We start from the raw sequence: 109,229 nt of genomic DNA, 5'->3' as shown, positions 1-109,229 counted from the left end.
AACGCTCCAACGAAAATGTGCTAGAATTCTATAACAGCACCAAAGTTTTCATATCCTATTAGCTCACTCCTAAATAACTAGCGAACGAGTGATCGTAATTTGTCAAGAGTAGAGTCACTTTCTGGCATATATGGAAGAATGAGCAGTGGACCCAAGTGCAAAAGTAAAAGTTTGATAAATGGCTTTATACCAGATTGGAAAGTAAGGCCTGGAATTTATCTTTCCCGCTTGGCCGCGGTGAAGCCGTAAATTTCATGTAAAATGCAGTCAGTTGTGAAAAAGCGCTCAAACGCGCAAATCTTTCGTCGAGCTAACAGTTTTCAGTATAGTAATCTATTTTCAGCCGTGCAAATTTTACAAACAGCAATGTTTGCAACGGAGTACATCGAAAAATCATAAAGTGCACTTGTAAATTTAAAAAAGGGTCCCGAGGTACCCCGTTTTGCTCTTTGTTGCACCCGATCACCCAGATTATGTCGGCTGTGCACCTGCGAGATCTCATTAAAATCTGCCATACTTTCCAGAGGGGACATGAGTTAAAAAAACGTATCTTATAAAGGTATATAGCTTTTCACAAACGTTCCAGAACCTAAATCGCATAGAGGTCAATCCATGCTTAATTTAAAGGGTCAGAAGTCAGAATGTTTTTAAATTTAAGACTGCTTTTATCTCTGTGAATACTTTATTTTTCAGCAAACGCCTGTAGTAAAATGCTATTTCTGTTTTGGGTTAGGTATTTCTTGTATATGAAAATCGCATTAGAAGTGTTTTGAATTTCGTAGATCAGTTAACAAAATAACTAAGTTTTAGTTTTGTACTTTGCCTCATTAACTTGTATGCAGGGCTGGGGAGTCAAGTAAAAATAACCCGAGTTAGACTCTGGCCAAACAAATAAACCTGAGTCTGACTCCAGTCAAATGTGCAATTTTGTCGAGTCCCTGACTCTACGGCCTACATTCCACCAATTTACGTGACTAAAATAACATGGACATTCAGCAATCTACTTATAGGGGTGTCGTATAATTCATTCACTCACAATACATGGTTGGAAAATGCTCCACAAAATGCTTTTCACCTTAACAATTTCTAGTTGGTGGCCATAGCAGTCTTAAAATTAGGTACTGCGAATGCGCATGTTGGACTCAAACAAATGAGGAAATAGCATTTTCCACTAAATGGAAGTATGAAGCTCGGAATTCGTCACGTAATATCATAAATATGAATATTAATATTTTTTTCAAAAAAGTCTGATTGCTAGCTATGTTAGGTTGCTTCATGATTAATTTGTAAAAATTTTTGATCGATAATGACTTTCGAGCTGCGTTCTTCCCTTTGGTAATTTTCACACAGGCTTCTGCTTCAAAATAACTAAAGCAGGGATTGGGAAAATGCCAGTCTGCAAAGTATGGCAGATCTCGATGAGATCTCGCGGGTGCACTGCCAAAAAAATCCGGGTGACTGGGTGCAACGAACGTCCAAAAAGTACACCTCGGGTGCACTTTATGATTTTCCTAAGCTCTCTGTATTGCATACATGGCACTGTAAACGCATGCTTCACAAGCGTTTTACATATGTGGGGTGCGGTGCAGTTTCGATATTTTTCGGGGTGCACTTTTGAAAGGTTGAAAAAAACTTGCGGGTGCACTTGCCATACTTTCCACAGTTCGGTGCAAAAGTCTCTGCAAAGTCTCTATAGAAATTAATTTCTATGGACTTAAATGTATTCAATGGAAGAGCCATTTGCAGAAAATATAGGTACCACAGAGCCTCAAAATTATTTCAATACAAAAACGGTAAATAATGCAAGTTCTACAATAATAACAGAATTGGGCGCTGGTCTAGAATCCTACCACAACGCACATTATTTGGGTTAAGTTGCGGGGTTAGCGTTTGGGTTAGGGTGGGTCAAGTATTATTATTAAATAATGAATATAATAATACTTAACCCACCCACACCACACCCAAACGCTAACTCTCACCCTAACTCAAATATTGGTCGTTAATTTAATAATGTGGTAGGATTCTAGACCAACGCCCAAAACGGTAATAATTAACACAATAATAATAACCGTAATAACAAAATAACACACACAGACACAATGCACAATATTTATCATGTAGCGTGTCGTTTCATTATTGCATTCGCAACACGCGACATGCTTCTCTTGTGCCTCGTTCTGTTGGATGTAAGTAGGGATGTTCAAAGTAGAATCCCAAGGTATTCTAGAATACTAGGTTTCGAATCTAGAATAACGAATCCAAAATAGCGAATCCTAGTATGTTTATTAAATTATTTTAATTATTTAACCTCGATTTTGTTTGGGGAAGAGATTAATCTTAATCTACCCTACAGGGCCCACAATCACAGCAATAAATCGCCCAAACAATTTTCTAACATGTGTACATTATAATAAACAAAATCTCCCAAATGTTTAACATTCTTAACAACTGTCATTTGAAGCAGTTGTGTAAACTGTAATATGTCAACTGTCCAGGTTTGCCAAAACTTATATTTTTGCCAATCGTGCGACTGCACACAAAATGCACACTGCACACAAAAGTCTTAAGCAATTCGGTCCTGTTTTTTCAAGCAGTGTTGGGTCTTGGGGCTTATTTTTTTACTAACATAATCTGTTATGCAGTCAAATAATGTACTGCAAAGAATACAAAGTTACTATTGACTTAACGAATTCTTGACAATTACACTGCGCATAACTGCAAAAACTCGCTGAATATTGGCGTAAAGTTGACCTTAAGTAACCCTACAGCGCATTTTTGCACGTTTTACAACGTAATGTTACTTTTGCAACTTAACGCATTTAGAAAAATTGCGAACTCCACACCAGACATTACACGTTGATCGCTCGCCCAATAACGCTTGATTGACTCTTAATTATTAGACGAACGTTATCACGAGACGCGGTAATTGCGGTGGCCCGAAAAAATGCTGACACTGCACTACCAGGTTACATTTAAAGCAAGCACTATAAATTGGTCGCCGCAGCGACATGCCAACTTACCACACGCGTTTGTGCAATTAGGCGCAACAATCGGCGGTAGAACATTAAATTATATCGGTTCCAATTACCCGAAATAAACGGCAGAATTGGATTCGAATCTCATTTGGATTCGAATCCAAGGATTCGATATTCTACTTTGAACATCCCTAGATGTAAGGTCATTCGATTAAACTACGTGCTGCTGAAGGTCGTGTTTTATACCTAGTGGTTAAACATTTTTGCCACAACTAACTAAATACAGGGTATCTTTGCTGGAGGATGTTTTCAAATAAATTGTCTTTTTTTTGTTTAAAATACGTAATATGTACAAAGTGTGTACTCGACTGGCGTATCGAGGAACTTTTTTTATTACGCGATAAATAATATCACAGCGGGAAAAAACGAGTGATATCAGATAGATAGCACCTCATAAGAACAATCTTTTGACTAATAAGACCATTTTTGCGGTCGGAAAATGGCCATACAAAACTGTCAGATGGAAACCGAAAATTGTCAGGTAATTCCAATCGCTTCTTGTCAATTGTCATGGACCAGCGTTGTATCAATATCAATATCCACTGAAGAAAAGAATCCGAAGCTAGGTTGTTCAAAAGTCTGAGGAGTTTGTGGTTTTGGCCCTGGCCTGTCGATGCTTTTCTGTTCCTGGACTTTCCAAAGCAATTTTAAACGTTTTTGTCGAAAAATATGTGTTTATTATATAGTCACCTAATTATTCTCCCAGTAAATTCTACCAATTAAACGCACAAACTGGTTTATTTTAGTTTAGTAATATCAAAATTTAAGAATGGATAAAGACACTGCATGTTACGGAGAAACTAAATTTTTTTTAGCAAAAACGCAAAATAATTACGATTACTGCAAATATTTAAATGCGTTATTGTATGTTGATATTATTTAAAGTTAAATAAAAGATTTGGGAAGCCAGGTTTTGCGGCATTAATAGTTGGAAACGTGGTGAATTTAACTGGTTTTGCTTGGAAGTAGTCATGCGTGAAAGGACTGTCGTGAGTTTAGCATCAATAGGGACTTCCTGAGCAAATCGCTTAAGAAAAAACTCGAACCTCTGCGTAGGCTATATGGGGATGATTAGTGGGGACGGCTTTTGTAAGTTAGGTTTAACGTTTAGCCAAATCAGTGAATCGGAACTACTCTTAATATTTAAACCTATTTTAGCGGTTGAGCGAATCAAGGTATTTACGGAGAAAATATTTTTAAGAGCCCACGCAGATTTACGAAGATTACTGCAAAGCATTTTTAATGTTAAAATAAAAATAAAATATTTTTTTGAATGAGGTTTAGTCTGGGGACACACGACTTTTCTATACTTTTGTGAACCATTAATAGTTCGTCGCTAATATAAAAATTGTCGTAAGTCCAAATTCGTGGTTTTGAGAAAAACGCATTTTAATGTTTTTTGTTTAAAATTTTTTTGTTTGTTTTTGTTGACACCTTTTGTTTTTCTTGACAAAACAGGATAATTTTAATATTTATTACACACTGAAAGTAGTCGTACCAGTTAAATTTCTCATTTCCTGTTTCAGGCTTTTAATATTCCATATTAAAGTCGTTTTATTTTATAGAGTTACGACAGTTTTTCATAATTGAATTATTCTGTTCAGAAGAAGTTACGACACTTTACAACACTGAATATAACTACTTTTTTTTAAATCGTTGCGGTTCAAATTCCGAAATGCTCAACAGGAACAGAATACCATAATATTTCACACACCTTTGTTCTGTTTTCGACGGTTTCGCCCATCGTTACGCTACTAAACTCGTCTTAAGTCGTTAATGTGAGTATTTCATAAAACGGTAACTTTACAAAAAAAAGGAACACAAAATCTCAAAACTGTCGTAAATATACGCATATAACACTTCTAAGCAATTTTATAAGAAACATTTGCATCTACTACACTTTTAAGAAATCCATATCTCGAGAACTAAAGAAGCCAGAAATACGACACTATTCGCAAAAATACGCGCAACAGTTTCATTAGTACAAAAATCGAAATAACAATTTTGGTATTTTTGGACTTACTACAGTTTTTGTTATTAGCGATGAGTTGTATTTTTGTTCACGGAGACCACTGACAGTTCTATCTCATCCTCCGTGCTTGCTTATTCACGACAGTCTTGCAGATCGGAGGTGAACGAGTCAATACGTTTGTCACTTTTATAAACAGACTAGACGAAATACCCGGCGTTGCCCAGGCTAAATAGTGTATTTACTTGTAACAATATTAAGCAGCATTTTGCAATAAGCGCGATTTATTACGTGCATTTGTTTAATGCCCCAATTTTGTGTAGTTAAAAAGTATTAAGATATCAAGCTGTTGATTGTTGATCACTGCCGTTTATTATGGTGCGCAATCTCCGTGTAAGTGTAAATGAATGTGTAATTCAAATTGTAACCGAAAGTAATGTTCCGTATTGTGTTTAAAATGGGTCGGGTAAATACTTTCCAGAATTAAAGTAGCATACCGTACGGCCTTCGTGAAAGCAGCAACAATATTAGGCTGTACATATTGGCCAAGGCGCTGTGTAATACAAATTCGTATGCCCGGACCAAATCATTCTCAAGTATAGGTTAAACAAAATAGGAGATTCCATTAAGCTGGCCTCTTAATAACTATTACATATTATGTTGTCATCTGCGTCATTTGCTTGAGCCGCGTGCTATTGCCGATGATAAGGTAATTTATCATGTTACTAAAAAGTAATGTTACGGATAGCGTAATATCCTGGCTTAAGTGCTAAATATTGGGAAAAATGGAAAACATATTATTTTTAACTAAATGAAACATTTTAATTTCTCTAGTCGTTAATTGTTATACAGCGTATATGTTGTTGTTTTTTTCGCTAATTGTTCCTGAAATGGGTTGACTAAATGCTTCCCCACAAATGGAGTCACACCCGTTAGCCTGAGTGGAAGCGGCAATTACTCGGATTACGTGTTACAAATTATCGCATTTATTTACAATTTGCACATATTGTGTGCCAGGGGCGGATCTAGAGGGGGGCAAATTTGGCAATGCCACCCTCCAAAAAAATAAAAATAAAAAAATGAACATTTTTTTTACTTAAAAGCAGCTTCCTTTGGCCTATTTTCGCCAAAATAAGACATATTGTTAAGCTTTGTAGTGGTGTAAGTGCTTATGGCGCCATAGTACATATTTCAAAAAAATGGTAAAATTCGTTTCGCGCACTCTGATTTTGAAGCGACGGCTTAATTGGCCGTATACGCTGACCTCGACTATATAATAAACGAACTTAAATCCAATGTCAATTAAAAGCTTTTTTGTTGTTAATGCAAATCTGTATCAGAACTAGGTTAACACCAAAACATTGGATAATAAATGCTTTTAATTAAATTGATGAACGAAAAAGAATAGATGAACGAAACGTATGCAAATAACAGGAAATAAACATATTTAGGTGTATACAATGAGAAGCAATGTTCAAAAATAGAAGTAGCCTTTCACAAGAAAAGATTCTTTCTTCTTGACTTCTTATCCGCCAATGCATTAATAATTTCTTCCGGCTTCGGGACTCTATCGCGGTGTGTTTGTAGCAACGACAACGATTCCATCCTTTCCTCTGACATTGTGGTACGAATTAATTGCTGTTAAAGTGGTATTTAACTTTGAAAATACCCTTTCAGGCTCAGCAGTGGAAACAGGTAAAGCACAAAGAACGTTAAGGAGTTGATAAACATTTGGACAAATGGTTTGCGGGCAGTTTCTTAAAGCATTGATTTTATTTATTTCTCGAAAAATGTTTGCTTTCTGTCCACTTCCGTTTCCATACTATATACTCTCCCTCGACAATAATTACTGGATCTAGGAAACTTGCGTATTTAGTTGCCGCAGGTAAAACATCAGCCCTAGTGGACCCTGATACAAAACACGGAATTAACCGTAAAAGAGTGCTCATCTTTTTTGGTGTGAGCCAAAGCTTGCTCGCACATCCTGCAGTATTTTATCCAAAAACAAAAAGTATACGTTTACGCGATAATAATCTGCAGCACTCTGACTTGATTCGCCAGCATTTGGTCGGAACGTTGATCACGTATATTAATTTCATCCTCACCTACGCCAAGTTTTTCTGCAAGAACTTCCGCTTCTTTAAAAATTTATTTAAATGCGTGGTCATCGTCATTGCGTTACATTTCAATGGTTGACTGTGTTGTTCCAATAGTTGACATCGCATTGACACGATCGTTCCCGACATGCTGCAAAGAACGAGAGACTGGCTGTAGGATAGCAGACACGCTTTCGGCTGTAATAAAAGAAATTATAAATCGTGGGTCCTGCAAAAAATAACAATTTTCTAGCACATTTTCTTGTTTCAGTTGACTATCAGGTGAGCATTTCAGAGAGACAAGAAACGATATGTGGAAGCAGCTCTCTTGCAACAAGTATAGATTTGTTCCTTTCTACAAACCGAGTTTTACAAAGCCCGACTAGTTGCTTGCGTTGCATTCTATTAGGGGATTATTTTTCAATTATTCGTTTTAGGTGACTAATGTTTCTCTTAGCAGAAAAATAATTGAAGGTCTTTTATATCAGCCTCTCCTATTACCTTTCCATTGAGTTTTTTCGTTGTGATTAACACATATCATCGTTGATTGCGATATCACGCATCAAATCTAAAATGGCAACTGGGTCTTCTTTATTAATTTTTGTAGCAGCACTTGTTTCAACATAGCGGATGACAATACCAAGCTGTTCTTTTTTGGCACCATCCTGTGTTTCGTCCGCCATTAATGTCCAGAATTTCGCTTGTTTTACATCACTCACGATTTTGGTTGGACTATTTCTCCTGCACACGTACTTAAATCATTTTGTGTTGTTTTGTTACTAAGGTAGAGTTACTTGTGCAATTATTTACGTGATTTTGCAATTCGTTATCTCCTCCTCTCAGTCTGAAGCACAATAATGCTCTAAAGTTTAAAGTTTTCATCCTTTTGTTATGGTTCTGTTCCATTATAATCTATAGGGCCAACGTCCTGATGACCACGCATTGCGATATTTTGCCTGGCACATGTAAGTATCGTAACAATAAAAGGTGTTAATGCTGCTCTGTTTTTAGAAATTTATTCCTGTCTCCTGCCTTTTTTTATCCTGTTTTTTGTTTATCAATAGATGATCGAGTGTCTTCCTCGCAACCAGGATTAGCTCTGTTAAGGAATTCAGTGCATTTTATTGCATAAAATTTGTAAAAATCGCTCTGTTGGCGACGGGAAAGATGGCCCCTTTTTCCTGTCAAATTTGAAAAATCCACTGGTGGCTGGTTCACTAACTTACCCATCAACTGGCCCCGCCTCCTCTATAAGGCATGTGAGGTTGCTCTCCCTTTTCGGGAAAAAGCAAGATGTGTAGACAACAGACATGGTAGCGTCTTTCAGCAATATTCTTCATACCGAGTCACACTAGGAAACTGCTAAACCCTTTACTTTTTCGTGCTTTCAAAAGGTCTTGTTTTCGCGCTACGCGGAATGATTTGTTTAACAACCTGAATAATGTTATTTTGCACGAGTTCATTTGTTCGGACAGCCGATGTTATTTTTACCTGAATTATGATGTCCCGCCATGAAATACTTTTGTGACGTCATATCTCAAAAATTACATGGCCTTCCCCAAACGTCAAAATCTTTACAGAACGAAACCCCGTGACATATATCGATAGGGAACGCGGTTATTATTTCTAATCTCGCAATTTTAACAAAGCAACAGCAATTACCAAACCAAACTGTATTTTGTTTTTAAGTACCTAACCAAACAGAGATTCATTGGCAGTGTTTAAACTGTATACGGCAATATAAAGCCCGTAGTTCAGCTGCTGCTATATAAACTGATCAGCATTTAACAAACAAAACTGTCTTTAGTTTTGCAGGTGTTAACTGTTAACCGAACAGCGATCAACCTTACCTTGAAGTTTAATGCAATCCGACAACAAATTATCTTTTTTACAAAAATCAAACACGATTAACAAACTGTTTTGAAAATTTAACAGGGAATCGCACAGCGCGGTTAATATTTGTTATCTTGTAACTTTAGGAAAACAACAGCAATTTGGTCTACCAAAAAACTGTATAAGATAGTATTTAACCAAAAGAGCGTTTGCTTTGCAGCTAAAAAGCCCCGATTTGCAGAATAAAAACGGCCGTTGTACAAATAATATCTTTTAGGTCTTTGCACAAAGAAAAGCTTTTTTGTATAACAAATAACCACGTTCGATGTTTGAAATCCAGTCATAAAAGTAAAACTGCTAATTGATTACAGCCTTATATAAATTACAGATTAAAAAAGAGTTTCCAGTTATATAAAACGTAACATCGAAATGTAATTTTTTTTTTTTTGTATAGCGACACAATAAAGCGAGTGCGAAAGAAAAAAAAGAGGCGAGATAAAACACATGTCAGAAAGCGACGAATCTTTAATTTTATAATTCCGAATGGCGATAAGATGTTCCGATTTCCTAACAGATTTAACCATATTTAGGAACATATTGAAATTCGGCACGGATTCGGCGTACTTACAGCGGTAAATTACGAAACGCGCACACAACAACAAACAATTCAAAAGGGTTTCAGATTGATCTGCCACAATACCAAACAACATATGAACAGGGTTAGGGCGTAAATCAATCAGAAGTTTCGCCGAGATCCAGGCAGTTACTTCTTCCCAGAAAGTTACTACTTTGGTACAAAAATAAAACACGTGCGCTACAGTTTTTTAATGCATCGCAGCAGAAAACACATTTATCTGAGTCTTTAATTCCAAATTAGCACAGGGCGTCATTGGTGACGATGGCCCTAAGGTTTAATTTTATCTGAAAACTTCTAAGTTTGTTTTCCACGGTACAGTCGTAGATAATTTGGTAAAGTTTGTCCCAAGGGATTCGGTTTGGTAAAACTTGCAAGATCTGTTCCCACTTGATTTGCTGTTTGACGGGGGTGACAAGCCAGCATCTTTAATATGTGAATAAATTTATTTAACTGTATCAAGTTTTAAGAGAAATTTGGTACAAGTCTGCAACGTGTTGTCAATCATAGATATGTTACTAGGTTCATTTAAGTCCCATTGTCCAGGGATAGCCGAAATCATCGAAACGTAAGATAACCAGCGATGTTGTTGGTTAGCCTCTGTGTCAGCAGCTAACGGAAGTTGATGTTGCTGGGAAACTTGATGTTGCTGGGAACGATCGTTATGGACGATACTGGACGATAAGGCACGACGTTGAAAAGCGATTAAAATCTGCGCCCAACATTATTTTCGCTCTGATCGGCGTGAGTGTAAAGGATCAAATTCAATTCTTCGTCTTGTGTAATTAAATTACTATTTTTACACAGTTTTTAATACACTGCAACAAAGTATGTACCAAAAGAAACAAATTCAATCCTTCATCTTTTTGCGAACTCTAACTAATTTTGCGCGGTAGCAGACCTCAAGAAGTTCTTAAACATAAAAGTCTTAAGTTGGAAACATTACAATTTACTTTTATCAAGGCAATATACTTAATTTGAATTTGACTTTTGCGTCAACGCTGGTAATTGCGCTTAAAAAAAGTTTTGCGCGGTTACGGTATAAGTTTTACCATAGGTCGCGTTCCCGTCCGTGGATAAGCGAGCGCAGTGTGATGCCGTCGTTTTGTTAGGCGACGATTCAGTCCCTAACTCCGGCGCAGAGGTCTTTTTGTTAGGCTACGATGACGTTGCTCTGCCAACGACAGACTGGTCGAACAAATGGCATCCGACAATCCGTCAATCGTCCGGTGACAACATTCTCATTTGTATATATATATATATATATGTTTACTGTGGAACCGGTCGAATTGAAATCTTTATTTGGAAATCGTGCAGCAATCCGAACTGAACTGAACGCGAACTTCACTAAATCCAATATTGACATAACGATAACGGCAAGGTTATTTCAGACCGTTTCGTCGCTCCATATATAGGATATTCGAATCAATGTTTACAAAATATTAGAAATCATATCTTCTGATTTAAGTGCGATGTCCTCAAGCCGGGTAATAATATATAAGAGATTAGGCTATATCAAGTAATATATGCGAGTCTCTATCAGGCCTATGTGTCCAACCAGTTACGTTTTTTTTTAAATTAAGACTATTTAAACCAAATGAACGCAATTTTGTTGTGTATTTTGTCATTAGACTTAACTTTAGTTGCAGATTATTATTTTTTTAGAGCAGCAGTTTTTAACGATTAGTTGCTTTTTGACTTCACCGCATGACATTGTGAATTTGTGACATCCTCTCGTAAAATTTTCATGCAACCTAAGGGCCTGGCGGCGACCAACTCCACATGAAGGACTGAAATATATTTTGACCAATATAATTGGGTAGGCCTACACTATGCACGAATCTGTAATGTAACTTGATAATAAATTGCAAAGCCAAAAAAATAGGTCGAGTAAATCGACATCATCTTGATTAAGACGTTTCGATAGGAGCTTGTATCATCTTCAGTTAATGTGTATTTTATTTTGATTTTGTATAATTCGTCTGCAGCTTATCTTACTGAAGTTGGCCATTCTTATATACCAAACAACTTTAAAGTGCTAAAGATGCTAATATACGTTATATTGCTAAATCAACGTTTTGCGAAAACCGCAAATATAAAACAAATTATAATTTCACAGTTTAACATTTTAAGCTCCTCTTTATACTGAGCGAAGTTTGTATTGATATAAAAACACTGTCTGTATAATGCATTCTGTAAGCTCCATAGGCTATGTCGCTATGAGACACATAAGAGGGGCGCGAGTTCCGTGTAAAAATACGGTGGAGGCCGGAAAAATTACACAGGCGGGGCCGAAGTTTGGTGACCCCTCGCGTAAAGCAACAATCCCGAAGCTATCATGCTGCTTGCCGGATGTGTTCCGTAGGGTAACGTTTTTTCCGGATGTATAGGTATTAATTGTTTATTACCTAAAAAATATTTTTCCAACGAAAGTTTAACTTTATCAACTTTTTTTAACTTTTTGCAGGCTTACTGCAACTTCTTAAAATAAATTTCTAGTTTATTATTAATATTTGAGTCCAATAAGGGGCCAAAAAATATAATACCTTTATCAATTGTGAGTTGTAACCATTGAATATATTTATATTTGCAGTTTTAGTGTAACACACGATAAGTAGGCTAAATGATGAGCCTAATACACGTTTTGCTTATGATTTTATTTGGAGGAAGCCAAGCATGGGCAAACTGCAATATGACGAATCCGTGCAAGTTAAAAGGTAAAAGTTCGTCTACAGTTAGATTGTTATAATTCTTAAATTGCGTAATTTCTTGATGCAGTTATTTTAAGTTAAATCAAAGTAAAATAACGTGCTCTAAATAACGTGTCGTGGGCCTACATTATCTATAAACATAGTCATAGAATTTCTTTCACTAACAGTAGAGATGTCAACCGCGCAACGTTTGCGGCCGCTTGCGCGGTTTAGCCTAAGTACAGCACAGCGCAGACTTGGACAACTAGATAATTCTAGTTTTCTAATTCATTAAATTAAAAAAAAAATGCGGCTAATTCTAATCTAATTTATGAATTGCCTGTGTGCTCTAATTCTAGTTCTAATCTAATTCGTTTTTTTCCAAAAACGCTACCTTGTCCAACAGCATATTTAGTAACTCAGTTAAAACACAGAATTTCAACTAAAACTCTTTGGTTGGAACGACTTGTATGTAATTTTTACAGTCTAAAAAGCACACACATATTTACCATTCACATTTTTATAAGAATACTTTGCGATTAAATAAAATTGGTTGTAAATAATTAAATGTGATTCTAGTTGAAATTTGTTTTTTTAGGAATTCGGTAATTCTAATCTAATTTGAAAAAACTAAAATGCTCTAATTTTAATTCTAATCTAATTTTAAAAAGCTAAAATAAATCTAGTTGTCCAAGTCTGGCACAGCGGCGCGTAAATAAATCTAAACATTTTGCAGCGCATTGCCACATACCACGTGCGGCATCAAAGTTTTCTTTTTTGTTGAATAAAGTAAAATAGCTAGCAGTTTACACATGGATGTTTCATTCTTAAAAATATGCTGTTGTCTGTACTTTCATGTATGAACTAGCTTTCTTTGAATTGTTTTTTAGGTGTTGGAATATATTGCTTATAGTGCTCCTGTTTTACGAAAATTGCTGTTTTTAAGCAAAAAGTATAAACTCAAAATCACCATACAATACAGATATTATCCAACTATTCTAACAGTAGCCTACTATAAACAACTTAGTAAACTACGGTGCGGGCAGCGAACAAAAATTTTATATTCTCACAATCTCTATACTGTTGTCTGCCTTTGCTCGCCAGTGTCTTGAATATGTTTAAAGCAGTGATTCTCAAACTGTGTGCCTCGAGAGATTGTCAAGTGTGCCGCGAAACTTTTTGTAATTTTTTAAAATAAATTATTTGTATTACCACTAGGCATACAGGCATTTTAGACTTAAATACGCACCATCCATTACAAATTAATCATATTGAGACATTTACATATAGTTTATGGTGTGTTAAGGGCGATTGTAAAATGACTCCATTGTTGTTCTGTTAAAAGTGTGCCGCGAAATATTTAAGTTAGTTTTAGTGTGCCGCGAGCGAAAAAAGTTTGGGAACCACTGGTTTATAGGGTTACAATTTAGCTGACAATGGGGGTTGCCTTGGCAAGACCCTGTGGAACTTTTAGAAAGTCTGTGAGAAATCAAGATTTCATAGAAATAATTACCACTTTGAACCATTCATCTGTGACGTTTATATAAAACGTGGTGTATTAATACACAGTGACAGATTTTCACCGGTTAACACAAAGGTTAAAGTAGACTAGTATTAAAAAAACAGCAGTTTTTAGGCGACAGATCTACGTACTTTTAGGGGGTGACGCTTTGCCGCAACCAAGCACCCTTTCATCGGAGAACGGCAAACTTTCCGTCACTTTAAGCGCCGAAATAGCAAATTTAACAGCGGATTGGCTTCAATTTCCACGACGCTCCTACAATGGAAGTTATTACAATAATTAAATAAGTCTATTCATTTGCTTTAAAACAATGCTCCTTAACCAGACCGGATGTTTTATTAATGATTGTCAAAGATAGGGTTGGAACTTTCAGAGCTCCCTAATAACTCGAACCCGTTAAAAGCCTAGAGGCCAGTTCTTTTTTTTTCAACACTGTGTTTGCTCACGTTCATGTTTCGATGAAATGCGTAACAGTATGCCACGTGAAAGGTCTCTAAAATTATCACAAAAATTACAAATTTGAGTTTAACTGACAACGTCTACCTTCTTAACGCTTGGGCCCAACAGTGAGTCAAACGGACTATTTTAGCCATCATGTATTATACCGTGTATTGAGAAAACGTGGTACAATTCTTTACATATATTTCTTGGCGATTTCTTGATAAAATGACTTGAAAAAATGACAATAATGATTTCTTGAAAAAATGTCAATATTTTTCTTAAAAAAATGACAAAAAAGTTTTTGTTTTACTAAAATACCGCTGTCCACTTTAGTTCTCTTGTATCAAGGACTAAAAGAACAGTCTTTGTTTTTCAAGGGTTCAACAAAACCGTAGCTCTGTAGGTCACATAAGGGATATTTATAAGCATTACTGGCTTCAAGACCAAGTCGTTTATGAAAATATCACGAAACGAAAGAAAAAAATTAACGGAAAAACTAGTACTTACTAATTTAACCTAAACTTAAAAATCATTGCCCGATTTAACCAAAATTATAAATGCCCGAACGATTCTTCTCTGAAACTATATCAGTTTTTATTAACCACTGGTCAGAGTAATGCCTTAACGCATGTGAGCCAGTTTGTGGTTTAATTTCTCCTCAACTGCAGGTCCGTTCGCTCCACGATCCCCGAGATGAAGCTTCCCTCAGCAACGACAGTTTCATTTACTTCAACAACTCGCTTTTTACGATTGTCGTCCACGACAACTCCACCCCTGTCGCATCTCTAGACACTTCCGCGCGACTTCCGATTCGACTCAGCTACGTTACCGACTTCCGGCAGGTCTCTGACGACGAGGTCAATGGTCGGTTTATTGTCGAAATGGGACCGTTCTTTGACATGAATCGCGAAGTATTCTCGACAGACACTTATTACAGGTAATTTAAACACTTACGTAGTTTAAAAGCATAGTAAGTTCATTTGTATAAAAAGCTGTTTTTTTACGTTTGGTGCGAAAGAACGATGTGAAATGTTTAATTATAAAAAAAAATAATATATGTTTGGTGCGAAATAAAACTGCGTATTCAAAACTGTGTGATTTAAAAAAAAATTGTTAATCCAAATATTGGAAGCGTTGTACCTTCTTTTTAAAATATTTGTTTTCAGATACAAATTCCGAGTCGGTGAGCTACAGGAATGGTATCTTATTAACACAGGGCACATTATACCACACGTTTTCCATATGCACGTCAATCACTTTCAAGTATTGCAAGTTTTTTATTACTACATATACTTGGTCCAAACTGCCATTGTACATGCGTATAATATTGAATAGATAATTTGAGTATAGTCAATGAATTTAACATCCCATTTTACTCAGGTAATCAGCTACGAGCCTTTCGACGGACCGTATTCGGTGTTTAGTCCTAAAGACAGATCAGTTTGGAAGATGATTTCTAAGGATTACGAGACGTGCCACTTTCAACACAAATATTATAACGGTTAGTAAGTATAATCGCGGGTGTATGCCAACTTCCTTCAACAATTTGAAGTCTCGGTAACATTTATTTTGTTAACAAACACTATGCATCAAACACCTACTTAATCAGTTTAACATGGACTTTGCCTTTAAGGGAGTCAAATAAACAACAGTGCTATCTTTATCTTCGTCTCAATTTTACCACGCAGACCTTTGTTTGCGATGTTCCATGCAAACAATTGCAGTTGGTGTTGCTACAAATATTACTCTTTAACGGCCTTCACAGAAAGCGCCGATATTCCTCTTCCCGGAGACTTTACCATCGTTAACCATCACGAAGTATCACAAAACACTGGGCCAGGAACAATGGGGTATTATTCATTGGGGGAATTTAGAGATGTCATGTTGCTCCCACCTTGGTCAAAGATTAAGGTAAAAAAACTATTGTATAAAAATACCGTATTTTTGTTTGTTAAAACAATATGATGCTTACCACGTGTTGACACGCCTGGTCTGAGCGTGTTACGACATGAAATGATTTCGTAATTTATTGGCCTATATTTTATGCATTGTTTAGATACGATTTATGCCACATAAGTTCACTGGAAGAATTGTTGTGCATTGTCATTTGGTCGACCACTCTGATGACGGAATGATTATGGTAACGGAAATAGTCCATGCAGGTATCCTGTCTTTGTTGATAGCTTTTTTCATATTATTATTTTTTTAAATTGATTAATTACAAAACTTTGAAAAAAGTTGGATTGAAAATCCAGTATGAAACAAACAGACGGGACGTAATATAAAGTCCGCACATTTTCAAAGTTAAGGCTAGTAGATTTATATGAACTACACATTCCTGTTTATGTGTTAAAAATATACAGACGAACCGACTGCTGCCAACATCAGTTCTGGATCAGCTTTTCCAGGCACTTGCCTGAAATGTGACAAGTATTTGGAAGAGCCTAATCAAACGTGCAGTTCATGTGCAAGGTATGTTTGACTTTTATTGTTTCTTCTCAGGGTTGAGCAACTTTTATAGGGTAAAACAAAAATATTGTGGAGGGCGGTAGCAAAATGAACAACTGAAATATTCATGTTATAATTCTTTTGTTTGCCGAATTGTGCACTTGAAAAAACAGACCCCACTAAATAAAGATAATTTAATTGCCCTGTTGTGTGGAAATGCCGGATCAGGGGCACATAAAACTTTTTAATAAAACTGCTGCAAGTTGCGCCACAACGTTACGGTATAATTAAAGGAATAATATACAAGGTGCCTTATATAGGTGGATAGTATTTACAAAAGTAGGCAAAACATTCAAACTAAGATAACAAGATGCGTAAGTAATATTAAATCATCAACATAAGTTACCTGGTTATAATATAGGACATACAATACATAAACTGCCTTATATTTTATCTTAAGTTAAACCAACTCATAATCATTAAAACAAATATCAATTGACCTTTTTTACAACACATAATTTTCTGATTGTTTGGCCTTCCTGCAAAACTGAGAAATATAAAAAAATAATGATATTATAAGTAATTTTATTCCAGTGACAAATTTTTTTTTGTAATCGAAAAACAAAACAGTAAAAGGTTTGAATTGAGTTACACTAGTAATAACGGACTACCTTGTGACGGGTCCGTTTTGCCCCAACACTATTTAACGAATAAAACCATATAATTTCTTTAAAATCTTTCAACGTAAAAGGTCCAACTATTTCGGATTAGTAAACAGGCCCCTATGTACAAATTATTAGGCAAGAAAGTAACTTCACATTTTCTTGTTTTTTTATCTCAGGCTGCAGCCGACTGGACAATTTTTCGGGATTATTATTGTGCATGCTTTACTGTTGGCATTTATGAAACACAATTAAACTATCAGCACCTAACTTCAGAACCAAACTACCGCAATCACGTGGAATGTTACGTTTCAATAAACTTAATTTTTTGGTTTACTATACGCTTAACGTTTTCAATACCTTCTATGTTGTATACTGTTTTTGTTTTTGGAAAATTTTTGCATTGTCTAAACCAGGGAGTCGAACCGTATGAATTAAAAAAAATCTTTTAATCAATATTCAAATTTGTTCATAACATTTTAAACATGGCATAACTTGACTCTTTGAAATACAAGTTGTGACGTCATGCTGGAGTAAATCGCTTTTGTTAACAGGTTTGGGTTCGGTTAAGGTTCATGTTCTTCCAAATTATTCGGTTCAGTTACGGTTCGGCTGCTTAAAATCGTTCAAAAATGGTTCAGGTTCGGTTACGGTTCGAAAAAATTTGACCCAAAGCCGGTTTATAAAGTTCCGGTTCGGTTCCGGTTCGACTCCCTGGTCTAAACCAGTGCTTTTCAACATTTTTGCTAGAATGAAACCTTATAGAAACATTCCACTGGCTCAAGGAACCCGCGTGCAATAATTTGGTTGTCTTATGCATGCAATTAGCTAAACAATTTAGAAATTGCGGAACCCCTGGGCTGTACTAGCAGAACCCTGGTTGAAAACCACTGGTCTAACCAGTAACTATTAAAGTGTCTACAGTTGTTGTAATCAACTTATTTTAATGCTATTCCCTTTTGTAGAATAATACGAGTAAACTCATATATGTAGTAAAAAATGATACAAATATTTAAAGCCGTTATAGAATATTAATAATAGCCTACAACATTAAAAAAATTAGTAAAACATCATTTTAGTCCTGTTTTCAGTAGTTATGAAAAAGGCTAGACTAATAGAAATTTAACGAACAGATAATCACGCCAACATACCCTAATACAGTGGTTTCCCTATAGGTCGCCACGAAAGCTTTTGTGAAATTTAAATGGTTTGTGGAAATTAAAAGTGCGTCGCAACTTGGTTTTCGGTAAGCGAAAGGACTTAAAAAATGTCTTGCGTGGGCTAAGTTAGCATGTTCAAACTTTAAAATATACTATTTCAAAGATTAACTAAATTGTTGCTCTTTATTTCTATATAGGCGAGTGGCAAGTTTGGATATAAGTGCTGATCTCTAATGTGATACATTGTTTGCTTTTAATTTGATCTAATCAGCAAGTGTATTTCCGGAGATAAATGACTTTACATACCCTTGGAGACAGCAGCCACAGGACCAAAATTAAAACAACGTCAACGTTGGAATGAAGCACAGTTCGAAAAAAGACCAAACTAACACACCTAAAAAAATGGTAGTAACGCCTAAATCGGACCTAAACCCGTCGTAATCTGGCATAAATGGCCAAAAAAGGGCCTATACAACATTTTACCAACCCAAACATCAACTTCATTCCTAAATCCCCTAATAATTCCACCGTAATTTATTGCTACTTTGTGGTTCTTAGTGTGTGTGTTTCCACCCGTATCCTGATATATTTTACGAATTACGTGTTAATCAAAAGTTAATGGCAGAGCGTTTAATGTGTAATCAATTTGAAAAGATTTCGAGTCTACGCCATTTTACATTTAAATTTCATTTTAAAATTGTTCTATTGTACATAAAATAGGGAATTAAAACTTTAGGCTAGCCTACTGCTCATACCTAACTTTTAGCAACCTGCTAATATTGGAAACCGGAGAGATGTATAGTAACGCGAGCACACAAAGCAACAATGTTTAAAGCAAAATAATCTATACTATCGTAGTAATTCGGTCAACGTCCGAATAAACCCAGATATGCAGTAATATAAACGAGAGAATGATATCCAAATCGTCTCAATAAGACCTAAACCTGTCGGAATAAGTCCTAAATTCATCGGAATAAGGCCTAAACCTAAATGGTCAAAATAACGTCTAAAACTATAGGGAAAGGGTATGGGACGATCGGGGGCCATCGGTATGGTATCGGCCGTTTAGGGTTAGTGGAAAGGTAATGGGTGGGGTTAGAAATTTACTTAACGTTGAAAAAAATCGAGGAGTAGGCCTAAGTAATAAAGTTGGAAAAGGGGTTAGAAAAATGTTTTGAAGTCTTATTTTAGCCATTTAGATTCAAATGCTACACCATCTAAAGTCTTTAGCTTATTGGCCATCTCCAACTATACAATTTAGGTTTGGCAACGTTCGGTTCCTCTGTAAATTGTTAAATGTTTTGATCAAAACGTTAAAAAAATAGCACTGCCAGAATGCCCAACCGCATAACGTTTGGGTATTCTTTCATGACATGGTATCATATTACCAGCAAGTACTTTGTGGCTTGTTCGACCTCTTGTTTTGTAAGCAATCCACGCGGTACAATAACAAGTGTTCACATGTTTTGAAAGCAATCCAAATATTCGAGTTACAAATCACTCAAGTGATATTACACGTTTTAGATTGAAGTTAAGCTATGCAACGATGAGACCTACACGAGTTTATTATACACAGACTTTGCCTCGTATTTAATTTGTGCGTATAATATATGGCGCTTGAACTAAACTCTTAGCCACACCTTAAATCCACTGCAGTGTATTTGTTCAGTTCTTGTAAGTCGTAACAACTAGCAGCAAAGTCAAACGGGGAGTCTGATATCCATTGTATACTCTCCAGCCTATTCTGACATCATAAAGCGTATTTGTATTCTTTGTATCATTCATTGTTGCTTGGAGGGCGAGTTTGTAGTTATTAGCTAGCCTGGCTTACGTTATCCTAGCGGCCTTACTACTTTTTCGGCATAAAACGAATACTGCGCTATGTATGTAAGTGTTTAGCATTATGTATGAAGTGTGAAATGGAGTTGTTGCAACATACTGATGTTGAAGAAGCCAATTTACCTGAACGCTTTACCAAATCGACCTTGGAATATTGGAGACATTTACGAAATGCTGTAAGTAGCCTATCCTGTCAACACGAATACATCTGGCTTTTATTTGGGGTTTTGTAATGGAGCTCATTAAAACTAAAAATGTTATTAAAAAGTAGCAAAATATAATTAACAAGTCAATATGATTTACTATATATTTAGCAATTGAACTATTTATTCGTTTGTGTCGCACGCAAAGTACATCAAAAACAGACAAGACCAGGCCAGCAAAACGCCACAGCATATATATCAGTGGTTCTCAACCTTTGTTAAAAAATTACGCAACGGTCCCTAAGCAATTTTTTAATTGCTCACGGTCCTTAAAAATATACACAAATAAACTCAAAATAACACGTTGTTTTTAATTGTATCAATGGGACGGGTGCATTTGACTTCTCAGTTATGTTAACCTCTAATTAACGAATCACTTTATTTGAGTCTAGCAATCACGAACAGTTTTAAAACCGTGCCCACAGTGGAAGCGCAACAAGCTGTAAAAACGTAATTCTCACTACCACAACGCAACACTATGACGTTATAATGGACAATTTAACTTTAAGTGTGCGATAATATTAATGAACAACTAATGAGCTTGGTTTGGAAAAGTAAGTTGCCTGAAAATTTTATTGCACACAAATTTTTCTTCTTCAGGAGCGTCGTGTTGATTTTTTTTGTTAGGTGCTTTGCGGTCCCAGAAAATTGTCTCGCGGACCCCAGTTTGAGAACCACTGATATATATAATAGTATGACGTGTGGATGCGCGGGCTATTTTTAATTTAGTGTGACGATTGGGCAAAGCGATAAATTTTGAAATTGGTTTCTTTACGAATTGCGAATGTGATGATGTATAAGCTTGTTAGACAACATTTTGTACTTGTTAACAGCAGCAATTTAATTTCCGTCGTGTTTTATAAGAAAATTCACGAGTCTACTGGATACGAGTTTATTGTTGACACAAAGAACTTTCGACTTTCCGAACAACATCGCCTTGGCCTGAGCTATGACATAAAACGTTACAGGAGGTATATATTTACTATTTAATCTGTTTCTTTTAAGCGACAAGTCTGCCTTGTTACACAAATGTAATAACGTAATAATGGGGGGTGGGGCACGTGACCCCCCAAACTGTAGTTTTTCTCTATTTTAACTAAGTAAATGCTAAATTTCAAAATAAAGCAAATGTGGGTGTTTTTAAGTTTACTTTTCATGGCGTCACGTTTAGATGTAACTTTGTGACGTCACACTTTGACTTAACTTTGTAACGTAACATTTTGACTTTACGATGTCATCTCTGGAAAAACTATCACAGCAACCAGCTCAAAAGCGTGTGTCGAAGGTATGAAAAATAATAATGTCAGACTGTAACAGTTTCGTGTCCCATGTGTGTATATTAGCACACATACTGCACTAAAACCGAGCCAGTTAAAGAGACTCTTGGAAACAAATCAGAATCGTTAGATGGTTTTCAAAGTGAAAAGTTCTGAAAAACACATTCCTTGATAAAAATAAACGTCACGTTTGCGAAAATATTTCTTGAGGTGTAAAAGTGTCAATTTTCAATTTATTTCAATTCTTGAAAGACATATTTCACTGCTTTTTCCTGATTTACTGGATTTAAAAAATGCGATCGTTACCTCAAAATTACCAGTTTGGACTCTCAGTTCAGTTGGCGATTTGGCTTCAATGGACAGTTTATTTCAAAAACTGTACTTATACTTACTAAGGCCATAATGACTGTAGTTGTATAGAAAATAACTTTATTGTTACGATGATTTTCATTTTATAATGGACCGTGAATTATATTAAAAGGGGGGCTGCCATGTAATTAAGGTTGAGAAAAACAAAAAAGGTTGAGAACCACTTGTATAGCACAACAAGTGCGTTGCAATTAATTTCTAGTACGTTTTTATTATTTTTCAGGGGCAAAGATATTGTACCAGACATATTACCTAAAGTCAACCCCAACCTGCCCCTATATTTACAAGATGTGGAGAAATTCAACATCGAGTTGATGAACTGCGCAGATACACGCGTGAAAAACATTCTTCCAACAATGCAAGGCGAGTTAAATTCATCGCGATTTATAAATTGTGCTCAGCTAGAATAATAATACCAACAAAAACTAGAATGTACAGAAGGCATAAATCGCGAATATGTTTAGTTTTTTAGGCCTTGTATGTTAAGGTGGTAAGAATTGCTTTTTACAACGTTGGGGTTTGTAACGACCATATCGCTCCATTGGGATGAAAGCCAAGGGGGCAACGTCGCATACTCTAAGTTGGGGTGATTCAAGTAAACCAATGACATCATAACCTGAGGATCCTTTTGCGTGTGCTTAGCACTCGCTTGCTGTCAGGCTTTGTAATGACTCAGTCTATTTCTATACAACTGTCTTTTTCTCGTTTTCTGTCTTTTGAATTTAAACATAAGGGCGATAGTATAACGATTATATTTAATTTACTTTTTTCGCGCGTTGTCTTAAGCTACTATTTTTGTCCCGTTGGTTAAAATACAATTTCTGTCAATTATCCGGAATTTATTAGATTTGTCTTTATAAAGTGCCACCTAAATAAATCTTGAATTCAAATAGAGACCAACAAATGGGTCGCAACCTATCGGTTGAGAAACACTGCTTTAAGGCTTTAAGCCAGTTATTCTCAACCTTTAATGGCTTACGGCCCCCCTCAAAAAAGATAGATTTTCGGCACCCCGACTGGAATTTGGGTCGACTGGAGTTGACTATATTACTAAAATGTCACTATAAACGGGTCTGGAACAACACAATCACCTTAAATCATGTAGGAAAATGTCATTTGATATAATGGTCTTTAATCGTACGTAAATAGTTGTCTCAAGAAGCTTACCAATTGAGCAAAAATCAGATACCTAAAAAATATTAAATATCTATCGGTACCCTTGAGCTTTAGAAATGGCACACCAACCCCGATTAATTAAGAACCAGTGCAAGCTATTAACATTTATTTTACCTTTTCCGACAATATGTTCATGTCGGGCGAAAGAATGACAAGGCCATTTTTTAACATTATTGTACTGTGCAGTGATCACCCAAGAGCAGCAGGTGGCAGCAGAATCGCATAAAAAGTGCTGGGAACACGGACTTGTGCTCACGGAGCAGGCGTGTTTAATTGACCCCAAGTGGCGAAAGTCGGCCGAAGACGAGTGTGTTCAGGAATCTGTCCGCCAAAATCAGGCCAAATCATCTTTTGTAATGGCCGGCGTCCTTCATCACTGGCAAAAGTAACACCATTAAAGACTTTTAACAATGGTGGTAAAGCAGAACGCTTTTTTTATGGAGTTATTAAATGATTTACACCTGCGGACTGGCATTGAAAAGTTACACTTATTATTGAATACAAAAACATACTTTCTTTTGTTAATGTTACTGTTGCGACTTTGCAACATCAATTTTTAACAAGGGCCGTGGCAATTTTGTATAGGGTTGACGTATTTTTTATTTTCTTTCCTTTACAAACAGTGTGGTTACTAACAGGCAACAGTAATTAGCGCTTAAACTTTCCTTTGCACCATACTTAATAGCTTATGTTGCCATGAGGACAATAAGAACAAATGTTTCTGGTTGTTTTGTGGTTTATAGTGTTAAATACAGGTGTTAGTTTATGTGATGTTTCGTGACGAAAAAATAATTAATTTGGTAAAAAGCTATCCAACTGACGCCTTACAATTAAATTTTATCGACTTAAAGAAGATGCAAACTTTAGGATTTTGCGTATTTGCTTTTCCCTTTACAGTGTATTCAGTAGTAGTATCGTGAACGGCTTTTTATTTTTTTACAGCTTGTTATATCAGTTTTACCTGGCTTTCCTTTTTTACAGTCTAAGAATACTGGTAAAAATATATTTTTTCTCTGTTACACCTAACCACTAGAGAAGTGGTTCCTAACCTTTTGGGGCTTACGGCATACTTCATAAAATATAAATGGTTCGTGACAATCTTAAAAGCCACAATAAACTAACTTGAAACAGCAGGCCTATGCCGATGCAGTACAAGACGTAGAAAAACATTCTTCTTTGTTTCACTGCAATCGTTCAACAAAATGTAACAAGAAACTCCTGCACAGAGCGAAAATGGAAATTTAAATTCGGAATATCTCTGGGTACCCTTGAGGTTTCAAAACGGCACCCCGGTTGGGCACTACTACTGTTTAAGAGCATATAATCGACAAATCTGCGGATTTTTTAACCTGCAGTGCTAAATGTTTCAGGTCATGCACAAATATTTGTGTCTTTCATTTTACTATTACAGCTTGATAAACTTTAATTTTTAGTAAACTTGTGTCACAGTTTTAAATGCGTGTATAAAAGCAGTAACGAGACATGATTTGTATGTCACTGGCTAAGCGCACAGAAGAGTTTCATGCGAATAAAATGGGCCACAAACTACTTTGTAAAGTTTATGACAAAACGTAATAACCAATATTTTTAATTTAGACGATGGGATAAAATTTTGTGATGCGAAATATTGTTACGATCAGGTTAAACAAAATCTAGTTATTTATTATGAAATAATAACTAGGCCTATATCAAAAAACATAAGCCAACATCTTATTAATACAGATTAATACACAGCAAATTAAAAGTACAAAAATTCCCCAACTCTTGATTAAAATGTAGAATTAGATGTTTAAAAGTAAATAAGGATGGTGGTTGCATTTTACAACGTTAGGGTTTGTAACGACCATATCGCTCCATTGGGGTGAAAGCCAAGGGGGCAACGTCGCATAATCTAAGTTGGGGTGTTTCAAGTAAACCAATGACATCATAACCTGAGGATCCTTTTGCGTGTGCTTAGCACGATGGTGGTATCCAACCTAATTATTTAAATGATCAGTAAGGTTCACATTAGTCGTGTGCAAAGTTTCACTCCAATACAAATTATGATTGTTAGTCATTATTCGAAAGGGCCGTAGTTCATATAGCTATAGCAGCGGCCAAAGCATCGTTTTGAATTTTGACGACCATTCAAATAGTGCTATGAATGGATCCCTGTTGGACAATGGTTCTGCTGCAGCACCGGGTAACCAAGTTTGTCATGGCGTCGCGCAAGTCAGACATGTAATAGCTCATCACAAACGGTGAGATGACACAGTAAAAGAGCGCAACAGCGTAAGACGCCATTACATAGTCAGTGCTGATGGTGCCAGTGTATACGATGTCGATTAAGAGCACGACCACACTGGGAGTCGAACAGGTGACGAATAGAATTGAGATAAAGAACATAAGTTTGATGGTGACATTGTAGCGGCCAAAGGAGCGAAAGTGTGAAACCTTCGAAGTTCGTATTTCTGCGGTATCGGCCTGAGGTGGAAAGAAGTAATTAGTTGATGTATGAAGCCAATCCCTTGTATTAATATGGATAGGCAGTATTATTTATCTGAATATAACGAGTGCGGTGGCCCGCACTGAGTATAGGATTGCAACCCTTGCGCATCCTATAAGCCTAATACATATTTATTGTTGGGTGTTTCTTGAACTTTATTAAATCCAACTTTAATTTAACAACAAATCATTAGGAACTGAAAAAAATGTATTTAAAAAAATTTAAAATTAATCCACAATGAAACGCTGCAGAATATCATTTTTAAACTGCTACAAAAGTTTTCTTCATAACTAAAAAAAAGCTAATAAAAGTTAAAAATAATAAGAAATTTATGTCTTACAGTCTCATCATTTAACATACTAGATTACTATTGACTTACGAAAGCGTTCGAGTAATCCAATCCATTGTTAGATGGCGCCTCAGAATGCATTGAAATGTCTTCAGCTACCGGTATGTAAAAAAATTATTTTTTTTATTGTCACAAATAAAATGATTATTATGATATGAATATTTCTGTATGCAGGCGTCCTCATTCAAGATTAGTAATTTTACAAAATTAATGTTATATAGCAGGGGTGGCCAACCAGTCAGACAACAAGAGCCGCATTCCTTACTTGGTAAACCGCAAAGAGCCAAATCCACACATGGAAAGAATATCACTCTACTTATTGCTCACTTTCACAAAGCGCCCGCATGAAACGTGAAAAAGAGTGCCTTTATTCGGTTAAATAGACAAATATTTAATTTAAAAGGAGACTCGGCACATTCGTTAAAAATTGAAAAAAAAATGCACATTTATCGATATAATGTCATTTATCAAGATTATTTAAACAAATAACCTGAAAATCATTGCTTCACAGCTTTATGGCTGTTTTGCGAAGTGCAAAAATCATACTTTTTGCGTTTATCATGTTTTAAAAGTGTTACTAACAAAACATGGCCTTAAGGGAAACAGCCGGAGTCTTTACCGGCAAAAAAAATAACTTTGCCAAATAAACTCGACACATTCCAAGATATCATAAGTGCAACATGAACGCAAGAGGCGCAAAAAACTTGGTCAAGGGCCGCGTTTTGGCCACCCCCTTTATATAGGCTTGTTTCACAATAGTGATACATTGTAAAGCAGATGTTACTGCGCTTAAGGTTGACTTCACTTACATAAAGCATTTTGCTGTGTGACAACGGACAAGTTAGTCGGCACGGTGCGTTTTGCGATGCGATGGTACTTTCGCAGTGTTGCAACGAACATTCCCAATATCACAACAGCCAGGACAAACCACAGCACAACAGCTGTCAGAATGAACTGCTGCGATAAGGGTTGATGAAGACCAGAACACCGGCGATATTTGTCTACAAATTATAAATTACAGTTGTTTGTGTTGGGTCAAATGTTATAATATATATCCACAACTGGACCAGCAGAGTCCTATGAGTATTATAACAAAACAGACTAGTGCATGTTCTTCTGCTTTTTAAAGTAATATTTAATTCTTGAGCAAATTTGTATGTAGGCTTTTTTAATACTGGCGATGTAACCTCAGGTTCACAGCAGCAGGCCTTTGTTTTGTGCCCGTGATATAAATGCTCTGAAGAGCAGGTTTATGAAACATGTTAATCGCACAGAATATAAGTTTTTTATCTTTGGATCGACCGGTACCGGTAAAAAGTAAGCATATCCTATTGATATGTTTACCTTCGCTTTAAAATTGCTTCAGTTATGGCCTTATAACTTCCGTGGGTGTAAAATTGTATTGACGGGCACGCGGTCTAATCCGAATATACATATTTTGCCCGTCGCTATAAAATGTTCTAAACCTCTATTTTGATGGATAAAACCTTCGTTTTCATATCCTCGTTTACTGCTTTCTTTTTTTAACTGAGTCTTACATTTAAAAGCCTCTAAATTACGAAACTTTAGTTGTAAAGCCTAATTGGGCAACATTCGTTTGTAAATTTTCTATAAATAATTATTTTGCCTAAATAGATATTTTGCCTCTTATTCTTATGTTTTCTTCGTCGTATTTGAGCAACTAACTGGTAGCCTACATTAACTTCATTATATTTAAGCTAAAGTTAGAATTTAGATCTTACTTGTTTGACAAAGAAAAAACCCTTTGTCGTAGTAGCCCGAAAAGCATTGGCATTTGTCCACACAATTCCAACCAGCAACGCAGGCCAGCGACAGGACAAAGGGGCCAATCCAACAGCTGCTTATAAACAAAGCAGCTTTGTAGTGTTTATGTTTTGCATTTTCCTGTAAAATAAGAATACAATAAACCAGATAACGTAAAGTATAAATTTGACCAATCTAAAGCTTTAATCAAATAAACGAACTGTGTGGTGTTCACAAGGTTCCTTTTTTTATGTTTTTTATGTTATATATAACTTTGTGAGGTGCGACTTTGACGTAACCTTATGACGTCACGCCATGACGTAACTATGTGACGTCATCCCTGAAAAAAGTATCATGCCCCCCAAACAAAATTCCTAGAGCCGCGAAAAAACCGGGGTGCCATTTTTCATCCTCAAGGTACCAAGGGTAGCCTAATTGGCAACCCTCGATACATTGTTTTGTGTATGTTCAGAGTACAATAAATTAAAGGTGGAGTTGATTTAGTTGTCACAGTTCTGTTTATAGTCGCATTACAGTAAATAAAATCAATACGACATAGTGAAGTTTGTTATATGTTAGCTTGTTGCTGACACGAAATGAATTTAGTCGAATGCGTAACTTGTCAAGACAGTGAGAAATTAAAACAACTACATGCTAATTTCCTTCTACACTCGTGTTTGTTGTATAAAATTGCCACGATATAACATACAGGCTATTAAAACAAGAATAACTTGTTTATATATATCATAATACGCTTGTCGTGTTAGAAAGTTCCGGAAATACTGAATTCCTTATATGGACTATATTAGTAATGTATGTTAAATATACGGATATTAATTTTCTCCGCAGGGAATTTATATTTAGCGACGGGTCCATAGTAGGCTATGACACATTGCCATAAGATACGAGCGTTAAAATATGCTTTAAACTATTTAATCTTTAAAGTGACGCATTTAACGGCAAAATAACTGACATGGCCTCTACACGCTTTTAGTTAAAACTTCCCCAGGATCTCAGGATATTGTATATTCTCATGCTTTCCTTTGCTATCGTAAGGGTTGGTATACGTATGGTACAAAGCTCAAGTGCAATTAAACGAGGTTAAAAATATTTCAGGGGCTAATTAGACGTTTGGCTGAGACGTTATTCCCTCACATTTGTATTAACTGTTTCCAAACTCTAAATATTTATAACGAAAAGAAGCAGAAATAAAGAAAAACAATTTAACAGATTAAACCCCCTAACAAAACCTAACAAAATGGAAAGAGAAGTTATAAGTGTAGCTTAAGCGATAGCCAATTTATAATATTTAGGTAGTAAATCCCAAGTATGGTACTTCGCAAAACACATTTATAAGATACTCCAAAAACAGTAAAACACTGCTGGAAAACACAGGCAACCTTGAATTAAAAAGGTGTTGTGGGTCAGTACAACATACAACTGCTTTTACTTCTACAAGTTTACCAAAAACAATAAAAAACAAATTAAAAATAGCATTTTGTCCCATAAGTCAATATAACATTCAAACATGGCTCTTGTACACACATCTCACCTATAGTCACCTTATAAAATCTGCCTCCACCTCTAAAAGAATCGCGGTGTGTTTTGTCTATATTGGGTATCATCGAAGCACGATTTTCTATCAATCATTTAAACTTTTAACCCTTTTGGCCTCTGTGGTATGCTACTCTTCCTCAAGCAATTTATGTCACCCCATTTCAAGATATTTCGACTTTTTTGCTAATATTCAATAATAATATTATTAATAAACATTGTTTCAAAAGTTTCCGAGTGTTCTTTACGGACAACTTATTGCAACGAACTCCTAAATACGCCGGAATAATAATTCGTAAAATGTTGTCTTTTTTATATCGATCGCAATGGCCTGCACTTACAATAAAACCTAAAACAAAATTATAGTACTTATTGCTTCGACCTTCGCATGAAATTTCATCAATCGAAGGTCTCATGTCCACACCTAATAGATGTCTTGGAAAATAAATTCGAATTCACTCACGCTGCTGTCACTTTCCAGTCTTCGCCTCATGACTCCAGGTCCTACAAAGTACGTGCTCTCACGGATGCCATAGATAAGGGCCGACACGCTACTGCTCATAGTCAGGTAGAGGCAAATCACGAAGCTGCTTCTTAGAGCCCACCACCGGGTCATGTGCTGATGAAGGGCGTTGCTGTGGTCGATTCTGTGAAAAATAACACGACTCTGGAATTCTGCACACGAAGTAGAGCTCTCTAATTGTCACCCGTAGGCACAATGTCAGGGTCCTTTCGCACAACTATCCACTATTGCCAGCAGGTATACACAGGCAATGAAACCGTGGCAGTGACTTATTATTAATTAATTATTCAACAGATTTGGGAAAAGTATCATCAAGCAATGAGCAAAAAATGCTTCTACCGCGCTTTGATAAATACCTCTCTTTAAATTTAGATTTGTGCTCTTCCGCGATTGTAATTTTTAACAATAGCTTTTACTTTGCTCTAAATATATAATTTTGAAAACTATCAAACATAAATATTTAGGCGCAGAATTCATATAAAAACATGATCTTAAAGTCTTGGATTAAACGGTCTTTTGGATTACTAAAATGCCATATGCGTTTACATATACTGTTAACTTGACTACACAACCCACAAGAACGTAAGTCGCTCACACGTGAGTTAGCTGCGGTGTATACATGACTTCGAGAGCCAGGCCTCTGTTGATCATGCTAAGAGCGGAAAAAATCCCGAACATGACGTTGGCCATTAGCAAGCTGATCACGTATGCGTACACAAAGTTGTTTCGCAGTTTGGCGCGTCTCAGATACACCGCCAGCACAAAAACCAAATTGATCAATACCTGTCAAATAATTTCATTACGGTTATATGGTAAATTGGTGGAAAAATAATTATGGGGTATTACGAAAACATCTACTTTACCGAAGTGATGTCCGATATGTGTCGTTTTAATGTGATACCGATAGCAAATAAATTTAACAAATAGTATCGCAATCCAATCGGATACCCAATTACGCCAAGTCCATACAAGTAAGAAATTATTAAGACCAAAAGTTTAGCGTTCAGCAGTTGAGTAACATCCAGAATGTTTACTCACTATTTTGTTGATAATTTAATCTTTTCAGGTAGGATTCGCTGCGTCGAATCGCAAATAATCGCTAAAATTCCGAAATCATTTTGGTACCAGATGGGTACTTATATCACCCTAGTACTGATTTAATATTTTGGTCCTAATTTAATGTGTGTTGTTTCTTTTTCTGGCAAAAATGAAAACTCGCGTTCCAACTGTACAACAGTCAACAAAAAAGAAGGTAAAAAAAATATAGCAGAGCCAGTACTCTTACTCCCTAACAATCTGTTGTTATTACGTCGGTTCCTAATTATTGATTGGACTACTAAAAATTAATTATAGTGTACCAGGTTTTACCTGCATTAATGGTATGATCGACAATAGTGCAGAAAGCTGGTTGATTGTTGGTTTGCATGTGAGATTTGATTCTGGCTTCACTGAATTGTTAAACATTTTTAAACAGACAACTTTAAACAAGAAAACCTTATGTTTCTATTGGTAGATATATGTATGTATATATTAATATATATACATGAATAAACATTTACTGTTTCAGAATTCTTACGCATGTATACTTTCGTTCTGATTAACTGGTCTAACTCTTATCTGTTCTACTGTTTACAAAGTGTAATATACGATACTTGCAGCTAAAAAACAGCAGCTATTTTTTTGTCCACCTGTTTATTTTACGAGAAATCCAAACGCTAATGGGGTAAGGTTTATAACGAGAATATATATCCAACTTGGCAGATTGCTATCTAAAACACGGCCAAAAATTATAACCTGCATGTGTTCGTCCCTTTCACCCATTTACGCTTTCATTCATTAGATGTGTTAAACTTCGAAATAAGTAAAAGCTGACTTACGGCGATATAGCTGTAGAAATATATATCATACTTAAAGAACAAACAATCTCCTTTAAGGCACAATAAAAACAACGACAGATTTAAAACCTGCGAAAAGACGAATGTAAGTTAACGAAAAAGGTAAGTAAGCGAACTGACGCACTTCATGCGCTTCTTCATAGCTTATAGAGCAGAAAAAACAAGAGCACGCTAATAACGAAGACCAAGCGTTCATCGTCACATCCCGTTATTTAACCTGCAGGAAGCTATTGTAATTAATTTTATACTTTACTTTAGGAGTATTCGTCCAGGAGACGCTTAAAAATTCCATCGCCATACTTTGTTTGGAACTTCAACAAAAATAGTTCCTATGCGAGGCATCACGCGATGTACTGACTACTACAAAAAATGTCATGATAAACTAACTAACGTGTTTTTAAAGGTCACCCTTTTGCCTCGCTGGTAACTTCTGGTGTGCTCTCGAAAACTATTTATAGCACCAAGGGTTTATGTTGCCCTCGTATAATGTTACTAATACAAAGCGTCCCTCAATTAACAAGCAATTTATTGCTTACACTTAACAAATAGTAGCATAACGCGACCTGAATATCAATTGCACTTCTCCCAACATGGTCTCCTTAAGCCAGGAAGTCGTTCATACCACTGCAGAGAAAATAACCATGTATCCGCGTTTTCAAAATCGTGCGAGGATAAACTTCAAGACCAATCACCCTTCCGCCATAAAAAGATATTTGAGGACTCCATAAAACAAGTAAATATATTTGGTTTGTCTCAACGTTAAAAAAATTGTAAAAAAATGTTATTGACAAAAACAAACACCAGTTCCTTTAAACCAGCCAGGACGTGTGCCTAAAAGACGCTGTAAGATTGTTTCAATGCTGACTAGGGCCTGTAAAAGTCAATAAAGTCAAATTTTTTAAGAACCTCGTCTGTCCACGAATCAAAGAATAAAGTTGTTTTTAGCACCTAGAGGACTGTTTCTACAATAAATTAAAAAAATTTCGAAGTATGGCTTTTGACAAAGTTTTTGTGTTTCTTAAAAAAATCATCGTGGAAGCATTGTATAGCAGGAACTGCGACACAATTAAACCATATTAGCCCATAAAAGCAGGAAATATGTCACAATGCCCACTTGGTCAGCAGTAACTTTCATCGCAAATTGTCCATTGTTTATTCATTGTTACGTATTTAAATAACTCTTATAAAATACAATGGGTAAATAAGGGTGAACCGTTAAAAATGGATGATAGCTCTGCAGTAAGTCGACTATCGTACTGAACTGTTATTATTTGGTGTTTTTTTGCTAATTGTAATAGTAAAGTTGGTTTGTACTTGGTGTACAAGTAGGCTACAAAAATTTGATGACTGTGTTTTGTGCTTTTGTAGCTTTATATTTCTGGACTCGAGAGATTGTAGATTTGTAATGGTAAAACTAAGGTTGAGTTAATCTTAAAAATATCGAAACAACCTAAGTCATTTTGTTCTGTTATGTATAGACGAGATAGTCTTATCATATGGGACAAAGGGTGAATGACATCTGGAGATAGATGCTAGGGGTGAAAAAAACAAAAAAGTTTAAGAAGCTCTGGCCTATACTGACATTCTGTAATACAATATACCTAAGCAAGCTTTTTTGTAGTGATTTCTTTAAAGCGAAGGGGGTTACATTACTTCTTCCCTGTTTAATTTGCTATTTATTAGAATTTACCATGCGAAAAAAAATCGAGGAAAAGTGCCCTTCCTCAAGGACAAAATAACACAATTAAGCAACCTAAATCTATCGCGATAAACACGACGCACTTTTTATAATCCATAAAACGCCTTGACTTTACGACAAAATATTACGTTTGGGTCTAAAATCGACAAAAGTTTATGTTTGGGTAACTAGTATCAATTCAAGGACGAACTGTGGCCTCTACAAATAAGCAATTTCGTTGGGTCAAAATAAAGTCAAAATTTGATAAAAATAAAGTCAAAAATTGTTTTTTAGGTCAAAATAAAAAATGGCCTAATGATGACCGATTATTAAGGGTAGGCAGAAATGACTTTCAACAAATTAGCAACATACGTACAATACCGATTTTTTTAAGTATAGCTGCCTTTTTCAGGTTCTAAAGAATAAAATAATATATATCAAACCATTTTTTATTTCTTATATGTCTAAAAGCGTTATTTCAAAAATTTACTGACAAATCAGGTGGTTTAAATAAACGTTATTGAAATTTTATTTAATAAAAACATTTGCCAAGACAAGTCGCTAAAAATGGTTTGTACGTCAAGACATGGAAAAAAATTAAGACAAATAGAAACATAACTGTTGTGCACTTAAGTAGCTACTTGTAAGAAGCGAGTTAATTTGTATCCGACCCCACAGATGTCATACATGTTCAATAAATGCATGATGTGTGTTATAAAACTATACGTTGAAAGTAAAATACAAAGCAGTGACCCACACTTTGCATGCTTATAATGCAGTATCCAATTAAGCGGGGCACTGTATGCGCAGTGCGTATCCTATACGTATCATATGATGTAGCCTATCACACAGCGTTTAATGGGATGTTGAAAAGATGATTTGTGTTAGGTTATACAGATTGGCGCTTGTCTAAAACTTTATGGTTGATCTAGAGCAGGGGTTCTTAAACTGGGGTCCATGGACCCCTTGGGGGTCTTTGAACTAGTTTTAGGGCAGTAGTTCTCAAAGTATGGGTCGCGCAGGGTCAAAAAATGGGTCGCTCTATGGTGATTTAATCCCGCGCAAACGAACTTTTTTCATTTCATTTTTCAAGTATTTTCAATTCAAATCATAACGAGTTATTGCATGATAAGCTTTTCACGTGGCTTCAAATCTGTAACCTGGATTATTGCGTCATAAGTGGTTTTATGAACGTTTTGATGGCAGCCAAATACAGTAGATGTTAAGAAAGCTTTTAGTCACCACAACAAGCCACGCTGATATTAAAAAAGAAAAAAATCAGTTTAATCAATCACACTAAAATAAATCAATTATTTGTTTGTAATCAATCATTGTTTCATAGAACTGTGTAGGCTACTATATCTGGTTGTCGTGTCTTTTTTTATTTCATGCATATCAGAAAAAGCACATTTTTTGATGTTTGAGGCTTGGGTCGTGAGATGCTCATAAAACTCAGATTTGGGTCGCGCTCAAAAAAGTTTGAGAACCACTGTTTTAGGGGGTCCGTGAAAGCCCAATGGAAATATTGTGTATATTTAGTAGGTATACAATTTATCAAAGAAAAATAAATAAAAAGGTTTTGCACTGTCTTCACTTTCACATTTTTGAACCGAAATCAGCTGATTTATGAAGTCTATCCTATTGTGACGTAAATTTATGACGTCACTTTTGAATTTTTTGCCTAACGTGGTCCACGCGCGACAAAAGTTTTCTTAGGGGTACGCAGTAAAATAAGTTTAAGAACCCCTGATCTAGAGTTCAACAAGTCCCCAGAGCCTTATGACCAATTGCTGTAGTTATATTGGTAAATTATCTACATACAAACTATAAGTATACCTGCTTTTGTTAAATAAAACCTGTTTAGTTTTTTTTAAGGAAAATATGACATGCGATCTGCATCACGGTCGCTATTCAAAAAAATTACTAGACGTTATACAGGATGTTGCTTAGGATTTTTAGGGATGTCCGATAATATCGGATCGGATCCGACACCCAATTCCAAGTGATAGTATCGGTCAGTGTTGTTAAAAAGTCATATCAAAACGATTTAAGTGCTAGTCAAGTCTTTTCAAACAATAAGTCCCACTTTAAGTTATAGGTTGCCCAAGTCAAGTCCCAATCAATTATATTATTATAGCAAATCACTTCCTGGTTAAAATCACAAGTCAACTTAAGTGATTTTACCAAAACGAGTCAAGTCAAGTCATTAGGAAACAGACATAAGTGCACTTAAGTCAAGTCATTGAAGTAGTTCAACACTGGTATCGATACCCGTAGAATACTAGAGTGTTATCGGTGCCAAACAGATTTTAAATTAGTGTTGGAATTTTAGCCACAATTTGCAATCAAACGCAGCGACTTCTATTTTGAAAGGGGTTTTTTTAAAACGCCTTAGAAATATATCTAAACGTTTCAACCCTAAAAAAATCGGCCAAATAAGCTTAAAAATCGGCCAAATAAGTTCTTTTAAAAGTTTCAATTTCATCTATTTGGTTTGTTTGGGCGTAGTAATGACTTAGTTTGGCGTCGAATCGGGTCGCGATACTTTCTGCACAAAATATAGCGTATTCGTATCGTAATGTCCAGTATCTAACATCCCTATCCTCCCAAGAACCATTACATATTGTATTGTACCATCCCCGATTCCCCGTGTAAGTTTGCTAAAGCGGATTGTTAATTGGCTATGAGCAACAAAGAGAAAATATTGTGCTGTAGAATGCCGCTTGACGAAGCTGTTTACCTACAATGTGAAACACCGTGATTATTTCCAAGACAAAGTTTCGCGTACCGACAGAACAATTTAAGTTGTGGCATAGCCTTAGTTTACCAAAAAACTAAATTACAATTATGCTGTACGTTCTATCGTGTTTGTGGTGGCGGAGATCTAAGCTGAGTTTGGGCAAGCACGCTTCAACTGGTTCTGTACAGCGACAAGGAAAGCCTACTGGAGCGCACTAGACACACGAAGTAAGGCTTACTTCCTCTAATTGTCTGTTCAAAGTTATTCATCTTACTTGATGCGGGCGCTCGAAACCGATTTTTTTTTTATAAATGTCAGATATGACTTGAAAAAAAACCCGGAAATATGTTAGTACATTCACTTCAACATTCATACACATTTGAGTTTTTGTGACCTTCTGTATACGTTTCGACCCACGACAACGGCATACATGTTATACTGCGACGTGAGCTTTAAAAGTACAACCGAAATCAGTCGGTCAATCATAAAATACACTTGTCCAGTTCACATTACTTTTACTTCAAGAAAAGTGAAGGGAGGACATTTCTGCGAAGCAGGATTAAAAGTACCGGGTATAAAACAAAGAGAAAAAAATAACAGTAAATAATTCAGAAGGAAACGCGATTTATTTTTCATATTTGCAGTCTTGGTTGTTTTCTCGTAACCGCCCCTGCGTCTAATACAATATCACATCAACATCACTAACCTGCAAAAAAAACTGTATTTTTGCCTATTTAAGTAAGTAAATACAAAAAAAATATATTTAGTTAAGCTATTTATGTTGCTAGAAGATCCTAGCCCATTTTTGATAAAATTGCTTTAGTCCAAAGCGCCGTACGTCCTATCGCAACATCGAAAGAAAACGTTTTAGCTTTAACGATATAAAGGCGTTTTAAGGCGTTTTGCGATACAAGGGATAATCGTTATAGCTTTTATATTGAAAGTTACCCCTGTCCAATCTAAAACTTTAATCAAATAAACGAACTGTGTTGTGCTCATAAGATTATACTTTAACGTCACATTTTTTTGTCACCTCTGTGTACCTCGAAGATTTGTAGAGACATTTCTCAAATAAATGTTCCATTTTGCAAAAACGTGTGTCACTACTTTCATGTTTTGGGGTATGCTCAGGATGAAGAATTTGAGAACCACTGCTCTAGATGTTTGATATTAACATGCAACAACTAAATTTAGCCTTTGTAAAGAATACTCCTAAACGTATCTTAAAACATATTAAAACATCTACTTTTTTCAATTTGTCTCATATATATGAGTCTTCAAATCTACAATGTTGACGGTTACCTAATCTAAAGAGCGGTTTGCCAGCCGCTTTAAGCGATAACGTTTGGAACAAAAATATATGAAAGGTGGCAAACGTATAGGTTGTGTGAAAATTAACGACCACCTCGCCCTTTGTAATAGAAAAGTTGTCTACTGGGAATTATTTCTCAGACACAACAGGACGTTAAAGTCTAGTTTATTGGCGTGTCTAGAAACTAAGGTTGGGCTGCAACGTTTCCTCTGCAATGTGTTATTGTTTAGGCTACATGCGTCGTTGTTCGATTTTAGTTGACGTTTAGTTGACTTTACAGGAAAACAAACAGAACTACTTCATTTAAGGATTAGTAAAACGACATAAATTGTGTCACTTTGTCCAGTAGAGAGTCGTTAACTACCATATGTAAGTAACCACCAAACCATTAACGAAAGAAGCAGCGCCATGGATGATCTCAGGTTTCACGGCGTAGTTTCAAATCACGTTTTATTTACGTGGGCGAATTGAACAGCATCATGTCATCACTTCGCACAAATATAAACCGATGCATGTGGGCCGTTTGAATGTTTTCTCTATTTTAATGCACAGCAACGTTTACATTTCAGCTTCAGATGTAGCACATAAATAAATAGTTGTTTTTTTCCATGGTAGGTTCGGATAAGCGCATAATTCAAAGGAACATAACTGTTTGACATATTGATTTTTGTTCAGATGGGAATTCTAAACTAAAGATTGTAATTATTTTAATTGGATATAAGTATTAACATGGCTAATAACGTAAGTCGAACCTGCAACGCAACGCCTGTTACTGAGATCGGAATCGTAGCTATCGTACCTGCAATTGAGGTAAGAGCATAATATAAAAATTTGACGCAATCTGTTGAGAATCAACCGTACAAGAAGTTTAACCATAACTGTAATTTACAACCGATTAGTGTAAAATTAGGTCTGTTTCCGGGATAAACCCTGTTTTTTGCTAAATGCAAGATAATTGCTGATGATTGCGATTTGCAGTAATGACTTAAAATGACTTTACGTGACATAAGTTTGTTGGACAAATGACTTGAATTTTGGGATAAAAAACACCAAAATTCCTGCTTGTAAACCCATTCCCTCGAAAAAAGTTTTTTAATACCTTTAATTTGGTTTTGGACTTGACGAGCTATAACAGTTACTGGGACTTGACCTATGTTATTTTTGAACAAAAACTTCACTTGGACTTGAGTTATTTTGTAAAAGACTATGTTTGCAACACCGATAATTGCCAAAGATGCGTGTCTGTTTTTGAAAATATCAACCGTTTGGTTATTTGTGTCGCTGTTTCTTTACATTTGTTAGTCGGATTTTTCACGTCAGCATACAAATTGCGGATTCCCGCGTGTTTTGTGAAGGTGCTAGTGAACGCTTTTGTGATCGTAGCGGCGATTCGAGGAAGGCGTAAGCTTCGCAACAACTCGGTCTACATTTACGTTGTGAGCCTGCTGTCAGCAAATGTGATGTTCGGCATCTTTTCCTTCTACGCTTTTCTCAGTAAGGCCTCTCCTTTCGAGCACGGGGGCTGGTTAGTCACAGACGGAGCTCCAATTCTCAGGTTAAACAAAGTTTACATAAATAAGCCGAGTTAAGGAGGTATTTTCCTAATGAACGTGCAACACACCTACAAATGTTCTGTAGGGTACATAAGGTCAAAAAGAAGGTCGAAGCGCCTACGTTAAACGCAACGATGTTTAGTCAGCCTTATCTGCTTTAATAATTGTAGGCCTACTATATAGGCTATACCTAATCCTAATTTGAATTAAATCGCATTGTGCAATTTACAAATTTTTACCGGAAAAAAATACAGTTGCAAAAAAAGAACCTAAGTGGCCTACAGTAATAATTGATTAACCTAATAAAGTTTAAACCCACTTATACAAGCAAACGACAGCATGCGAGCAAACAACAACAAACAAACAAATAAATAACGAAGCTAAATACTGTTGTTTTTGTTCGTGGGTTTGATCTAAACGTTTTCTGAATCAGCTCGATTGTTTCCTGTTTTACTTACGCTCGTTTAGGTATTTAGGGGTAAATCATTTTTGTATTACCATTTTATAGCAACCACAATGCGGTTGGCTAAGACAAAAAAACGTTTGTAAACCAGATATTAAGTTTAAGTACCTTGATTATTAAAATGATCGGTTGGTTATATTGGGATTAAACCACAAAATGTACCGTAGGCCAGAGATACTTTTAGAAACTGCCCCCCCCCCCCTCCTTTCTTCTAAACAAAATGTCAGGACCCACCAGATGTCGGAGGCATGAATATTTTTAGCGATGAGGTTACAAAGTAACGCTATACCGTAAATTTATCTAAAAAAAACTCCTGTTGTTCTTGACCGAACTCATGCATCAACATACAGGTAAAATCCATAGTCTAGCAACAAAAATAAAATTTCGTTTATGTGGTTTGAAATGGCATAACTTTTAATTTAAAAAGATGCGTGATACAAAAGACACATAAAAAGATTCGCATATTGCTCAGAATAACAGCATTCATAGTTCAATTTATCAGAAATTTCACTATTTAAAGTTTATGAGTTACATACCGTAGTATACATATAGCGCCTCGGTGCTGAAGAGTTTGCTTAAAACGGATAAAAAATAGTGAAACACATTTGCCCAAAATAATCGCTATAATATGGTAAAAGCAAAAAAACGTAGTTTGGAGACTGGAGTTGAAACCATGGCCTCTCTTAGATTCGACAAACCAACGCCATATCATAAGAATATCGTTTGTTTCGCCACTACAAAAACATCTATGATCCACCAAAATATTTCCAGGCCCTGTCCGGTGGGGCATTTACCTCACTTTGAGAAAAACTCCTGTGGACAAATACGTATAAACTAATAAAATATTACTGCATTTAGTTTGAATTCTTCACCAAAATTTAATTGCTGCAGAATCAACAACAGCGTCCCTTTTCACATAACAGTGAAGACATGGTGGGGATTTCGTAGCGCTTACCAGACCACTCTATTTCTCACAATGAGCGCAAATGTATCGGCCCTCATCTATGGATTGCAAAAAAGTTCGTACTTCATTGGGGCTGGTGGTTCTAGCGGCCGTGAAAAGCAGGTATAGACTTGTACATAAAATATCATTAGAGCTATACACTACCACTTTAACCGTTTCAACTAAAATTTCACTCATACTTCATGCATCTAAATTTGGTCTCATACGTTCACGCCATAAATCAAAATTCTTTAAAATAATCAAATAGAGAATATTCTGATGGTTGGTGGACGTCCCCTTCAATATATAGTGACCTATTTTGTTTTGCAGCAACGCGACAGTGTAAAAAAGAAGAGAATGAAGGCACTTTGTACCACGGCAATTTCGTGGCTGATTCCATTGATCATTTCGATAGTTGCCGGTACAAAATGGAACTGCTTACATCTGTGCACATGCTTCGACGCTTACTACGAAACGCAGTGGATGTGCCAAGGCGGTAAGACGCATTAAATTGTTTGCAAAAATACGTACGGTATCCACGCAATGGCATTGCATGTTATAACTTATAGACCAAGAATTAGCAAACATTTCAGCTAGCGAGTCGCAATATAAATTAGGTATTTAGCAAATAACCGTTTTGAGTGAATTACTATGTGATTAATTTTTGTACAAACACTCCAGAGTTGTCGCAAAGACGAATAACACGCAAAGGTTTAAATACCTGGTAACAGATGATAATTTATGGAGTTATAACAAACGGTGCTCTTTAAAATCATACTAACCGGTGTTTCGGTTTGTGTTATTAGGAGCGGTCACACTGCATTGTTACGTTACAGTAGGCTAACAAATTTGACTATAAAGAACAATAGCTTTTAGTGGTATCACCTCTCTATAAATGAGGATATACTCTGCTGCAGCTAAATCGGTGTTTCTACCTCCAAATTGGGTCGCCGACTGCAGGAGTTTCAAATCGTTGTATTTATTAGGATTGATGCAATTCGAAGACTCAATCCTATTCTTCCAGCCAATGATTACATATGAACATTTTGACACAATTAACTTTGCTATTTCTTTATTTATCATGGATAATTAAATTTATTAAGCGAACAAAGGCACATCAGAAAATGATAAATTTCACGAGTCCTCCATGGGTGAGTTAAAAACGTATTTGAATCATTTAACGCTTGCCACACGCATTCGTTCTGCTGTGTAACGGAAGTTTATGACAAAGTTCCGACAGTAAACACTGCGTGGAGTAATTTCATGTTACGACAACCAAACATGTCGGCCAGAAAATGGTTCCACCTCTTGGTTAGACAATTTTGAATAACAGACTGTTAAAACCAGGTTTATTATTAGTTTACCATAGCAAGGGACTAACGAAGAGTGCATTACTGTTAATCTCAAACGTGGCTATAGCGTTACCCAGTACTTTCTTGTCAAATAATAACGTAAACAAATGACATAAGAGGCACTTCATTCGTCAATACATGCTAAAAAACTTAAACAAATTAAAATCACGACCCAATTAAGCACGCTTTCTGAGACAGGTTCCCTAAAACCGAATCAGGAACTTTTTTTTCAGTTTCTTAAAGTGGGAATTTTTCTGTTTGATTTGGTTGCATTTAACCTCCTTAATGGTTAAATATGTAGTGGCTAGTTTAACGTTAAATTTAAATTTACCATTATATAATTGAAATAATTGTGTGTGACTTGAGCAGTAAACTACAGTCAAAAAGCAAGCCTAAACTATGCGATTGGCAACATGCCATTTACTTGCCCTGACTAATGGTTTAAAGCGTGTTATGCTGTGTAATACCTATAGTGAGATTAAACTTAATTTTTGTTAAAATTATTTCAAGTCAAAGTCGTTTACAAAATGCACGAAAATCGTTTACTTTTTAATTTAGTGTTGAATTACATCAACAACGTTTTCACGGTGTTTATTTTCCTTTAAAAAATATACGGTATGCACTAGTCGGCAATTAATCACGCAGGCCACTTCACTGTGTATCTCTTATTTAGATAAATGTAGGCTACTGTTCAGTAGTTGCTGTGCCTTTGTCAATGGTTATTGCCAATTACCCCGTTTCCTATTTCGATAATAGGCTAGGTAGGTCTTTGTACATCTTTCTGCAATACAAACTTTTTCATTTTGTAGGTTGAAAAATATTCGCCCTATAGAAATAACCGTTAAACTGCTGTGTCCAGATGTCCACCGAGAGTGTAGTCGAGTTTTTGAAACCGCGTCAAACAGCTTCATCGCAACAGTCTTTGCTATATGGCTTCTTCTGGCGGTCATATTGTTCGCAATCATGTTCACAACCTTTCGAAAATACAAGGAAACTGTAAGGTTTCGCAAAGCCTCAGCTGTTCAGTCGATATCATACCCACCAGAAACCGCAACTTCACCAGGTAAATCAGGGTGGTCCAAGGTTAACAGCATCGCGGGCCACAATATTTCTTTGATATTCTTGGCAGGCCGAATAAAGTTGGCTATATATGCGACATGCGTGCTAGGAGCAATCATCGATTTTCGTATGGTGGGGGCATGAAATGTTTAAAGATGACCAAAAAAAGCCTCGACAAAAAGTAATGTGATAATGAGACTGCTGGCAAAATAGTGCGCGCGAAGCGCTAAAAAATTGCGTATTTGACAAAACAGAATATTGCATTTATAAGCGTAGAATGTTTTTAACTAGATATATTTGGCTAGAATTGCATGATGGAAAGGTCCTGGGCGTTTACCTTTAGTCACTGTGAAATCGTGGAAAACAATATTTTCCCGAAGCGCTATTATATTTCATCGTTCATTTACCTTAAATGGCAAAAAAATAATTTATATAGGGTCGTACTTTTTATGTTATGTTTATCGGTACATTAAAAAGACATAAAACAAAACGCAAATGTAACCTACAAGTTCGCAAAACAGCCATTTTGGAAAGTTCCATATAGGACGTACTGCGACTTTCAAACCGGTCTAACACATACAAAAATTAAGCGTTCTTGCCACCCCTGGATAAGAACTTGATGGGCGATAGTAAACCGGTTAATTTATTTAATAATGTAACTAGGCGTATAATCAAACAATTGCAATACGCGTGCCGATGATCGTTGGTCAGTTATATTTATTTGATTAAACCCTTAACTTTACGTATTACAATAATTCAACAGTGCTTCGCGGGCTACAAAAAATGATGAGCCTGGGTTTGGGCCACCCTGAGGTAAATACTGCTTCGCTTCAAAAAGAGTTATATTATATCGAATTACTATTTTTACTTCCATCGACTCTTCTTTCCTTTTTAATTAATTAAGGCAAGCGATAAGTGACGAAAAGCGCTTTAATTTAATTAATTTTTTTAATTATTTATTTGTAGATCTAATTTTATCACAGCATTTCCATAGTATGGTATATATATTTCGCCTACATGCTACACATTAGGTCCACAATCGCAATTTTAGTGAATGTTTGCTATAAATTTTGCAGTAACAGAAACAACAACTCCGTCTGAAGCGTTGGAAGAAAATGTGTTTGCCAGTCCCAAGCGAAAGGTAACATATTGTCAAGCATTGCCCACATAACACATTTCTTTGTTATGTCATTAACATAAATGTCATTTGGAAACGGGCCTAGGGAAGTTTTAGCAGACCCGATTTTGTTCCGAATTGTTTCTTCTGGAACTTGCTCACATCAGAAAAAATGCCGAATATTTCAGTTTAACTGCCAACATAAATGAAATTACTTTACTTTGCCAAATATATTTCTCTAGGCCCAGTTAACGAATTAGCGCAAGTTGTGCTTAATTTATCGAAATTAATATACTCTTTACGATTTTGAACTCGTACAGTATTTTTGGAAAAGCTTCCAATATAATACAGTATATAGCTATTGTTGCGGGTTCCAATAAATACAGTATAGCTACTTGTTGCGGATGCAAATAAACCACTGTAATCGACGCCCACTCATACCAACAATTAATATAAGCAACACTTCAATAATACGGCGCTATATGACTAATGCAGCAGTTAATATTTTATAATTATTATATTTTCCTTATAATAAATATTTTGTTTTACTAACATGTATTTTATATCGACGTTTTACTATTGATATGAGTCAATAGAAAAACTAGGTGATTGCCATTAAGTTGGTTAAAAAGTCAAACATCCCACTGGCCTAAATATGTCATTTAAATAGGCCTACTATATTCGGCCTAACAGAGTTACATTAATAGTTGTAAAATATATTGTTTATACTTAACGAAGTACAATATTTTAACCATACATTTCACAGAGGCCTCAGCCAAACCTGAAGCGAGCTCACAGTCTGCATCTCGTGAAAGTCCCTGTTATCAGTCACAACGTAAAAGCAATGCTCATCTTGTCGATTCTCTTTATCATTTGTTCTTCACCATCAATGCTCATCTCACTGGTCGACCTTGCCACACACGATTACGTATTGAACCTTACTGCTGTACTTTTCAGTATCGCTACAGTGTACATTTACTGCATTGCATCTCCTTTAGTTCTAGTCTACTACATGTACGGGCTACGGTACGCTGTCATTAACCTATTGGAGTTCCTCTCATGTTGCACCAAGACCACATTGGTGCGCGGAAGTGTATCCAGTCAAAAGCATTCAACTGGTAAATCTTAAAAATAGGTCATTCTTAAAGGAACAGCGTAAACATGGTAATGACTTTGTTCGAAAAACAAGCACTCGAGTAGAAGAGATTAGGCCGTCTGAAACTCAATGGAGTATAGATGTGTTTTAACAAACGTAAAACTTTCAGAAAATTAGCTGCTTTTTCGATGTAATTTTGATAAACGCTATACTTTGCGAAAACGCCGTAGCACTAAAACAACATTCCTGCGACATTACTCGAATCTAACTTTTTGCCCAATTACAGCAAAACAAGAGTAACTTTTATTCTATTTTATAAATCACGTTTAAATGTATTGTGCATTTTTTGTTACTTTGTTTTATTTACCAAGTATGCGGGTAATAATTTATTAAACATATGTTATAGAGCAATTGAACGTTGGGAGAATTTAAGATATTTAAACCATTAATTAATTCCCAGACTACGGTCGGTTGAACGACCAAAGTCGAACTCACTTTTGGAAACGAACTAAAAATCATGACATTCGTGTTTTATTTGAATTAAACCTTGTAAATTATTTTTAACTTTCAAAAGGAAAACTTTTAATAACACAACCGAAGTAAAACTTTATTATACCATTGCACGATCTAGGTTGATTAAAGGAATAATTGTTTTTTAAGAAGTTCATTGTATCAAAATATCCGAGGTTGCAAGTTTATAGCAAACGTAGACTTAAAACAGCTAGATTATGACAGTAGTAAATGCTGCACACCACTTCAAAATTCAACCGCAAACATAAAAACTATTATCTTGCAATTAACAAACAATATTTAAAAGGTGATTCTAACAAACTTACTCTTAATAAACAATAATAAGAAAAATTTGACATCCAGTTCCACATTCAAAGTAAATATTCGAGCACAATAGTTTTACCAAGCGGCTTATGATATGATCTGTTAACTTATTATTAATCGACAGACCACACGTGGAAAGATATGAACTATAGCAACATAGCATTTAAGAATTTTGGTCACTGAATTTTTTTTAAAAGCGCAAAAATGTCATATAAGATACTGCGATTTCCACCAAAAACACACACACCAAAACGTACAAAGACACCACGAATTTCATATTTAGCTGTTGGTTGAATAAATTTAAACATCGACGTTAGGCGCACACAGCGAGGCGAAAGTGGCGCAATTTATTTTTTGTAGCCAAATTCAGCTGCATCGTCTTCAGTTATGTCGCCGTATCTCCACAAGTTCAACTGAAAAAAAGGAAAGGGTGATATTTATATTGTGCTATAACGTTTTGGTAAATGCTCAAGGTTATTATCAGTCTAAAATGAATATATCCTGATAAATAATAATATTTATGATAACAATTGCTAAAAATCTCAAAACAACAAAAGAAATGTCGATTTTAAGAAAATCCATAAATAGTGTTTTTTTAAGTTATCTCTGTAAGAAGAAAATATATTATTTTATTAATTCTGCTAAAATAAAGCAGTCTTGTAAAACATTTGGTAAGTGAAATGTAAGCAATTTAAATTTTAGACTGTTCTTAAGCTTAGTCAGTATTCTAAGTTTCGCAGAAAAATGACAACATTTTTTGTTTTAAATTGGGATTTGGTAAGATCGTTTTGCAGCAAACTGCGCGAAAACGTCAGTTTCCTGAAATTTGAAACAAAAAAATTATTTAAAAATATATTAAGCAAATAAAAACTCACGTGTTGCTTCTTGGCCATTTCCTGTTCCTTTAAGTACTCGCCAATCATTGCTTTCAGACGTTTTTCGCTGCGTTTTCCGACTGTACAGAAACCCTCGGCAATCAGCGACTTGCCACAGTCCACGTTGTCGTCCTACGTGAAGGCGTGTGTTGTTAATTGATGCCAGGAAAATAAATTACACTTTAAGTATCGTTGCGACATTGTGAACTTACTCAACTGATGAATGAATTGACAGTAAACAAAACTTGGCAGAAATTAAAAAAAGGCTTAATTTTCTCTCTGTCACAATCAAAAAGCTGAAATGTTTTTTTATTTAAGTATTAGGGTTATAAATAGTCATACCCCAAGTACAACCTCAAAACGAGTCTTTTTGTAATAAGAAACACCATTGGTGGGCCTGACTTACATGTTCCCTGAGAGTTCCCTTTTGTTCTCACGTAAAAACAAATTTTTAAAATGCAACCAATAAACACTTACCTTGTTAGTAAGTGTCACGTGATCAATCACATCTTTGTATTCCACGTTGAGCAGAAATTGAGCATTTCCCACCATTTCACACAACGCCCTGAAAGCGTCTGAAAGCGAATCCGGCTATAGGGAGAAAAAACATCAGCTATTATTGGGAATATTAAGACCAGAGCAACAGCTGGCACATGTGGGACAGTTAATGGAAAACCTAAAAAAATAGTATGGAAATTTGTTAATTTAGAGTTGCTATTTTTGCCTACTTTGCCTATTGGCCAAGTATTGGGCAAGTCAACCAAGTTATTTACTTTAAAAATGGCGTAATTTAAAGTTGTAAATTTCAACCTTTAGTCATCAAAGGACCACCTTTTAAAAAATATCCGACGGACTACTTTGCTATACTGGCACCTCATGGTATAATCATACACCAGTAAACTTAAGTTTTAGTTTAAAATTTATCACCAAATGAATAAAAACAATGACCGTAATAATAATTTCCTACTAAAATCTAAGCCTAAACTACGCAAGGTCAGGGATAAAGCATATAAAGTTAAGAAGTTAACATGTGTTTTCGATAGCAACGTTTTTGTGAAACTAGAAAGGTGAGAGGCATTACGTCATGATAATATAGATCGAAATTAACCACGTTTCTCGGTTCTTTATCCTTTATTCTTTATATAAATGAATTTGGCCTTCTGCTGTAGTAAGAGATGCACTTTTCAGTAATGTTTTATCACGGATTTTCTCTGTTGGCCAATAGAAGAAAAGCACGTTAAGAACCAATGTTAAGAAGCACAATTGCCACTCTACGATTCATTCACAAAAAAGTAAGAGGCTTTATAAGCTGACATTGACATATCGAATCCATTCATGATGAAAATACTTACATCTTCCGGTGCGCGTATCAACGCCAAGGCATACTCGTGAGCTTGAGGGAGTAAAATATGCGTGTTGTACTCGGCCGGCAGTGAGCTCACACGACTGAACGGAACAACTTCTTTCTGTAAATATTATATCCAAGAAACGTGGTCGTAAATAGGTAGAACATGTGTGGTCACGAAAGTGCAAAAATGTATTATTTTTTTTAATTTTTTTACAACCTAAATAACATATCAGGCGTGGACAAAAATATGAGTCTGAGCTCTTTTCGAAATTTCCCGATGCTTTATTTGTATCAATTAAAATACAACACAATACTATCAATGACAAACTGAATGTGTACAGTAGGAAGATATCTTCTCGCCCTTACACGTAAATGACGACAATGGCTTCAAATGGGAGCAAATATACTTTAGACTTTCTTGTCTTAGTCAAAGTCAGTCATTCCACAAATTTTGTTTGGTGTTTTTTCTAAAGACTGATGATGCCACATATTGGCGAAACATATTTCTCTGTTAAAGATTAGAACGTATGAATGACTGACTTTGACTAAGACAAGAAAATCTAGATCTTTACAATACTATTATAACTTACGTTTCCAAAGTCGATGTAATGAACGTGAACTCTGTCGTTGTGCGGCTCCACCTTCTCGATTCTTGCCCTATACCACTGGTCGTCGTCGGTGAACTTGGACACGCAGAACTCACCGCGCCTCGGCTTGTAAGATCCGGGCAGGGGTGGGTCGGTGATAAGAAAGCTGCGCATCTGTCGGTCAAAGAAAACATTAGTTTAATGATGTTCGTACTTTGATATTTTATTTCGAGAGCGATTTGCGATTTTTGGGCAAAAACTACGGCCTTGCGATTTGGCACCAAATAACGTCACTAATGTCTAATTATGCCAAATATTTAAATTAAACCGTTTAAAGGTATTTTTGTTAAGGTTATTAAACCCAAATTTGTCCGGAGGTTTGGTTACAAAAAAGAGTAACTTAACTATTTTTTTCGTCGGACGAGTACCGATACTGCAGTTTACAATCCGGCAAGACTAAATTGAGAAAATACTGAAAAAATTGACAACATAGGGGCCACCTGCTCAGTGAGGCGGTCGAAGTTCGATCCGCCGTCGACGTGTTGACAGAATACGTGAAGCTGAGGCGTGACCTCAGTGACGTAGACGTTCTTGTAGGCGGTCTTCCTCTCTGTTGGTTCCTCAACTTGCGCAACTTCCTTCGGTTCCTCGTAGTTCTCCCACAACTGGAAGTCGACAATCAAGGTAAAAAAGTATAAACCAACTAATCATCTGAAGGCATATATGCGCGGTGGTTTTGGTTTTCTTAATAAGTATTTTAATAGAACATTAATATTTTTTCTCAACGTAACGTTGCTAACGGGTGGCGCTTTGCAATTGTTAACGTCCCTTCCAAAAGATAATTTAAAGTTGACTTGTATCAACTGATAAAATACTACATCCGCGTCGTTAACTGTTGGGCGAAAATGTTTAATAAAAGCAACATGTAACTGTTACTCACCTGTATTATTGACCTTACTAACTTGTTTATATCGAATGGTTAGAAATTATGTTGTGTTAAGAAGCCCTTATTATTTTCTGGCAATTCTGGCGTTTTGATTTGTGTTCAATAAACAAATATAACGTTGCAAACGGCAATTTTTAAGACAACAAATTCGCTTGTTCAAACAGCGATTGTGACCACCCTAATGTCATTTTACAAAGCGAGGGTCCTCCTGAAAACCAACCATCGTGATCTACTAATTAGCTGTGGCACTTACGTTGAGGCTGCTCGCTTTGGCCGCCTCCTCTGCTCCCTGGAGCATCTTGAAGTAGTTGCTCCTCTCGGCGGTGAAGTGGAGGCGAGAGAGTCCGTTCTCCAGGAGCACCTGGGACATGTTGGCGCCCTCGACGAAAAGCCAGCCGATGAAGTTGCCGGCGCGGTCGATCGTCTCCACTTCAACCATCACCTGAGTTAAAAGGTTGCACATTGTTTACGTTTCTAGCTGACAAAATAAATAAACAAGGCGGACAAATCGAGGTATTCTATACACTCTTCTGTGTTTTGAAAGGAAATACCATGTCTGAAATTTGAACATAGGACTTACATTGAAACATGCTTAGAGGCGTTTTATTAGCAGCCTTACTCGATACATTGGAGGAAACGTAACGAAAATAATGCAACGCTACACTCTGGGATTACAGTCGATTGCATCGGCTCAGTATATGCATTAAATATTGAAAACACGATGGCGGAGCGGTTTAAGCAAATTCACCTTAACTGCGATAATCCACATTCTCACCAAGGGAAAATCGAATCATAGCGAAATGATAGTAAATTAAATATTCATGTCAAGGCGACCGATGGGTCGGCTTCAACCAGTAAAAAAGTCCCGTCAGCACAAGACGTGGCAATTAAGCGCAAAAAGGGGTTTTAAGCTGAGAGAAAGGCGAAACACAAAGCAAAACATCTAATCTCGGACTCTCAATTCCCGCGGTAGTGTGATGAAGAAGGAGACATATGTCGCGCCTGTCTCTGGCGAATTCGGAGCCTGCTATTTGTCATGCATACCAGAAAAGGTGTCCACGATGCGATGTACTGTGCTTAAATTACCCCTGCTTATTTTGGAATGCGTAAACATATTAAAGCAAAGCAGAGATTGCAAAGAAAAATCCCGCAGTTGTACAATTGTCAGGCATTAGCTTTTTTAATCAAAGGGGAAACTACCTGGTGACAAGATTATTAAATTAAGCCAAGAGCACACTATGTATCGGAATCTGGTTTAATGGCACAATGGTTTGATTTTAAGTTATTTGTCAGACTGTGTCCCGTCTTGATCAATGGGATTTGTTTGCGTGTGGTGCCGCCCTTTTGGGATGGGCAAAGAAATGTTACAAAACCACGGTTGCACAAAATCGCACTTTATTTATTTGCAACGAAAAGGGAGTAGCAAGGCCGTTCAATGCCAATCGAATTGACGCCAAATTGACTTTATTTAAGGCCGCGGGATGATCGATTGGCGTGACAAGCGCCTTACCAGTGCTGCAGCTGAACATCAAGCAGGCTTACAGGAAAATGTCTTCGAAAAAGTGCCCAGTGACGCGGCGCTATTGATGGTGTTGTTAAGTGCACAAAATTCCACCTAGCCGAGATTTCTGCCTCGGTATTATCCTACGCCGAGCACTGGCACGGAGCGAAGGTTTGCGATTAGGAAAAATCGGCGACACTTAATTATTCAGCGATTGCGTTACGTTTTACGGCCCCAGTGCGTCTTCTTATGAGCTCAGAGTTGTGTCGAGTGTCAGTGAAGCGATGTATGAGTCGAGTTAAACTGCGGATTATTGACTCGAGAAGGTTATTGGACTTGCTGTTGTTTGGTCGCTAGGCGAGTTGGTGTTTACGTAAATTTCGGTTTTCTATCGGTGAGTACAAAACCCACGCTTGGTTTTAAAATATTTGAAGATAGAGCTAATTGCCCTTGCCTGTTGTGCAACATAAAAACATGACGCGTTGACGTATTGCATTAATATACAAAAGTTTGAGTCAACAACAGGTTTGAATTTGCTGCAACAAGAATATATAAACAGATAAGTGCTTTAAAAACTGCTTGATGTTCTTACGAGCATAAAATATGGAAGATGTATACGGCTTATTAGAAAGAAAATCGTACTTTTGCTAATAACAGAAAAAATAAAATTAATTCAACAATTTAAACGATTAGCATGTCCTTTGCAAAAGTCCTTATCTTATTATGTTTGATAAGGCTATATTTTTGGTGGAAACCAAATAAAATGTCGATCGCTTGAAAATGTAAGTCGACTACTGTTTAAAAGTGGGGCTTTCGAAACCACTAAAAGTCAAATTCGAATTCAAAAGTTTCAAAAATATAGGCTAAGCTGGCAAATCTAAGGAAAAACAACAACAAACCTATCAGCAAGCCAATCAAACTAAAGCACATTAGACAAGTCTAAGGCAGACCTTTCAAGCAATTGCACTAAAAGGCAGTTGAGTTACTTGTTCGTGATAAAGTAAGTACGACATATTGAAGTGGTTGGACTTTTAGTGTTGATTAGCAACTCGACGCAGTCTGTATTTTAGTGACTGGAGAAAAGAAAGTCGAAAGCACTTTTTCGGTTACATTATATTATTTAAATATAGGCTAATAAAATTTTCAGAAACTTTCACTTTACTTTTTTAACGGCATGTTTTAAACACTGGCATTGGTAGAAGTTAAAACTTTCCGAATAAATGTCTAGAGCAACCACTGGTTATTACTTGTTTCATATGTCAATCACAAATCCACACGCGGGGCTTAACGAGTTGCCGTATAAAATATATAATAAGCAATAAAAATAAATTATTATTATCAGTGTGAGCTAGCCCAAATGACCGACGCGACCAATCCGCTATTATAAAAAAAGCGACAGGCCTGCTTTTGACGAGATTTTGGGCACCTAAAAACAAATAAATATTTGTGCCATTAGCATAGCGAATAAGTCTTTTGGGGCGACAGTTGCAATCTCGGTGAAATGATGCACAGTCTGCAACGATAACCAACGAGATAGGGACGTAGGCTTGGCGATCGAGCGTCATTCAGCGAGTGTCTCATCGCCACGCCCGCCCTTGATTAATGGCTAAAGGTTTGCGGCGGCGCAAAAGAACAAGTGTCGAATTAACAATACAAGCGAACAGTGGAGTGGAGGGCCGCTGCAGATCAGCAAAGATTGAGCGCTGGTGTTGAGCGGACGCATATTCCCAGTCATTACGCCCGTGCTGTAATGATTTTCCGACGAGGCATCCCAGTGGAAATCAGGCACGGGTAAGCCTCCGCGACACGACAAGGCTTTTGTTTCGACGAGTTTCGTTAAGAAAAGAGGAATGGCGTTCGATGTCATTGCATCGCAGCGTTCGATCATTGGCGTAGAATAAAAAACAAAGGCGAGCACTTTTCCTAGTTTTTAGTTAGTGGGCGTTTGTTCGGAGAGGTGAGTTGTGTATCAGTAAAAAAAATTCCAAACTCTTAAGCGACCGCGTCCACGGTTGATATCAGTTCTTAGCATTCAGTTGTAAGTTTAGTCATTTGATAAAGTTCGCGGGAGCGATAGCGAGGCTGCACCACGCGAAATGTAACAATTTGTTGAGTTTGGTGTATTTACTTAAAACACATCTTGGATATTAAGTGCGAGAGTCTAATAAAGACAAAGGCAAAAAAATAGTTTTTAAATGGATGTAGTCAAAGGTAATCAAAATTATTTTAATAATGCTCCAGTTTAATGCGTTTTGTTAAGACGTTTAGTGTTTGTTCTAATTTGGTAAAAAACCCGTGGAACCAACTGCATAATCAAAGTTACACAAATTCAAGCGTAGGTTTACTATAATACTAAATGAGTTTTTAGTGTAACTGTAAACTGCATACGATCAACAATGTAATTGTTTGTGTGTATATTGATTTTAATCGTTGTTCGTCAAATCTTGCGTAAAGTCAATAGTGCAGCCAATACACCAAAGATTTTTTTAAATACATGACAAAATTTACCCAAAATCCAAAAGGTTGAATATTATTAGCCACAGACCAGTTTACCGCAACGACCGTTCTTTAGTAAGAGGGGCGTGACTATGTATTAACAGGTATTGTGAAATTACCCTTGATGCACTAATGGGAACAAGTTGGCGAGGCGCTTGTGGTTTGTACCCCGGTATGGTCCAAAAAATATTCCTAGCAGGGTTTATGGCTGAAACGTGAACAAACAAGGCAATGTGTGTCTCTTGTTTTACTCTTGTTGCAATTACATGGCCTCTTATCCGCGAGGGAATTATGAAGCTTTATGTAATCGCGCGGAGATGGAACACCGTTGTTTTGTACACAACCCTTGTGCGATGAACGCGCCAGTCTTTTATCGATTTAAGTGAATTGTTATGCTGGAAAGTTAAGGTTTAAGAAAACGAAGAGTGGTCTTAGACTTTCTGTCAATTTATTTGCCATTTTAAGTCTCATAAATGAACGTAAGACGAGGCTACGAGTTTGCAATATTCAGTTAAGGAAAATGTCAAGTAATCCTACATGTTTTTTTTTTAATCTCTAAGCTTTTCAGCCGCTATATTATTACCAAATTATAAGTAATCTACTTTGCTGAATAATATTTTGATAAAAACAATATATGCAGACAAGGTAAATACAGAGAGACCACGCAGAGCGCATTCTGGCGTAATAATAAGGAACTTCAGTCAAAGTTGTTCTCGCTTGCGAAAAACACATGCACTGTTTTGATTTTGGTGGACCCTGCTAATAGCTTACATAAATATATTTCACTCCCAATTTAATGTGCTTATTCACACTCCGAAATTCCCCCCGAAAAATTTCCCCTAGGGAAGAACTCCAACCCGGTTAAGAACCTCAGCCAAAGTGTGATAAAATTTCATACAAGTATACAAATGATGTCAAATATAGTTTTAGGACTATTTATTGGGCACCTTGATGCATTAAGCCAGTACACTTATAAATAGGCATTGCTGTTTTTAAAAACTGTTTAGTGACTCAAAGTTATTATTGATTTATGTGAAGTCTGCACTAATTTGCAACATGGCTATCAAAGGCTAACCATAATCACGGAAACTTTTTTTACAAACACACAAGCTTTTATTTAAGCTCATAAACAAGTTTGGATGTTTCGTGCCAAATCTGAATGAAACCAGTTTCGCACACCCTGAAATGTTGCATAAGTTAAATTACTAAAATACGTCACTGTCCCTTAATGATTACAAAAACGAGCTCTAACGCTGAGGTGACGTCTACCTACTTTGGCAAGAGTTGTGAGTCAAAAGATCAGTAGCTAGGAGATGGTACCAAGGCCAAGACCACATCTATGAAACTTCCATCTTATAAAACGAGGAAAAACCAGGGAGGGTGTCAATGGGCCAACACACCATGCAAGAATATACACAGAATAACGATAACTTGTCAGCGTGTTTCCAAGACGTTGTTCCGCTAATGGACCCTGGCCCGCCCCAAGTTTCGCTCCTGGCCACTTCGGGTCACACAGTGCAAGTGGTAAATTTAGAACAAAAACAGCAACGGGCAGGCGGGGGGAGAGAGGAGAGAAAGAGAAGGAGCAAGAGCGGACCGATATCGAATGGACGCCTAATGCGATTTGCTGCTATCAGGTTGTGAGAAAGCCATCAATCCTTCGCACGTTGCTTAAAAAAATACACGAATAGATTTGCAGAGGGATTTGGAAAATAACGAATTGCTAGTTGACAAACTAAATATTCGAAATTAGATAAATTTATCATCGACAATTAGATTTGTGTTGGTGTTCTGCCAACAAAAAACGTATTTTGGTCACAAAATTCTACGTTAAGGCAATTATTGCAGAAAATAAAGAGTTTGTTTGAGTGAGTTCCTCGCCAGTATACAACATACAATGGTAACTAATTATATCGTGTGGTATACAAAATTGCTATTGGTCTCTCTGGGTCGTTTTGTTATCGGACATGTTTGTCAGCATAAAAAGCTAATAAAAAAGGCGCTATCGTTTCGTTAAGGAGAGAAAACGGATCAGCTCTAGGAGTGTAATATCAACTGGATTGTTGCACACGTTTCGCGCCATCTTTAAAAGCTCAAATGCGCCACTCATAAAAGAGCACCATACGCTTTCCTTTGTCTTTTTATCTTCGAATCGGGCGGACTGTTTTAGCTTTTAGTGGACCGTTTTGTTGTTTTATGTTCGAAATCAAAAAGTACCTAATAAGAAATAAAAATAAAAAGTTTAAAAATAAATATTTTTGGGTAACGATGCTTTGCTTTTTGTTTGTGATGCTTATACAAGTTATGCACATTTCACGGATCAAAGTGTGCTGTTATTCTACAATGAAACCGCTGTTTTAAATATAAACGTGTCAAGTAAACACTTCCTAACTTGGTTGGCGAAGTGCTGCATTGCGCGACTTTGTCGGTAGTATATTGTGTGTTTCACAGCGTGCTAATAGTCTTGCCACTTTGATCTTTAAGGTATATAAACAGCCGCTCACGTCTTTGGTTAATGAAGCAGGTAGCAGTCCGCTCGCTTATCCGCAGTGATTTAGAGAAATGCGTGCCTGGGCCGGGGTAGTTAGCGAGCGTCAGCGGCGTGAATAATGCATGGCGAAATTAAAATCTATCGACTTTGTCCGGGCCCGTTGACCCTGCTCGCTTGTCTTTGAGACCTCGGGCTTCGGGACCATTTCTGCGCACTCGCGTTGGTCGCTGCTTGGTTTTCTCTTCTAAAGAGGCGAAATCTTCGCGCGCGCTCTCAAGTCGCCCAACTCTTGCGTAAAAAGTTTTAAATTGTTTTATTTTTCTCGAGTTACCAAAGCTTCAACTCGTGCGAGTCGCACGAAAACTGGTCGCGTTTTATTGTGCGAACAGGTGACGTAAATCAATCGCGTTCGCGCGATTATTTAAATACATATATCTTTTATTTGGGTTGGACTTTTACGCACGCTTCGTTGAAAATGTGAATTAAAGCGTCTAATTGCAAATTTAAAAATTTGGATTTATTTTATGGTTTTTTTATTTTATAGAATTTTAACAAAAAAAACGCAACTTATTTGACGCAGTATTAAAGATTTATGTATTCATTTTACTGTGTTTGGTGAATTAACAATTGCTCAATAAAAACACATTTTTCCACGTTTTTTGCCTTTTTCAGGTACGGTCTGCGGACATTTTACCTTAACCTATAGGTATTGTCCAAAACATAATACTTATGCTAAACAACAAAGTACTATCACGCCAGTTGGTTAAATAGTATAAAGGGCGGATTTCGCATATGTCTGACTATTCCGGTTCGAGGCGCCCTCTGCCGACTAGAATAATGAAAGCAGCGACGCCGGAGGTGGGCGATAAAGATCATGCGCGTCGTGCGAAGAAAAGAGAAAGGACGACATTGGATTGCCGGGTGTTTACATCGCGACGTCGCATCTGCAGCGTATTTTACCGAGCGGCAGTTATGGCGAGCGTTGCGTCGTGGTGGTGCTTTTACGTGGACAATTGCGTGCAAGTTGCGGCGCAGCAGGTGAAATGCAGCCAGGAGTGCGACTGCTACAACAACTACAAGGTCAGTCTTCCGCAAAGGATTTTTTTTGATGAGTTCGTATTGAAACTTATAGTTAGTGACGAGATATTGACCATTGGTTTTGGTGAAAAACGCACGAAATATAATGCAGCATTTAAAAAGCCTTTTGTAAATAACGTCTGTGTGAAAAATGCCTTTAAAAAATCTGAAGCTGTCTTATCATTGTTGGAATGTTAGTTTTATTTTGAAATGCCAAAAATGCCTCGTTTAGATAACAGTTTAGCAAACACGTAGAATTAGAAATTGCGCGAATAACTTAACAGCTCTGAAAAACACAGGCAAATAAGGTACTCGGTCAATACCTGTAGGAGAGACTAGCGCAATTTTGTCATAATTGCACTTGGGGGGCTAGGGGCACGTTTGCGCTTAGCGACGGGGAAAATAACAAGCCAAGTATGCCGGCGGTAAGTGGGGCATGAATATTTTATGAGTCACGACTTGCGTTGTGGCATGGGTGCGGGAAAGCATGACGGGCAATTACGTAAGAACACAAATTGGAAATGCCATTCCTCATGTATTATATTCCAACCGGCTATTTAGGTAGACCGGTTGGAACAGAGCCAGCATTCCTTAACTAATACTGTTATTTATTTAAAGCCTTATTATTTGTATTATCTTTTGGATACTTTTAATTGTCCACTTTAGAAGAAGCTGGATTTTTGTTTAACCTATTTTCGTAATTTTTACGCACTACATTATATAAATTATTTCGTTGTTAAAGCGTGTAGTTTTTACCCGGGTCCAACTAAACACTCCACTGTAAACGATACTTATATCGGGCTACAGTAAGTCATTTTTTCAATTAAAATGAATGCCCACCCCCATCACCAATTTTCAGTGTTTGCTCCATAGGCGTTATTTGCAGTAGTCAGAGGCCAGAGCGTATAGTAGTAACGAATATATCGTAGTTGGATATTAGGAATAAAACATGGAATGTATGTTGTATTTCAGGTAGTGAATTGTGACAGCAGGGGACTTCGTACTCTACCTTCCTTCATTTCCTCCCCCGCAGAGCGACTAAGTTTAGGCAACAACAAGATAAGGGCACTTAAACGAAATGTATTCAGGAAGCTCGAAAACTTGGTGACGCTTCAGTTAAACGACAACGATATTCGGGATATTCCGGTAAGTACTGCGCGGATAAATTAACGGGTTTGGTCGCTACAATATAGAATTTCAAGAAATAAAGTTCAACAACTCAAAAAGTTATCTCTCAGGTAAACCAAAAATCCTCGATAGTTGTTCGTAAAATTGCGTTTCTATTTAAGATATTGCTGATGGCAATGCAATAAAATTTGACCAATTTGCTGTTCGGTCGAAAAACTAATAGGGTCAACGTTGAAATGTAACCGGGGATAAAGGATCCAATCCGTCAACCAAGATTAAGCAAATCAATCAGGTGTCTGACACTCGTAGATCGATCGCTTTTAGCTTCTTGGTATATCCAGAATAAAAATAAATCACAAGTGGAATTACAAGAAGCTTGTGCTTTCCGAGTCAATTGGTTTTACTTTTTGTCTTTTAGTCTATAACGTAATAAATTGGTCGAGAAAAAAGTCATCACCAATATCATTTCTTTTTATGTGGATCGTAAATCGTTTTAAACATAGTATGCAATGCGCTATTAGTACCCCCTTAAGCTCTTGTACAGGAAACCTATGCGCAATAATCACTTACTATTAACCTGAAACCATCTGGTGTAAATAGAATACGCACATATCGTATGAACTGCATACTGCAAAAGCGGCAAATGTTTTTTTTAATTTTGTTCATAGAGCAGCGTTTTTTACGATCTGCGAAGCTTGCAACAACTTGACTTGTCGGGGAACAAGATCATACAAGTACCGAGATTGGCGCTGGCCAGGCTTTCTAATCTGCAGTACTTGGCCCTGCGAAACAATCCAATAACACAGCTGCTAGCCTATGACTTCATAGAAAGCCGACGCACCTTAAAAACACTTGACATTGGTGAGCTCCGGCGGCTCTCCTACATTTCCAACCAAGCACTCAGCGGTCTTCAAAACCTGGAGGTTAGTGGGATCATTGCATGCCAACCCAAACACGCATACACATCAGTTTCATTTAAATTGCTTTAAAATTGCGCTTAACTCGGCAGAAGCTTGCACCAAATGCAAAATATAATTATGCCGGGAATACAAACCAGGAGGTGAAAAGCTTAAATTACAACATCATTGTTTTTATATAAACTTAGGTTCATAAAAAGCGTCCCTAAATCTTTATTAGTTTAAGATCTATATGCATTTAGGTGCATAATTGCAAAACTTCCCATATATATTACTTTAAAAAATATTAAATTAGATGCACCACAGTGCTAAATAACTGAACTTATGTAAAATTTACAACAATTTAAAGATTTGCCACGTTGTTCAATCTGTCGGATATGCTACAGGTACAGGCGATCACCCACAAATCGTTTTCATTTTCGCACAGTTTGAACGAGTTAATTGCAATCAATAGGCGTGAATGTTTTATGAATTGCTTCTGGCAAGGTATGCCAGGAAGATCGATCGTAGGCGACATTATGGCGAGTCCAAAAGAGAGCTAGTCCAAAGGTTGAACATTTTCTATGGAAATGACCAAAAACTAAACGCTAAAAAAACTTATCGCAGACGCTTCGAATGGATTCTTGTCAGCTTCGTAACGCCCCTACTATGCCCTCACTTGTCAACCTGAGGCAGCTCGACCTCTCATCAAACAGATTCAGTCGTGTGAGCGCCAAGACGTTTTTTGGGATGACCAGGCTCACCACCCTGTCGCTTGCGTATTGTGACATCACAGAAATCGAAGACAATGCGTTTCGTCATTTATTGGCATTGGAGGTAAGATTTGAATAATCTATTTATGTTATGGATCCATTGTATAGTTTTTCGAGATAAGAGGGACATTTTGACTTTTCACCACTTACATGCATTAACCAGCCATCTATACCGGATTTTTGCGTGTATAGTCGTTCAATTTACGCATGGTATTTGCACAGTATGGTGCCCAAACTGCACCACGAAGATTTTTCTCGCCGAAAAATTTTTCTCCCGCCTAAACATAGTTTCGCTAAATAAGAGAAGATAAATGCGACAAAACAATGACATTTTCTGGATAATGCATAAAAGACAAAGCTCCCCACATTGTACGCACGAGCGTCAGGTGCCATTCATCCTGAAAAAGGTAATTTGAATAGGTCGCTCAAATGTTGGAGAATAAATATATAAATCACAGAGGAGCTATTTTCGATGATGGAAATATCCAATATTTTACCAGTTGCGTGTTTACGCAAATAATCGTTAACTGACATTACAGGGCAAAACCGCGCCACATCCTAAATTACAGATCCGTGTCGATACCATAATATGTCTTTTGACGAAAATAACACCCTATAGAAGTAATTACTCGTCTCCTGCAAAATTTAATATTAAAACCGATAACAAATTGCTTCGTTAATCGACAAATTGTTCTATTCAGTCGCTACTCATATTTATCATCGGTATTAAAATACCGAGGGTTGTTTGGAAACAGTTGACGAGAAGTAATATTGTTGTGCATCAAACAGAGCTTGAACCTTGCGTCGAACGACCTGAAAACATTGACATATGCGGCTCTACCACAAGGCGACAATATCAGATCACTACAAGTGGAAGCTAACCCTTGGTTGTGCAACTGCGACTTACTTCCCTTTGTCAGGTACCTTTATATATCTTCTTGAAAAAAAGAAGAACAACAAGCTGCTGACCAACAGGAGTATAAAAACTAACATATGTCCCGGATGGATAAAAATACCACGTGTTTTGAAATGAACGTAATACCTATATTTAAGACAATATATATATTTTTTTGATGTTGGAACGTTTAGCATTGATATCTGTTGTTCCATAAAAATCTCACATTACAAGATATATAGAACAACGCAAACTCATATACCGTTTACCCTAAAATTTCCAGAAACATAAAAACATAAAAAGGTACGGACATTTTCACAGTTTCACCACAGTTTTCCATTACTGCCGGTACAGATACATCGAGGAGCGGCGTACTTGTTCAGGGGAGAGCTGCGGCAGATGCAAATATCCATTAGCCTACAAAAACATGCCACTGCTCAACCTCACACGGATCGACAACCCGCCGTGCGCTGGACTGAGTGTCAATGGGGGTAAGCGCGTCAACCATTATCAATCTTAAGCATTGAGACGGGCGCAACGCTAAAATTGCATTTGGGAGACAATTGTGAAATTAGTATTGATTTAAAGTGGTTGGAACTAAAAGGAAAGGTAATAGGCAAACATTTATTTCGGGATAAAGATTCGTCTTCTCGATAATACGAGGTAAAAATCAAATCAAGGTAAAACGTATCAGTACGAGTAGTGAGCAAGATTTAAATAATTAAATCAGCAATAATCTCTTGTTTTGGCATTGTAGCAACCAGAAAGAGCCTGAACGCATCGGTTGGCGACCCGGTTAAAATTCCGTGTCCCACACTAAGCACAGTGACGCGTAAACCAGAGGTGGAGAAGATAGTGTGGTTCATGCCAAACGGCACCTCGATACGACACGGCATCTACGAAGTTCGCATTTCAATGCTTGGAAATGGTAAGTGGCAAATACCGAAATTATAAAACGATGGTAGTTGAGTGAAAGTATTTGAAAAAAAATATATGTACTGCAAAATTTACATATATCATTGTCGTTAAATTCACAATTACGCGTTACCGAAATTCCTTTTTCGTTCACCTTTCGAGAAAATACCCATCTTGTATCGACCTACAACACAAATTTATTGATTTTATTGTCCTTATCAGAACGTGGCCCGCAACCTTGCTGAAGCAGTGGTGGTCCTTCTTGCTGCTTCTCGATTTGGGCAGCAGCATTTGAAGGGCAATGCCGAGTCACCCCGCTAAGCTACTGTGTAATTAATTATCGACAAAACACAGGGCCTCGTACAAGCTCGAATTAAAAGTTTATAAATGTATTGATCGTTAGCGTTTGTTTAAACGCACGAAAATAACTGTCAATAGGATCCAATTTAATATCACGCAAGAACATTTAAAATAAAACTATCACTTGAAGAGGCGGTTATAGTCACAACAAACATAACAAAAATCTACGAGAGACAGAACTCATGAAGCACAGATTTCTTCATAGCTATACACCAAGGCATCTTAACCGATGCGCCACGACGCCCTGGTGTGCCATGGAAGGCTACCAGGTGTGCCGCGGGCAAAAGGAAACACATGTTTTTTTTACTTTCCTATTGCGCTTGGAACTATGAGGCCTATGTAATAAATAATTGCAGGCAATTTAGAAGAAATACTCAAATTTTGTTTGTGCTTGGTCCGGATGCGCCGTCATGTTTTTAAATGTTTCGAAGTGCGCCCTAAAGTAAAAAAGGTTAAGGAACACTGCACTAAGTTATTTACAATAGGCAAGATGTCCACGAGTAACGTTAAGCCTTATCGCCGCAGGATCCCTCAACTTTACCCACGTGACCTTGAAGGACACGGGGACGTACCGGTGTGCAGTGACCCGTGACGGTAGCGAAGTGGCGCAGTCGAGCATCTACCTGAACGTTACGGGTCCGAACCAGGTTGTGATGCACACCACCGTTCTAACGACCGAAACCACAGTTTACAAGGCGACGGAAAGAAAGGTCGAGAGCCAGAACCCGGCACCTACCGTTTATAGCCGAGCAGAAAGACCCTGGGTACGTGATGACTTCTTACGGGGTAAACTAATTCTGTTGTTTGTTAACAATACGATCTTCAAAATACAGGTCATGTCAATTGTGCACAGTTGCTTTCAAACCCCGTATAACGCTGTGGGACAGTGTGCGTTAATTATGTCAAATATAGATATATTTTAATTTGCTAATGCTAGTTGTAAGCTAAAAATAGGCCAATATTATTCTCCTGAATAAAATATGATTCGGTTCTACAATAAGTGGTACGCGTGGCAATATAGAGCGTCCAAGTGGTACGAGATCGTAAAAAGGTTGGGAACCCCTGACAGCACTTTATATACACATTTAAACCTGGTGTTTAAATGTATTAAGTTGAACGGCTAACTGACTATACCCATTGAATTATTCACGCGTTTAAATTAATCCGGACAAATATGTTACTACGGTTTAATATAAAACAATTTCATTCCATTGCAAATGATAGTCACAAAATATTAGCAAGTGTTAACAGTGCGGTTGAACTTAGGCAACTGATGCACCGAAAACAAGATTTGTGACGACACAAAGGCAGCAGACTGCATTTTTGACGACAACGACAAGCAAACAACTGCGGCCTGTCAACAACTATGTGACCGACTTCATGCAACCGGCATTCACTCGTCCGCAAAATACCCCTGAACAGGTTGGCCGATAAGGTTTTTTTTTCAAATGGCTGCGCAAAAATATATAAAACAAATAATGCTAACCATCAAAAAAACTTTTAAAGTCGTCTCTAAAATAAGGGCGGTATCAACTAACAATTAATACAAACTAAAAGCTTTTAACAGCTTTTTTTCCAAAATAGCTGCGCAAAAATGCAGTTATGGCCCGATTAAGATGTTTTTTGTATATATCAGAAGATCTTCATAGGGTTGACATGTGTTTTACAGGTTGTAGAGACGACAAAAATCATCGTCGGGTGCTTTGTTGGTATCACCCTACTCGCCGCTGTACTTCTAGTAGTGTTTTACAAGTTGCGTCAACGCAACAATGAAAGCCATCGATATCATGTTCGACATGATCACTCCGGTAAACGCTTTCACTGTGTATTTACGAATTTAGTTGCTGTTTTAGTCTTAGAACAAAACGATACGATAAAGCTTGGATAAATCTACCAGATACCGATAAACACAGATGTTTACCGGGAAACGTTTTAATGTGATAGTATGTATGTGAGTTAACAAAACAGGGTTTTCGTCACAGACATACAGTACTCGACTAGGTAAAACTAAAAAATTATACAAGTCAAAGTGATGAATACTTTTTCCTTTTTACAGACCACGGAAACTCGGTATTACGTGAAACTTGCGACCGCGGCTCGATTCGTCAAATGGAATCTACAATTGAAAACCAGACTTTGACGTCGCTGAACTCCACGCAGCATTACACAGCAAGGTTTGCATAATTAAACGATAACAGTAATGCTTTTGCTGCTGTGGTGTTTAGAACAGAACTCTTTTCCCACATTTCACTTATCACGCTGACCTTTCAACTTAGTTCAACGTCCGCCGACACGACTCCGACGCGCCCCCCAACGGAAATGTCAAGCGTGTCATGGAACCCCAGTGGCGCTACTTATCACGTGAAACCCGGCTACTCATCGCTGCCAGAGAAACTGGTTCACGTCTTGCCTCCTCCGCCGGAAGAACTAAAGTTCGCTACGTTAGACCACAGGAGCAGCAGCAACAATAACCGTGTGACGTCACGAAACGCGGGGTCGCAACAGAGCGGTTCCCAAACTTTACCGAACCGGCCGCCCAAACAGTTGCTAAGCAACATAGCGGCATCGTGTCAGCAGGTGGCGCTGCAGAGGCGCAGTGTGCACGGATGTATTCCCGAGGATGGAGAGCCGATTATTTCCGCGCGCACGCCCATAAACGGTAACAATAGCAACGCTTTGAATCATAACAATGCGAAAGTGTATCACCGCTCGTGCGACAACCTTAAGAAGCCGAGTTTCTCGACTTATCCCAGTGGGGATTCGGAAATTCCGAGGATGCAAGACATTGACCTCAGTAAAGGTAAGGTCACTACCATACCTTTGACACGTTTGCTCAATGTTTAATAAACGCCTGTAGTTTCACTAAAGTACTGACATTTTATGCAGACATCGTTTTCTCAAAAGACTTTTAACATTGAAACAGACTAACGAGAGTATCGTAAAACGAAAAACGTTTCGACAATAGCTGTGAACCACCATTAGTGTTTACGTCGTCAAAATTCACCGATGTCTACAATTACGATGTCTTTGCAATCCACAATTCCAATGAAATCGAAATTCAATGTTAAAGCCATCGTTCAACGTAACTTATGTCCACAAGAAAAATCAAATATTCAACTGGTTTTTTTTTAGCTCTTCTCACACGGGAACTGCGCAGCGTGCGACCGGGCGAAGCACCGAAGCGTAAAATTCCGATACGTATGCGAAGTCTGGAGGGATTGCTCAATCACAAGGAAACAGAAATTTGAAGTGCGGTGCGATAATGTGAACACACGATGGGAAAGTTCGAAGCGGGTTGGGATGAGGCGAAGCCAACTCGCCAAAAATTGGAATGTTTCGATGTTAACTTTTTAATTCTTCGCCCATTGGATGAGCGAGAATTGTCAAATCATGTGCTGCCTAAGGTCGATACATGTTCGTTGACCTTTTTTCGTGAAACGTTTCATTAAACAAAGCGGCTTTAGTTGTTTTTTTTTTCTGAAAATCACATTCCGGGAAAAAGTCAAGAGTGTAAGGCATTACAATTTGTTCGAGTCTAAGAAAAACAATATGCCAGCCAATTAGCAATGTACAGTTGTACACGGACAAATGCATCGGTATATGTACTAGAATAAATGTATGGTGGGCGATTAAATATTTAATCTGTTTAGTATAAAGTAGGTACGAAGCATAATTTCCGGTAATTCCAAGTAAAGATTTATGCTTTGAACTTGGATAAGTCTTCTTGTAAAATACTGTGTTTTGTGTTTGAAGCGTGAGATTTGGAACCTTATTTCGACATAAATTTTGACCTTCATGCTGGACCAATTCAGGTGGTTATTGTGGGTGGAATTAATTTTTTACCAGTTAGAATTAAACTGGTAAATGCTCTATTTAACCTGGGCAACGCATGGTATTTCTTCTAGTAAAGGCTTAAAATAAAAGCTAAACGTAGATAATAAGTGTTACGTGATCCTACCTCTCTATGCATACAGTACTCCTTAGTAAGTGCGAGAGCCTCTGCAGAGAAAGCGTCGGCTTCCATGACTCCTTGCGCTCCGTTTCGGGCTCCTCTGGGACAATCGATTCCTACAGTGACGACATAACAGGTTGTTAATGTAGGAGTAGCAAATGTAACATTGCTACACAGTACGCAGACTGCAATGAGTACAACAATTGCAAACATCAAGGTGCGCATTAGTCTTCCTTAAAACTGTCCTTCAGGTCGAGCGCGGTGGCGCAATATATAGTCATGTGTTCAAAAAAACATTGAACAGGACAAAAAACGTATTAAAGACATTGTCGGTCACAGATGGTAAAGAAATAATGAAAAGACGCAAAACTTTTAGTCCAAGTTTGGCTTGTAAATGACTTTTTACCTGCCAGCAAGAAGGTGATAAGGCAAGTTTCCCTTGGTAAGTAGAGCTTCAACCTCGAACCACCGAAGACATATTCAACCACAGCTTCAGATCTGGATGTGATTATACATAGAGGTTTAATTGAACAACAATCGGACATTTTTGACTAAAAAAAATTGTTTTTATACAAGGTTGCAGGCGCCCCATTGTCTAACTTGGTAAGTTATTTTATGTTCAAGTGACCAGCACTACTAGATAAACCAAACGAAAAGTAAAATAAAAGCGATATTACATTTTAATTTGCCTTTTAATAAAAGCAATATTACTTTTTAAAACCGCTATTTACAAGTTCTCTAAGACAAATATATTCGTTAAGTATCAATCATTTAACACCACTTCAATACCAATATTTTGTGAAAAATACTTTAATCTTATTGGGTTATGTTTCCAAAATGCCCACAACAAACTAGTCGTTAAAAGTTTTAACTAAATCAAGGAAGAAACTTACTTTCCAGCTCTCTGCAGAAATGGCAGAAACTGTTTCGACTTCGTGACGTCACCAGATACGTCAGCGACCCGATGAATTGGCGGATCCTTCTTGCTGTTTACGCCTTTGCCCGCCTTGATTGCTCTAAATTGCAAGAAATGAACTTTAAAACACGTTTTAAGGGGGTGTAGTATTTAAAACGAATATTTTATTGTACTAATTAATGTTATTAGTTTGACAAGCCATAGTCGCTCTGTCTCACCTTTGTTCAGCAGCCAACAGGTCGTCGTAGTGAGCTGATCGCTGGTCATCATCCTGACGATGTCGAACAACTTTCACAAGACCTTTGCTCACCAAGGCTTCGGCAATGTTTCTGCAAAGAAACGCGCAGTTTATAAAACTAAACATACTATAAATCAGGGGTTATTTAACTGGGGTCCATGGACACCTTTGGGGTACGTGAACGAGATAAATAGGGGGTCCGTACAGGCCTAATTGAAATATTAGAGTATATTCGTAAAGTAATTATTTTTTAAAGAAAATGTGCTAAAACGTTTTCGCACTGAATGTATATTTATACTCTATGGCGCTTTAAAATTTTGGGGGAAAAGGACCAGAAACAGCAGTCTGTTGGTATTGTGACATAAATTTATATGACTTCATCCATAAAATTCCACAAGAAGCAAACTATTTTTCAGGGGTCTGCGGTAAAAAAGATCGCTAGATATATATTTATATATATCGGTTTTATTTTATCCGAAAGTACTATTCTACTTATTATATGTATGCAACTTACACTCCAGCGCTCCGCACGGTGGCGCACGTGCGCTCTGAGAATGCCGACAGGGTCTCGGTGGCTGGGCTGGAAGGCTTGATGTAGTCCACACTCACGTTAACCTGGTATACAACAAGACAACGTCACACAAAAGCAATCACACATGGTTTATCTTGCTTTTTTGAGAAAAGTTAAAACTGCACTGGTTTCGTAGCAATAAAATGATATGAGTGAATTATTTTAAACAAATCCATTAATAATATGGAGATTGCGAAATGTTTAATAAAAAAAGTTTTTGTTCGTCTCTTTGTTTAATTGATAAGAATCCAGTTTTTAAAGCTTGCTTAATTAACAAAAATAGTCGCTTTTCCCGTGATGAACAAAACACAGTCGGAACCCCGTGGTGTAGCACAGACAAAAAAAAGATTGCAGCCAAAATACATGTTACAACCTAACAAAAGTTAAAACGCCAAGCAACTATAAGAAAAACTACGTTTTTTTGTGAAAAACATTTCAAGCGAATCCCGATTTTTTTCGTTCACCTTTTTGCCGATCAGCTTTTTGCGAAGAAACTCGCGCGCCTCAAACATGTATGGGACGTCGTATAGGGGACGCCCCTTGCCACCGCTCTGTTCCTGTGGAGCAGCGTCCTTCTTGTTCTTTTGGAACGTCACGTCATCGTACCTGGGTAATATAGCAGTGTTGTAAACAAGCCATTTAAAACGACTTAAGTTTCAGTCAAGTCACCAGAGTTGCACAAGTCAAGTCATAAATTGAGCGAGTCAATTTTAAGTCACATCCTTGCCATAAAAAAAAACGTTAAACAATTGTAGTTTTTAAGGAACTAAAAACAACAACATAGCAATAAAACACAACATGGCAAGCAAATTATTTTATGTGCGAAAATTAGGATAAATAGCTAAATTTTAAATTAAAAAAATGCTTAATGAAAACACTTTATTTTAACCAGAGTTATTTGTCTAAAAGACTAAAGTCAAGTCTTGAAATTCATTTGAAAAGAGTATACTTAAGTTATTGTGACTTAAGTTCACTTAAGTGACGTCATTTCATTGACTCAAGTCATTGACTTAAGTCATTGCAACAATGCATGATAGAGTTGCAGTGAAGACGTTATCCTTGAACGTAATGTAGAAATCATGTCAAAAAAACATTTCGATGTCAACATGCACCACTGCCCTCCTTCAAAATTTTTAGAGTTATGTTGTTTTTTTCTCACATTTAACGCTTTTAACGTGCAAATGCCCAAACTAGCGAATACACTATATAAATTTACGAATATTTCTTTTCTTTAAACGATTGGTGCAACATAACATTCAAAAAACGTATTTTGAACTGTTTCCACTAAAAAACGCAGGACAGGAAAACGACCAAATGATGTCTTAGACATTTTTTTGTGATTTGTTTCTTACCTGGGAGGCCGAATGCTGGCCAAATGTATGGTTCTGACATCACCGGATGGGGTTTTAATGGCGATAGCGTCAGCGTTGACTATCTGAATTACTTTGCCGGTAAGCTCTTTTTCCTTAGGGTCGATCTCCACCGTCTTGGACACGTAATCCTTCCACAGACGAACCTTCTTATCCTTGGCTTGCCTAAAGAGAATAATTTATCACATTTACTTTATTAGATTTTGAAACCTTGAGTATTGACTTTACATTGAGTCTCCTTAGTATTTGCAAACAGAATAAAACAAATGTTAGAGTTTGTGAAATTACCTTTCTAGGGCGCGGAGTTTCTCAGATCCTTGAGAGTATGACGTAATACTCCAGTCAACACATCTGGCGAAACCTTCGCGAAGCAGCATCTCAGTGACGATTCCATTCTTTGTGAAAACACAAATATTGTTTCAATAAAACTGTGAAGTTTAATTTCTGAACTGTATACAGGTTTAAACGTTTGTTGAGTAGAATAGATATTTTGCTGCAGTGGCATCAATACTGCCTTAAACAGTAAACACGTCTTGTTAAAACATCAGACTTGACTCCGGTTTGTAAGTTTCGTTGAGTTTTACTTTTTTATACACAGTTAAGCACGCGTAAAATCAATGGCTTGAATAACTATTTAGGTATTTTAGTGGAAAAAGAAGAACGTTTTAAACGGCAAAAAGAGTCCCCCACCTTAATTATATTTGCTCTAAGAAGCATTATACATAATAATTACAGAGAGTAAAACACTTTTTTAATCATTTTTGTCCGAGCAACAACCATTAGTGTGTGTTTAGTTTGTGTGACGCATAATTCTAGCTGCTGTATACAAACAACAAGAGTCGTCATAATTACCGGATGAAGTATAGTTGCCAAAAGCGTGTTCTGGTTAGATACACCTTCCAAGATAATCTTGACATCACGCTGAAGCAACCTTGACTCGACAAAGAACTTTGCCTCGGCGGCGAACTGCTCGGCAATCTCCTTCTTGTTGTCATCTGGATCGCGTCGAATCGATGGGCATTTTATTCCACTGATAACATGAAAAATCTTATCATATCTTCTGATACCATTGGCAGAATTGCAAGTAACTTGTTGACATTTAGGGTAAATGTTGCACTAACTGTCACGCAATTATGGAAAAATAACCTAATATTGTTAGTTTGTTTTTTAAGAGAGAAAAATAAAAACAAACAGCCAACAGCTAGCATAAAAGTCGTTTTCTTGAAAAAAACATTAACTCAGTAGTAAACGATTCACATTGTCCATGTATTTACCTGAGCATAAAAGTGACAAGGTGGTGACTTGGAAGGAAAGCTCTCATTGTACTTCCATCTCTCACATGCTCAATCACAGCTAAAATGGCATAATTAGCATTATAAAGATACCTGAACAAACTACTTAAAAACAAGCAGATGACAACTTAAAATATCTGTATTCTTAGTTATCATGTTCATGTGTTGATGCCTGATGGGCAAAGTGAGGTTCATTAACAACAAGCTAGTCTGGTAAATACGTATAAAAAACAAGCAACTTTTTAGAACAACAAGGTTTTTACCTGGAATTGGCTCCCCATGATGAGAATCGACAAAGTTTCGAACATTCTCAATTTGCCAAGTTACTGACCGTACAGCATCATCTGGTTTTGGCTCCTGCCATTTTCCTTTTCCTGCTGCCTTGGCCTGATCTTCCAGCTCAATAAGATGAGCATGCTCCGTGCTTTATAAAACAACAGATACTAAGCATTTATAGTTTGCACAATTTCATTACAAACATGATGTTTTAAAACTATAACTTAACCAAATTTACTAAAACAAAACTGTAAAAGCACTTACTTGTCTGATCTGACATTAACCCTTCGGACTTCAGCCATTCCAGAGCTTACTTGCATTTCATTTAGGTTTTCACCGTTGGTACCTAAATTGAAGATTGTTTTTTAATTAAACAATAATGAACCTGGTTAATAGTACACCAGAGCATAGAAACAGTAATGGTTCAATACCAACACTCTTACTTGGTGTTATTGAATGCATTTATTTCTAAAATCATAAATAAAGGTACTCACCTAATTTTTTTATTGCTACCGCAAGTTTGGTACCAGTAACATGGCCATTATGAACATGTAAATCCCTATTCAGTTTTGGCCCACAAAGGTTTGGCTATTTTCTTTCAACGTCATTTTATCGATTTTAAATACAAATAAAATCAACTTACTGGTGCCCAAATAAACAGTCCCGTAACATCTATCATTGCTTGGAGCGTATTCAATAACAAAGAAAACTTCTTTGCCTATAATCTTCTTTCGCAAGTTTTCCCTGGACTGCCAAGCAAAAGGCTGTAAAAAAAAAACTTTAAATAGATAGCTGCACATTGTAATATAAAATTAGACAAGAATGTAAAACATTGCTGAAATATGTTGCTCATGAGTAATTAGTATATTTTAACTAGTATAACATGTTTACCAATAAGATTTCGCAGTTAAGTTTTACAGTTAAAAATTCAACAACTTGCTAATTTACCTCATCCTTGGTTTCAACCGAATCTTCAAAGTTGGGATTGGCCCTTCTTGCCAATTTTGGTGCAACTATGTTGGACAAGTTAATTTGCTTCTCAGGTGGTGGACCACCTTTCGGCTGGCCACGAATGATGATGGCATCACCAGAAAGAACCTGTTGTACAATACAACAGAAAAGGTTTTATTTAACGCAACTGATAAAAATAAAATACAGTTTTTGAATAAAAACAACTAACCAGCTTGACAATTCCTCTTCCTTGCTTAACCCCAGCAGTAGCAGGGGCAGCTGTAGTGGCATTTGCATTAACTGGTTTGGACATTTTATTGATAAATTAAAACATACAAGCCTAGAGCTAATAAAGCAGCTAAAACCTGAAAAGTCAAATTTAATAGTTTTATCTATGTAAAATTAAATGGTTTTAAAATAACATCAATTTATTTAAGTTTAGATATTATATTATTTAAACAACATAGGGATACTGCATATTAATATAAAAACTAGGACACAATTTTGAAACATTAATGCTCTTAGTTATTAAACTTCCACGATATCTACTTTTGTCATAAACTGGGTCTTCTGGAGGCCTAGCAAATTATAATTTTAGTGTGATTTACCAGGAACACATATTTTTACACTTTGTGGCAGGGCTGCGAAGTTGGTTAAAAATAACCCGAGTTCGACTCCGGCCAAAAAAATAAACCCGAGTCCGGTCAAATGTGTGATTTCATAGAGTCCGGAGTCCGCCCCTGACACTACAGCCTGTATTCCGCCAATTTACGTAACTAAAATAACGTGGATATTCAGCAATCCACTTATATGGGTGTTGTATAATTTATTCATTCCACCATATGCTGTTCCACCTTTACAATTTCCAGTTGGTGGCCAATCGGTTTAAAATTTGGTACTGCGCATCCGCATGTCGGAGTCGGGTAGTTTTACGTGGTCTTACGTGAGTCTAGAGTCACGAGTCCGAAAAGTGTTATTATATTTAATAATAATACTGTGAGCTTAATAATAAATTTCAAAGCCAAAAAGGTCGAGTAGATCGACAGCATCTTGATTAAGACATTAATCAAGATGCTGTCGATCTACTCGACCTTTTTGGCTTTGAAATTTATTATTAAGCTACATTACAGATCCGGGCGCTGGTCTAGAATCTTACCACAACGTTGAAATGATTATTAAGCAATGCATAATATGTGGGTTAGGGTGTCGGTTAGTGTTTGGGTGTGGGTAGGTCAAGTAATATTGTTTAACACTATTACTGGACTCACCCAAAACCATACGCTAACCGGCACCCTAACCCAAATAATGTTCGTTGTGGTAGGATTCTAGACGAGCGCCCAGATCCGTGCATAGTGTACCCAAATACTGTGAGCGTTCCGACCATTCATCATTCCGTAAATTAGTGTTACCCCAAAACTGTACTTAACTATTTAAGCTTATAAGCGTGCCGTTCTACATGATCTGAGATTGTTCTTAAAGAAAGAAAACATATCAGTTTAACTCCAAGCTATTGTATTTTTAACTGTTCAGCAACAAACCACTTCATACTTTGCCTGTCAACTACAATAACACAGAAATTATATCGCCATATTTTTATACACAAAATATTATAGATTTCACGACGAAAGTCGTTGCTACAAAAGCTAATAAATACTGTCTGATACCGCCTTTTAAACATCACAATTGTCAGCAATGCAGAAGCTGATTATTCAAGGTAAATAAAAAGGGGCCTTATTCAAAGTTTTACACCCTGTCGTTGAACAATAAACAGAATCTCACCACACGTTAACGAAATTTGGAATGATGTCAACGTGCTTCCGGGTTCGTGGAGATACGTCACAACTGTGGGAACGTAGTAGAACTCTTCATTGCCCCTAGTGGATTTGTTTGTTGTTGTTTTTTAAACTAATGTTCGTTACTAAAGTTGTTTTACAAAATACGTAAATATTAATACTAGAACGATAAGTCTACCTTTGAGAATAACGTTATGTTACCTAGGCAAGTTTGGAAACCTTGGAGAACGTGTAGTTTATTTATGAGTGCAAATAAACGTTTTTCGTCAGCTACCTACTTTCTGACATGTCATAGCAATAGTTGGGTCTATAACGACATATTGTTATACCGAAAATAACAGTTATTTTTAGATACATACGTTTATGTCATTATGTTATTAAAATCTATATTTTTATAGAGACTTTGATGTTGATAATCGCCCGGATCTATCCGCATGTATGCTTTTCAATCTTTTAAAAATCAAATACGGCTTTCTAACTTGCAAAATTAATAATGACAGTTAAAATATATTAATAAATATAGCACTAGATTTTCCTATTGATTGCAAATTAGATACACGTCGCTTTTGAATGATTATATTGTATTATCAGAATAATATAAGTGCCCTAATCAAGAGTATAAATATTGTTTTTATTAAGTCTCAAGTTTGTTTATTTAGGCGATATAAATATTTAACAGAAATCATTCGATAGTAGGTAACTATTAACTCACATGTTTAAGTAATATACAGCCAAATAAAAACATTACCAGTGGGTTAAAAAAATTAAAATACCTAGCTCAACCATATATGAATCTTTAATTGGCACAAAATAGTTTTTGAAAGATTACCAGTCGCTCATTGCACAACGTTGCACTCTTATAGCAAATAAAGAAATAAAGAAGATGTAGCATTTTCTGAATGAAATCATCATGGACCTCTGTACATTAAATCCAGATAATAATTGATGTACAACCTGGACAATGTGGACCACAATAGCCACACACACAGATTATTATTCAATGTAGCACATAGAAAAATAACATGGGGCAATAATTAGAGTAATTTTGACAGCATGAGTTCTTCTGTTCTGAAACTATCGTTATGCGGTTTACCCCAATTTAAATCTATACCAGAGTCCAATGAAACAAAAAGATAACCCGCGACCTAAACTCATTAAGTTATTTGACGGTTCAGGCTATTTATACTTTGTATAAATAATGGTCGATTAATACATCTGCCTACTTTGTCATTATGTAAAAATTGAGAAATACAACGAAATATACTTTCAAGCCTTACATATTTTTGTACTGCCTTTGCAAGATTTGCGCTCACAAACCAACTTGAGATTGCTGGTTCTCAACATATCGCGTTGAGCGAGACGTGAAACAATTTAGTTGGGTTAAAAAATTAGAGAGAGTTTGATCCGTGTGATCTAATAAACGATATGTGACTGCGGTTTCTTGTAAAGCAGTACTCAAAAGCAAACAAATTCAGTGTCCAGGCGACATCGCCGATTGGAGGAATGAAAGAGGAACTCCATCTTGGTTATTTGCTCGCCTTCTTCAGTTTCTAATCGGCTTCCATATACGTGGCCTTGCGTGTCCGGAATGGAATCGCTGAAAATTGCTTCACGTTCCGGGAGATCTTCGGGGGTTTTGGGTCGACCGCGCGGGTCAAATTCTTTCAAGAAACCCCATTGCTTTTTCCTACAAAATAATATAATTCAATAATATGGGTGCTCATGTTGCATAATGCACATAGCTTTGTTACCTTAACCAACAGTATATGAATATGCATAATGTGTGGTATCAATACCCAATAGGCGATATAACCTTTAAGAAATTGACTGTAAAACGCGGTATACAATAGTTGAATCAACGCGGTGATTGACAAAGATAATTTAATCAACGATCATTGTTATAAAACAAAACAGAACAATTAACGTTTAGAAGGACGCCGGACGATTAGATCATTATCCAACAAAAGCATTCCGGTTGTAAATAGAGGTTTTATGGGCCACAAAAGTTACCGCTTCTATTCACATATTATATCTCTTTTATAGTGGGATATAACGAATTTTAAACAAAGCCGTTCAATCACACGAAAGCAACAATTAATCCTTACCAGTCATGAACACCCTTCCATTCGCTTTGGACCTGTTCCCTCCAAATCTTGTTTAACGACACCTCGTCGAGCTTTTCAACCTTACTCGTGCCTCGCTTGGTTGGCGAAGAGGTCTGAGTCTGTTCCGGTCTGCTGGTCAGTCGATGGACAGCCGACGTTTCGCCAATGGGCAGTCGGTAGCCGGCCGAAGTTGTTCGATTAGTTTGCATCGCGTTGTGAGAAAGTTGTTGGGCCGTCGTAGCACCGAGAATGAATTTTTGTTGAGAAACAAGTTATTATTTGATGTTTATTAAAATTAATTTATTCCTATCCTTTTTTAAATGTTCAAAAGTTAGAGAAGCTTTTTTAAATTTTAGGGTTGCTATTGCCGTGCACACATAACTAATATGTTTGTTCTATTTCGAAAAATATTTGGGATACAACTAACAAAAAATAATACAAATGGTTTTACAATTTGTTTAAAGAAAAATACATGGACTTAAATGTGAAATATATTCAGGGTTGTTGAAATGATTTCTGCCATGATCCACCTCAGTCAAACCTGACAACATAATGATCCACCAAATACGAATAGTAAACATATGGGACACGCTTTAATTTTTATGGTGCTTTATTTATGTAAACGCGATAACTTTAATAGTTAATCTTGTTTAGTGTTTGTTAACCTTTCGAAGTCAGGGCGCACGTGGCGAGCGAAGCTAGCGCGATTTTTTTAGGCATACCGGCATTTGGTTTAAATTTCTTGTATATATTTTTGAATGCGTTTTCCTTTAACGGTAACGAAGCGCTGATCTAGTCCAAAAGACCGCATCAAAACGTAAACAAGGCGGACGTAGAAAGATGATTCGCGCGAAGCGGAAAAGGTTTCGCACTTACGTAGTTAAAATAGTCAAAAAGTATTTGAAATGTACTCGTATCTAGTTTGTCAAAGAGGGGGCGGACCGAATGAATTACATTGGCGTGTAATGTGCTGGATTATATCTTTTACGAAGCACACCAAAATATACTAAGTCCGAGGTATGCAATCGACGGGCCAAATATGTGGGTGTTCTGCAATAAATTTATTAATTCGACTAATATTTCATGGAACACTGGTCGAAAATCACTGGTTTAACACAATGGGCGTAACTAGCTTTAGTTGTATTAAAGTATAATCCACTGTCACCAGTTTGACTGTTTAATCGATATTTGCTTAATTTATATCTTTATTTTTGTGGAATAACGATACAAAAAAGACATTCATAGGACGAATACACAATAATATGCGATACTTGGTAACTTTAGAAGTTCCATGATATTATATTGTACAAAAAGAAAAATATGCTTTGTTACAACAAAACAGCTAACACGCGTCACATTTAAACCCCAGCAAAGCATTAGGCATATGTGGCAAAACGTGTTCAGCCCAGAATTTCTGTAACGGTGCATTGTGACGTCACAATGTGTGATTCCCGATAGTCGCGATCTATTCTTCGGCATTGTGAAGGAACAATGCCGAAAAAACTGGGTCGTGTAATAAAATAATAGCTCCGCCCCCAAAAGATAAAATTTCCGCCAGCATGAAGTGGTTATCTTTCACAGAGCCCAGGAGGTAAGGCTCAGTGTAACTTTATAATTGCCTCCGCCTTTTCACCTTCTGCCAGGCTAAAAGCTGATCTTGATGACCTTATCAGTATAATGATTGCTGTCTACTTATTGTATCCAATACTTCTTTGTTATGACAGCTGTGTTGTAGGCTAATATCGGTTTAATAATGCTTTGATTAGGCGCCTGGACACATACGAGTTTCTACAAATTGTAAGACATGACTTTTTTAAAGTAAAACAAAAATTGCTTTAATCGAAGACCATTTCCTTTGTTGCCGGGTCGATTATTCTTTAACTATTGCTGCGCTATTTTACGCCTTCATATTCTAGCCACAATAGAAGCAGTGTGTTTGTTATACGAGTCGCGCAAATAGTAACAATATTTGTACAGCTCACAATGCAAACCTCGAGCTGCCACTTCTGATTGTTTGAACAAATTTAACACTTCGTTATAAATGTAACGCTGTAATAATGCCCTGAATGATATATTGGCTTTGTTGAAATGACGATTGCACTTCTGCCGCGTAACAATGATTTTATAGAATTTTTTTTTGCTGATATGTCTACAAATTTCCCAACCGAAGTTAGCACAAAGAAAAAATGTTTCATGGTCGCAGCTCATTACTTGTAAAGCGTTATTTTAAAATCATTTGCTTTTGTTGTAATCCATTTGTATAGAAACTCACGCATAATGTTTTTATTGTAATAAAGTTTGTTTTTTGTAAAAATATTATTAATCGAATTTGACATTTTTAATAGGTTTTTTATCAACCCCGACTGGAAATTTTGTCCTATCATATCCTAAAAGTCATGAAACTCAATACAAATAAAAGTATATGCTAGGCTACATCTAAACGTCAATTAATATTCGCAAAACGAATACCTAACATCGATTAACTTTCTCACACCCGCGAATCTTATTCAGAAGTTTACGCTACATTTTGTGGCACATCTGCCTAACTTTGCTGGCCTGTTATCGGCTGCTTAAGCCCTTCAATAGTAAATGTTGCAACCTACCCTAATCGCAACGCCCAGTTGGCAACTGCGAAGTGACTCGAACGCCGCCGTATAGTTTGTTTTGCCTGCGTTGACAAGGTAACCTAAGACCGGCGAGGCGGGAAAGCTTAACAATCGCCTAACCTTTTGTGGCGTCATAATACACGTGTGACAGTAAACGGCCTGTAATGTGTCGGGATCTTTTTTAGTTTGTGTCTGATTTCGAGGGCGGCGCATTTTTCGATGGGGGTATATCGACTTACTACGAACATTGAATGAAACAATGTAAGTTGAATTTAAAGTCGATACGTTTGTCCTTTTATTTTCGATGCCAAATTTTGAACGGACGTCGTATAAGGCCAATGTAATTGTGAGATCTAATCAATGTTTTAAACGTGGTAAAAACAATTAATTTTAAAACAAAGGCAAAGTCATGTTTTTTTATAAATAGGAAGTCAAGTTATTGGAATTGATTTTAAGTGGTTTGAAGTTTAAATTCCATTCCATTTGAAGCATTGCATAATACTATAATATTCGCATCGTCACGACTAAATGCAAAGCAAATAGCAAAGCTAATAAAATAATGTTTTACGCGTAAAAATTGGGCAAATACCTGAATATTATTAAACAGGTAATAAATTAAGACACTCAATTAATGTTTGCAGGAATCCCAATTAACCCAATACCTAACATGGCATACATTGTCTTGACCAAATTAATTTCATACAAAAACGCGTATTTTATTTGGTTCCATCGGCCGCACGACCATACGGTCAGACTGAAGCAATATGGTAACAATAACGTCATGAAAATATGACTCCTTTAAGCGAAAGTACAATGGTTCGATTTGATACAAATAGAAAAACAATCTTACCCGCTCATTTCTTTATTTTCTGACGTTTTGAACCTTTTTCATTAGAAGTAAAACAAACTCTGCAAACTTCGAAACGTTGAACCTATTTACGTTAAGTTAAAATAATAATCACAATGTAAATTATTTTATCTTAAACTTAAAATCTTGTAATGTAATCAATCGGCAAACAATCTGATACTCTATGTAGCCTTTAAGGCAAATTATTTTAGGTTTGCATTTAAAAAAAATTGCCGTTGTTTTCTTTTAATAGGTCATTTTCCAGAAAATAATTACACTAAATAAAAATAACATACAACTTGCCTCAGAGCGTAAGCCAACAGTGACGAAATGCTACTGAAAGTAGGAAAGTCACTTGACACGTTAACCGTGGATAGCACCACTAAAGATTCAAGTTGCCCGAAAGTACCCACTCACAACCACTCGACTTAAGAATAACGTATGGGGTAGTTTAAAGTGTTTTTCAGTAGCCATTTTCAAGAAGCATTTATAAGTATATCCAGCACATTACAAACAAAGACACCCACTGGGGTTTGGCTAACAAAACTTAATATAAAAGATTCTATTAAAATCACATGCCACACCTATATCAGATAGCACAGCCACCATCGGTAAAGCGGTTAAATTAACCGGTTAACCGCAATCCGGATCGTACAAACCTACCAACCTCCTAAACATATTCATGCCGCCTAAACAAAAAATCTTGATTCCCGGCTGCGTGATGTATTTTTTGTAATTCGAAAACATTACCTGTGCACAACACAAATAGTCATGCAAACAATTAAGCAAGTGAGACTAAAATGCATACCATGTATTAAAAACTGATAAATTTAAGATATTTTCCTATTCCCTTGCCTTGTATAAAAGCGGTTGTCAAGTTATGGTATTTTTGTTTTGTAGAAAGTACAAATGCCGCGTTTTTTCCTCTTTAGAATGATAAAGTTAAGCGCGATACTGAAAAACAAAAGTAAGCTTTGCTGAACATATGCGTACTGACAAGTGCGCCTAAAGTTAATTTTACCAATCTAATTTTGTAAAAGTCGTTTGTGTGGAGCCATAACTGTATATATGACCAAAAACACTGTGTTACCGTGGGCGGCAATACTGTATACACAAATATGTCTGACTTTACTAGAAGCGCGTTGTATGCTTTTGTTCGGTAAATACTCTTAGCAACCCTATGGTTAGGTTAGAAGGGGTTAAAACATTTTTGAAGGTTCTAACAAAAAAATAAGTAGATTAATTTAGTACATATATAATTTTAGTATATAGTGTCATTTTAGTTAGTAGTCATTGCAAAACTTGTTATTTTACTCTGCGAAGGTATAGTTTTTTTATTCGGCTCTGTTTTGTATTAAGCCAAGCGAATGTCATTGCATACGTTAAGGCGATTTTTGGATTTCGTTTCATGCACGCAAGATCAGAAAATCCAGCTTCGCAAAGATAGATAGTTGCGAATTGAACGCACATTATGACGGCCTTTGCTATAGGGCAGTGGTTCTAGCCTTTGGTAACCTGTCGAACCCCAAATTTTCTCAGTACTCATTTCTTCCTCCTATTAGCTAAAACTGGGTATGATCAAAGTATAAACTTGCATTTATATGGGCTAAATTGGCCAAACTTTAATTTTATAACGTAAAATGACACCTTGGAACATAAAAGAGATTTAAATTTAGCTTTGAATAACAGCATTTATGTTGCAGAGGACGTTCTCGCCGAACCCTTAAAACAGCTGCGTCGAACCGCAAAGGTTGGTTAAGATCCACCGCCATAGGGGGTGCGAAATTGCGAATTTCAGGACAAGAAAAAAACTGGAACCATCACTTTTGTATCGAATGCTAGCTTCATTGTAGTGGTAAAAGAGAAAGACAGCAATTGCTTTTTTTAAATTAACGAGCCTCTATAAGTCGTCTGTGTTTTATAACGCCTGACGTTTTCTTGCAAATCCCTTGTATTCTCAGCATGCAGTCGCTAAGAGGTATTCTATATTAATAGGTTTCTAATCTGTAGTAACAAATCCAGAACATCAAATCCTAATCTTTTTTGAAATAATTACATTCAACTTTTATTTTTTGGGGGGAATTAAAACAATTTATCGCTACACTAGCATAAATACGTATATTGTAATCAAAAATTTAAATTACAAATCATTAACTGTCACTTAGACAAGTTGTTTAAATTATAGTGCATCACTATTAACTACACACGAAAAATTAAACAAGAAAATAAATCATGATAGAAACAGACGTCAGACGTGATGTTCTCGGCATGCTACAAGCACTTGTTAAAGGGACAAGAGAAAAAAAAACGTTATCGCTAATTGTTTTCGTATCGTTTTGTTGCTCGCGTTTTTATTGCAATTTTTCCTTTTTGTGTTTTCCATATATTGTACGAGCGTTCGGTGTGATCATCCTGACAAAGGCGACTTGCATTGGTTGCCGAAACGTTGGTAAACATTTCAATTGCCAGAGGAGACAAATTATGCTGTGGCGTATTACAACCCTTAATATTGGCCTAAAGTTGACCTTGGGTAACCCCGTAGTGCACTTTGCACAGTTTTACAATGGAATGTAACAAAACACCCAGAAATGTCTGCACCTGGCATTACACGTTAGTTTCTCGCATAACAGCGTTTGGTGGATATACTTGAAAATTAGGCGAAAGTTATCGGCAAGTAATTACGCTAACGCCGCACTATATGGCTACACGAAGCGGCACAATAATTGTTTCGCCACAGCAATAGGCGGCGTTAACCCAAACTTGTCACTCGCGTATGTACGATTAGGCGCTAAGTTCCTGCATAAATTTGATTTCAGCTGAACATTTGCGCACGAGTTCGACTGGGCACAGAATAGTCCTTTGTTTTCCGGACTGCACGTTATCATTTGTTGCCGTAAAAGATCTGTGACATTTTTTTCATGGCTGACATTTTAACTAAATATTCTGCGATATACACAACAGAAAGGCATATCTATTTTTTTTAATTCACTAGGCTGGCAATATTTGACGTCAAATTCCGTCACTGGCGTGATTTTACGCAAGCATTCAACGCCAAACACCTTTGGCGTAAAGCAGCCCTCCACAACCTAAAGCTCGCGGACGGCATAAATTAATAAACTTTTTTTAAACTTTTATTCAATTCTATAATGTGCAATGACCATAAATGCCGTTATTTCGAGCGATATGCGAATCTCGTTTGTGAGTCTAACGTGCCACGCGTCCTCTTAAATTAAAACTATAATACCTTTTCGCGCTTCGCTCATAGACTGGATTGTTTTAAGCTGCTTAGACAGGATTAGTATACTGGATAGTGGATACCAGTTCGCTTAAGACCAACAACATCGCATCAAATGCGTACACCACTTTCACGTCAGGTGTTTTCAAGAGTAATTGTTCCCGTGTTACGACGTAACTTTGTACCACATCCCTGAAAAACACATATTCCACCATATATGCTATTCCACCTTTATAATTTCTAGTTGGCGGCCATATCAGTTTTAAATTTTTGGACTGCGCATGCGCATGTCGGACTCGGGACTCGGGTAGTTTTACGTGGTCTTACTCGAGTACTCGAGTCCCGAGTTCGACTCCAGCAAAACCAACCGACGCCTTAAGTATTGTTGGATTGTGGGCTGAATGTTTGTTGATTAGCTCCGATTCTTGAGACTGCTGGCCTGGCCGCGCAGAGCAGTCAGAAAACACACCGCTCAATGTATTTGATGGCTGTTTATTACAGCGTGCAAAATGCAAAGATGAGTGCGCCTCTGAGTCTTCGAAGACAAGATAAAAATCTTTTCGAATTCACAAAGCCAGCAAAATAGGGAGGAAGCTTTTGCGATAGATGAGTTTTGGGTCATTTCACATTACAGGTGCTTTAGAAGGATTTTAAATACTGGTAACGCAATTATACCAGAAAGTTTTATTGTAATGCTTCAATTTGCACTTTACACTTTATAATGCACCTGCGAAATTTTGTTTTTGTTTGTAGCGGCCCTTGTACTATTTTGGGTTGTGCAGGCCTAGCGTAAAGGTACTGCAATGCAAACCGTTTACATTTGGCCAAGCGATGTTTGGTAACACCGATCCTACAACGCATCAATGCGTAGATATGGCGTACGAAGTCCACTCCATAACATGATGTTTTTATGGAGCCTATACAGGTTATCAATTTCATACCTACAAAGGTTTAAGTCGCTTAATAATCAAAAGAAACTTAGCATGAAATACAGCTAAATTAATATGCATTTTTTTCTTTATTGGACAAACGGTCATTTTGACGGCTTGCGGTAATTCTAGTGTTACTGCAAACAATCTGTAGCCTCCAATCACTCTTACTAACAAAATTAAAACTTCTACAAAAAATGTTGAGGTCTACATTTAGAGCAGTGGTTTTCAACCTGGGGGTCGCAACCCCCGGGTGGGTCGTTTGCCTTTTCTCTTGGGGTCGCGAAGACGACAATTAAAAACCAAACACTATTACGAGAATTCCATATAATTATCATAAAAAATTAACTGTAATGATATTAGTAAATGTTCAAACAGAGTGAGCAGCCAGGAAACAAGTTGCCTGATAGGACTATTTTTTAACAGGTACCGGTATGCTTACTGTTGAGTTGCCGATATCAATCGTGTCTAGGGCAGTGTCAATCTTTTAGGGAACAGAACACCACTTTCACGTCTTTTGGGGAACAGTACACCATTTCAAGCAGTGGCATCTTACAACTATGTACACTTAAATACATGTTGTTTTTGATACCCGATTAAGACGTATTGTATTAAATAACACCCCTTCAAAGTGGTACACCCTTTAAAAATCCTGGTGCACCGTGGGATGTTCAAATACAAACAGTTAAAAGAGCCTTGTGCATGAATTCAATAAAAGAGTGTTTTTTTCAACAGGTCGTATAATAATTTACGTAATTTTTAATTATGTTTTTTGTCCTATTGCGCATAAAAGAGCATGGATGAAGCCTATCATTGTCATTTCTTCAAAATTGTTTTTCGCACAATTTTTGCAACTCCAAATTAATTATAGGTTTAAAAGTATTTAAGAACTAGACGATTTAAACTGATACATTTATAATATTAAAAATACAGAAAAATGTTCCACACCTTACACCAAAAGAGCTCGTGAAAAAAGAAACTATTATTGAGAATTCGCCACTCGAGTCGCAACTTTTCAGCTAGGTGACGCACTAGTAATTACTTTTGTCAGTTATACAGGTAACAACTGTAACTATTTTTAAGTAAACTGTGTGGTCTTAAATTGGTATTTTACCAAATTAACCTCTTTGTTCTAGTCAATGTTTTTAGTTTGTTTTAGTCTTACTTATTTTACCTTAACTTGGTTGAGAACGTCAAATTTCTGAAATCGTCAATAGCCTATGATATTTTAGGCTTAACTATGTAAGTAGAAAAGCTAAAAATATAGTTTGGTGCATGGCTTTGCCTCCTCCGGGATCCGCTACTGGTAACTATGATTAAAAACCAACTATGATTAAAAATGTCAGGATACAACATTGAGACCTTTTAATAAAGATAAAAATGACGAAAGTGCGGTTGTTAGCCTATATATTTTGTCGGGGGTTATATTTTCAGGGCTTAGTGTTTATTTGATTTTATTTATTAGGGCGTTACAAAATCGTGTTATACTTACCAGGGTTAATTTTAAATATTATTAATTTCACTTTGGTTGTGGACTGGTATATTCGTTTGCATGTTCTATAGTTTCCTTAAGTTGTTTCTGCAAGCAAAACTGATATGGGCCGAAAATCACCCGCCTTAACTTATGTCATACATACGAAAGAGGTAGTTGCCAGGGTTTTATTTTCTTATACGTTAGTTTGGTAAAGACTATATGCAAAATTAATTTTAAAATCTTTTTGCAATCAAAATATTTTGTTTATTTATTTAATTAATATTTGCCGCTTCAAAACAAAAATCCCATTCCCAGAGACAGTGACAAACTGGCACTTGACGCCTAGAAGCTTCATCCTCAAAACTTTCAAGTTTTTTTTGACTTATGATCCAATCGGGCGACATAGTTCACGAACGTCATATAAATGAAACTTCTAAGAATGTCTCCCTGCGCTCTACGACGGGTGTAAGATTATTAGGTTCTTCTATCTTCATGTATTACGCAATATTGCACTCAATATGATTGTTTTTGGGGATATTTATTGCTTCTGTAATAAAACTTAAACTTTTAGCGAAGGACTGTACTTTTCTTCCCAAGGCTTCTAAGCCTGTCCAAAGCGCAGCATCAATCTGTTTTGATGGGCAAGACGATTTCTTCTGTGGCATCTGTCCCGCCGTGAAACAGCTGGAAAACGACGGGAATGGAAGTTCCGCCGCTTCTTCCGAATCTATTTCTCTGGCAGCTGTCGACAGAAGCTTAAAAGCCAAAGGTATTTTGTGCTATTTCTGCGAAGGTGGACAGCACAGCAGCCGGGCGACGTGTCCTGCACGTAACGCTAAAGCTAACACTTTTCGCGAGTCTGCCAGAGTCGTTCTTCTAATTCCTCCCGCCGAGTGAATTCACGACCCGCGTCTCCGACCGCCGTTGGTTCTCCAATGATTTCCGGTCACCTTCCGCCCTCATTCCTGGCCGGTGCTCCTTCCTGTCTGGTCCACTCCTCCATTTCCATGGCACCCTCTCGTCTCTCTATCGCTACTTCGGGAAGAACCACCGCTACCTTAACCCAACTAGGTGACCTAACATATTTTTATCGAGGGAGTTTATATATTGCCAAAATTGTTTGGGTTAGGGTTGGTCAGTATTGTATTAGGAATATTTTTTACCCCATATTTATTTGTCGTTCGCAATTTTATTGTTACTTTTAAAGTGGTAGGTTTCTAGACCAAGAGCTTTAGATCTTGTGTGTTACAGACTTTGACTACTAGGTTTATTTGGGCTTTTTACAATTCCGTTTTTCTAAACTAAATTAGCACTGGATCATTTTTTTCTTCAAATTAGGTTAGAATTACCTAATCCTGCAAAACCAAAATTGCATTTAATCAGAAATGACTCCTGTAAGAATGTGAATTTTTGTGTGCTAATAAATTTTCATTTTTAAGCGTGGTCTCCTTAAAGCCGAAGAGAAGATCTAGAAAAATGTCGAAGTTTTTTTTAATTCATTTTCAATCAGAGCATGCAAGCAACTTACCATCAAGATTAGAATTGGACGCATATTGCTTAAATTCATTGAATTGGAAGAAAACTTAGAAGTATCTAGTTGTCCAAGTCTGCTGTGTACCCTACAACTGTCACTCACGTTTTTAAATGTGCGTTCAAGCCGTTCATTGTTTCAAACAAAGCACATACCGACTGCGGTCCCGCACTTATAAACTAAATGTGCGGTAAACGAATTTTTGATGACAATTACATCGCCTGACCTAAATAATTTACGGATTTGCTTGCAATGTCATTATAAAGAAATAAAATATTTACGAGACTAAGCCCTAAACTGAAAGCTATCTTACTAAACTCATTACGAGCAAGCATAAAAAAGCAAGCAGAAAAACGTAACACAAAGAAACCACAGCGAAACAAAACCAAAATGAATTAGACAATATGTACGAATGTGGTGATCGATCCGGTCATAAAACAAAACATCCTGAAAAAAAATATATAGCTTATAATGTGGAGTGCTTTAGATGCCGACTTTTAGCTAAATATAATCACCGGTATAAAACCATATCGTATAAATTGCCTTTTTCATTACACGCCTTTTTGAAATCCTGTTTCTTTTTACCCAAAAACACTGTTTGCATAATGCTGGTCGAAACCTATTGTTCGCGTTCCCATAAGTTGTGTCAAGGGACACGGCCACAAAAGAACCCTGCGGGCAAACGCGCCGGAATTGGTTTTGGGCAATATCTCCAAAAATTGTGACGATATAAAAGTTGAATTTTTTACAGTCTTTGTATTGCCTACACCTTTGCAGCAATCACACTTTTGGCGAAAAATATTGAAAAAAAATTAATATTCAAAAATATGAATATTCAGCGATATAAACCCTTAACTATTGAGCCAACAAGTTCAAATTTCAACGATATAAACTAGGAGGCACCACCCTTCAAAATGCACACATTTGCCTGCACCACCAAAGCCTTCCCAGCCTTTGGTTACTGGGGTTCGCGAGACTATTTTTTGGGACCGCGAAGCACCTAACAAAAAATCAAAACGACGCTCGTGAAGAAAAAAATCTCTTGCGCAAAAAAAATTCAGGAAACTTACTTTTCCAAAGCAAGCTGATTAGTTGTTCATTCACGTTATTGTACACTTTGAGTTGAATTGTCCATTGTGACGTCATAGTAATGCATTGCGCTAATGAGCGTTACGTGTTTACAGCTTGCTGCGCTGCCACTGTGAGCTGTACGGCCACGGTTTTTTAAAACTGTTATTTTTGCTTCGCTCAAATAAAGTGATTCGTTAGAGGTTAACATAGCCGAGCTGATAGCAAAGAAGCAAGTGCACCCGTCCCATTGATACCATTAAAAACAAATGTTATTTTGTGTATGTTTTCAAGGGACCGTGAGCAATTTAAAAAGTTGCTGAGGGACGTTGCGCAATTTTTCTAAAAAAGTTTAAGCCTTCCCCCGGCCGTTTGGTTTTGCCTCTTTTGTCTTCACCACCAAAGCCTTTCCTTCCGGCCTTTTGGTTTCGCCTCTTTTGCCTTCAAGCCTTCCCGGCCTTTTGGTTTCGCCTCTTTTGCCTTCACCACCAAAGCCTTCCCGGCCTTTTGGTTTCGCCTCTTTTGCCTTCACCACCAAAGCCTTTCCTTTCGGCCTTTTGGTTTCGCCTCTTTTGCCTTCACCACCAAAGCCTTTCCTTCCGGCCTTTTGGTTTCGCCTCTTTTGCCTTCCCCACCAAAGCCTTTCCTCCCGGCCTTTTGGTTTCGCCTCTTTTGCCTTCACCACCAAAGCCTTTCCTTCCGGCCTTTTGGTTTCGCCTCTTTTGCCTTCACCACCAAAGCCTTTCCTCCCGGCCTTTGGTTTCGCCTCTTTTGCCTTCACCACCAAAGCCTTTCCGGCCTTTTGGTTTCGCCTCTTTTGCCTTCACCACCAAAGCCTTTCCTTCCGGCCTTTTGGTTTCGCCTCTTTTGCCTTCACCACCAAAGCCTTTCCTTCCGGCCTTTTGGTTTCGCCTCTTTTGCCTTCACCACCAAAGCCTTTCCTCCCGGCCTTTGGTTTCGCCTCTTTTGCCTTCACCACCAAAGCCTTTCCGGCCTTTTGGTTTCGCCTCTTTTGCCTTCACCACCAAAGCCTTTCCGGTCTTTTGGTTTCGCCTCTTTTGCCTTCACCACCAAAGCCTTTCCTCCCGGCCTTTTGGTTTCGCCTCTTTTGCCTTCACCACCAAAGCCTTTCCGGCCTTTTGGTTTCGCCTCTTTTGCCTTCACCACCAAAGCCTTTCCTTCCGGCCTTTTGGTTTCGCCTCTTTTGCCTTCACCACCAAAGCCTTTCCTTCCGGCCTTTTGGTTTCGCCTCTTTTGCCTTCACCACCAAAGCCTTCCCGGCCTTTTGGTTTCGCCTCTTTTGCCTTCACCACCTAAGCCTTTCCTTCCGGCCTTTTGGTTTCGCCTCTTTTGCCTTCACCACCAAAGCCTTCCCCGCCTTTTGGTTTCGCCTCTTTTGCCTTCACCACCAAAGAGCCTTCCCGGCCTTTTGGTTTCGCCTCTTTTGCCTTCACCACCAAAGCCTTCCCGGCCTTTTGGTTTCGCCTCTTTTGCCTTCACCACCAAAGCCTTCCCAGCCTTTTGGTTTCGCCTCTTTTGCCTTCACCATCAAAGCCTTCCTGGCCTTTTGGTTTCGCCTCTTTTGCCTTCACCACCAAAGCCTTCCTGGCCTTTTGGTTTCGCCTCTTTTGCCTTCACCACCAAGGCCTTCCCAGCCCAGCCTTTGGTTTCGCCTCTGATGCCTTCACCACCAAAGCCTTCCCGGCCTTTTGATTTCGCCTCTGATGTCTCTTGTCATACGAAAGAAGTTGACTTGGGAACTTTGAAATGAAAATATTTGGCTTCTTTCTTGGCTGACACAGCTAGAATGACAGCGTTAATTTTTGATACTTTACTGCCTTCGCGGTTCTAATGTTAAGGGTGGATGCCACAACAGGACACCTGTAGTAACAAAATGCACAGATGAACAACAAATATAAATTTTTGACAATAAAAATTTCTTGGTAATAAACATACATATAATTATGATTGCTTTAGCTCTGGCTTATTTACCTTGGCATTTGAATATATTTTTTTGGTCATGTTAATAAGATGACCTATCTGGAGGTTGATGGTTGTAGCAGACTTTCGGGGTCGGTCTTCATTTGGCTTAAAGAGTCAGGTAAACCACATCGACACACGGAAAAAACAATTCAGACTTGCCAAGTTCGCCCAGGTAGGGACTTAGAGTTGGATAAATTGTAATTGATGAAATTAATTACAGATTTTAATGTAATTGAGGGGCAATTTCATTCTGTGTAATTTTAATTGTAATTGTAATTTGCTAAAATTTTGGCTCTGGTCTACATATATTTATAAATTTAAATAAAAAATTTAAATTTAACAAAATATTAGTCTTTACCAAAAAAATCGTGTAGCCCTTTAATCAAGTCTTTTCCACTATATAAACGATAGTTTGGAGCAATGAAAATTCTGCTGAGTTGCAAATCAATGTGACGCCCAACGCCCATGGGGGTTGTTTATATTGTTGACTTAACGAGCCAAATACCACCACTGAAAATGTTTTTTCTGTCTACAATGAAGAATCTTTACATATTATTAAACATTTATAAATATTTAGTAGCCTAAAAAGCTTAACAACAACGAACGGACTCTGATTTGGAAATAAAATAAAGGGTCCAGGGGCGGATCCCAATTTTGGGGAGGGCATAAAAATTGTTGACATCACAAAGTGGCTTATAATTTAAAAAGTAGATGTCAAACAATGGGCACAGGAGATCTCCAACTTACTTAAACCGTTTATACTGATTTCATGCTTTGTTTGGTGTTAATTCTGCTTTTATGCTGTCTGTCCAATGCTTTACATTAAAATTCCACATGTGAAAATGAGTTACACTAAGTTTGTTACTTGTTAAGCCCAATTTGAGCTATGTTTAGTTGGAACAAAATTATATGGTTCATTGAGATCTAAGTTGTACACAGGGGTTGGGCACAATGCCACCCTAAAACAACAAACAGTGCTTTAGCTGAGAATTACAAGACTGCAAAAATGTAAACTTTCATATTCTAGGTTTTTCTATTCTAGTTTGTTGACATTTTCAGCAAAAGGTCTCACTTGGATGTACAATAAAAGTTGACCCCCTTGGATAAGTACCGGCTAATTTTTTGCATAAATTTAATGTTATTTGCAATAAGGCAATTGCATTGTGTCATACCCCTTTTAAAACACGATTAAGGCAATGTTTAATTTTTGCACTTGGGGCGACATTCTTATGTGGCTTCTATGCAGCATAACAAATGTGGAGTCAATGTTCGAACATGTCTGTCAAAATCAGCTTAATGAAAACCAATAAAGAGCATGAACATTTTTTTGTGTGCCAAATGTTTGTAAATTGAAGTTTACCAAATCAAACCAAATATTGGCTTGATTGGAGTCAACTTTAATAATTTCATGTTGTCCCATAAAAGGCATAGGACAATTACCTAAGGGTACGAGGCAGAAAGGTCAAGAGCCACTGGTCTAGACCAGTGCTCCGCAACCTGTGTGCCGCGGCACACCAACCCAGGTGTGCCGCAACGTTCCCGGAGCTGTTTACTTGAGTTTTTTTAATTGTACTTTGTAAAGCAGAATTAAACGAATAACCCATTTTTTTTCTAACCAGCATATAATAAGATTTAAAATCGTCTAAAAGTGGCCAAACCGGTCGGAATAAGACCTAAAGTTGTTGGAAATAAGGCCTAAATGGACAAAATAATGCCTAAAATTGTAAAGAGAGGGTAAGGGTTGATCGGGAGTCATCTGACATGGATGTTTTGGCGTTGAAGTTACGCATTTTTGTTGAATCGGCGATTACGGCGCCTTGAGCGCCGCTGTTTTAGCATTGGTTTGTTTTCAGTGTTTGGGGTTAGTGGTGGCCAATGGTTGGGGTTATTATACGACTATAGGTAATAGTCCTATTTTGGTTTTATTCCGAACTGTGTTTTATTCCAACGTTGATGTAAGTCCCTTTGGCCATCTTAAGATATTTTAGTAAGACCATAAAATCAGAAGATAAAAGAATGTATAACGTCAAATTTTCGGCGCTTCGGCGCGTTAAATCCTAAATCGGACATTTTTGTCTGGGCAGCCGGGATATTGCTTTTGTTGTCTAGTGTTGATCGACATATATTTCGTAGGTGTGCCGCCCAATTATTTTAGCTTTGTTGGTGTGCCACAAGTGAAAAAAAATTGCGGAGCAATTTGCGGAGCACTGGTCTAGAGCAGTGCTCCGCAGCCAGTTATTAACGTCTTTATATATTTCATAGGTGTGCCGCAAGTGAAAAACGGTTGTGGAGCACTGGTTTATAGTATATTATTTTACCCAGCACAAATTCCCATGGAGTACGGCGCACAGCAAAACTTTCGTGTAGTGTATGGCTCCTTGGGCTAAAGATTTACCCAAAACATAGAAAAAAACACTAAAACAGGATAGTTCTCTTCAGCGTTATAATATTAGCAATAAAAGTTGATAAAAAATTGTTTGAGAGGCATTGTTTTTTTTACATGCATGGGAGTTGCCAGGCCATATAGCAATTAAAAAAAAATGAGAACATACAAAACAAAATGAAGGATTCTTAACCTTATTAGAAATAAAAACTTACACAAAACATAATCATTAAAAGAGGTAAAATATATAGCTTTGGTGACATGCCTGTATCCACCCAATGTTATAAAAAATTGTTATATTAAAAGCGCTTTATTGTCTTTTCTTATAAAAAGGGCCACCAAACTTACTTTACAAAGTATCGCTTAACTATATAGTTTAGGGATGGCAAAGCCTTTTTATCGCACAAGTCACAAACACCATGTCAGTCCTTACAAAATGCACAAATATATTTAATTATCAGCTAATTTAATGCGAAACTTTGCTGCTTCGTTTTAAGTGTTATCGTCAGGGTTGTTAGACAAGGTTTTTGTACGATTTCCAAATTCGGATTCTCATCAATATTTTAAAACCTAAATAGTTAAATGCTGCAGCATTTTTTATGGGATTACAGGAATACAAAAGCAGGCTTTTCAGAATTTTTTATTCTGCGAACTCTTATTTCCCTTAAAGCAGGGGCGTGCAACCTGCGGCCCGCGGGCCAAATGCGGTCAAGCTACTAACAAAATAAAACTACAAAATGTGTTTTGGATGCTGTTGCTGAAAGTGTACAACTTTGTGTGAAAGTAAATTGCACTGAGCGCTGCAATTTTTTGTTTTTGAAATGCTTTCGATTTAAAAATGTCCGTTTGATCTTTTTCGCTCATTTGAAATGTTATTATTTTATATTTAATTTTAATGTTCACGTGGGTTGTAAAAAAAAATAAACAAATATTTTTCTCTGCGCAGCTAAAAAGTAGTTTTTTACTGCGAACATCTCGATCTAAATAAGTTTTCACAGCTGAGAAAATTCGTCGCTTTTAAGGTGGCATTATTCGGTTCAACGTACGTGTGAGAAAATTTTTGTGGTAGTCACTAACACAGTGGTATGCAAACTGTGGACCGCGAGTTATTTTTGAATAGCTTGGTGTTATCATGTACCGTATAGTTGTTGGCCGCATAATAGCTGTACATTCATTGTACTTTATTTTAACAATTGGTGTGGCATATAATATTTTAAATTGGGTCAGCTTAAAAAGACCCACATGCCAAATGTGGTCTTGTGAGCCTGTAAAACTATATTTTTTCCCAACTTTAACTCTATGTAAACGCAAATTTTTTTATATTATTTTTTATATTTCACCTAAAAAACAAATATCACCCTGAATCCGCCACTGTTTTCGTAGTGTGTTTTTTTGGACCTTTAAGTATCTCTGAAAAGACTACTTTAGGCCGCAAAAAAAAGTTTGCCGACCACTGCACTAACAGGTAGACGACGAGATATGCAAGTGGCTCGTGGTCTAATCCGAATACACATATTTGGCCCGGCAGTATAAAAGGTTGCACGACCCTGCCTTAAAGAATAGCCACCCTTTGCATTTTACAGAGATAAACAAATGCAGTATGGCAAGAGCTGGCGACAATGTCGGCCAAATAAATTGGTCCAAAAAAAAACCTGCGCACGTTCTACGCATATTCAATCCAATATATTTTTTAAAATGATGAATATGTAGGAACAATATGCACTGAAATTGGCAGGACCATTTTTTTAAGGTGTTTTGGTGGACCGAAACGGTCCCCAAAAATTCTCCAGCGGTTTCCCAAATTTTAGACTTGCAACTTTTTGGTATTTAAATGAAATACTAGGGAAAAGCCAGTGTTTAACATAAGGATTGTTTATTAGTTTAAAAAGTGCAAGTTTTGTTCCACAAGTGGGTCTTAAAAAAAATCTCTGGTGGGTCACTGGTAGGCCATCCCTGATCTAGTCTAAAGACTAGCGGTTAATGGCTGGATAATTAATTGTCAAGTTTGATCACCTGCACGGACATTAATTGTTACATCTTTTTATTTGACGTTGTTATTTTTATTTGCAGATGAAATTATTATTTGTCAAATATAGAAGTTTTTATAGTCCATATACATGTAACCTTCGGGAGACATGCTATTCTACTTAGTTTAGTAAACTGAAAAAGTTGGCTTGAAAGCACAACAAAAATTCAAATACACTTACCATGTTAAATTGAGTTGAAGATGTTTCCTATAATTTCTTACAAAACGATGACCATCCTGCAAAGACTCTATATCACAAGATGTGTATTTTGCTCTCCTGTCTGTAGTTTCAACCTTCATTGTTTTTTCCAGATTTAATCTTGTCTGCTTTGGGCAACTTTACATCAGTAATTCCCAACCTTGGGTTAAGGGCATGTCGTTGTATTATTTGTAAATGAAATACTGAAAAGAAAAAAACTTGAATTATATAAAATTAAGTTTAGAAATATAAAAACCACCAATTAACAATTGTGTTTATTGCAGATGCCTTAATGCACCAATAGTCTGTGTGTCATTACCATTGTGTTGGTCTTCAATCAATTACAGCAGGAAAAAACATCTGTAATAACATATACACATAATTAAATTTGTGTAACACAATTTCCCTTACTTAGTGGCACTAGGTATACAAATTCACTTATTAAATAATAGTTTCATTAGTATAATATTAATATTCACATCAGAAAAAATAATAATGAATAGCTAAACAAATTGATTTTGGCCCCTTTTTTTTATTATTGTATCACGGTTTCATTGTGTCTAATAATACTATTAACGGAGATAGGAAGTCTAATAATAATCATTCCAAAATTAAGCCTATTTTTGCAACTCTGCCAGAACTCTAAACCTGGCATTGGATTTTTTACTATGTGTATAGCACTTAAAAGTTTTTGTAGTTTCAGAAGCATGAAACGTGATCATGACTGATTTACGCAATATTAACTTTTCGAAGTACTAACATTTTTTTGCATGGTTTTGCTTTATACTACATAACAGAAATTTTGGAAAACCTATCAAGGTCAAAATAAAAACATTTCCACCACACTAAAATTAAAAAAACAATCTTCACAAAAATTCTACTTTTCAGGCAAAATTATGCTATAAAGATGTGACACCCTAACCTCACACTATTAATTATTAAATCACTAAATGTTTTAACCTTTTAATGAGCTGTAACCCCTTCCATGGACTCTCAACAAATTTTGGCCCACATGTTAAGGTTTCAAAAAATAATGTCACAATAGAGGAAACCTCAACTGAAGTTTGACCTGATTATGTGAAGTAAACTAAGAAAATGTGACAAAATAGAAACAATGGCTAAATCAACAAATTATATTTAGCCTAGCACTACCGGTCTAACTTTGCAGAAACTCGATGGTAGAATATTCAGGTAACTAAATTCACGTTGATTTAAATAATCTAATTTGTCAAACTGGAAACTATTGGAAGGCTTAAAAGAAAAACAAAATTCCTCTGCTTTTGTGTAACCTTAATTTAAAGAAAAAACAGTATATTCAATGATAATGATGTTACAACTAAATTTTTATCAATTTAATTATCCTAGAGCTACTTAAGTAATTTGTTTGATTGAATACATATGATGTGTACTCTAAAAAAAGAGAAATCTAAATTTAAGAGAAATTATGCACAGGAGAAAATAAAAACAACGACAAAATCAACAAATTATTCAGCCTAGTACTTCCTGTCTAATGTTTGGTTGCTCCTAGAATTCATGGAGAATGGTGAAGTAATTAAATGAAAACAAATTGAAACTGATTTAATTATCCTAGTGCTACTTAAGTAATTATAAGTTTGATTGGGGGAAGACATATCTAAAGTCATTTTTGATACTTACAACAAACATTTGATGTGTACTCTAAAACAGAAGTGTAAATTGCAGAAAAATTATGAATAGGAGAAAATAGAAACAACGACAAAATCAATAAATTATTAGCTAGCCTAGTACTTCCTGCCTAATGTTTGGTTGCTCCTAAAATGCATGGTGAAGTAATTAAATGAAAACAAATTGAAACTGATTTAATTATCCTAGTGCTACTTAAGTAATTATAAGTTTGATTGGGGGAAGACATATCTAAAGTCATTTTTGATACTTACAGCAAACATTTGATGTGTACTCTCAAAAACGAAGTGTAAATTGAAGAAAAATTATGAATAGGAGAAAATAGAAACAACAACAAAATCAACAAATTATTCAGCCTAGTACTTCCGGTCTAATGTTTGGTTGCCCCTAGAATTCATGGAGAATGGTGAAGTAATTAAATAAAAACAAATTGAAACTGATTTAATTATCCTAGTGCTACCTAAGTAATTATAAGTTTGATTGGGGGAAGACATATCTAAAGTCATTTTTGATACTTACAACAAACATTTGATGTGTACTCTAAAACAGAAGTGTAAATTGAAGAAAAATTATGAATAGGAGAAAATAGAAACAACGACAAAATCAATAAATTATTAGCTAGCCTAGTACTTCCTGTCTAATGTTTGGTTGCTCCTAGAATTCATGGAGAATGGTGAAGTAATTAAATGAAAACAAATTGAAACTGATTTAATTATCCTAGTGCTACTTAAGTAATTATAAGTTTGATTGGGGGAAGACATATCTAAAGTCATTTTTGATACTTACAACAAACATTTGATGTGTACTCTAAAAAAAGAAGTGTAAACTGAAGAAAAATTATGAATAGGAGAAAATAGAAACAACGACAAAATCAACAAATTAATTATTAGCTAGCTTAGTACTTCCTGTCTAATGTTTGGTTGCTCCTAAAATGCATGGTGAAGTAATTAAATGAAAACAAATTGAAACTGGTTTAATTATCCTAGTGATACTTAAGTAATTTGTTTGATTGGGAGAAGACATATCTAAAGTCATTTTTGATATTTGCAACCAACATGTGACTCTAATATAGTAGTGTTAATTTAAGAAAAATTATGAACAGGAGGAAATAGAAACAACGACAAAATCAACAAATTATTAGATAGCCTAGTATTTCCTGTTTAATATTTGGTTGCTCATAGAATTTGTGGAGAATGGTGAAGTAATTAAATGAAAACAAATTCACACTCATTTATATTTGCAACCAATATGTGATTGAACTCTAAAAAGAGAAATCTAAATTGAAGAAAAATTATAAACAGGAGGAAATAGAAACAACGACAAAATCAACAATTTATTTAGCCTAGTATTACCTGTCTAATATTTGGTTGCCTATAGAAGTCATGGTGGAAGTGAAAACAAATTTAAACCAATTTATCCTAATGCTACGGAAGTAATTATTAGGAAAATAATCTGGGTATTACCAATTTACCAATGAAGAATATTAAAAACTAAAATAAATAAAAATCCACTAAATTTACCTTTTTACTACCTAAAGTGATTGTAGATATTCTGAAGGAATTACAATGTGTTCAATAATAGGAACATCTGATTTATGTTTCCTAAAAAAGAAATGTCTACTTAAGAGAAATCATGAGCAACCAGGACAAAATAGAAACAACCTCAATTTATTTAGCCTAATGATGCCTAATATTTTGTTGCTAATATAATTCATGTGGTAAATGGTAGTTTGAACAAATCCATACCGATTTGATTTAGCCTAGTGCTACCTAAGTAAAAACACATCATATTGGAGAATAATGAGGACATAAAATGAAAACCAAATCAGTGATTTTAACCTTTAAACTACCTTATTTCATATTAGATATCCTAAAGATATCAGACTATTTTTGATTTCTAAGAATTTTACAACTTAACTTTACAATAAACATCTTGTGTGTATACCACCCAAAAAGAAAATAACAATTTAAAAGAAATTAAAAAGCAAGCGGGTCAAAATACAGTAAACAAACAAAATCCTACTTCTAACGGTCTAATATTATGTTGCAGATTTTATGTGGAGAATGTTAAAGTCATTAAATAAATACAATTAACACTGATTTATTTATCCTACTCTTAAGGACAATCTAAGAATTCAAGTGATTTTAGATGTTAAGATATCACAGCATAGATAAAATCATAGACTTGGTCTTGTTTTAGGTTATTTGGTAGATGACTTGATTAGGAATTGGGTTATGGCTTGTTTAAATTCCTAACCAAAAGTTATTTCACTTTGTTATGTATTAAACTCGGTTCGAAAAATGTTTCAGGCCAAAGTCTTACATGCCACAAAAGACCAATTTTAGACCTATATAAATGTGTTTATTTTTTAGTTTTAGTTTTTTTTAAATATTAACATAATCTGCTTGACTTTAACTGCTATTTGGTGCATTATATAAATAAAATTATTTCAAATGCATATTTAGCCATACTACAACAATTTCAAATGTTCCTTAATGTGGGTTGCCGTGCCTTGGTAAAAAAGTTAATTTTACCGGGGTTTTACACAATAACATTTTGTATTCAAACTTGTTTGTGGTAAAAAATGCTTTTGAGATATTAAATCTTACCCTGACATGACAATCAAAAACATTATTTACTAAAAAATGGAATAATTTGTTCGGTTTAAGAATTTTACTAAAAATAATAGAAACACCTATAGGTGGTTGCAGTTTGAATTTTTCCTAGCATAACAAAAAAGTTTAAGAACCACTGAATATTTGGTCCTTTGTGTAGCCATGCTGCTAATGGGTAAATATTAAACTACTAGGAATGTTCAAAGTAGATTTCTAGATTTAAAGAATATCAAGTCCTAGTATGTTTTTAATTACATATCTTCCTACTTTAAGTGGATACATAACACTCAAAAGGCACACTTAATCATAACACTCAAAAAACAAAACAAAAACATGGTTTTGCCAATATAATGAGTTCAATGGCACACTTAACAACTTTTCACAAATTCATTTTGTTGAAACACCTTATTGTACTGAATCAATTAAAACCGGCTTGATTATTTATGATTTAAACTGTGCTTATATCAGGTTAGGCTATATCGATCTATCGGTCAATGGTTTTTTTGCCTGAGCGAACTGCACTTGTATTGGGGAGAGTGGGCAAGTGCAAAATAATAATTCTGTCAATTCAATTAGATTAAAAGAAAAGTTTGATAAGTTTAATAAAGGCGTGGGTTTGGATATAATACAATCAAAACAATATTTTAATTTGCTAGGATGGTGGTTAGCCTTTTGTTCCAGTATATTAGTTTTTATATAGTTGTTCACCAGACCCTACTCCATCCTTTTTATCTTTACACTAGAAAATAGCATTTGTACTTAGCTTTGTTTTTTTCATGCTTGGGGTTTTCTCTTTCCATGAAGCCTTTGAGAAAGAATATTCTGCGTAGACCAAAAGACTTTTTTAAAATATTTAATAAACTAGACGGGGGTGCGGTTGTTGTATATTTTGTCAGGGGGTATATTTTCGGGGCTTAGTGTTTATTTTTATTTTGTTTTAATTTTTTTTTTTAAATTGATTTTATTTTTTTTTATTTTTTTTATTTTTATTTTTTCATATTCATTTCTTAATTTTTATTTTTTATGTTTTATTTTATACCTTTTATTTTTAATATTTTGTATTGTGTATTTTATATTATATATTTCATATTTTGTTTTTCATTTTCCTTAACTTGTTTCTGCAAGCAAAAACAGATATGGGCCGAAAACTTCCCCACTTAACCTCTGGCTTTGATGCGAAAGGGGTTCAAATATGGCGTAGTATTTGGGGAATGATCGAAACATATATTTGATAAATAGAATTTACGTAGATAATGTGTATGGCCATTTTATTACATTTTGGCCAGCTTACGTGTTTGAAAAGCAAATATTATCATTCTCCTAAAGACTTAAAATGGTTTAACGCCTATGGTTTGCAATACTTTTGCAAAGTTTTACTAGGTAAATTTTTACCATAGCTTGGTCCGAGCAATCACTGTTAAAACAGACTTTAAACTGTAGTTTCAAACAATATGAAACACACTATTATGTGCCTAATACGCAAACTATTAAATCGAAAGTTTTGCTAGTTGTTTAGGCCTGATGTTGGTATGTTGGTTGGAGCAACATGCACAACAGGTGCTAACAGAGAGGCGTACACTGCCTTAAGATTTCGCATTTAAATTTGCGGCGGTAAATGCACCCTATTGACACTTGATTATTAGGCGAAGCTTATCGCGAAGTAATTGGTCGCCCGAAAAAATTCTGACGCGCATTTAAAGCAAGCATTATAAATGAGTCGCCGATATTCTGCTTTAAACATTCCTACTCACAATGCTTCCCTGCGTTAATTGAAAGTTTATTCACGGCCTTACCTCTTTGTGTATTACCACGACAGTACAATGAAATACGATTTGGAGAATATTTGATAAAATCGTATTTGGAGAATATTTGCTATTTGAACCTGTTTTGTATGTTACTCCAATCCAACATATCAACACACAATTTTAAGCTGTGTAGGCCTGGTGTTGATATGTTGGATTGGAGTTGCCACCAAATCTCGCATTTAAATTTGCGGCGGTAAAATATATTGTTTCTTAAGAGCATTAAGTAATTTTACTAAAGAGAAGCCTCTTTTTAAAATGCAAGTCGTACGCGCCCAGTGTTGGACGAGCCACTTCGCACAATGAAAGTCTCACGCGCGGGACAATAAAGCGCAGCAGGCGGCAAGTCGCTTCGTTACTTCACAAGCTGGACAAAGCAAGCGAATATGAATGAATTCTGTATGAAAGTTTTTCTGCTGCTAGATGGCAGTCGTTAGCTACAGAGAGCTAAAACGCTATATTTCAGGTTTTTGCCCCCCAAGCAAAGGCCCCTGAGGATGCAGCCTCATAAACTTCTACAAAGCACCTACATACCACTCTGCATAAAAATATTGCTAAATTGTGAGAAAAAAATATGGGCAAGCTCTGTATACCAATACACAATTGTTTTTTGTTGTTTTGGCAAAAAACCTAAAATAAATTTAGGCATACCAACCTATTTTTGGCTAAAAAATGTTAATTGGTGTCTGTTTTTTTCTAGAACGCTATTTAAAAGTTCATGATATTCAAAAACACCAGTTCATGAATTTAACAACCCTAAATTCATTGCACATTTTGCATTTCTTACTGACATTTCTAGTCAGTTAATCACCGTAAACAATAAACTCCAATATAGAGGACAACTAATCCACATTCTTTTTAGTCATTTTAAATCATTTAAAGAAAAATTAAAACTTAAAGCAACACAGCCTAAAAAACCCTTCACATACATTCTTATGACAAAGCAACAATATTGCAGACTACATGCCCAGCTTTGTGGACTGCATGCATCAAAAAAATTCGATCACAAGAGTATAAGATTACATTTTAACCCAACCGTTTTCTGTTAAGCTTCACATGCCCCGAGTTTCAATTGGAAATGATTAATTTACAGTGTAACAAGTTTGTTAAAAGCATATTCAGCAAAATATCACTAATTGATTTTTAGCAGGAGTGCCCTCACAAGCAGCATAGTAAACAATGGTAATCTGCTCACTGACAATCCAGTTCCGAAATTTTACCTTTTTTTTAATTATAAAGAGGGTTACCAGAATGCCCAGTTTGGTGCAAAGAATAGGAAAACGCTTTTATTTATCTTTATAGCAATTGTGGCATGCGAAAACACTTGTAAATTGGCCTGCAGTAGTTAAAAGGTTAGGCAGGCCTGCCTAAGAAATGCATTTTCGGAAAGTGGAATGTTTTACAGCGGAGTAGTATTTAAAGCTTCTAATTGCCTTTGTTAGTGATGATGCAAAAAATGACTACATTTTCACAAAAAGAGTTTGCATTGGCATCAAGTGTATAGGAGCTGCTGGGATACTTGCGTGAAAAATTGTTTATGTATGTATACTTGCACTGCTTTAATATCTAGGTGAAAAGTTGTTAATATTTGTGTATGTTCATGGCTTAGCTCAGTGGTTCTTAACTAGGGTTCGAGTTAACCTATATAAATGCAAGTTTATAATTTGATTATGCCCAGTTTCAGCTGCTAGGAGGAATAAACGAATACTGAACAAACATTTGGGGTTCGATGAATGCTTGCAGAATAACATAGGGGTTTAACAGGTTACCAAAACCACAAGCCTAGAGAGTTGGTTTAAAAATTATTACTTTTGCAATGTAAAAAAATTTTGCTTAAAACAATTTTCTATGAAAAATACTTGGAAGGTAATATACAACATATCCAAATATTTTGTTTTTTACCTGCAATAAGGGGGGTTGAGGGAGAGGAGGTGAACACAATATCAAATGTTTTAATCATATCAACCCTGTCCCTATCTATAAAATGTAATAAAATAATTAGCACCAGATTAGAATCTATCATTTTCATCCGAGAGTTTATTGTTAACATTATTTGCTTAAATACAGAATTCATTTATATATTCGCTTGCATAGAGACTGGCATCATGCTGTGCTTTTATCTCCCAACATCTTAATGCTCTTACAATGTAACAGGTTTTACCGCCACAAAATTAATTGCGATCTTGGTGGTAATGTAGACTCTCCATTCCTAATAAACATAACCTAAATGTTGTGTTGGTAAACTGAAGGACCTGTGAAATACTAACTGTTGATTTCTGCAACAATCGTTGTAATCGCAATACGGTGGTAAACATGTAACACTTCAAATGGCTTTTTAACGTTAATGGATGGAGAGAATGTATAATAGCAGGGTTGTTCCTAAGCAAAAATTTACACTCGTCAGGCGGGCTCGCCGCTATAAATCAGCACTCGCCCGGACGAAATAGCACTCGCCAAATTTGTTGGCATGCCGTCTGCAAATTTTTGTCCTAGTGCGGTCATTTCTTGGGTTATCGTTATTCTGTTTTGTGGATTTTATACGTAAACAGTAGTATTTATAAAAGTCTGGTTGTTTATTTCCAAGCACGGATGAACAAATTAATGACCCATAAAGCAGTTTAGCTTAAGACAATGTTTTAGCGAAATATTTTTAACAATCTTTAGTGCAAAAAATACCACTGACAATTTAGTAGCCACAGCCTGCCCATTTTCCATCTTTCTAAAAATCCTCGCGCACTCTTTTTTTCGTGTTCTGGTTTTTCTGAGCTTGAAGGACGTTAACGCAGGTTGTTTCACTCCACAAACAAAACGCCACATTACACCTAACACTATAGTTTGTAGTTACAAAAGTAGGCAATATTTTCAAATATCGTAGTTTTCAGTGGAGGTTTCGGTCCCTCAAAACATAAAAAAACACTGCTTACAAATATTATTATAAGTCATTTGCATTGAAACTTATTGTTAGCAAAAACTGTAGCAATTGCTCTTAATTTCGTAATACAAACAATTAAATAAACACAAAAAAGTAGAACTATTATCCTGGGTACATCACAAGTCCAATAAACTTTTCCAAAGGCGTCAACGACCGAGTTAAACACTTAAAAATTAACAATGTTTAAGTTAAACGATAAACCTTACAACAACTATTTGCCACTGCAGCAATGACGTCTTTGATTGTTTGCCGGTAAACGATTTATTTTTAAACGGGACAAAAAGTCTTTATTACGAGCTTCGAACGTCACTTCGATTAACCTTATTATTTGTGTAGTGTTGAATGTATTTGCGTCTTAGTTTTTAGGGAAATAACTGGCGCTAAGTAATATTTCGCTTAGTAGTGGTGCTTAACACAAGTCGTCCTACACCAACTAATTAAAATTTCTCGCCTAAGCCTGTCAATCGGCACTCGCCCGGAGCGATTTGCACTCGCATTGGCGAGCGGGCGAGTGCTTAAGGCCAACCATGAATAGAGTAAATAAAAACTCTACATCTCTGTAATAAGACACAGTGTATGTGCGTTATCTACATGAAATCTATTTTAGTGAATTTAATGTTACGGTAATAAATAAAGAGGCAAGGTCTTATTAAAAAGTTTTACCCATTGTATATCACAATAAAGGGGCTTTGGGCGAGATATGCTCCTGCTGCTGCTGTTTGTGTTCGTTGAACATTACACTTTTGCCAAAAACAACTTACTCTCCCAAATTCGCTCGCGTCCCTCCACAGTGCTTACACAATTGCCGTCTCCGACCACCCTTCCTACGACTACCTATTGATGCATCACATTTTTATTATTTTATTTTTGGGTGGCTGCTAGTTATACTTTGCATTCTTAGTTCAAGGGTTGTCAAGCAAATTTTTTTTTAAAGATTATTTTTCCAGCAGTTGTTTTGAGCTATATTTTAAAGGGTTGGGTTAGTGTGTGGTGGGTAAATAAAAATGAATATTATCCGGCTTGTGCTGGGAGATATTTTTTGGGGTACAAATTTCTTTGGGAGGAAAAAAAACGATTTTAAGACTGATTTATTTTACTTTGGATGTTGGGATATATTTTTTGGTGTCCCCTTCATTACTTAAAACTAGGGAACAAAAACCGTAAAAAAGTGTGGTGTCATCCTATAAGTTATTTAGCTCTATACCCCTGTCTAGCGGTAGCAATACCTCGTAAACAGGACTTGTTTCATGTATTTATGCTTAGTTTTTACTTCAAGACTGTTACTTTAATTGTATTGGTTAGCAAACAGCCCCTTCGTATCAGTAAACTCAAGGTAAAAAGGCCAGAAATTTTTGGTCTAGCTGTTTTTGGCGCTGGTCTGTACCACATTTTTCCGGGTTTTGAACTACATGTGATACAGGGTTACTTAAGTTAAACTTTATTCCAATATTCAGCAAGGTTATGAGCAGCATAATTGTTTAGTATTGGTGATGGCAGGGGCGGGCCAGATTCCTAAATCGATACATTAATCGCGCATTTATCCAATTATACAAGGAATAATACAAATTTGCAACTTTTAACTCAAAACAAGGAACCAAAATAACTAACAGTCACTATTATTTGACCTAGTAAGCAAGTAGTGGGATTGTGACATGTAAGACCGGAAACTGACTGTGGGTAGTTCAAAATCCCACCCACTTCCAAAACTGGCTAACCCAAATATTGTGCTTTGATTTCTTTCCTGTGGTAGGATTCCAGACAAGTGCCTAAAAATGTATTAGGATTCGATATTCAGAAATCAGGATTCGTTATTTTGATTCGAAATCTAAAGATGTTACTTCGAACATCTCTACCCCTAAACCAACAAAACAAAGTCCAATATATAATATTACAAGAATTAACCTGGTAAATAACCCTATTTATAATGACTTCATTACTTTTGACAAACTACTCTTAAAAAGGCCCGAAAATTACCCTCAGACAAAATATACTCACAATTCTAATACCGTCCAGTTTTCAACGTAGATGTAAGGTTATTTTTATCTTACTTAGGTTCAATTACAACACAAGTATCAGTAGTGAAATGTTTTATGGAGCATTTAACAAAACTCTAAACAGCAACAATTAAAAACGGCGCTGGTCTAGAATCCTACCACAACGAAACACCATTTGGGTTAGGGTGCGGGTTAGCGTTTGGGTTAAGGTGGGTCAAGTATTATTACTAAACAAAGAATATAATAATACTTGACCCACCCACACCCGAACGCTAACCCGCACCCTAACTCAAATTTTGTGCGTTGATTTTAGAACCGTGGTAGGATTCTAGACCAGCGCCTTAAAAACTTATTTAAAAAACTGCTATGAACTTAATTTATACTCTTGACTAATCAGTTAAAAACGAGAATATTAAAAGCACTATTTATATATTACTCTAGACGATTTAAACTGATACATTTATAATATTAAATATACAGAAAAATGTTCCACAACTTACGCCAAAAGAGCTCGTGAAAAAAGAAATTATTATCGAGTATTCTCCACTCGAGTCGCAACTTTTCAGCTAGGTGACGCACTAGTAATTACTTTTGTAAGTTATACAGGTAACAATTGTAACTATTTTTAAGTAAACTGTGTGGTCTTAGATTGGTATTTTACCAAATTAACCTCTTTGTTCTAGTCATTTTTTTTAGTTTGTTTTAGTCTTAATTATTTTACCTTAACTTGGTTGAGAACGTCAAATTTCTAAAATCGTCAAATAGCCCATGATATTTTAGGCTTAAGTAGAAAAGCAAAAAATATAGTTTGGTGCATGTCTTTGCCTCCTCCCGGTTCCGCTGCTGGTAAAAAAATTACGAAAGTGCGGTTGTTAGCCTATATATTTTGTCGGGGGTTATATTTTCAGGGCTTGGTGTTTATTTGATTTTATGTATTGGGGCGTTGCAAAATCGCGTTATACTTATCAGGGTTAATTTTAAATATTATTAATTTCACTTTGGTTGTGGACTGGTATATTCGTTTGCATGTTCTATACCCATTGAACACAAAACGTTTTCAATATATCTTCAAATTGTCTTAAACTCGCAGCTCGTCTTGGTCTTATTTTGGTCTACAGAAGGTCTCAAATCGTAACTGTAATAAACGTGTGTTGAAAGACGTTTAGTAAACGTATTTGAAAAAAACGCATTTAAGCAGCGACATAAACGTCTTAAAAACATCTTTTTGTCGTCTAAAACTCGTTCTCGTCTTACTCTTGTTGACGTCTTTAGCAAATCGTTAAGGTAAAACACGTTTAGAAAACGGTTTAGATAAGATGTATTTTTGAAGGCTTACTGTTTAACTCGTCTAAAACTCGTTGGCAATTCGTCTTGGTTTTATTTACCAGCTAAAACTAAACAGTAACTAGACGGGGTTGCGGTTGTTGTATATTTTGTTATGGGGTATTATTCAGGGCCTTTTCTTTTCATGGAGGATTCAATAATTGGGTCATTATAAATAGAGTTCTCTACCAGGTTAGTTTTTGTGGTATTACGTATTATACTTTGGTTTGTTCGTTTTACGCTTTACATTAAGTTGTACTTTCTCTTGACTTGTTTCTGCAAGCAAAGACAAATATGGGCCGAAAATTTCCTGCCTTCACTTCTGACGTAGATGCAAATATTTTTACAAAACAAAAATGCCTATTGATTTAACCCTTTCCCCTTAAACCTTTGATTGCCCCGAAACCAAAGATAAACGATGAACAAAAACTAACATTCTCCACCGGGAGTAAACATTTCATTAACAAAATAATATTTAATTTTGTTTTTCAAACGCCCTACAAAAAATGCTACCCCAACCCTTGGGCCAAAACCACAAAAAATCTACAACCTTCTTCATCATATTTTTTATCTAAATTCAAATTAACTTTTTTATTAATTTCCCACAAAAGCACCCGGATGTTGGGTTGTTTAGGCCTGAAAAACAAACAAGGGATTCGTAGTATCATTTTTATGGTTTACTAGCGGTTTGATTTAAATAACTATAGCATATTGGCGACCACTTAGTAAAGGAAGGTATATTGCTAGATATTACTGTCGCTAGGTAGGCGTAGAGAGCTTCAAATAACTTAACGTCATATTATTTTATAGCGAGAAAATAGGACCCGCTCATAATTTTAAACCTATAAACCAAATTTACATAATAAACATAAATTTTAAAGATGAAAGCCGAATATGTCAAGTTTTAAAGGTTAACTTTATGAGTACCAGATTATAGACCCTCAAAACTATTTGAGGCACAATTAACAAATCCATTTTTTAATAAGAACAATGAACATGGTACAATTAAAAAACAAAACAATTAAAAAAACATTTTCGCGCTTTGCGCAAAAACACTTAACTTAAGCTGCTTGTTTGCAATCTGTTTCGCTTGACAACAGCATGTTTCTTAAAAAATTGAAAACGTTATGACGTTTCCGGCCTTTTTATGCCCTTAAGCCATCATGTTGTTTAGCAGAGATTATGTAAAAAATATGGCAACCCTAGTAAATAGTATTGTTCGTCAGATTTCGCTCTGTTATCATTTTATCGTCTTTATTGTATAATTTAGATCAGCGGTTCTCAACCAGTTGGCCATGGCTCACTGGTGGGCCTTAAAAACATTTGAGGTTGGCCACATACCAATTTAAAAAAGCTAGATTTAGTTTCATTTGTGTCGCCATATTTAATTTTATAGGATTAATGGCTTGGGAAGAAATTAAAAAGTAATGTAAATTTATTGTTCAGCCGCAAGTATCTCAGGTTGAATATGCCCGGTTGAATAAATAATCTGTTTTCAAATATGTTCTGCTGTGTTTTGTTGTAAACCAATTTTACAGTTTTTTCTTTAAAAAAACTATTGGGCCACAATTTTTTTGCAGCGTAAATGGGCCACGAAAGAAAAAAGTTTGAGAACCACTGATTTAGATGATTGCTTTTACCATTGTAGTCAAAATATTTTGCGTAGCTTCGATAATTATATTTCCTTCTTAAAACTGTGAATTTCATTAAGACTGTTTCTTACCGTATTGCCGTACGCATTTGTTTATTCAGATAAAAATTTAGATTGCGCATAAATTCAAGTTGACGTTACATTCCGATGGACTGGTTATACTGCGAAATCTAAAGGCTTATTGAAACATATTAAACAGTTTTCATAGTTGCATATAACATCCGATGGCCAGGGAGACGTTTAGGTTTTTTTCTGTATTTGTTTGGCCTACCGGTACTGGCTTCTGGCGTTTTAAAGTAATATACAACGCTTTGACGTAATCTGTTTGGCTGTAATCAAAGTGACCCTTTATCACTTATTACCGCGAGACAGCCTCCAAAACTTTTTCCTTTTAACGTATTATGGGCTATCGAATTTATAGGCCAAACAGCTGTACACAATGTTGAAGTTGTACTGCACATTTATAATTGATCCTGTCTAATATTCGTCTTTTGACATAACTTATTACAAGCCTTTGCGTTTGAAATATTAATCCTGGTAATGGATATTGTAATGGTTCTTTGAAGGGTGTATTTTGGTTAAAAGTAAAAATATTTTGCTCTGTACACTTACAAAACATTAAGTGCATGTTCCACTTGTAAGATTGCGGCAAACTCGTTAGGTTCTTTTAAAACAAGAACACAGGCTTAACCCGTTAGATAGGTTCTGTTTTGTTAGGACTTGTTTATTACAGGGGCTGATATTCACCATGTTTTGTCAGAAAACCTGTTGGTGCTTAACGAAATTTCCAAGACCACAAAAAACTTTTAGCATTCGATTCAAAGACTGAGTTCGTTTTATAGTTGCCCATTATATTCTACCATTGCAAGCGAAAGTTTTTTTTGCAGATTTTGTGTAATTAATTTTTCCAGTTAAAATTCAAAATTTTGTTTCATCCTAATCCTTACGAATAATTATGTTATCATGGTATTGTAGCAATAAATAAACGTTGTTGTGTAATCGCAAGCGCGTAAAAGGTTCCGGTTCCGAATATTGTAAGCGTAACCTAATTCGGTTTGATTATTATGTTTCGCTTTCCATTACTTATTTCGTTCCCATGAGGTGCTTTGGAGGTCACTAGAACCGCATCACTGCAGTTTGTACGCG

At 36.4% G+C, this 109,229-nt stretch overlaps 6 protein-coding genes across 7 annotated transcripts; 3 read left to right on the top strand and 3 right to left on the bottom strand.

The window, feature by feature from the left end:
- The first annotated feature begins 20,066 nt into the window (after positions 1–20,066).
- Positions 20,067–23,981, top strand: LOC146136610 (uncharacterized). The gene is made up of 4 exons (XM_083395802.1): positions 20,067–20,505; positions 21,397–21,503; positions 22,402–22,541; positions 23,541–23,981. The coding sequence occupies exons 1-4, from the start codon at positions 20,398–20,400 to the stop codon at positions 23,741–23,743; spliced, it is 558 nt and encodes a 185-aa protein (XP_083251928.1). The 5' UTR covers positions 20,067–20,397; the 3' UTR covers positions 23,744–23,981.
- Positions 23,982–25,376: 1,395 nt separating this feature from the next.
- On the bottom strand, positions 25,377–31,528 carry LOC146136609 (uncharacterized). Its single transcript, XM_083395902.1, has 7 exons — positions 31,398–31,528; positions 30,625–30,812; positions 29,970–30,153; positions 27,931–28,093; positions 26,998–27,189; positions 26,219–26,283; positions 25,377–25,817 (listed from the first exon to the last, which is right to left on the bottom strand). Exons 1-7 carry the CDS (start codon positions 31,491–31,493, stop codon positions 25,482–25,484), a joined length of 1,224 nt encoding a protein of 407 aa, XP_083252028.1. The 5' UTR covers positions 31,494–31,528; the 3' UTR covers positions 25,377–25,481.
- Positions 31,529–38,261: 6,733 nt separating this feature from the next.
- On the top strand, positions 38,262–45,797 carry LOC146136608 (uncharacterized). Of its 2 annotated transcripts, XM_083395121.1 has the most exons (7): positions 38,262–38,464; positions 39,010–39,209; positions 40,562–40,736; positions 40,944–41,109; positions 42,825–43,028; positions 44,101–44,165; positions 44,908–45,797. In XM_083395121.1, exons 1-7 carry the CDS (start codon positions 38,384–38,386, stop codon positions 45,268–45,270), a joined length of 1,254 nt encoding a protein of 417 aa, XP_083251247.1. In that variant the 5' UTR covers positions 38,262–38,383; the 3' UTR covers positions 45,271–45,797. The 2 variants fall into 2 exon arrangements, with proteins under 2 accessions (XP_083251247.1, XP_083251248.1); XM_083395122.1 differs by lacking the exon at positions 42,825–43,028.
- On the bottom strand, positions 45,560–72,292 carry LOC146136606 (staphylococcal nuclease domain-containing protein 1-like). Its single transcript, XM_083395120.1, has 22 exons — positions 72,155–72,292; positions 71,923–72,072; positions 71,618–71,738; positions 71,239–71,320; positions 70,962–71,122; positions 70,681–70,759; positions 70,259–70,436; positions 69,695–69,801; positions 69,389–69,571; positions 68,501–68,642; positions 67,980–68,080; positions 67,446–67,556; positions 67,205–67,327; positions 66,718–66,809; positions 66,318–66,427; positions 50,081–50,269; positions 49,382–49,546; positions 48,885–49,055; positions 48,299–48,412; positions 47,424–47,537; positions 46,947–47,078; positions 45,560–46,484 (listed from the first exon to the last, which is right to left on the bottom strand). The coding sequence occupies exons 1-22, from the start codon at positions 72,236–72,238 to the stop codon at positions 46,419–46,421; spliced, it is 2,775 nt and encodes a 924-aa protein (XP_083251246.1). The 5' UTR covers positions 72,239–72,292; the 3' UTR covers positions 45,560–46,418.
- Positions 57,153–65,614, top strand: LOC146136607 (leucine-rich repeat-containing protein 4-like). The gene is made up of 12 exons (XM_083395593.1): positions 57,153–57,395; positions 58,365–58,538; positions 59,189–59,443; positions 60,044–60,253; positions 60,979–61,109; positions 61,439–61,575; positions 61,842–62,012; positions 62,885–63,123; positions 64,029–64,167; positions 64,416–64,533; positions 64,585–65,159; positions 65,492–65,614. The coding sequence occupies exons 1-12, from the start codon at positions 57,153–57,155 to the stop codon at positions 65,605–65,607; spliced, it is 2,508 nt and encodes an 835-aa protein (XP_083251719.1). The 3' UTR covers positions 65,608–65,614.
- Positions 72,293–74,364: 2,072 nt separating the features above from the next.
- LOC146136605 (ciliary microtubule inner protein 5-like) lies at positions 74,365–76,154 on the bottom strand. Its single transcript, XM_083395799.1, has 2 exons — positions 75,824–76,154; positions 74,365–75,405 (listed from the first exon to the last, which is right to left on the bottom strand). Exons 1-2 carry the CDS (start codon positions 76,030–76,032, stop codon positions 75,174–75,176), a joined length of 441 nt encoding a protein of 146 aa, XP_083251925.1. The 5' UTR covers positions 76,033–76,154; the 3' UTR covers positions 74,365–75,173.
- Between the last annotated feature and the right edge of the window lie 33,075 nt (positions 76,155–109,229).

Source organism: Ascidiella aspersa, chromosome 8, assembly GCF_963924565.1.
Source record: "Ascidiella aspersa chromosome 8, kaAscAspe10.2, whole genome shotgun sequence".
Taxonomy (NCBI): Eukaryota; Metazoa; Chordata; class Ascidiacea; order Phlebobranchia; family Ascidiidae; genus Ascidiella; species Ascidiella aspersa.
This window is presented reverse-complemented; position numbering and strand designations above follow the sequence as displayed.

Bases quoted from the DNA above. Each gene is read 5' to 3' on its own strand.
- LOC146136609 (XM_083395902.1), bottom strand. From the start codon at position 31,493: ATGTTTAACAATTCAGTGAAGCCAGAATCAAATCTCACATGCAAACCA. The intron at 30,813-31,397 runs GTAAAACCTGGT...ATTATTTGACAG, and splicing joins CGATCATACCATTAATGCAG to GTATTGATCAATTTGGTTTT. The intron at 26,284-26,997 runs GTAAGTGAAGTC...ACATACCGGTAG, and splicing joins CACACAGCAAAATGCTTTAT to CTGAAGACATTTCAATGCAT.
- LOC146136606 (XM_083395120.1), bottom strand. From the start codon at position 72,238: ATGTCCAAACCAGTTAATGCAAATGCCACTACAGCTGCCCCTGCTACT. The intron at 69,572-69,694 runs GTAATTTCACAA...TATTCTCTTTAG, and splicing joins AAACTCCGCGCCCTAGAAAG to GCAAGCCAAGGATAAGAAGG. The intron at 48,413-48,884 runs GTAAGTTATAAT...TAATATTTACAG, and splicing joins ATTACATCGACTTTGGAAAC to AAAGAAGTTGTTCCGTTCAG.
- LOC146136607 (XM_083395593.1), top strand. From the start codon at position 57,153: ATGAAAGCAGCGACGCCGGAGGTGGGCGATAAAGATCATGCGCGTCGT. The intron at 61,576-61,841 runs GTAAGCGCGTCA...TTGGCATTGTAG, and splicing joins TGGACTGAGTGTCAATGGGG to CAACCAGAAAGAGCCTGAAC. The intron at 64,168-64,415 runs GTAAACGCTTTC...TCCTTTTTACAG, and splicing joins TGTTCGACATGATCACTCCG to ACCACGGAAACTCGGTATTA.
- LOC146136610 (XM_083395802.1), top strand. From the start codon at position 20,398: ATGAAGTGTGAAATGGAGTTGTTGCAACATACTGATGTTGAAGAAGCC. The intron at 20,506-21,396 runs GTAAGTAGCCTA...GTGTTTTATAAG, and splicing joins GGAGACATTTACGAAATGCT to AAAATTCACGAGTCTACTGG. The intron at 21,504-22,401 runs GTATATATTTAC...ATTATTTTTCAG, and splicing joins GACATAAAACGTTACAGGAG to GGGCAAAGATATTGTACCAG.
- LOC146136605 (XM_083395799.1), bottom strand. From the start codon at position 76,032: ATGCAAACTAATCGAACAACTTCGGCCGGCTACCGACTGCCCATTGGC. The intron at 75,406-75,823 runs GTAAGGATTAAT...ATTATTTTGTAG, and splicing joins TGGAAGGGTGTTCATGACTG to GAAAAAGCAATGGGGTTTCT.
- LOC146136608 (XM_083395121.1), top strand. From the start codon at position 38,384: ATGGCTAATAACGTAAGTCGAACCTGCAACGCAACGCCTGTTACTGAG. The intron at 41,110-42,824 runs GTAAGACGCATT...TGCTGTGTCCAG, and splicing joins GCAGTGGATGTGCCAAGGCG to ATGTCCACCGAGAGTGTAGT. The intron at 43,029-44,100 runs GTAAATCAGGGT...TAAATTTTGCAG, and splicing joins AGAAACCGCAACTTCACCAG to TAACAGAAACAACAACTCCG.